We start from the raw sequence: 136,861 nt of genomic DNA, 5'->3' as shown, positions 1-136,861 counted from the left end.
TGTTGAGTCATTCACTTAATTATACATATTCATTTCTTAAACATGGTTCACACTTTTAACTCCTGAGTAAAACTTACTGTCTTTCCCCTCTTTTTCTCTTAAAAACTAGCCTATCATTCAAGGCCAAGTAAAAGAAGCACACAATTATGAAGCAATCCCTCTGATAGCCACAAATGATTTTGTTTTCTCTCTCTCTCTCCCCCTAGCAACTCTATTATGATATTTACTAACAACCCTGGATTGTGAGGTTCTTGAAAATGAAGCTGTATTTCTTTTGTCATCCATTTCACTAATTTAAAATATATAATTGTTTTTTTTTCTTTAGTATCTACAATCTATCAGTTACCAGAGAGGAAAGGATAACAGAACCAGAATTTACTGCAAGCACAATCTACCAAATATATTGTCTACCTTTTCTTTTGTTCCACACACCAATTTATGAAGTATATCATATTATGTCATTTTTGCAAAAAAAGACAAAGTCAGAATAATTGATCTTCTATGGTTTATAAAATCAGAGCCAGATATAGTCTCTCTAACTTAAATCTCATATTATCTCTTTTTGAAAATCTAAAGTTATTTTTGAAAATCAACACTTGATGCACAGTTTACTCAAAAATTGGAAAGGTATTCTGCAAAAACTGAAGTAAATATTTACTTTATGAATGAATGAATATATGCATCCAATATGAAAAAAGTTTGTTTTCAATATTTTGCTGGCTGCATCCCTGACATCTTTATCTCTCAGACTGTAGATCAGAGGATTCAACATGGGGATCAGCACTGTGTAAAACACGGAGGCCAATTTGACTGTGTGCCTGGAGATTTTGGAGTTGGGCGCACAGTAGATGAAGAGAATTGTGCGACAAAAGATAGTGATGGTGGTCAGGTGTCAGGCACAGGTGGAGAAGACTTTGTGGTGCCCACCAGCTGGATGCATCTTTAGGGTGGTGACAACAATGAACACATAAGATGTGTGAATGATGAGCAGTGTGCTCACCTCGTTAAAAGTGGGAACAATGGAGTTCTCGTCAAGATGGTGCTGTGAGCAGACATTGAACTCACCTCCTCCCACAACACAACCAGGTTACAACAATTTTAGGAAGAATCACCCTGGATTGAAAACTGAAAACTGGATAAAAAGAACCCCCACAACAAGGGACAGTCCTGACGAAAGCAGAAGAGGCAGTAACTCCAGCCAGAGAGGAAAAAAGCCACCTTTGGGAGCAGCGGAGCTTCTCAGCTGGCCAGGCGGGAGCCAACCTAAGGATATCCAGATAGCATCTCAAGATGCCTAAGAGTCTCGTGCTACTATACATCGGAAGGCAGACGGACTTCCCACTGGGAGGAGGTGGAAATAGGTGAAACTCTCTGACGCCAACCCCCGGACAGCCTAGTTCCTGGAGGAGGCTCTCTTCCAGCGGACTCCCCCATAGCATTGCCACACACCAAGGGTGGGAGTGTACACTCACCAACGGAGCGATGGTGGAAACAGGTGACAACAGCCCTACTCAAGCCCCCCGCGATTACACCTAAGCCCAGGGGGAATCCCCAGGGTCCCCCATCCACTGGCAGGGAAGGCCTCCGCTAGCCATTAGCAGGGAGGCCCCGCCCAGAATCCAGAATAAAGGGAAGCTCCTGGCAGGCAGATTCCCCAGCACGGCACCAAACCACAAGCTGCTGCTGAGCCCAAGGTCTCCGGCACATGGGTCAGTGCAGGGGGTGCCTGGACTTCCCATGGATGTGCTTGGGGACATGGTTGGAGCTCCAGTGCCCGGCTCTGCAGCCTGGCGGGAGGCTCCAGGGTCCCGCACCTCCCTGGCAGGGAAAGCCTCTGCTCACCATTAGCAGGGAGGCTCTGCCCAGAATCCAGAACAAAGGGAAGCTCCCAGCGGGCGGATTCCCTGGCACTGCACCAGACTGCCAGCTGCTGCTGGGCCCACAGTCTCCGGCACATGGGTCGGTGCAGGGGGTGCCCAGACTTGCCATGGACATGCTTGGGGACTGGGTGGAGCTCCAACACCTGGCTCTGCAGCCTGGGGGGATGCTCCAGGGTCACACACCCCCACAGCAGGGGGGGCCTCTGCTCACCATTGGTAGAGAGACCCCGCCCAGCATATGGAACACCAGGAAGCTCCCTAGAGCAGAATTCCCCACAAGGCAGCAGCTTACAAGCCACCACCAGGCCCACGGACTCTGGCCATGTCCCAGACAAGGCAGGGGGCTCCCAGAGATCCTGTGAGAGTGGAGTGGGGCAGAGTGGAGCTACGGTGAAATGGGTACGTAGCCCAGGGGGGAACTCCAGGTTCCTACAGCAGTCTCAGCGAAAGCCTCTCCACAGCACTAGTGGAGAGGTCCCGACTGGCAATCACAAAGCGGGAAGGCCCTGGGGCAAAAGTAGCACAGCTAGGTGAGCTAATGACAGACTGCAGAAGATACTCATAGCTCTGCTGGAAACTATAGTGGACAAGTGTGATCTTGTGGGCTGTGTTAGGGACAAAGCGGTGATTATAGATGATCCTGCTCCTGGCTGCTGGGAAAGCCCACAACAGCACTGCAGACCACAAGGAGGGAGTGTGTCTAAGTGGGCTGCCACAGTAGGCACCAGCAGCCTGAGGCCCCCTTGTGATTGCCCCCACAACTGACGAGGGACCCCACAGGACCACTGTGACTAAGAGGAGGGGTCCAGGTCCAGTCAGTAACAGCTGACAGGGTTCCTGGTTGGTGCAGCCTAAACAACTGCCCCCCCCCACACCAGTCACAACAAGTAGAAGCATCAACTAAACTCTATCTCTATGCAGAGGCACAAATCCACGCTATCAAGTAGCATGAAAAAATATATTAAATCTCCAGAACAGAAGGAAAATGATAAGCACCCAGAAAACAGTCCCAAAGACAATGAAATCTAGAACCTAAATGACAATGATTTAAAAACTCCCATTATTAAAAAGCTCAACAAGTTAAAAGAGAATTAAGACAGACAACTCAATGAGTTCAGGAGCTATGTCACAAAAGAGCTTGACACTATAAAGAAGAACCAATTAGAAATACTGGAGATGAAGACCACAATGGAGGAGATTAAGAAAAATCTGGACTCTCTGAACAGTAGGGTCGATAATATTGAGGACAGAATTAGCAATTTGGAGGATAGGAACATAGAAATGCTGCAGACAGAGGAGGAGAGAGAACTAAGACTAAAAAGAAATGAAGAAACTCTCCGAGAATTATCAGACTCAATTAGGAGATGCAACACAAGGATTATAGGTATACCAGAAGGAGAAGAGAAGGAGAAGGGGGCAGAAGGCCTATTCAAAGAAATAATAGCTGAGAACTTTCCAAACTTGGGAAGAGAGATGGAACTCCATGTGACAGAAGCCAATAGGTCTCCAAACTTTATTAACGCAAGAAGACCAACCCCAAGGCATATAGTAGTGAAACTAGCAAAAGTCAATGACAAAGAGAAAATACTAAGGGCAGCCAGGTGGAAGAAAATAACTTACAAAGGAAACCCCATAAGGCTATCAGCAGACTTCTCAGGAGAGACCTTACAGGCTAGAAGAGATTGGAATGAAATGTTCAAAAGCCTGAAGAACAAAAACCTGCAGCCAAGAATACTCTACACAGCGAAAATATCCTTCAAATAGGATGGAGAAATAAAAACTTTCCCAGATAAGCAAAAGTTAAGGGAGTTCATCACCACAAAACGTCCTCTTCAAGAAATGCTCAGGAAGAACCTCATTCCTGAAAAATCAAAAAAAAGGAAAGGGGTTACAAAATCCAGAACAAAGGAGATAAGCAGAAGGACAATAATACAAAGTAACAGCTCTCCATCAGGACAAAATGCAAAAGAAGCAGAAAACAAGTGATAAAATGGCAACAGTAGGCCCCCACATTTCAATAATCACTCTAAACATGAATGCATTGAACTCTCCAATCAAAGGCACAGAGTGGCAGGATGGATCAAAGAACAAGATCCAACAATGTGCTGCCTCCAGGACCACATCTCAGCCCCAAAGACAAACACAGACTCAGAGTGAAAGGGTGGAAGACAATACTCCAAGCTAATAATGAACAAAAGAAAGCAGGTGTTGCCATACTTATATCAGACAAAGTAGACTTCAAAGCAAAGCAGATAAAGAAAGACAAAGAGGGGCAGTATATAATGATAAAAGGGACGCTCTACCAAGATGACATAACACTTATAAATATATATGCACCTAACACAGGAGCACCAAAATTCGTAAAGAAACCATTAACAAAACTAAAAGGAAACATCAACAGAAATACAATAATAGTTGGGGACCTCAACACCCCATTAACACCAATGGACAGATGATCCAGACAGAAAATCAAAAAGGAAATTATAGAATTAAATGAAAAATTAGATCAGATGGACCAAATACATATATATAGGACACTTCATCCAAAACAGCAGGTTACACATTCTGCTCAAGTGCACATGGAACATTCTCAAGGATACACCATGTCTTGGGAAACAAAGCAAGCATCAATAAGTTCAAGAGGGTTGAAATAATATCAAGCATCTTTTCTGATCATAATGCTATGAAACTAGAAATCAACTACAAGAATAAAGCTGGGAAAGGGCCAAAAATGTGGAGACTAAACAACATGCTACTGAACAAACAATGGATTATTGAAGAAATTAAAGAAGAAATCAAATATTATCGGTAGACAAATGAAAATGAAAAAGCGCCGTACCAAATGGTTTGGGATGCAGCAAAGGCAGTCCTAAGAGGGAAATTCATTGCAATACAGGCTCACCTCAATAAGCTAGAAAAATCTTACATAAACAACCTCAAACGACACCTAACGGAATTAGAAAAAGAAGAACAAACAAAGCCCAAAGCCAGTAGAAGGAGGGAAATAATAAAAATTAGAGCAGACATAAATTATATTGAAACAAAAAAGACAGTAGAAAGGATCAATGAAACCAAGAGTTGGTTATTTGAAAAAATTAACAAAATCGACAAACCTTAAGACAGACTCACTAAAAAAAAAAGAGAGAAGTCTCAAATAAATAAAATTAGGAACGAGAGAGGAGAAATCACAACAGATACCAAAGAAATACAAAGGATCATAAGAGAATACTATGAAAAGCTATATGCCAACAAATTGAAGAACCTAGAAGAAATGGACAAATTCCTAGACTCATACAACCTCCCCAAACTGAATCAGGAAGAAATAGAGAATGTGAATAGACCAATCACAAGTAAAGAAATAGAGACAGTAATCAAAAACCTCCCCAAAAATAAGAGTCCAGGACCAGATGGCTTCTCTGGAGAATTCTACCAAACATTCAAAGAAGGTTTAATACCTATCCTTATCAAACTATTCCAGAAAATAGAGGAAGATGGAGCACTCCCTAATACATTCTATGAAGTCAAAATCACCCTGATCCCCAAACCTGACAAGGACAACACAAAGAAGGAAAACTACAGGCCAATAGCACTGATGAACAAAGACGCAAATATCCTCAACAAAATTTTGGCAAACCGAATACAGCAATATATCAAAAAGATTATACAACATGATCAAGTTGGATTTATACCAGGGACACAGGGATGGTTCAACGTCCTCAAGTCAATCAACGTGATACACTACGTTAACAAAATGAGAAAGAGAAACCACATGATCATCTCAATATATGCAGAGAAAGCATTTGACTAGATCCAACATCCATTTATGATAAAAACCCTCTATAAAATGGGTATAGAAGGAAACTACCTCAACATAATAAAGGCCATATATGACAAACCCACAGCCAACATCATACTTAAGGGACAAAAACTGAAAGCCATCCCTCTGAGAGCAGGAACAAGACAAGGGTGTCCACATTCACCACTCTTTTTCAACATAGTATTGGTGGTGTTGGCCACAGCAATTTGGCAGAAAAAAGAAATAAAAGGAATCCAAATAGGCAATGAAGAAGTAAAACTCTTGCTGTTTGCAGACAATGTGATCGTATACATAGAAAACCCCAAAGAATCCATAGGAAAACTATTAGAAACAATCAACAGCTGCAGCAAAGTTGCAGGGTATAAAATCAGCATACATAAATCAGTAGCATTTCTATATGCTAACAATGAACTAACAGAAAAAGATCTCAAGAACTCAATCCCATTCACAATCACAACAAAAAGAATAAAATACCTTGGCATAAATTTAACCAAGGAAGTGAAAGATCTATACAATGAAAACTACAAGACTTTCTTGAAAGAAATTGATGATGACATCAAGAGATGGAAAGACATTCCATCCACATGGATTGGAAGAATAAATAGTTAAAATGTCCGTATTACCTAAAGCAATCTACAGAATCAACGCTATCCCAATCAGAATCCCAATGACATTCTTTACAGAAATTGAACAAAGAATCCTAAAATTCATATGGGGCAGCAAAAGACCCCGATTTGCTAAAGCAATCCTGAGTAAGAAGAACAAAGCCGGAGGCATCACAATGCCTGACTTTAAATCATACTACAAAGCTACAGTAATCAAAATAGCATGGTACTGGTACAAAAACAGGTGCACAGAACAATGGAACAGAATTGAAAGCCCAGAAATGAAACCACACATCTATGGACAGCTAATCTTCAACAAAGGTGCTGAGGGCCTACAACGGAGAAAAGAAAGTCTCTTCAACAAACGGTGCTCGGAAAACTGGACGGCCGCATGTAAAAGAAAGAAAATTGACCATTGTTTTTCACCATTCACCAAAATAAACTCAAAATGGATCAAAAACCTAAAGATTAGGCCTGAAACAATAAGTCTGCTAGAAGAGAATATAGGCAGTACACTCTTTGACATCAGTTTCAAAAGAATCTTTTCGGACACCATAACTCCTCAGACGTGGGAAATAATAGAAAGAATAAACAATGGGACTTCATCAGACTAAAGAGCTTCTTCAAGGCAAGGGAAAACAGGATTGAAACAAAAAAAACAGCCCACTAATTGAGAAAAAATATTTACAAGTTACTTATCGGACAAAGGGTTAATCTCCATAATATACAAAGAGCTCACACAGCTCAACAACAAAAAAATCAAACAACCCCATCAAAAAATGGGCAGGAGACATGAACAGACATTTCTCCAAAGAAGATATAAGTATGGCCAATAGACACATGAAAAGATGTTCATCATCACTAATCATCAGGGAAATGCAAATCAAAACTACGCTAAGATATCACCTTACACCAGTTAGAATGGCAAAAATATCCAAAACCAAGAGTGACAAATGGTGGAGAGGTTGTGGAGAAAAAGCAACCCTCATACATTGTTGGTGGGAATGCAAACTGGTGGAGCCACTATGGAAAACAGTATGGAGATTTCTCAAAAACTTAAAAATAGAAATACCTTATGACCCAGCCATCCCACTACCAGGTATCTATCCAAAGAAAGTGAAATCAGCAATTCCAAAAGTCCCATGCATCCCTATGTTCAGCGCAGCATTATTTACAATAGCCAAGACATGGAAGCAACCTAAGTGCCCAGCAACTGACAATTGGATAAAGACAATATGGTATGTATATGCAACGGAATACTACTCAGCCATAAAAAGTACAAAATCGTCCCATTCACAACAACATGGATGAACCTTGAGGGTATTACGTTAAGTGAAATAAGCCAGACAGAGAAAGATGAACTCTGTATGACTCCACTCATAGGTGGAAGTTAACATATAGACAAGGAGAACTGATCGGTGTTTACCAGGGCAAAGGGGAGGTGGGGAGAGGGCACAAAGGGTGAAGTGGTGTACCTACAACGTGACTAAAAATAATGTACAACTGAAATTTCACAAGGTTGTGAACTATCCTAATCTTAATAAAAAAACAAACGTCCATTTCCCTGGCCAGGAGGACGCTCACAGTGTTGCCCAACCGTCATCCTGACCTTGTTCAAGAACACTGTCGTGGAAGGGGAGGCCTCTCCCTGTTCTTCTCTCAGTCCTCCTACCTCCCACCCCATCCCTGGGGCCCGCTGAGCTTTCTGGCTCTATGGACTTACCTCTGCTGGGCTGTTCAGCTGAGCGGATGCATCCAAGATGTGGCCTTTTGTGTCTGGCTACGTAATATCAGAGGAGTATGATTAATCACATTTTAAATTGAAAATACAGTTTTTATTAGGGAGAAAAATCCCTGCTCCATCAAAGCTTATGTATGAAAAATGAAGCCCCCATATTGAATGTTCTCTTTATCTAGGGATAGGCACCACATTTAAAGGGTGACACGAGAGCTGGAAACCAAGAGGAGAATGTGTGGGGCCGGGAGACACCTTTCACATCGTTTCCCTTCCTGGATGGGCCACGGTTGAGTTGATGCAACGTGCAAATTACAGAACATGTTTACCGCATATTACACGCTTTGATTGGTTACAACTATCTTAAGGAATAAAATACCTTACCTACTTTTCTCAGGATTTGGATTGATGATTTCTTTTTCATTTGGTAAAATAATGTTTTAATATGAGTAAGGAAAGAGGGTCCACTCCTCCGACTGGGAAATAAGTGCCCACAACAAGTGCCATCCATCTTTTCACTCTTCGCTCTACAGGGCAATGATCTTTGAGGACCCATGTGCCTGCACGTATATAGGTGTGTGTGTTAAGCAGTGTGAGTGGGTTTGGTGGGCAGGAGCCCAGGGCTTTCCTATCCTAGGACCTGATGTCCCACAGGGGAACAGGGACACTCAGTCCTGTCCCCCTGTGCGTTCTCAGTGGCCACACATCGCCTTCTACCAAGCAGCCCCGGCTTTGAAGGATTGGCCCATCTCCATATGTTCACTCCATAATCATACTGAAAGGTCCATGTGCGTCCATGCATCTCTGTTTTTGTGGAACAGAGACCTAAAAGCAGACATTCTGCCACACAATGGATATACTCATTTCAGGGTTTGGTTGCTATTTCTGAGATCTACGCTTGCTTCATCGAGTTTGAGTCTTTGTTAATTCTCCCCAAATCGCCCCAAGACATAGCTGTATAGTTTTTAATTGTGACTCCTTCTAGTTGGGGCATGTGGGACACAGAGTCAACATGGCCTAATGAGCGGTGTGACGTCCAAGCCCAGAATCCGAACCCTGGGCCACAAAGTGGACGGCAGGAACTTAACCCCATGGCCATGGGTCCAGCTCCCACGTTTGAGGCTTGTTTGGGAAAGCAGGGACTCCAGAGACATTGGAGGTGGCACCTGAAGGGGAAGGCTGACAAGACAGGAGTCAGGCCATCAGGGTCTCTGGGAGTGGCCCATGGAGCCGAGAAGGGCCAGCCGAACACCCTCCCTCAGGTATCCCCCCCTACAGCATCTTCTGCCCCAAGTCCCGGAACACTCTTCTGCCAAGCCCCTTCCCACGACACACCCCCGGCCCAGGGCCCCTCAGCCAGCCCGGCACACATCCTCCACGATTCAGCTTCTAGGTAGGGCAGCCAGGCCCTGCTTCCCAGCCAAAGGAGACTGTAGGCCAGGCCACTCCTTTCTGCACCAATCTCTCCCCTGTCTTAGTCCCCATCTCAGGAAGAAACCTCTACGGGCAGGTCAGGGCCACATCGATGTGCCCTTGAAGGTGCCCATCCAGATAAAGCTTTGAGTTGCATCACCAACAACACTTGACCTTGTGTGAGCAAAGGAGACCTTTAGGAAGCAGAGCAGGGGCTGCTGGAGCTGCGGGCTGGGGAGAGCCTCGGTCAGGGCCTTTAGCCCTGGGCAGAGCCCGAGAAACACCCCTCAGCCTCCTCCACCAGCAACGCCCTGTCCCCCAGCCGCGACAGCCCACCTTGGGGTCCCTCACATTCAGTATGTGCAAGGGAGGGGACTCTGCTTCCTGCTAAACAGTCCAAAGGAAGGGAAGTGGGGAGCCCTCCCCTCCTTCCAAGTCAGCTTATGTGGGATCCACTTCCTCCGAGGCTGTGGGGCAGGCCATGGGCGGCAATCTCTCTCTTCTCTGACACAGGATGGAGCCCCCCAGTCAGAGACCATAGGTCGTCACAGAGAGGAAACAGGACCTTCCCTGGAGGGAGGGAGAGGAGCTCCTCTGGACAGGGAATAAGCAAGGCTGGAGAGCAGGGGGACCACGCAGAAGGGCTGCCATGGGCTGGGGCAGTGCCACAGCAGTTTCACTACACACACACACACACATACACAGTTTTTACCCTCTGAGGTAATGGAAGTGTTACCTATCTTTATTACAGAAATACAGTCCCAGTATTGATGTATCCTAAAGTATGACATTGTACTCCACAAGCTTAGACAATGTTATGTGTCCATTAAATCACAATTGAGCTGGAACAATTTCTTAGAAAGGAGGAAAAGGCCACTTACAGAATGACAGAAGATATTTGCAAGTCACATTTCTGCTAAGGGGTGAACATCTAGAATATGTGAGAAACTCATACAACCCAAAACCCAAAGAAATAAATTTACCTCACTGAAAAATGGGCAAAGCAACTTGAGCAGAGGTTTCTCCAAAGAAGACAGGTCAGTGGCCAAAGTCTAGGAAAAGATGTTGAACATCCATCACCCACCATAAACAAGTGCAAATCAAAACGAGATGTCACGTCACACCTGTTACCATGGCTCTCATCACACACTCACGCAAAAGATAGTGTTGGCGAGCATGTGAAGACATTGGAACCCTGGTGTATCCTGTCGTGCTAAAGGTAACATTGTGCAGCTGCTATAGGAAACTCTATGGAGATTCCCCAAAAGGATTCAACCTGGAAATCACATACACTCCACTAATTCCATTCCTAGGTATATATCCTCCAAATTCCAAACAGGAACCTGAAGGGACACAGGCACTCCCATGTTCTTGGCAGTGTCGTTCACAAGAGCCAAGCTGTAGAAACGACCTAAGTGTCTGTCCACGGATGAAGGGGTACAGAAACTGGGGCACAGACTTAGAAGGTGTAGCTGCCCCTGATGTAGGAAGCGTTAATAATCACTGGAAAAGGCTTGCCAACAAACTGTGACCCGGAGGTGAGAAGGCCAGTTAGACAATGATGGGTAAGACCTCCAGGGGGAGGCAACCCAAGCCAGGCACCGGTCGCCCGGGGGCACAGACAGAGACACAATATCAGGCGCAGGAGGGGCCATTGCCTAGGAGGCCTTGCATGCTCCGAGATAAAATATAGGAGCACAGCAATAACATGATAATATCAAAACAGAGGCCAAGGGAGGGCTCCTTGAGAAATCACTAAGAATTCTTGGCATTCGCAAATTACATTGTTCAGAACACCTGTGCATGTTTAACAGCTGTAATCTATGTATACATTGAAACACTGGTTATAATAAACTCAGAGTGGCCATCAGCCCTCTCCGCATCTATCCTGATGTGTACATTGGATTGCAACACCGACACAAGGCAATATTATTTTGCCTTTGTAAAGAAGGAAATTCTGCCATAGGACACGACGTGGATGAATCCAGATGACATTATGTTAATGGAAGAAGACAGTGACAGAGGGATAAAGAATGCATGGTTCCACTCCTGAGGGCTATCTAAAACAATCAAACTCACAGAGGCAGAGACTACGACGGTGCTTGTCTGGGAGTGGCGGAGGAGAAAACGGTGAGCCGCGTTTCCACGGCTCATACAGTACACAAAGTGTATTGAGGGAATCCTTTCATGACACCAACAACAGAACATTTTATAAAGTAGAAAGCTGCCTAACACTGTTGCCCTGCCCTGGCCCTGGTCCTGCCCTCCACTCTCCTCATATTTGTATACTCAACATATTTATACTTGAATCCAAATTTACAGAGTTATTCTAAAGACAGGATCACCCTAACTGGGCAGTTACTTTGGACTGAACATGAATAATTCTCCCTGCCCTTTCCAATGTTTGAGGGGATGATTTCAATGGCTGCCTAGTGTTCCTTATCATGTCTCGTACATAACTAGCTGTTTCCATTGTCCCTGTCATCATCTTCCTCTATCAAACATCTCTGGATGGTGTCTGGAAGTGGAGTTCAATTGATCGCAGCTCTAGACAGCTTCCAAATCTAGAATGCTTCACGGAGCTTCCGGAGCACTTTCACTTTCTCCTTTGCACTTCGGGTGGCAGGCGTTGACACCAAAACTCATCTCCCCCTCTATATTGGGAGCTCCTTTCAGGGCAAGATGCCTCTCCGTCACTTCTGCCACCAACTCTTTGCACAGTGCCTGACATATGGGAAAACCTCAACAAAGATTCAAAACACACAACAAATCTAGACAAGAGACTCATTGTTGCAGAGAACTTCAACTGTCCATCAAAATCCATCCTCCACTTCTTGGGGCACGGGGCTGCATGCCGTGGTCCAGCCTCCATAGTGGCCGATGACCACTTCTTTGCCGAGGGAAGAGAAAAGGAACTGACTGGTGCTGCTCTGGACCCGGCTGATAACATCCTCCTGCGTGAATTTCCTTCTGTTCTTTCCAATCATGCTGATGGATGCAGATGAGGATCATGTCCTAGGGAGGGAGAAGGCACACGATGGAAGAACGATGTGTTCCTGAAGGCCATGTGAAAGATTGTGGTCCCTCCATTCTGAACACCCACCATGCACTGGTATCTGGGAAAATAGATAGTGCTATGCTCCTGTAATTTGGGCTGAGTTTCGATAACTCATCACATGCCAGCAAAAGTCTCAGTCACAGGACTCACTTTAGTCGTGATCCACCTAGCACAATCCAAATGATGGAAGTCTATTTGGCTCTAAGGACAGAGCCAGTCAGTGGTGGGATGGATCTTCATTCCACACCTGTGCCACGAGCACGCAAGAGTGCTGCTGCTGAAAAGACCCGACAAGCTCGTGCCCCCAGATAAAGATCTGGAAGGGAAGCTGGCCAAAACCACGAAATGAAAACCACAGGAATGAAAGGAGCAGATGCCACCAGGAAAACAAGCCCATGCTGCTATGGAGCGCCAAGTCCAGAAGGAGAGGGGCCTGGAAGGGCTGCCACGAGGTGACGTTCATATTTGCAGCAGCATGACAAGGAGCCAGCCCTGCCTCAATCCAGGGCTCCGTAGCCTGTAGGAACGCCCAGCAGTGCAGACTCTTGGAGGCACAAGTGAGGTTGGCCAGAGAGGAGGTTAGAGAGCAGGGCAGCGTGGCTAGAAGGAGCTTGGCTGGAGAGTCAGGGAGGGAGGAGAGCGGAGGGCAAGGCCAGGGCCAGGGGCAGGGCAACAGCGTTAGGCAGCTATTGTTATTGCTGTGTGACAACCTTTCCCCATCTTTACGGGCTCAACCAACGAACGTTGATTATGTCACAGTGGCACTGGACCAGGACTCCAGCAGCACTCAGCTGGGAGCCTCTGCCAGATGCTCTCAGGGAGTCAGGCTGTGCTCTGAACTGAGGCAGGATCTGCTTCCCTCCCCCTCTGAGCGCACTCTGGGTCCTAGAGGGACCCCTTGCAACTGGAGGCCTGCGTGCCCCTCTGTCGGTGGGTCTCCTTCAGGGCCAGGCCTCAGCAGCCTCTCTAGAGCACAACCCAGAACCCACAGGCCTGTTCCCCAGAGTGAGGGATCAGAGAGAGAGAGAGAAACAGCTGAGAGTGAGCAGGAGGAGAGCCCTGGACTGTTTGGGACCCAGTCTCAGAACTGGCTTCGCATCACTCTGCCCTGTTCCACTGAGTAGAAGGGAATCACGAACTTCAGGCCACACTCAAGGGGAGTGGATTCCAGCAGCATGTGTAGACCGAGCAGAGGGGATCACAGGAGGCCATTGAGGGAGAAGGAGAAGACCTCACAGGCTCAATGCCCTGGGCAGAATCACAGTCTAGTTCAAGGTGGAGCCAGGTGTAAACCCAGCTCGGCATCCTCAATGATGGGGCCCTGGCTGCTCCCAGGCTTCTTCAGGGTGCTGTGAAAATGCGGTGCTGCTCTAACTGCAGTCAGACATGGAGAGGGCAGGGGGCTGAGACTGAGAAGTCGGCAGCCTGGTCGTGCATTTGGCAAGTTTCTGCCTGAGGATGAGCCCAGGGCAGGCGAACATTTGAGTGTTCCCCATCCATGTCATGCCTAGGGTGGAGGGAGCAGGGGCCACCTTTGCTGAGCTCATGCTTATGCACTTCTGAACTCAATCCCACACTGGAGAATTGGGAAACTGAGGCCCATAAACAGGTAAACACTGGCCCACGGCACATGACAGACAAGAGTCCAAGCAGAAGGAAGTATTCTGATATTCTAGGGCAAGACTGGAACCCTTCCAATAGGCTTTGCAGTGGACAACAGAAACCGTCAGTTCTTGGGAAGCTCTTGCCCATCCCTTCCTCTGTGGAAGCTGTTTCCTCCTGGGCATCCAGGGCTTGAGCCGTGACACACACGTACACACAGAGACTTTAGATGGAAGGACGGACTATGGGGTGGGCTCAGAAGAGAAGCAGACACAGGGGAGGAGAGGAGAGGAAGAAAAAAGTGGTTAGAGGTATTCCCTACATGGGACACCGCTCCTCCAATTTCACAGGTATTTTCCCACTCGGGCCTGAGGGCATCTCCAAGGAGTATGGGCTAGGATAATCCCCCCCATACAAACTGGAGGCAGAATGGCCCCAAGAGGCACCATGGCTTCTCCAGGATGAGGAACAGGGAAGAAGGAGCACTTGTGTCTGCGTCTGTCTCAAAGCTGGGACCCTGGCTGCACCCAGACCTTCTCGGAGGCCTGTGGAGACAGGTGGTTTGGGGATCCTGGGGACACATATGATACTGCATGGAAAAGTGGGCGAGCAGTGCCCTGCCCAGAGAACTGCTTGCATGGGTGGTATGAGGGGAAGTGGCTCAGATCACCGTGGTCTCCAGGCAATGATGTAACCTCTTTCACAACAATGCCCACAGTGCAGGGGCCTCCTGTAAACAGGCACCCAGATCCTCACACTCAGCTCACTTGGCTGGAGACAGCTGCTACGGAAAGAAGTTTTCCTGCTGTATCCTGCCTTACCACGTCTATGGTCCCCAGAAGACCTGGAGCCATAACCTTTTTACTCGTTTTAAAGGGTGGCTCATCTCTCATACGCCACACCTATGGCCGTTTGCCAGGAGGTCATCAAAGGTAACACGAGGGGGCCTACATCGGGCTATCCAGCTCAGGCCACCTCTGTGAGCCCCCACTGAACGGCCCCCACCCTCTCCCTTCCGTGGGGGGGATCCTCACTTGGCGGGAACTGCTGGGTGTACAGCTGATCACCTGGTGCTGCTGCCATCCTCACATCCCAGGACAGGGCTGGCACCATGGAAAGGGGATTCCCAAGTTACCTCTTAACTGGGCCAAGTTTCCTTCAATTCTTTTTCTGATGGGAGTCACCTTCGTTTATAGCATTATGTAGTTTCAGGGGTTCATCATTATATTGCGATTTCTGTGTAGATGACATCGTGTTCACCACATAACGACTAATGACAATCCATCACCACACACATGTGCCTAATCACCCCTGTCACCCTCCTCCCTCCCCACTTCCTCTCTGGAACCCCCAATCCAAAGCCTATCTCCTGTGATTGTTTGCTGCCGTCATCCCTGATTTATGAGAGTAGTCACAAGGCTATTGGACTTTCTCCCCCTGAATTATTTCACTTAGCATAATACCCTCCACGCCCATCCATGCTGTCACAGAAGGCCAGATCTCCTCCTTTCGGATGACTGAGTAGTATTGCATGGTGTATATATGCCACATTTTCCTCATGGGTAACTAGGTTGCTTCCAAGTCTTGGCTATTGTCAAATATGCTGCAAGTTACACAGGCATGCTGACATCTTTACCCATTCGTGTTTTCACATTCTTGAACACATACCCTGTGGTGGAATAGCTGGGTCATACGGTAGTTCCATTCTTAATTTTCAGAGGAATCTCCATCCTGTTTTTCGTACTGGCTGCATGGGTATACACTCCAACCAGCAGTGTAGGCAGGGTCCCTGGTCTCCACATCCTCTGCAACACATGTTTTGTCCTGTCTTGTTCATTAGAGCCATTCTGATGACTGTGACATGAGATCTTGTGGTAGTTTTGATTTCAACTTCCCTAAGAAGTGGTGAGATTGAACATCTTTTCATGCACCTGTTGGCCATCTGTCTATGTGGGTCTGGAGTGGAGAGAGTCACCGAGGTGTGAGTGCCCCCGAAGTCAGTCAGCCAGTGCTCTGAGGCTTCCTGCCTGGCTGCCGGGCACTGTCTTTACAGGTTGTTCCTCAGGAGGTCGGAAAGGACAAGACACATCAGTTCTTCCTCTCCCTGACTATACAGGAAGGGATGATGCGGCACCCGGCCGACACAAGCCAGCGCTGGTCCTGGGTGAGTGCAGGTGCTCAGCACACCCAGAACCCAGGGCCCCAGGACACCAAAGACAACCCTAGGTCCTATAAGGCCCTGGTACCAGTCCTGCTCCAGAAGGAATCTGTCTCCCCATCTCTGACCCCAACCTGCCCGCACTGCCCAGCTCCTGTCTTGGCCACATTCAAAGTCACTGTCACCATAACTCTACGAATCCCAGAAAAGAGACTTTTCTCCCATTTCACCTCATGTTTGGTCAAGGGGATCGTTTCATTTTTCTACACATTTTCCTCTTTCACCCCATCCCCAAGTGTCCATGATGACCTCACAATCCTTCCACACTTTCTCCATGTCTCACACAGCCTCATGATGGACAAGGATGCTTTTCCCCAAAAGGATGTGTGGCTCTTGGGACATATGTGTTGCTCTGTCTTTTGCCCTCCTGAGGAACACGTGCCCATGGCCCCTCCAGGTCAGGGGCCGGGGCCTCACTGAGCTGCACGACATTTTGGATGGCAGACCGTGGACGAGACTGATTCAGCCCTTCACTGCTGTGGGACCTCATGTTGTCTTTTCATCAGTGCTGCACTGAACGTCCTACCTGTCCTCCTGTCCCAATCCATCCCACCGCAGGGAAAGCCCCCGTCTTCTCCTCTCTGCAATGGGCTCTTCTGTCAGAAACCCCAGGGCTGAGGCTCTTAACACACACAGGTGCTGTCAATTCTCCGCTAACACCTTGATCTGCTACTGGTACTGATACTAACACGTTCGTTCATTCCCCTGTCCGATTCTACCCACAAGACCAGAAGTGTTTCCTACTCTGGACACTCCTGTCCCACCTCTTGCTAGAAGTCACTGGGAGCTTGAGGCATTGCTCTGATGGCCAGCCCCAAACCTCCTGGTACCCAGGATGCTGTCTCTGATGCTGAGCCTCTCCTCTGTGCCACCCCAGGCTCTCGACACATCCACAGTGGACAAGAGATCGTTTCCCTGGCTGTGGACGGTTCACAACACTCCACTCGAGCGTCTGGTGGCTCACCTTGTGCCCGCCTTCCTGCTGTGCGACACCACTTTTATCCACAGCTTCCTGTTGACATACACAGATGTGGCCACCACACAAGAGGTGCTAGATGAGTTCTTTAATAGGTGAGTACCCTGCCCTCCCCAGGACTCTGCGGCTCCAGCTACCTGCATGCTGGGAGTCTTGGGGAGGTCCGCGTACCTCTCTGAGCCTCAGTTTGCTCCTCTGAATAATGGGGAGAACAGAGGAACAACCACCAAGGACTATTGTAGGGACTCAATGAGCTCCTGCCTGGATGGCCCTTTGGAGAAGCTGAGCCCTATGAAAGGTCAGCTGGATCGGCCCTCCAGGGCTCCGTGCTAGGTAGGAGTCAGACAGTCACAAAAGACTCCTCAGGCAGCTGCCATCCAGTACAGTCAATGTGATGCCCTCCTGTCTCCTCTAGTTACAGATTCATCCTCTTTTGTAGAGTGGACGACGCGCCCACCCGCCTATGGAAAAAGTGAGTGGGCACTGGATCAAGTGGGAGGGCCTCCCCTCTCCACACTGTGAGGGGAGTGTGGGGCCTGTGATCGGGTTGCTGGCAGCACCCGCCATCCCAACATCTTGTGATTCCTTCGGGCTGGCAGAGTTCTGATGGCTTCTCAAAGAAGAGAAGACAGCAGTCCAGGAGAGCTCTGGAGGGGGCTGTGGGTGCTGTGGGAGCCCAGGGGGGAGTGGAGGATGCTCCTACAGCACCCAGATGCATCCAATCCCCATCCCAGTCCCGCCTCCACTCCTCATCCTGGGACACAGAACAGGAGGTGTCTGAGCATCCTGCTCACTCATATCATAGAACCTCCACGGTGGGGGCTCCGCTGCGTCCCAGCGAGCCCACTCCATGCTCAGGGGCCAAATGACACCCTCCGTGTCAGCCCCTAGCAGGAGGGGAAGGTCACCCACATGGGTCACCTAGTGAATCAGGCAGCACAGAGGCACAGGAGCTAAAGGCTGAGGTGTTTGGAGGGCAGTAGGAAGCATGGGCGGGAGACAAAGGCCATTGTTCCCTCATCGGCCAGATATTCACTGCACCCTACTGTGAACCAATGTGTGCAAGAACAGAGCAGATGGCCCCATGCCCTTCCCTCCTGGACTGGCATCCCAGTGGGATGTGCCAGGAGACACTCAAGGACTGTGTCAGGCTTCCCTGAGGAAAAGGATGGGCGATCACACCAGGGACCCAGTGCTCTCACTTCCCAAGGTGTTATCCCAGCCTCTCCTTGGAGACGCAACCTGTTCTGCCAAACTGGCCAGGTCGCACGCACGCGGAAAGTGGGACTGGCCCCTGGCTGGGCAGGAGCAGGAGGCACTGGAGCCCAGGCCCCCACGGAGGTACCCTGGGAGGGCAGTGTGGAAGGAGAGGCCAGTTCTCTGACTCCGCTGCCCACCTGTCTCTCCTCAGGGCCTTGGCCTTCATTCTTAGCATGTGGATGGAATCCTATCCCCAGGACTTTTTCCAGCCCCCAGACTTTCCGAGCTTGAGAAGGGTATTGGCCTTCCTTGCGTTCAGCATGCCAGGCTCGCAGGTGGAGCATCAAGCTCGCCTTCTGCTTTCACAGTTGCTGCACCCTGAGCCCAGCGAGGCAGAGAGTCAGGGTGAGCAGGACACGGGCTGTGTGACACGGGCGTGTGTGGAGGCAATGTGGCCGGGCCACTCAGCACAGAGCCTTCAGAGGCTGGGGTTAGGCTGGGAGCAATGAGCTGGCTCCCATCACAATTCCCACGGACTCCAGATACGGGAGACCTTCTGGAGGGTGGTTCGTGTACTGAGTCTCCCTGATTGGTGAGCCGTTTCCCTTCCGTGGGAGGAACATGGAAAGACAGTCACGTTTGGTTTCCCTGTGTGTGTTTGTCTGTGTGTGTGTGTGTCTGTGTCTGTGTGTGTATGTGTGTGTGTGGCATGGTTACTTTGGGGTATCTTTTTTTTTTCACCATTCACCCATGTTAAATCTTGATTGCAGTGACAGTAATTTATAACCTTACATAAATATCAAGTGTACAGCCTTATATATTTCGATTTCTGTGTAGATTACAGCAGGTCCCCCATCCAAAGACTAATTACAATCCGTCACCACACACATGTGCCTTGTCATGTGGATGTGGTTTTCTCTTCTTGGATCTGCAGCACCAGCTCCTGAGAAAGGTCCCAACCCAGATGAACATCGCCCCCCTTCTCCAACTCTAGTGCCCACCACACCTCAGAGCCACAGATCGACGTCCAGCGCCGCAGCAGCCTCGAGTCTCAGCCTGGATTGCACTTCAAGCAATGGAAAGACCATTCACGTCCTCCCAGCAACGAGCCTCAGCCCCTGCACCGTGGTCCCACCACTGATTTCCGCCCCTTCCCCTTTACCGCCAGTTCATTAAAGTTCTGTTTTGTCTTGCACATGCTTAATGCTTGCCTTTAATTTTTCTTGTGATGTTCACTTCAACAGGATGTCATTCCTGGATCCTTTCCAAATGTCCATTTCCCTGGCCAGGAGGACGCTCACAGTGTTGCCCGACCGTCATCCTGACCTCATTCAAGAACACTGTCTTGGAATGGAAGGCCTCTCCCTGTTCTCCTCTCAGTCCTCCTCCCTCCCACTCCGTCCCTGGGGCCCGCTGAGCTTTCTGACTCTATGGACTTACCTCTGATGGGCTGTTCAGCTGAGCGGATGCATCCAAGATGTGGCCTTTTGTGTGTGGCTAAGTAATATCTGAGGAGTATGATTAATCACTTTTTAAATTCAAGAAAACAGTTTTTATTAGGGAGAAAAATTCCTGCTCCATCAAAGCTTATGTATGAAAAATGAAGCCCCCCATGTTGACTATTGTCTTTATCTGGGGCTAGGCACCACATTTAAAGGGTGACACGAGAGCTGGAAACCAAGAGGGGAATGTGTGAGGCCGGGAGACACCTTACACATCGTTTCCCTTCCTGGATGGGCCACGGATCAGGTTATGCAATGAGCAAATTACAAAATATGATTATCGCATATTACACGCTTAGATTGATTACAAATATCTTAAGGAATAAAATACCTTATCTACGTTTTTCAGAATTTGGATTGACAATTGTTTTTCATTTAGTAAAATAATGTTTTAATGTGAGTAAGGAAAGAGGGTCCACTCCTCCGACTGGGAAATAAGTGCCCACAACAAGTGCCATCCATCTTTTCACTCTTCGCTCTACAGGGCAATGATCTTTGAGGACCCATGTGCCTGCACGTATATAGGTGTGTGTGTTAAGCAGTGTGAGTGGGTTTGGTGGGCAGGAGCCCAGGGCTTTCCTATCCTTGGAGCTGATGTCCCACAGAGGAACAGGGACACTCAGTCCTGTCCCCTTGTGCGTTCTCAGTGGCCACACATCACCTTCTACCAAGCAGCCCCGGCTTTGAAGGACTGCACCAGCTCCAATTGTTCACTCCATAATTGTACTGGAATGTACATCTGTTTTTGTAGAACAGAGCCCTAGAAGCAGATGTTCTGCCAACAACTGATACACCCATTTGGTGGGTTGGCTGCCATTTCCGATGTCTAGGCTTGCTTAACAAAATGAGAAACAAAAACCACATGATCACCTCAATAGATGCAGAGAAAGTATTCAACAAGATCCAACATCCATTTATGATAAAAACACTCAATAAAATAGATATAGAAGGAAAGTACCTCAACATAATAAAGGCCATATATGACAAACCAACAGCCAACATCATACTCAATGGACAAAAACTGAAACCCATCCCTCTCAGAACAGAAACAAGACAACGGTGCCCACTTTCACCACTCTTATTAAACATAGTAGTGGAGGTTTTGGCCAGAGCAATTCGGCAGGAAAAAGAAATAAAAGGAATCCAAATAGGCAATGAAAAATTAAAACTCTCACTGTTTGCAGATGACATGATCTTATATATAGAAAACCCCAAAGAATCCATAGAAAAACTATTAGAAACAATCAACAACTACAGCAAAGTTGCAGGGTATAAAATCAACATACATAAATCAGTATCATTTCTGTATGCTAACAATGAACTAACAGAAAAAGATCTCAAGAACTCAATCCCATTCATGATCGCAACAAACAGAATAAAATACCTTGGGAGAAATTTAACCAAAGAAGTGAAAGATCTATACAAGGAAAACTACAAGACCTTCTTGAAAGAAATCGACGACAACATAAAGAGATAGAAAGACATTCCATGCACATGGATTGGAAGAATAAACATAGTTAAAATGTCCGTACTACCTAAAGCAATCTACAGATTCAATGCTATCCCAATCAGAATTCCAATGTCATTCTTTACAGAAATTGAACAAAGAATGCTAAAATTCATATGGGGAAACAAAAGACCCAGAATTGCTAAAGCAATCCTGAGAAAGAAGAACAAAGCTGGAGGCATCACAATCCCTGACTTCAAAACATACTACAAAGCTACAGTAATCAAAACAGCATGGTACTGGTACAAAAACAGATGCACAGAACAACGGAACAGAATTGAAAACCAAGAGATAAAACCACACATCTATGGACAGCTAATCTTTGACAAAGGAGCTGAGGGCCTACAATGGAGGAAAGAAAGTCTCTTCAGCAAATGGTGCTGGGAAAACTGGACAGCCACATGTAAAATAATGAAAATCAACCATTCTTTTTCACCATTTACTAAAATAAACTCAAAATGGAGCAAAGACCTAAAGATTAGGCCTGAAACAATAAGTCTTCTAGAAGAGAATATCGGCAGTACACTCTTTGACATCAGCTTCAAAAGAATCTTTTTGGACACCACAACCCCTCACATGAGGGAAACAATAGAAAGAATAAACAAATGGGACTTCGTCAGACTAAAGAGCTTCTTCAAGGCAAGGGAAAACAGGATTGAAACAAAAAAACAGCCCACTAATTGGGAAAAAATATTCACAAGTTATTTATCCGACAAAGGGTTAATCTCCATAATATACAAAGAACTCACACAACTCAATAATAAAAAATCTAACAACCCAATTACAAAATGGGCAGGGGGCATGAACAGATATTTCTCCAAAGAAGATATACGGATGGCCAATAGACACATGAAAAGATGCTCATCATCACTAATCATCAGGGAAATGCAAATCAAAACTACGCTAAGATATCACCTTACACCTGTTAGAATGGCAAAAATATCCAAAACCAAGAGTGACAAATGTTGAAGAGGCTGTGGAGAAAAGGGAACCCTCATACACTGTTCGTGGGAATGCAAACTGGTACAGCCACTATGGAAAACAGTATGGAGATTCCTCAAAAAGTTAAGAATAGAAATACCTTATGACCCAGCCATCCCACTACTGGGTATCTACCCTAAGAACCTGAAATCAGCAATTCCAAAAGTTCCATGCACCCCTATCTTCATCACAGCATTATTCACAATAGCCAAGTCATGGAACCATCCTAAGTGCCCAGCAACTGATGATTGGATAAAGAAGATGTGGAAGATATATACAATGGAATACTACTCAGCCAAAAAAAGGACAAAATCGTCCTATTCACAACAAAATGGATAGACCTTGAGGGTATTATGTTGAGTGAAATAAGCCAGACAGAGAAAGATGAACTCTGTATGACTCCCCTCATAGGTGGTAGCTAACATATAGACAAAGAGAATTGATCGGTGGTTGCCAGGGGAAAGGGGGGTGGGGGGAGGGCAATAGGGGTGAAGTGGTGTACCTACAACATGACTAATAATGATGTACAACTGTAATTTCACAAGGATGTTAACTTTCATAACCTTAATGAAAAAAAAACAAAAAATGTGGCAACAATGAACAGAAACAACTGATTGAGCTAACAATCAGAGATAGAGAGGGAAATCAGGGAGGACAGCTCACAGAAGAAGTGATTGATTATATTGAAACCCTGAAAAGACAGTTTAATAGCAGAACATGTGAGTAGCAAAGAACGTGCTGCTCCCCATGCACATGCTACAACTAGTAGCATGGCACAGAGTTGCTGTGACACAGCAACTGTGTAGAGCAGAGGGTTGCAATAGGCCACAAAGCGGTCATTGGGCATCACAGCAAATAGAATTGATTTAGTCACTACAAATGTGCAAAAGAAAAAGGATTGCACCATACATCTTGAAAATGGAATACTTTTGTCTTCTGCAAGTAGCTTCAGAGCATTGTGGGAACAATGATAGAAGAAAAGTAGAAATCCACATAGAGGTGGCTGAGAAAAAAGTACACGGGGGTGTGTAGTTAGTGTTAATTTTGATGATCACAATCATTCCAAGATTCCCTATCACACTGAAGCTGTAAATGGCCAGAAATACCAAGAAGAGGAGAATTTGCAGTGCCGGGTAGTCTGAGAAGCCAAAGAGAGTAAGTATGACCCCATCAGTTATATTTATCTCTGCCAGAAACATGTTTTCTGATGGTAAGATCTGAAAGTCAGTCTTGGAAATAATACATTATGGAAAGCAATTGACACATGAAGCATACTTCACTCTCCCCTGTGTATAGCATAAGGTGAAACAAAATAGATCTGTGTTATAATCCTGTTAGGTGTTATGTATCCAAGATAGGAATATCTAATGTTTCAGAAAAGAATTACTAGTTAATTTTACTTCCTCAAAACTTATAAAACTTAATTCTGTTCATGTTCTGAAATATGACTTTAAAGACTTACAAATGGAATAATATGAACTCAGGAAAATTAGGTGGTAACATGTAATCAAATCCTCATGTAAGACATTCTTATCTCACTGATTTTGTGCATTGCACAAAGAAAGGCCTAGAAAAATGAAAAGAAAATGTTTTTTATGTCCTACAATTACTAATGACAGGCAAAGCATCTAAAACAACTTCTATAGTTGGAATGAATTTTTATAAAAAGATGTGCATATATTGTGATATAAAGAAAGAATTGTCTGTATACTTAATCATATCCATATTTTAAATATCAGTTTAGCACTTTAATGGCCATTCCTATTTTGACTACATAAGTCAAATATCAAAGTAAATAATTACTTATGTTTTTCAACGAAGAATTTCTATTGAACTGCCTTTTTCTACAGGTAAGCACACAGAAGCCTGAATAAGTCATGACTTCTTCAGTGACAGATAGATATCAGATGATCGACCTACAGGTAGAACTCAGATTCTTAAATTCACAGCCATTTACCCATCACTCTATTCCAGGCTCTGACGTACATGATAAATTGAGATATTCACATTTTTATTTTGTAAAGACCACATTTTCACAATTTTTTGCTAATTCTTTTGACCATTTTAAAGACAATCTTCATACTATAAAACTGTGAAAACCAGTCCAATGAATGTGTTGAGGGCCACAGAGCTGTTCTGAAGATCAACGTCAAGATGAAATGTAGAGAATGGGAATTAGAGAAACATCCTTGTTCAGGAATAAGTATGATAAGTACCCTTAAACATTGAGAAAGACTCTTCCCTTTTCCAGACCCTTCTTTCCTCTCTCTGTAAGATTCTAAGAATACTCGTTCTGTCTCCCATTACCTGCCAAGATGAGTGTTAAGGTGTCTCCACACTCTAAAGACATTTATGATAAAGGAATTCTTAATACAGAGAGAATGGTGGGATTTATCAAATTGGTTACGAGGTAAAACCGCCAGTTAAATTTTAATCTCATATAGATAACGAATTTTTGCTATAAGTATGGACAGACTCATACTAAAAAGTCATTCATTGTTTATCTGAAGTTCAAGCTAAATTTAGCAGTCTGTATGTTTGTTTGCTAGATCTGGCAATCCTATATCCAGAACAACTCAGAATGTTATGGTCAGGAACACATCCCAGTTCTTCTGGAACTTTCCTCTTTTTGATACTGTAAATCAAGCATGCAAGGAATCCCTTCAACTATAATTCTTTATAATGAAGATTTTTCTCAGACTATCATTTCTGGTAAGGTCATCTCTGTTTCTGCAACTCTAGAACCAGACGGTTCCAGATATTCCATCACTAAAGGTGAGAGGCCCCAGATAACACAGAATTCTCAATGGCCCTGTTTGTTCAGATATCCAAGGATTTATCAGAAGACAACGTTTTCATGTCAATGATCAATATTCTAAAATTATTTCTTAATTCCCTTTTTCAAGGTTTCTCAGCTAAGCACTATTGACATTTTTCCCTGGACTATTTTTTTATGATGGGGAGCTACCCTCTGCATTGCGCCATGTATAGCAGCATTTCTGGCTTCTATCCACTAGATGACAGTATCACCCTAATCCCCAGTCCCTCCGTTGTGACAATCAAAAATGTTTCCAGACATTCTCAAATGTCCCCTCGGGAACCGAGGAGGATACATAATTGCCTGTAGTTGAGAACTACTGCTTTATTTTCTTGACTCTGGTAAATTTTCACATTTCTTCTGTTTGAATTCAACTTAAAACTAATATGCAAATTAAATATCATGGTTCCTTATCGGCCAAATGATGTTATTTTATGGATTAAACAATTTGCTTTATTTTTGAATCTGTGAAGTGTGGTATTTAAAACCTTCTTCCTTATCCTTTCTTCCCTTTTTTTCTCTTTTTTCCCTTGTGAGCCAGTATTCTTTTTTCACCGTCTAAAATCTTATTTAGAGTAAGTCCTGTTTATTATAGTTCTCCAGAAGGTTCATTTTATTTCTTTCAATTCTATTTTATTTAAATACCTCTTATTCTCCCATGCACAGCATTTCCAAAAAAATCACAAAAGCTCACGGACATATAACTGAAAACCTTCAGGGCCCTTCTATTCCCCCACTTTCAGGAAACAGTTATTCCAGACACTGCTATGGAGGAGCTCAGCTAAGCCAGGTTCCCCAGACAAGGCTCTGTAAACAGAGGTACTTCCTGTTCCAGATACTTAATGTTTACAGTTGGCTGAAAAGTTTCTCCAAATGATTTTTCCTACGAGGAACTGACTGAATCTAAGGCATCTTCTACATACCTCACATGAAAAAAGAATGTCCGTATTTTCTCTGAGCTACAAACCACCTGCTGGTGGAAAAGGCAGGCCCTCTCCTGCCTCTGGAGAGCTAGTCTATGGGAGTTGCTGACTCTTATATCTCCTTCCACTCCCTGTCCCACCAGGACTGTAGAGAAAATTACTTGCCTTATTCTCCAGAGGACTTAAGCAATTAAAATTAACGGTTATTTTCTGATGTATTTCTGGTTTCCTGGAAAACCTGAAGAAAAACAACTTAAGCTTAAGAATCATTTTATATAAAAGTTCATTGAAAGTTTAAATGTCTTCTCTTCCTGTTGCATGATAATTCGCATAGTCTCCCCAAATTTTTGTATAACAAATCATAGCAGAAGTTGTCTTTTTTATTTACTTGACAAATATTTTTCTCTTTTTTAGTACATTGTTTATTTTCTTCAATTTTTCTAGCTTTTTGAGGTATAATTGACAAATAAAAATTATATGTATTTAAGGAGTACAACCTGATGTTCTGGTATACATATACATTGTGAAATAATCACCACAATCAAGCTAATTAACATATCCTTTACTTCAAATTACTATTTTCTTCCTTTTTTGGTGAGAAGACCTGGATTCTATCCTCTTAGCAAGTTTCAAGTATACAGTAAAATATTGTTAATCACCGTGCTATCCATTAGATCTTCAGAATTTTTTCAGCTTGCATAACTGAAACTTTGTACCCCTTGACCAATATGTCTCCATTTCTCCCTCCTTAGCTGCTGACAACCACCATTCTACTTTCTGCTTCTACAAGTTTGTTTTAGATTGCACATACAAGTGAGATCTTGCACATACAAGTGAGTATTTGTCTTTTGAGAAATATTTCTTAAGTATCTACCGTGTCCCTGGTCTATATAAGGCTTAACTGCTCCCAGTTACACTAAGTACACTGAAGGAGTGGGACCTGCTCAGGTCCCTCAATTATAATAAGAATAATTGTTATGATCCTGCTAATGGTATTAGGAGCAGAGGATCACCTCATATATATTGCTGATAGGACTAGAAATGGGAATTTGGTTTCTCACTGTCCCAAGACATAGCTACATCTGGCTAGAACCAGCAGATTAGGGTTTCTAAAGTTATTGCAAACATCCTGGATACCGGATAAACAAATGTATTGTGTACTGTTCACAGTATGATAACATCTTTTCTTCTAATTTGTCATAAAGTTTTTATCCAGAAATCTGCAGTCCTTTAAAATACCACATTGCTGCAAAATTCTTTATCTGCCTTCTCTATCATTGGCATTTCTCTAGATCCTAGTTTTATCATTTCACACTTGTACTGTTCAATAGTCTCCAAGTTGGTCTTTAAGCCTATAGATTCACTCTCTTATATCTGTCTGCCACACTGCCACTAAAACAACTCTTTTCAAAGGAAGTCAACTTACATTTAGATATTTGTTTGAATATGCATAAAATATCTGTGGAGTATGTATTAGGCATTTTTCACATGGTAGAGAGAAAAGAAGTGGACCATGGAAATATATCACTTATTCTAAAAATAGATACATTAAATAAGCATAAACGAAATTAAAATAAGTAACTGAAAGTTATAATGAGCAAATCGTTCCCTGGATTGTAAATTTGAGTGACTCATAGTCACTTATAGGTGCATATCCAAGTTCCTAAAATTTCTTCCCAGATTTTCTCTACTAGACTTATCCTTGTCCACTTTCTGTACAAATTTGTCTGCATATGTAATTATATCTATCTATCTACCTCTATCTTTGTCTATCATCTATCTATCTGTATGCTGTTTTACATATCTGCATGTTTGTACAATGTCTCATTCATCTAGATATCCTTAACTTACCACTTATCTCATTCATCAACAAAACACTGCTGAGTCATAAAACTTTCCAAAAACTGTTTCTAACTTCTCTAGACAAAAGTCATTATTCTTTGAAAGTCATAATTTCTGTGAATAATCCTTTAATTATTCGTTGTACTACCAATTGGATGTAGTTATGGGTTTATATATTTACACGGGTTTCTCTCCAGCTACAGTGTGGGTTCCTGGATGTCATGAACAATCTCTCTTTCATTTGTGTATCCTCCTCACATATTTCTATGTCTACTCATGAATAAATGCATACATATATAAGTATTATTGAAGCAGATCACTTAGCTTTGTTTTCTTTACCTGAAATATTTGGATTAACTCTGATGCTCTTCCCATCAGGAGTAAGAATGTGCTCACTGTTCAAGTCTATGTATTAATTGCTGCAGCCAAACCTAGATCTCAATTTTATCTTCTAGTCTTCCGATCCTTCTTCTATACCACACTGACCTTTGGCCTTGTAGTGTAAGGATCAAATGGTCATGCACGGGAAAGCCTTGCTTTAGTTATGAAAATTAAATTTAAAATGTGTGATGCCATATGTACTCAATTGTTCATTTTGTTTTGTTTTCCCTGACAGAATTCTAGAGAAGACCTCTAGCATTTGAATCCCTACTACATTTCATCTGCTTCTTAAGACATATTTTCACCCACTATAACATCTCTGAGTTTGGATGTATCTTACAATTAATGGTAAGAAATCATTGTCTCATAGTTGAACAAGTAAAGATTATTTCCTGGGTGTACATTTAGTGATGGTGAATCTTATAATACTTGAACTATGAAATGGTAATGGACATAGAGATGAAGAGTGCATGGTGAGAAACATTTCATAGGTAGCATTTCTGAGAAACTTGGGAACAGTGTCCTCATCTATCCACTTGGGATAATCCTGCCAAATTTGAAAACAAAATGAGACTTATTCCTGTCGAAGTCTTATCTTTCAAAATAAAGTCTGGGGATGAGACTGAGGAGACAGAGTCTAGTGGATTTGCCTAAAATGACAGATAGTGACATAAGTAAAACCAGCAGTAGAATAACTTGTAGTGTTTTTGTTGTTATTTGTCTGTTTGCTTGTTTGTTTTGCATATGCCTCAGCTAAATATCATCCCTTGGTGACCTAAGAAAATCAAAACAAACAGACAAATAAATCCTGACATAGACGTTATTAGCTTTAAATGTGTAAAGCATGTTCTGCTGTAGAGCAACAATATCCTGAACAGGCTCTAATTCCTCTATTTTCAAAAATGGTTCTGCTTAGAATCCATATACCAGCAAAGAATTAAACAAGTTGGTAGAGGAGAATTAAATTTCAAAATATGGTTCATTTTAGCCTTTAAATTATTTTCTCAGATCTTAAAATGGTTATTTGTTGAAATGTTAAATTCAATTTTTTAAAATTTCTGAACAATACATTTTTCTGTTTATTGAGTATTCTTTTCAAAAGCCATTTTTCATCTGGTATGAGTAAATAGTCATATAATTGAGTTAATTTACTTCTTGGAGTGTGACTACTAAATAAATCAACTGTTATAGCAAAACATTTGCAAGGAACTCTGTATCTTGTTCCCATTAAATGTGATGTTTAATTTTTGTTGCTTTTTATGGACATCCTCCCGTCACCAAGGATTCTTGTATACAGCTAAGGGCACAATGTAGTTCTGTCAACGTATTAATATGGCAGTGGCTAATCGATGAGAGATAGTATATTTTAGTCTTGCATAATACCAGCAGTCTCATAGACAAATTTTGTATTTTGAATGTTAAAAAGCATTATAAAATAATGTATCCTTATTCTTTACTAAAGAAGATGGAGTAAGGACTGTAGGATATTTTCCAGGGTCTGGTAGAAGTATCAATGCTAAGAACACAATTTATTAAAATATTTAATTTTTAATATTTAATAGACATATTACATTCATTACAAATTAGATATATTACATACAAGAGAGAAGAAAAGGATACTCAATAAATGGTGCTGTGACATTATTATATAGTTTGGGAAAGGGAGTTGGACAATTCCTTTGTAAGCTTTCATTCATTCAGCAAACATATGCAAAATAAATAAAAATCAATAAATTTAGTACTTATTAAAATTTAAGATAAAAATCATACAACGATGAGATAAAATATAGAATGGAGCAGGATTCATTTTCACTACATTCTTTTTTAATTTGCTAATAATTGAGTATAACTACATAAAAAATGTAAACTAAATATCAAAAAGAATGCCAAATACATAAAATTAAAAGACATTAACAAATTGTGCAGATATTATCCTCTGAGGTTAATGTTTTTAAATGTAAAATGTCTTGTAAATTATTATGAAGAATATTAACACCCAATGGGAGTAGGAGCAAAGTGAACAGAAACCTCACGGAGAAGAGTTTAAAAATCATTGAACATTAAATACATCTATTTTTTGAATTCTTCTTTTTTTCTAGTCTGTCCCTAAATTTTAGTTTGACACAGAAATAAATTATCCTTTGAATAAATCATCATTATAATGTTTCCTGTCTAATATAAACATATTATTATAGAGAAGGTGTTTCTTTTTACACTTTTTCTTGCTGTTTTATGTGCTTTGACTAAATCATTTTATTTGACCCAAGACAAAACATAGAAGTAAAGTTTAATGCTGGATCTACATTTCTATGATTCAGTAATTCATATAATGGACTTCAGTTATTTACGACCATTCCTCACCCCCTTCACAAATACTGAAGGGTGCGTGTGAATAAGGATTGAAAGAAGAAATGTGGTTTAGACACATGGAGAAAAGGAGAAAAAGATCATTTCATCAACAGTAAAGATACAACCAAAAACATAAACAGGGGTTAGAAGTGCATTTATCTGTCACAGTAGTCATTTGATCCACAATATTGTAAAATAAGCATGAAGATAAAAATTGAAAGATAAAGTGAAACAATAGGCCTAAGTCAGAAAGGTTGCCAGTCATAACAATGGTTATTAAATGATTGCAAGTATATATAAATATACTACATATAGTAAAACATATGAGAAAGACAGAGTGATGCAGAGAGAGACAGAGAGACAGAGACAGAGAGCTAGTTACATGCCAGGAATTACTCTAAGCTCATTGCACATGACAAGTAATATAATTTTTCTAAGATTTCTGTGAAATAATTATTACTAATGTCATCATTTTTCGTCATAGTCTCTGAAATTCCAAAAACACTGGACATTGCAATGACAACAACAAAAAATAATAAAGAAAGCAAGAAATAGCAAACAGGATATGTACACATTCTGTGCATAATCTGACAAGGGTGTGTTCTTCATTGTAAAATAATAGGAATTCAACTTGGAATTGAATCATATTTTCCATAATGAATACTGAAATAAAATGTGACTCTTGTGATTTCTTCATTAAGCTTATGAAGCTTTTACAGCAAACGATATGTGTATCTTGAGTCCATTAACCATACTCAATTAATTCATTTTGAATAAATAACAGCAAAGAAGTAATCTGTAAATTCCAAGATATGCTGAATCCTACCCTTGTACATGGAATAGGCACACAGATAAGTGAATCAAAAAGACTCACTCATAACTACCTGCTGCTTGACTGTTACCTCCACTTCAACACTTCAACACTGAAGTCCATCGCTGTACCCTTTCACCAGTCTCCACTTTGGGACACTGAATCCTGTTAATAAAATATTCTCTAGGAAAATATTTTGGAGCCCACCACTTTTCTGAGAGCTTCTTGCACATCCTTGTTTCTCAAGCTATAGATCAGAGGATTCAGCATAGGGATCACTACAGTGTAGAACACCGTGGCTACTTTGTCAGTATCCATACTGTTGCCAGAACTGGGTCGGCAATAAATGAAAAGGATTGTTCCATGGAAGAGAAGGATGGCTGTGAGGTGGGAGGCACAGGTGGAAAAGGCTTTGCATCTTCCCTCTGCAGAGCGCATCCTCAGGATTGTGATAAGAATAAAGAAATAAGAGGTGAGAATAATCATGATGGTGATGATTTCATTGAAATTGGCCACAATGTATAGCAACAGTTCACCCATAGTGACATCAGAACAAGCAAGAAATAAGAGAGGGGGCAGATCACAAAAGAAGTGGTTAATCACATTTGACCTATAGGATGGGATCTCAAGAGCTAAACACAAGTGAATCAGTGAACACACAGTCCCCCAGAGGTAGCAGCAGGACACCAGCTCCACACAAAGATTGTTGGACATGGTGACGATGTACAGCAGTGGGTTACAGATGGCCACAAAACGGTCATAGGCCATCACAGACAGCAGGATGACCTCAGTTACCACACATGTGCAAAACAAGTAGAATTGCACAGCACACGCCAGGAAGGAAATGGCTTTGTCTTCATTTAAGATATTAGCTAGCATCTTTGGCAGAATGATTGTGGAGTAACAGAAATCCACAAAGGAGAAGTGACTGAGGAAAAAGTACATGGGGGTGTGAAGTCGAGAGCTGACCTGAATCAGTGCAATCATGCCCAAGTTGCACAAAACTGTGACTCCATAGATGAGAAGAAACAGCAGGAAGAGGAAGACTCTCAATTCAGGGACCTCTGCTAATCCAAGGAGAATGAACTCTGCCACAGTGGTGCAGTTCTCCTTGGCCATGTCCCCACTTTATTGAGATGGGAGAACAATATTAGTAGTTATTCTCCATTGTATGATCCCAAATTCCATTTTGACTGTCTCCTAAAAAAGACATTAGAATAAGCAGGATAGTTAATTTTTTCAGCAAAGAAATAGTACGTTGCTTTTGTGAAGTTTAGGAAAAGTTCAGGCATTGTAGCATACAAATGCATAGAGCTCACAGTTAAAATCACAGATCACACAAAAGCATTCACATCCATAAAAGCCTATACAATTCCTTAAACTAGTCCTATACAATTAAGAGCTTGAAACTGAGTCATTAATTATCTAATTAGCCATATTATTTTTTGAAACTAAAATCTCTATTTCCCTTTAATCAGTACTGGAAATATTGGGATCCCAGGAAATAATTTTTGTAATACATAGTACCCTTTTCTCTTTTTTCCACTGAAATGATGAGAAATATGCTTATTTAAGATATGCTTATTTAAGTGTTAAGCCACCAGTGCTGATTATTTTTTCCATATGTTTTAGATGAAAACAGCAGCTTTTATACTCTATATTAGCATTTTTTCTATAAAATTAGCATAGTGATTTTGTTAATTATACAAGTCAATGTCAACCATTGTTCCTGGAATTGGTACCCTGGTTCAAACCTCCAGTAACTATGACTCCGAAGCCTTATAAAGACCTATTTGACAAATGAATCCCCTGCTTTAAATCTATTTGTAGAACTACTCGAAGATGTGAATATAAAATTATTAACACAAATGCTTGCTGCATTGCAGCATTGTTTATGAAAATAAAACTTAGAAATAAAGTGTCAAACAAGAGGAAAATAACTCACGTTATGGTACTTATACATTATGGAAAAGTATGCAACTATTAAAATGATATTTTGAGGAACTTTTAATGAGCTGAAAAATGGCTATGATAAAATGGCAAGTTAAAAAACAGTAAGCCAGATTGTACAGGCAGAATATTGTACCTGTTTATATAAATTGCGTTGTTTACATAATCCTCACAACACCCATGACACAGAAGTATTTTGTTCCAATCAATTTTTTTTAAAAAAGCAATGTAGAAACTTGCCCGAGTTCTCACAAAATTTAAGACTTATGGAGTAGAATGGGGAAGGAGGGTGTGATTTTTTTTTTAATAAAGGAAGGATACATTCAAGGCCTTTGACAAATAGAAAATGACAATAGATGATGAGAACACTCTCATTTGTTCTCTCCTTCCTGACCGTTGGTAGACATGTACCTGACTGTGAGGCACTAGTTGGTAATCCCCAGAGGAAAGAGAATCTGTATGAAAACTCACTACAGCCAAGTATTTTCCTGATTCTTCAAATGATTTCAAAGAGTTGAAGGATGTATATATTAAGAAATCCCAGTTTGAAAACAAATAATTATTCTGATGATATGGTTTCTCTCTTCAACAGTCAATAAAAGTAAGTTATTTATCTTTTTCTGAGTATAAACTTCTTCCTTTTTTCAAGCCTAAAGATGAAAAATCAGGTTGTTGATTACTTATGAAGCAGTGGTTCTTAACCAGGAGTTGTTTTGATTCCCGTGGGAAATTTGTCATTGCCTAGACACATTTTTGCTTGTCAAGATAAGGCGGGGCCCTGCTGACATCTAGTGGGTAGAGACTAAGGAGGCTGCTAAACACTATGATGTATGCGACAGTCCTTGCCCCAGCCCCCACACACACCAATAGCACATGCAAACACCAAAATATTATCTGGCCCACACATCAATAGGACCAAGGTTGAGAAACCTACTATGAAGAGACATTTCAAAGTGCTTTGCACAAGGCCAAAACAGTTGCTCTCTTTTCTGCTTCTGAGGTGGTTCCATGTCTGTGTTCCCACATGAGCAGTCCTGAGGACAACTTACTACCACTCTCAGCATCAGAGTGACTGTCAGGAAAATCTCCATGCACTCTTTACCACATTCCATAGAAGGAGTTAATGTGAGAAAGGAAAAAGAGGGAAGGAGAGAGAAATCAAGCATTCTTTCCAATTTCTTGACATTCTTTTCCCTCTTACACTAATACTATTACAAGATACTTGATTCTGCAGATTAAACTGTTCTCATTTTCCATTAAGCTTATTTTTCAATATAGAAATGGAAAATATTTTCATAAATGAGTGCTCAAAACATGGCACTTAAAACACTCTCTAGTTAAGAGAAAGCTAAATACAGATTTTTAAAAATGTGTCTAATACCACTGCCTTCATTTACAATTTCTCCTTCTCTTACACAAGGCTATAACAAATTATCCCATAAGAAAAAGATAGCAAGCATCCAGATCCCAGAAAATGTCATTCATGTCCATTCCCAAAAACCAGAGTGTAGTCCAACTAACCAAACTGTGGGATAGATATTGCTTCCCCTATTTCTGAAGATGCTATGATGGAAAATGTTTTAGGCTTTATGTTTTTGTGTGGGTATCTCTGGGGCCCATGTTTCTTAAGCTTCTCCAAATCATCATTGATCTCTGTGGGACATCAACGTGATATCGAGAAAACTACAACTTGAGACTCAAACAATTAATGACTCCTATGAGATATAAACAGGGGAAAATACTATCACAACTTGGTACATATTATTATAATTTAACGTGATTACTTCCAGAGTTCATGATGAATTTCAGAGCCTTATATGATACATCCAAGCATTGCTCTGTGAGTCAGGGATCCCATTGCCTTAGTGAAATATATGGATACGTCTTATAAACTTTGCCTGTCTTATACTCAAAAACTCCTTCCTGGAGGGCATAAGGGCTGAAGCCACACCAGAGTTCTGACAAATACCAGAAAGGGGTGGGGATACTGAACTCTTTTACTGAAAATAATGATAATTTCTCACATTTATTGACCACTTCCTATATTCTGGTACTATCCTGAATACAACTATTAACAAATTTCATCTTTATAAAAATAAGTGAGCCTGGTATAGTTGTGTAACTTTATGAGTGAGGTGACTGAGGCATAGTCAGATCCAACTTGCCCAAAGTCACACACAGAATCACTGATAGAATGAGACTAAATGCTGCATTTTATATTGTGCCACACATATGACCCTGTGAGGAAAAGCAAAGCTACTGAAGGGTGCTGAGATATGATACTCCTTATTCAATGACGGACATCATTAAATGGGATTGCCTCAAGGACCTCTCCCAGGTCTGCTCCTTTTCTGACCATATAATGTCTTCCTAAACCAACAGTGTTCAAACTACTGTCTGGTGTTTGTGCTCTTGGATATACCCAACATTTCAAGAACTCCATGGATGTAATTAGTTACAGGTAATCACTTTTGAAATTCTCAACGACCTATACATATTTTCCTAAAATTGATCCATCTGATCATTTTCTGAGTTTGAAGAGTGTTTCCAGGTCTGTGTTTCACCTAGCACTCTCACAATCCCATTTCTCACATTTTTCAAAACTAAGGATTCCTCTTACTATTTGCATATTACTATGTGAATTGCCCCAATCAGAAAAATGAAAGCAAACTTCCAAAACATAAGGACAATTTGAAATACTGTTTTTCATGAATCCTGTAGTTTTCTTTAATGAAGACACTTCAAATCCATGGCATGACTTCTTGTCATGACCCTGAGATATAGTACATATTTCTTTTCATGGAAAATGATGGCATTAGACATGGATTTTAGCCAATACAGTGATGTTTTGAAATCAGATATATAGTAGATTGATGACACGAATTTTTAACATCTATTCTTTTTGTTCTTAGTGCACCATGAAAGTATTGTCACAAAATGCATCCTCCTGAAGGAGAGAGCCCCATGACAGAAAAACTAAAAGACTATCTATAAAGAGTATCATTGGCAGTGATGTTTTATATCATCTCAGCAACCCACATACAGGAAAATTACTTTGTTTATCTATTTGTCTTAGACTTAAAGACATGGCAGGAGTTTTTAAAAACTGATTTAAATATACAAATTTTATTGAAATTGATTTCATGGTCATTATTTCTAAATTGAATAATATCAATATGAAGCTCTGTTTTTGATGAATTGTATTTAAAACACATATAATAATACCACTGTAGTAAAATATTGTATTGTAAGGCTCAATGAAATCAACAGTATGTTAAATTTTCTAAACTTCTTAATTCCATTGTTTTAATAAAGGTAACTGTAACTGGAAGAATAGCAGATATGCTTAATTGTTATATAAGACTTGGAAAGTCTTTGTGGTAACATTTTCAGAAATTAAGAAAATGCGTGGTTCTTTTTTTTTTCTTTTTTCTTTCTTTTTTATTTTTGAGGAAGACTAGCCCTGAGCTAACATCTGCTGCCAATCCTTCTCTTTCTGCTGAGGAAGACTGGCCCTGAGCTAACATCCATGCCCATCTTCCTCTACTTTATATGTGGGACGCCTGCCACAGCATGGCTTGGCAAGTGGTACATAGGTTAGCACCCAGGATCCAAACCAGCAAACCCCAGGCCACTGAAGCAGAACATGAGAACTTAACCGTTGAGCCACCTGGCTGGCCGTGAACATGGGTGGTTCTAATGATCGCATAACAAACCACTCCAAAACATATTAGTTAAAACCAATAGCTATTTATTGCACTGGTCAGTATTGCATGAGTCAGTAAATTAGTTTCTGTTGATCTGATCCTGACATGACTGATCTTGGCGTGGTTAGCTATGTGTATGATATTAGCTTGGTGGGTTAGATGATCGGAGGCTTCACACTCAAGTCTGGTGTCTATGTTTCTCATTATCCAATATGCTAGCCTGTGCTTGTTCACAGAACAGCTTTTCTAAGGGACTATGAAAATTCCAGATTGTGAAAGATTCACAAGCCCTCTCAGAGGCTTGAAACTAATGCAGTGTCACTTCAGCTAGACAAAGCTAGGCACAAAAACAGCTTACATCCCAGGAGTAGAGAAAATGATTCTGCCATTTGATCAGAAGAGTTGAAAGGAGGCTTGGATACGGAAAGGACTAAAGAATTTGAACCAAGTTTTCTATGTCCCTGGGTAACAACTCCTTTTGAAAGATATAATTTCCAAAATTTTGACCCTTAGCAAAATTGGAAGACAATCTAATTTTGTTTAATGCATTATTGAAAAATATTTTCAGGAAAGATCATTGTGACAAATTGTCATATAACTTGGATGGAGTTGAAAGAGTTGAGTGATATTCCTATTAAAGCACTATTTCTGGCAGAATTTCTAGTCTCATTTACATTTAATATGACTGAATAGTCTCAGTATTTTCATTTTTACAAAATGGAAATAGAAATGATTCTGAACCCTCTTGCTTTCTAAAATTAAGTGATGTCTTTCCAAGGATACATTAATTAATCAAAATAAATAATGCAGACATATACTCATAATATTAATCATATGAAGAAATATGTCCTAAAATATTTTTTAATTTTGATTAATTATATTTATCCAAATTTTCAATGCAATTATATTTTTAATTAGTGGTGCAATTATTATTGAATCATTACAAGGTTAACTCAATACAGAAAGAAAAACTTCTGATTTTCCCAAAAGCATCATGAAATAAAAAGTATGAATCTGATTAATAAAATTGTAATGTTCAGTGGGGAGAGTAGGATTGAATATAAGTTCAAGAGAAGGAAAGGCACAAAGCTTTTTCAGATATTATTTATGTATTTTAAACAGATTATGCTATGCACTGCAAATTACACTTTTTGCTGCTAAATTCATGATGAAATATTTTATATGTAAAATTAAATTCTTGAGAAGTACATGACCAAAAAATGTGAAGGTTACTAACATAACTCATGTTCTACATAGAAGCTACAGAATCTACCATAAAGAATCTGAAATGTCACAAATTGAAAATGAAAATAATATGACTGTATGCTGGTATTTAGTGGAAATTGTACATCTGATGTGTCTGGAGTCTTGAATGATTGCATTAATTCCATCAACAATGGGCCAGGTCATTTAAATATCATATGCCGTGATTTCCTCAAAGTAAAAGCAAAATGGGTTGCGTTAGTTCTACCACAAAATGTGGTCATCCTTGTTCCAAGCAGGACAGAAGTAAAATAAAATTCTCTATAAAGAGGCATTAATCATCATGAATTCAATTTAAGATTAATATAAATAATTTTTTAATTTCAAAGAAAATTAGAAATTGTATAATTGCTAAATATGTATGAAACAAGATATTTGTGAATACCTAGAGAAACAGAAGTCAATAGAAGAGAAAAGCATTCCTTCATCCGACATCCAATATCCAAAACACTGTTTCTTACATATTTTATCTTTCCGTACAATGGGGTTGTTTCATTGATTTCTTATCATATAATATATATGACTGCAACATTTTGATAATGATCACAAGTTTAAAATAATATGAACATTCCAAATAAGTGTTTTGAATCCATATAAAATTATCCCCCACCTTAGTTGTTCTGCCTTACCAAAACACACTTGGAAATTTATTTCTTCCATTATACTGATGACTAGTTTGGAATTTTATGTAGACACATTGAGTAAAGAGAAGCAAAAGGGTGTACAAGACATTCAAGCAAAAGTGAGTTACTGATGTTAGAGAAATCTAGTATTTTTTATTTACCAGGTGAAATAGGTCTTAATGCTAATGACTGCCTGGTTTTCACTTTATTTTGAATGAAGTTACATAGCTGATTAATTTTCAACACTTGAGGCAACTCCAAACAGGATTTTTTTTTTTCAGGAAGATTGGCCCTGAGCTAACATCCGTGCCCATCTTCCTCTATATGTGGGACACCTGCTACAGCATGGCTTGATAAGCAGTGCATAGGTCTGTACCAGGGATCCAAACCGGTGGACCCAGGCTGCTGAAGTGGAGAGCGCTAACTTAACTGCTATGCCACTAGGCGTACCCCACACTTTTTTTTAAGGTGGATGTTCAGTTGAGGATTCAGAGATTACACTGATGTTCAGAAAAAAGAATCATAAAGAACTGATCATGTTTTTGACGTGTTATAGGCAAAATGATAGCATAAAATACAGATTGGGTAGACACTCATCCTGCTTACTTTTTGCCTATAATATTTTTTGAGATCCACTCTACTATTTCTCAGGCTCTGGTGGAGCCTATCACAGCTTATCATCCTGCCATACAGGAGCTCCTTTGAAACACATTCAGAATACAGATCACATATTACCAACTTTCCATTCATTCCAAGTAACCTGTATACACAAAAATACACACACATACATGCATGCTATAAAGTATTCACTCAATAAAAAAATTGTTGCATCATTGACTCAGTACTACATTTTGGTTTCCTTGATCTTACCATGCTTCTGTCTTCTCAACAAAGCTTGTTGAAATGTGTCTCCTAAACTTCTGTCTGTTCTGTTATCCAAGGACAAATTCAAACAATACCTATTTTATGAAGGAATTTCTCTAAAGTCTTTAAATGGATTTGAAACTTTTCTTTCTCTCAAATTCTCTATGATATTTATTATTTTCTACCTTAGACAAAGGTCACTTTCTTCACTGCCCTACTGTCAACACTGGATTTTACATTCGTTGAAGGATGAAAACTAGTTGTATTTTAACTGCTATTGGTACTTTTGTGAGAGATATTCATATATTTATTGAAAGCGTAGTGTACCACATGTATAAGAGGATAAAATTGTTTATTGAGATTATACAAGGTTTTACACATGATATTCATATAGTCTTTTAATCTTCACAGTCAGGTTAAGAGCTATTTTATGTTATCTCAATTTTGTAGATGAAAAATTCAAGATGAGAGAGATGGCTGTCTTATTTTCCAGTAAGAGACAGAGCCAAGTTTACTCTGTTTGAACCAAAATCCATGATCTTTCCATTATACAAGATTAACTCTTCATAATTGTAAAGGTTTCTTTAAAATCAACTTTTATGTGCAGTATTTACTTACATGTCAGGGACAAACTCTACTAAAATAATATTCCTTTTCTTTTTCTTTCTTGTTTTTTTGAGGAAGATTAGCCCTGAGCTAACTACTGCCAGTCCTCCTCTTTTGGCTGAGGAAGACTGGCCCAAAGCTAACATCCGTGCCGATCTTCCTCTGCTTTATATGTGGGATGCCAACACAGCATGGCCTGCCAAGCAGTGCCATATCCGCAGCCGGGATCTGAACCTTCGAACCCCATGCCACCAAGAAGTGGAACATGCGCACTTACCCGCTGCGCCACCAGGCCGACCCTAAAATAATATTCTTAATAAGGAAATACTTTACTGTCCACTATTTTGCTTACTGTAGCCTTGATATCCTTATTTCTCAGACTGTAGGTCAGAGGATTCAACATGGGGATCACCACGGTGTAAAACACAGATGCCACTTTGACTGTGCGCCTGGAGTTTTTGGAGTTGGGCACACAGTAGAGGAAGATGGTGCCGTAGAAGATAGTAACGGTGGTCAGGTGTGAGGCACAGGTGGAGAAGGCTTTGCAGCGCCCACCGGCTGAATGCATTTTGAGGATGTTGACAATGATAAACACATAAGACATGAGAATGATGAGTAGTGTGCTGACCCCATTCAAGGTGGCAAAAATGAAAAGCAGCAATTGGTTGACACAAGTATCAGAGCAAGAGACGGACAGCAATGAGGAGAATTCACAGAAGAAATGATTAATTGTGTTGAAACCTTGAAATGATAACTTGATTGCGGAACATGTGAATATCAAGGAACAAGCTACTCCCCATGCATATGATCTGACCACTAGCACGGCACAGTTTCTAGGCCATGGCAACTGTGTAGAGCAGAGGGTTACAAATGGCCACAAAGCAATCATAGGCTATTACAGCTAATAAAAAGAATTCAGTTACTGCAAAGGTAGAACAGAAAAACAATTGTACTACACATCCTATAAATGGAATTGTTCTGTCTTCTACAACTAGGTTCACCAGGGTCTTGGGAGTAATGATGGAGGAATAGCAGAAATCCACAAATGAAAGGTGGCTGAGGAAAAAGCACATAGGGGTGTGTAGTTTGGGGTTAATTTTGATTACTACAATCATCCCAATATTCCCTACAACAGTGACACTGTAGATGGCCAGAAAAATCAAGAAGAGAGGGATTTGCAGTTCTGGGAAATCTGAGAAGCCCAAGAGAGTGAACGTGGCCCAAGTTTTATTTCTCTCTGACAGCAACATGGTTTCTGTTTGTTAGAGTCTGAATCAGTCCTGAAAACAAAAAGATTAAGGAGAATGAGGATATAAGAAGCTTGGTTAACTAACCTTACCAAGACTGGAAAACAAAGCAAAATATCTTTCAGGATTTCTCTGTGTAATTTTTATTTACGACATGCTCAATGTCTAAACTTTTCAAACATAACCATTTAAAATTTTAAATTTTTCTTTAGGTAAAAACAATACAATTATTGAATTACTTTTTTAAGTTCTCAATTGTAATTTTTTAATATTTAAAAATAAGAATACGAAATCGAGAGATTTATAGTTATGTTGTCAAATATTTTCATAACATTTTCAGCTCTCCTTGAACATTGTAAGTTCATAAAAGATAAGCCTAGCATAATGCAATGACTAAGTCAGTCCTATAGTCAGTAACAAAAATGAGAAATTTCTGAAAATATTAATTTTTGCATTGTATACTCACACTGTGACATTAAGAATGAACACCCCTAATACTTTACATCTGTGCCTTTATTGTTAATTCCATATAGCACTTTAATCTTTGCTTTTGGATCTGACTCAGTAAATCTGTTATCAAAATTAACCTTAATTAATTATTTTCAGAGTATGCCCTTCAGTTCAGGGAGTCAATCCTTCCTGAATACTTATGCAATAATAAAAATGGAGCTGATGATAAAGATAATGTAGTCTACTTCTTTATTGTGGAGGTGACAAAACAAAAAGCTGGAGAGTCTTGGCTTTCCCAATGAAATGCAAATAAGGACCAATCTACATACTATGACTAGATCCCAGATCCCCAGACTCCCAGCCCTGTATCCATTTTATTACACCAGACTCTGATCCATATTCTAGTCTAGATGCTAACATATTTCCTTTATTAAATCATCATACTTTTAATTGACAAACTAGAGACTCTAAACCTATGGGAAATAGTCCAAAGACAGCATACATGCCACAGAGTTATACTAGAAAGCAACATCAAGATGAAATAGGAATGACATTTAGGGAAATTTTCTCTCTCAGGAATAATGAACTATAGTAAAGACTCTGACTTAGAAACTGCCCCTTCCTAAGTCTCTGTCTTACTCTCTTTCTGTTCTCCCTTCAAGACATATAGGATATTCATTCTGTCCTATATTACGTATGAAGGGGAGAGATTATAAATTGAGGTAGTATTGCACTCTGAAGACATTTCATGAGGAAATAGTGATACAAGAGAATTATATTTCTCTAAACTGTTGCCAATACTTCTAAGATCTTACCATTCTGGAAAACTCTTTCTTTATCATTTGTGGTAAGATTATCTCTGGTCTCAGGACCCAAGAAATAGATTTCAGATGGCTCATCAATAAAATGTCAGATCATATGCAAAACTGAGACCCTCAATGGTCCTGTTTCTATACCCATAAATTTGAATATTAAAGACAACCTCAAAAGACAATCCATTGCAAAGCCAGACATTCTAATTATCAAGCTTTTTTTCTTAATACAATATTTAATTTAGCTAGGGCATTTAAGAATTCATTTTCGGCCAGCCAGCCATGTAGCCAAGTGGTTAAGTTCACGTGCTCTGCTTTGGTGGCCCAAGGTTTCACCTGTTCTGATCTTGGGTGCTGACATGACACCGCTCATCAGGTCATGCTGAGGCAGCATCCCACAGAGTACAACCAGAAGGACCTACAACTACAATATACAAGTATGTACCGGGGGCTTTGGGGAGGGAAAAAAAAAAAAAAGATTGGCAACAGATGTTAGCGCTGGTGCCAATCTTTTTTGAAAAAAAAGGAATTCACTTTAAACTAATATTATATATTTAATATAATGCCTCTTGTGTCCCAAATGCTATATAGAAAATATAACAGTTAAAATCTTCTTTCTTATAATTCTTTCCCCATTTTGTTGTAATTTTTGCTCTCACAGGACAACTGTTTCCTGCTTTATAATCTTAATTAAAGCTGGTCCCTTTTAATTTTCACTAGACAGTCTATTCAATCTCTACTTGTTTCATTTTATTTAAACATTTTTGTATTCTAACTTGACTCCCCTTCAAAAATTTTACAGAATCAAGACAACGCACAGTCCCTCAAATTCTCAGAGCTCTTCTCTCCCCATCCATGCCAGTAGCTGTTGTTCATGGGCTGTTAGTGAGGAGCTCAGCTGAGCCAGGCCCTCTAACGCAAAGTTCTATAAAGTAAATGGTCATCCTCTTCCTTGCATGTTCAGATATGTAACTTTTGACTAAATATTTTCAAGAACTGTCTAGATACAAAAGGCAAGTTCCATCCCTCATGTTGTTTTCTACATACAACACATTGAAATTAACATCAATCTTTCCACAGAATTTTAAAACAAATCTGCTGATGGCAAAGGAAGGACCACGGCAGGTTGAGAGTGATGTATGCATTCTTATAGCTATAGTCACTACCTTTGGGACAGGAACCCTAGAGACCACCTATTGCCCCATTGTCTTGAAGTCATTAAGTAAACAGTTAAAATCAATGACTTTTCTCTGATGTAATTCTTGTGTACTAGAAAACCTGGAGCAACATGAGGGGCATTTTATTTATATGAAATGAAGTTTTATTTAGTCTCTTCCTCCAGCCCCCAATCACTTCCATACCTTCCTTCAATTACCAAAACTATGTAATTATAGAAGTCATCATTATCTGGTATTAACTGATTACTATATGCTGGGCACAACCCTCTTCCTCTATACCATCCATTCTTACCATATCGGACAAGTGTGAAGATCCATCTTTTAGGTCATCGTGATCCATAGAGAGCTAAAGCAATGATATTTACAAAGTTAAATATTAATTTGGGAAAACCGTCTGTCCTGTTACTTTAAAATCTCTGTCCTATTTTATTACTCTTTCTCCCCTCTACTTTCTCCAGCTAATCTGGCCACCTGGCTTTTGTTCCTCACTTTTTGTTTCTCAAAAAATATCACACACTCCTTCCTTATGGTCCTTTCTACCACTTTTTTTGTCTACCATGGAATGCTTTCCCTTAAGTTTTTGTTCAAATGCACCTTTTCAGTGAAAACTTCCATGAACATACTATTATACTCCAGGGGTTACTGCATTACCCAATTTAGTGTTTCAAGTATGTAACATGGTTCAAATATATGTTTAATCATTATTTATTACATTCTTTCATATTGTTTGTTTCCCCCTCCTAGAATAAAATGTCCAGGAAAGCAGAGAATATATTCACTGATATAGTCTAAGTGTCTAGAACAGTGACTAGCATAAAGTAAGTATACCATGAATCTTTACGGAATGATAAACATGACCTTTCAAGGAACTTGGAATAGAGCCAAACCTACCTGAACCATGAAGGGTTTAAGTTTGAGAAAAGAGATACTTCACAAAGAACAATAAGGATGCTTTAGATGTGATTATTGAAACTGGGCAGTCAAAATAAAAGAAAAACATGCCAAAAGAAATGTGCACTCTGCTGAATTTTCTCTCTAGTCAGAAACCAGGGAAAGAAGGTTGAGTACATAATAGGGATACATAATTGCTAATTTTTCTTTCCTTCATTCATTGATTCAATAAATATTTATTACAGGTTTACCCTGAGCTGGGTACTCTCTTAGGTATTGGGGAAAAAGACAAAGAACTCCCCTTTGTCAACAAATTTATATGTAATTGGGGGTACAAAAAAACAAAAAAATACATAATAATTTCCCGTAATTATAAATGGAAGAAATATAAAATTGAAGGTGTCACTTTAAACAGGGAGCTCAGCAAAGACCATAGTGAGGTGTTATTTGAGTATCGACCATTATGAAGTGAGAGAGTAAATTATGCAAATACCTGGGGGAAGAGTGTTGAGTTTTTGCCAAAGACAGCAGCAAATACTACTGATTTTCAAATCGACAATCAGGTTTGTTTTTTTTTAATGCATCTCAATAATTTGCAGTTTGTGGTGATATTTCATGCCTTCTAAATCCCTTTTGTAAAAATACAATGGGTTTTTCAGAATGACATTATTTATGGCAGAAAGAAAAACAAGGACATCTATCTGGGACATTTATGGATGTCCTTTAAAGCTGTATTTATGCCACAGTGTTGTTATTTATTAGAACGATAACAAAATATGAGATGACATTAGTTGAGCACATTTGCAGTACATTTTCATTAATAAACTACCATGAAATAAATTCCGGTCTGCAATATAAACTGAGATTGTAAATGTAAAAGAGGTTTATCAATGTAATTTTCAAACTTTAAGTCTTTTGAAGGCATTCATGAAAACAAAAAGTACTTCAGCCAATGCTGCAAGTCTCAAAACAAGGAACTACAAGAACTGCTTTCTACACGGATATTTTTCCTGTCCCAAATGTATTTTTGGCCAAAAGTGCTGTGTGAAGCCCAGAAAACAGGACTATGTATGGTGTTCTTTGTCCTGAAGGGTTGAGACATTTTAGGGACAGCGAGTCCATGACTTCCAGTCTTATAAATTTGAGTCAGTTAAAATATAATTATATGTTTAGGGTATTATATTTCTCCATCAATCCACTTGCTAACAGAACTAAGTCATTAAAAGGAATTTATAAAAAATGTAAACTGATAAACATTCAAATAAACACTCATGTCAAAATTACACCTAATAAAAATAATAATGTATTCTTAATTTAATACCAAACTCATGTTTAAATTTCCCCAATTGCTTCAAAGATATATTTTTACAGTTAGTTTGATTCAAAAATCAAAAAAATATCCTTGCTATAACTAAGCTTTCTCTATTATGTAACATTATGTTCTATTATGTACCGTTCCTCGTGTGTTTGCACGCGTGTATGAGTTTGTACACATATGTGTGTTCGGGTAACTTTTTGGAAAACATGGACCGTTTGTAGAATGCTGCAAGTTCTGTATTTAGCTTATTGCTTTGTCATTTATCTTGTTCCTGCACCAATGTTTGTAAATTGATACTCACATCAAGATTTATTACTTCAGTTTCACTCTGCTTCTTTTAGGCAAGAATTCTTCATAGGTGGTTCTGACTACTTCCGGTTGCACCAAATTGTAAGGTACATGTTAATTAGTTCTCCAAATTTTAGTGCCACTTAGTCTGATCTGTGGATTCAGGTAGCGTCAGCTTGATTACTTCCTTTTAACAGTTCTTATCAACTTTTCACTTAATGATTTTACTATCTATTGAAAGCATTTCCTTGAACCATTTTTTATTGGGAGCTCTAAAGTTGTGATTTATCAACTCAATCCTTTTATCTGCTCTTATTTCTTCTGAATTTCCCCTCATAAACTATTAGGTAATCCTGATATAAAGTTCATAAAGGAAAGCCAGTATAAATATTTATCTTCTTTATTTACCAGTTTTCTAAGTAATGATTTGATCCCCAGCAAAGTTCATTTAATAGTAACCAGTGACATTATTTTTTATGTTGTTGGCATCTGGATTTAAATGTTTACATTTAAACATATTTCATGCCTTTAAATTAATTGCAATCAACATTCATTTTTATGTTAATTGTAAGCCAGTGGGAACCATTTCAAACTGCCTCCTATATCTCTTTGAAATGATTCAACTAGCTGTTAAAAACATTTTTGCTTTCTGGAAAATTAAGTTGCTTAAGGGTCATAACATTTTCTACCTCAGCCTTCAAATCATTTGTTTTTCCAAAAAGTTCTGGTTCTGTTTAGAGATCAAAGATTTCCCTTTAGAGAAAATTTTGGGAATAGGGATGTTCATTGCTACCAGGTTGTCACTATGAGTGACACTATTTTTAAGAGAAAAAGTGTTTCAAACTAAATTTCTATTTCAAATTAAGATGAAAAGTTTTTTGCATATCTTCTCTTCCTTTAGAGCTGTAACTCTTTTATGTTTGCAACTTTAGTTTCAACGATATTTCAATAGTTACTTATTTAATTTATAGTAAATAAACATTACACAATGAGGATATACTCTCAAAACGCTGTGTTTAAAGTCTTTTATAGAAACACTGTGTGACCATGTGTCCAACATTATAGATTCGTTTGTTGTTGTTTTAAATTTTAGAGATTTTTTGTTTACTTTTTGAGATAAATATGTCTTTTAAAGTATGTAAAATATTACATTCACCCAAATTAAAGCTAAATTATAACTTATATTCCTAAAAGTTTTCTTTCATCTCTTCCTATATTTATTAGTTTTTGTTTTATCTTTCCCTCTTCTCTCACACAATTTATCACACTACAAAAAATTTCTGTCTTGTCTTTATTCACATAAGAAAATCTCCTGTAGGGCACTCCATTGCAATATATAGAAAGATTCCTTTTTCCATTTTCATAGCTGTATACTTCTTTATTCTGACCCATAGTTTAATCAACAACCCTCATATTGGATTTTATCCAGTCTATGGATATTATAAATAATGCTTGGGAATATGTGATTTATACATAGTTTTGTTACTCTATCTTTGGAATAGATTCTTAGAACTGTGAATGCATTGAAAGAAGATAAATGCATTGAATCTAGATTGCTTCAGGTAGCATGGACATTTTAGCTATCTTTATTCTTCTAATCCATATGCATGGAATGTCTTTCCATTTCTTTGTGTCATCATTAATTTCTTTCAGCAAAGTCTTGTAGTTTTCATTGTATAGGTCTCTCACTTCCTTGGTTAAATTTATTCCAGGATATTTTATTATTTTTGTTGTGATTGTAAATGGGATTGTGTTCTTGACTTTTTCTGTTAGCTCATTATTAGAATATAGAAATACAGCTGATTTTTGTAAGTTGATTTTGTACCCTGAAACTTTGCTGTAATTATTGATTACATCGAATAGCTTTCTGATAGATATTTTAGGGTTTTCTATATATAAAATTATGTCATCTGCAAACAGCAAGAGTTTCAATTCTTCATTGCCTGATTGGATTCCTTTTATTTCTTTTTCTTTCCTAATTCCTCTGGCCAAAACCTCCAGTACTATGTTGAATAAGAGTGGTAAGAGTGGGCACCCTTGTCTTGTTCCTTTGCTCAGAGGGACGACTTTCAGTTTTCCCCCATTGAGTATGATTTGGCTGTGGGTTTCTCGTACATGGTCTCTATTATGTTGACGTACTTTCCTTCTATAAACAATTTATTGAGAATTTTTATCAGAAATGGATGTTGGATCTTGTCAAATGTTTTCTCTGCATCTATTGAGATGATCATGTGGTTTTTGTTCTTCATTTTGTTAATATGGTGTATCACATTGATTCATTAGCAGATGTTCCTGCAAATCAGAACCATCCCTGTGTCCCTGGTATAAATAGAACTTGATCACGGTGTATGATCTGTTTTAATATATTGCTGTCTTCCGTTTGCCAGTGTTTTGTTGAGGATTTTTGCATCTATGTTCATCAGTGATATTGGCCTGTAATTTTCCTTCTTTGTGTTGTCCTTGTCTGTCTTTGATATCAGGGTAACGTTGGCCTCATAGAATGTCTTAGGAAGTGTTCCATCTTTTTCAATTTTCTGTAATAGTTTGAGAAAGATAAGTAGGAAATCTCCTTTGAATGTTTGATAGAATTATCCAGAGAAGACATCTGGGTCTTGGAGTTTTATTTGGGAGGTATTTGATTACTGTTTCGATCTCTTTAGTTGTGATGGATCTATTCAGATTCTCTATTTCTTCTTGATTCACTTTGGGGTGCTGCTAAGAATCTAAAAATTTATCCATTTCCTGTACGTTGTCCAATTTGTTGCCATATAATTTTTCATAGTATTCTCTTATAATATTTTATATTTCTGTGGTACTCATTGTAATTTTGTTTATGATCTTGAAGATCGAGCTCTTTGTTTCTGTGTTTTGCTCTGACCCCTACATTGGCCAGAAGATTATTTTAGTGACTGCTGCATTCAATGAAATAAATAGCCTAGTGATTATTCTTACTTCCAACTGCAATTCTGAGTGAACAAACCCCCAGCTTCCTTAAACTCCCGCAGCTCTACTGTAGTCCCATAAGGGGAAGTGAGTCCCAGTGGGACCACGGGAGCAGGTGGTAACAACCCTGAGCCCTAGCTTGATCACTCCTTTGTCCAGTGGGAAAATCCACAGTCCCACCACAGCTCCAGGGAGAGACTCAGCTCAGTGTTAGTGGAGAAGCCCTGCCCACCAAGCACAAAGGCTGGTGTGCCCTAGGAACAGATGTGGCATATCTGCAGCACATAGGAAAGTGCCCTCAGCTGCCGCAAATGTCCACAGTATTACAGCATCCCCAAAGGGGCAGTACAACTGGCAAGACTGTGGGAGCAGGTGGAGACAATGCTGAGCCCCTGTGTGGTTATTCTCTTGACCAGTGGGAGAGTCCAGGATCCCACCATGGTCACAGGGAGTGGCACAGGCACAGACTCAGTGGGGAAGCCCCACCTATCAAGCACAACAGCTGTTTTAAAAGATACTACACTTTTGGGGCTGGCCCTGTGGCCAAGTGGTTAAGTTCGCACGCTCTGCTGCAGGCAGCCCAGTGTTTCGTTGGTTTGAATCCTGGGCACGGACATGGCACTGCTCATTAAACCACACTGAGGCAGCGTCCCACATGCCACAACTAGAAGGACCCACAACAAAGAATATACAACTATGTACTGGGGGGCTTTGGGGAGAAAAAGGAAAAAATAAAATCTTTAAAAAAAAAAAAAGATACTACACTTTTTACATGATCACTATGCACAAAGTTTTCATTGTTTTATCATTCTTTTTTTTTACTTTAAACTGTTGTCAAGCACATTAGGAATACTCTTCATAAGTTCTGATAATTGAATAACATCCAAGATTTTTTTCTCATTGGCAAAATCACAATAGGATTTTGAACTTCCAGCTGAACTATAATGTTAAGATAGGATTGCAGGGACAAGAAAGCAAAACAAAATAATTTTTAAGCAGAAGATAGTCTGAGCCAATGTAGTAATAGGGATGCTCATATTCCTATCAACTAGAAGTAGAGTTTATGCAGGTAGCAGTAAAAGATAAGGTTGGAGGATCAGAAGAGCCAAATTGTGAACAGAATGCAGTTGGGGTCAGTGTGGTTGAACTCTTTAATAGGATCCCATGCCAACAGAACAAGTAAGGAATGATGAAGAAGTTGTGGTTGTCAAAAAGGTATAGATATTGTGAATGAAATTGATCCCATTCTAATATTATGATATATTGACTCCATAAATAGATTACGTAGAGAGAAAGAGGCAACTCCCATTTTCATTTTAATTTGGAAGGAAGCATTGTGTCCTGGATAGCATCTCATTGTGTGAGCCAGTGGTTCCCAATAACTATTAATAACTGTGTAGGTACCCTGCAGTGTCAAGTAAATAGCAGTGAGAAGTATATATTGCAATAAAGCATCTAATAAACCAATTAATGTCCTCGAGATTTCTGGAACACAAAAGAAAAGTAAAAGGAGACTCTGACCAATGTCTTCAAATATTTCAAGGCTAAAATGTGAAAGACTGGCTGGTCTTGTTTACTGTGTATTCAAGAAAGAGAATTAATTCCATTAAATTAAAAACCACAGGAAAACCAATTTCAGAATTAAGAAAAAGAACTTTCTCTCCAGAGTGTCCAAAGATAGAATAGTATGAATGATTCTTAGCATCCCTTTGTTGCTCAATTTTATTAATAGGATATAAGAAGAGGTTATAAAGATAAAAACTTTAATGTAAGTAAAAGGAACGGGGAGGTTCTTGAGGAAGAATGTAGACAAACAATAAAACTCCTTAGGCTGACCTCGTAGGGCAGTGGTTAAGTGCGCATGTTCTGCTTTGGTGGCCAGGGGTTCGCCAGTTCGGATCCCAGGTGTGGATATGGCACTGCTTGGCAAGCCATGCTGTGGTAGGCATCCCACATATAAAACAGAGGAAGATGGGCAAGGATGTTAGCTCAGGGCCAGTCTTCCTCAATAAAACAACAAAACTCTACGATGTTTCTCTGCATTTCCCATATTCTGTGACTAATCCTCATATTCATAGGAGCTCTAGCTAAGATCACTTCATTTTGGGCGTTCCTAAATACTCTATTGTTTTTAAATTATTTTTATGTTTCTCAGATCTCAGAAATTAGAAGTATCTCATGGATTGGTTTAACCACCCTTTCCAAAAAAGTGACTCTTACACTAATTAAGTAGCATGCTCTAACCTTCCTAACCAAAAGGGATTTGGTTCAATGTAAGACTTATTAATTCTTTCCTTCAAATGAGGATACCATTCATGCAAGCATATATAAGTATGTAAGTATAGCATACAATAAGAAGAAATTCAATTCAAAATAGCCTCCCAAATCCAGTATGATATATACATATATAGCTAGAGATAGAGATATATAGATATTAGTATAGATGTAGATAGGTAGATAGAGACATAGATAGCTTTGATAATGGAAAGTATAAACTGTATGCCCATGACTAGCGCTCTGTGTGTAGTATAACTCTCAATTAATGTGATTACAGGCAATTTTCTTCATCTTTCTCTGATCTAAGTTGAGTCTACAATCTGGCACATATTTCAGAAAAGATTAAAGAGTTAAGGTACACTTGATATTGACTCTCTTAAATCTCAGTTTAGTATTATTTGTTATTAGAAAAGAGGTAATTTTTTTTCTTAAGGTTATTCTAATTTGACATAAAGAGAAAGAAATATTGGTTTCACTTACTTCCAACATTGCCAGTTCAGATTTCATCTATTTGTAATCTCATTATCAACCAAATTATATAGGAATTGGCAGAATTTTTTCATAAGGTCCAGTACTACAAAAATCCCTCTGCAAATAGTAGCAAAGTATGAATTTCTTTCCTTTACAAGTGGTACAAATACAATAACAACTAGATGGCAAAGTGATACCATAATTTAAACCAAGACACTAAAATCACAGTGTATTAATTTCTCTAAAGAGTAACAGAGAAAAGGAATAGAAAACAAGATGTTCACAGTATGAATATACCTTGAAGATCGTTTATTCCATCCTCTTTCTTTCAGGGATAAGGGACTATATGTGCAAAGATGATAAATTACGTAACAATTCAAGCATCAACTCACCTTTTATTTTTATCCTGTTTTTCTGTTTATTAATTTTAAACTAGGAGTAATGTGTTGGCTCTTGGTTGCTTATACATCATACAGTTTGAGTAATAAAGAGCATTAACAGTTCATTTCAATTCATTTATAATAAGTAAATACACAAATAAAAGGGATCAACAATATATACAGATATTAGTATAAAGACAAAAATACAAACCTTCCTTAAAAGATGAGCAAAAAACCCAAAATGGTGAAAAGTCATTTCTCTAGATATATACACACCTATGAGTATTACATATCCATATAAATATACATGCATGTGTATGATGTAAAATATCTTATACATGACAAAATATTACAGAACTGAAACAGAACATACTGATTAATAAATTTAAGGACATACTTAAATTCAACACTGTGCTATATACATGAGAAATTCATAAACAAGGAGATTCAGTAAAGTTAAAATTGAAGAATAAGTTAGTGATCCCTAAATTAATTTCATTGTCACAGAAAATATTCTGAATGATTTCAGTCCTTCGATCTTTGTTGTGGTTTGCTTTATGATCCAGCAAATAGTCAATTGTAGTAAATTTTCTATGTGCACTGAAAAACATATGTATGCTGTTTTTGTTGGTAGTCATATTCTTTGAAAGTTAACTAGTCAAATATTTCAATTATGTAATTCACAACTTCTATATTCTTAGATATTGTATTGCTTGTTTATTCATCAATGGGAGAAGTACGTTAAATTCTGCCATGGCAATGAAGGACTTATCTATTTCTTCTTATAGCTCTGGATCTTTTCTTTACCTGTTTTGAAGATCTATTATCAAGTGTATGGATATTTGAATTGTAATTTCTTCTTAGTTGGTAGAGCTCTATAACATTTAGAAATAATCCTCTTTATATTTAGCAATTTTATTTTACTTAAAATATAGTATGTCTTATATTATTATAGCTGCATGAGTTTCTCTAGAGAGACTTAGCTCTGTGTCTCATTTCATAATGTTTAAAGTAGATAAACACATGCATAAGATACTACTCAGAAATTTACCCAGGTCTATACCCCAAGGAAATATTTATGTTCATCAAACAATATAGCAAGATTCTTCGTAATGCCACTATCTGTAATACCTGCAAAGTAAAAAACAAAAACAAAAAAACTTAAAAAGCCATCAACATTTTTACTTTTATAATTTGGGATATATTCAAAGAAATTTGCAAACAAGATGAATAGATGTTATAAATATAATGCTGAGCATAAGAAACTAGATACAAAAATATTCTATATAGTTTTATAGTTAACAACATAAAATATTGATGTTATATATAGTAATTTTATTTGAATTAGAGAAGGTTGGTAAATGAAAATGATCAAGCGTGCCTTGAGTTTTGTTAAAGTCCTTCTTCTTGGTCTCTATGCTAGTTACAGAGCTGTGCTGATTTTGTAAAAACACATGCTGGCTTTCATGCACTTTTTTGTATGCATGTTAAAACTAAAAAAAAAATTACAATTTGATAAAGGTATTAGAAAAAAGGAAATAAAATGACGTCAAAATCATGACATGTGACAAAGGAAAATGCAGACCATAAAGTTTTAAATGTAGTAAAAGAAACAAACACTATATTACAAAAGCTAGAATCCACAATGAAGATATAGCAGTTATTAATATTTATATATCTAATGACAAAGCAATGATTTCCATAAACCAAAAACTATAAGAGATGAGAGGAGAAATAACAGAGACTCTCAATTCAAGACAAAAGAAAAATAAAAAACAGTGGCCTACTGGTTAAGTTTGCATGCTCCAATTCCTTGGCCCACTGCTCACCTGTTTGAAATGTGGGTGTAGACCTACACACCACTCATCCAAGCCATGCTAGTGGTGGCATCCCACACAGAAGAACTAGAAGGACTTACAACTATAATATACCACTATGTACTGGGGCTTTGAGGAGAAAATAAATAGAGGAAGATTGGCAACAGATATTAGCTTAGGACCAATCTTCTTCACACACACACAAAAAGAGAGAAATAAAGAAAAGAAAAAGAAATGACATTCAGTAACTAAGGTTATAATCCCAAATAACACAATCGCATATATATCATGGAACTCCAGTAATAAGACATACAATTTTTTTCAACTGCACATGAACATTCATAAAAACTGACTATATTTTAAACCAAGAGTAACCACAATAAATCCAACAAAAAATAAAATGTAAAGAACATTCCCTGAATACTAATAGATACAACGTAAATAGATAAAAATGTAAATAGCATTCCCTGAATACTAATAAATCCAAATATAAACTAATAACAATGTTTATCAAACAATAAGGCATTCCATTTGAAAATGTAAAAGCACGCCATTAGAAAATAACAAAGGAAAAATATAGACCACGACTGCAAAATTACTATATGAGATATATACTAGGCAAGTTTCAGAAGAAATTTTATGGAAATGCATATTGATATTATTAAACCCATTAAATGAAAATAGATAAACACTCCATTCCGAAGGTCGAAAAGAAGGTCTTAAGATAATAACACCTAAAATTCCATCTTCCCACTCATCCGCCCAAAACCCATTCAGACCAGATAAAGCAAATGAACTTCCCACACTTTCTGCATCACTGTAAGGAAGATAATCTTATGAAGTTGAAGATGCCTATAAGTAGAGAAATATTTATCAAAAGTAAAAAAAAACTATCTCTGGCCCTCCAATTACCATAATTCTATGAGTGACCAGTGAAGAAGTCTGAAGAAATGGTTTAGAAAAGAGAAAAGGGAAGTGGAGATACTGTTAGTAATATAAAACAGATAAAATCAATAAGAAAATTCCTCTTACATAACCAATAATTAAAAACACCTCCAAAGTCTGATAGAGGACAGCATTGGATACAGGAAAAAGTATAGCAATTATATAGGATTTGAGGTGAAAAACTCAATGAAAAATATTTCTAAAGGAAAGTAGGGAAGGAAAACAAGGACAGCATCCTTTAGAGTTGTAATGGTTAAGAGAAAAGGAAGTATGTAAGTGTTGTTTTTAAACTACACACACACTTCACTTCACTATACTGTCAGAAGAAAGCAATAAAGCCTCTTAAACCAGAAATCTTGTAAACCGAAAAGACCCCTCAACTTAGTGCACAAAGTTAATAAAAATGTCTATATCCACACACTGTTTGTATAAGGGGGGTGAGGGACACAAAATAAGAGTCAAAATGATTTTTAAAAATCCCCAAAATACTATACACAAAATAAGCAGAAGGAAACTATAACATAACATTTTTAATTGAACTAAATATCCTTAAATAGTACCTTACAAATATTAAAAATATGCCTTGAATAAAAACTTCAAAAAAATACAACCTAAATAGAGAAAAGAGATTATACCTAAAGAGAGTTGACTGATCTCAACAAAGAAATTGAAGAAAAAAATAATAGGAAAAAAATCAATGAAATCATATTTGGGTCTTTGGATAGATCAATACAATTAGTAAATGCACAGCTTTTGTATCAAAAGAAAAAGAAAACATTACCAATATCAATAATTAAAAAGGATATCCTGGGGCTGGCCCCGTGGCCAAGTGGTTAAGTTCGCGTGCTCTGCTTCCTTGCCCTGGGGTTTCACTGGTTCAGATCCTGGACATGGATGTGGCAATGCTCATCAGGCCATTTTGAGGCGGCATCCCACATGCCACAACTAGAAGGACCCACAACTAAAATATACAACTACGTACTGGGGGCAGTTAGGGAGAAAAAGCAAAAAGAAAAGAAAAAAAGAAATTTTTTAAAAAAATAAAAAAGATATCCTATAGATATTAGAAAGATAATAAGCAAATACTATAAATAATTTTGTCATTTTTTATCATATACCTCATATTTATCTTTCTCTTTAGATTTGCCAGGACTTTTCTTATTATGCTAAACCAATGTAACACATACGTGAAATAAAATGGAAAGCTTTCTGATGCTGTCTCATACATTTATTTTTAAATATACTATTATAAAAGGCTTAGTGAATTCAATAGCAAAAATTTTATTTCAGATTTTTGCCTATCTGTTCGCAAGAGAAATTAATCACATTTTTAAAATATTATCTTTAAAATTTGATACTTAGAATGAGATATGCAGATTTCATTCTTTTCCTATATTCTGGGAAATCTAAAGACTTTTATAGAATTCATTTAGAGCTGTCAGTCCCCAGCATTTAACAAAATACCACTCTCCATTCCTCTTGTAAAGTAAAGGAGAGAGAAGCCAATTATCATTCTTATTCATGAAAATGAAATGAACAAATATCTCAAATCAAGTTTTCTATTTCTTCTTGTGCATACCTTGATGTATTAAAATGGCTGAGTAGGCACTCCCAGCTTTCCTGCTCCTCCAGAATCACAAAAAAAGAAAAAAGCAAATACTGCCAGAACAAACTATCAGAAAACTGGAAAACCACCAAAGATGTACAGCAACCAAGGTGATGATAAAACAAAACAAAAAATAAAAAGTAACTTAAAAGAGGTAGCAAATTTTTGCGGCATTTTTACTTGCCCTTGGCCACCCTCTCCCTGGTGTGGTTGCAGTATTGAAATGGTAGCCTGCATTCCCAGTGTGGGATTCAGAACTCTCGTTCTGGAGGGAGCAGAAACAAATCATATTTGCAAATTATTGTGTATGTCTATTCTTATCTGTCTGGAGGCTAGGAGGCTACGCGAAAGACTGATACAAAGTATCTCTTCTTCCATCTAACACAAATCTCAGGTGGGAATAACAATGGGTATTGCGTGAAAACACTGCAAGATGAATAAGAATCTACTGATGCCTAAATTCCAGAAGAAAATACAGAGCAGAGTTTATTCGGGAAATTAGGACATTCAAAAGCACGTCTGAATATGGGGGAATTAGGAAGATATGTTCATGTTCAGGGAGAGATATATGCTCAGAAAGAACTTGAGAAGACCCTAGGCTTTCATCTTTGGCAGATCCCTAGGCTCAGTATAAGCCTGGCTGATTGTTGAAAGAATGTCCCAGCCCTTAGCCAATCTGCAAAGCCTGGAGGACAACTTCACGCTGTCTACAAGAGACTCACTTTAGACCCACAGAAACAAATAGATTGAAAGTGAAATGATGGAGAAAGATATACCTTGCAGAGGATAAGCAAAAGAGAGCAGGTTTGGAAGTACTAATATGAGACAAAATAGACTTCAAGTCAAAAGTGGCTACAAGAGAAAAAGAAGGACATTATATATTGATAAAAGGTTCAGTTTGTCAAGAAGCTATAACAATTATAAATATATATGTATATATATATGAGCCCTGTTAAATTTTAAAGATCTTAGTGACTTTATTCCATGATTCCTGTATCAGACAACATCCAGTCTAGCAGATAGAAATGAGCTCTGAAGAACTATACAAAATGAAAGACTTTTATTGGAAGAAGGGACCAGGAACAAGGAAGTTATACTAGGCATAAAAACAGATTGGTTGCTGCAAGGTTACTTTCCTTTAGGGGATGGCAGGAATCTATCATGCAGATTACCTGACTAGTGAGGATCAGACAATTCCTGATTGACCGACTTCAGATTCCACTTTTGGAAGAGCCAAAACTATAATTAAGTCAAGTTTTGGTTTGGTAATGTTGGAATTACCATAACTGACTCCATTTTGGACCTGCTGTCTTGTTTTTAACAGTCTCAAAGTATATGAAGGAAAAATTGAGAGAATTGAAGACAGACATACAGAGTTCTACAATAATATCTAGAGAATTCAATATACCGCTCTCAATAACGTATAAAACATCTAGACAGAAGATCAATAGTGCAATAGAGACCTTAAACAACACTTAAAATAACTAGGCCTGATAGACATATATAAAACATTCCACCCAACCAAAGCAGAATGCACATTCTTAACTAGTGCACAAGGAACATTATCCAGGATAGACCAAATGTTAGGCCACAGAACAAGCCTCAGTATACTTAAAAAGATTAAAACCATACAAAGCATCTTTTTTTTCCTTTTTTTTTAATTGAGTTAATGATAGGTTACAATCTTGTGAAATTTCAATTGTACATTAATGTTTGTCAGTCATGTTGTAGGAGCACCACTTCACCCTTTGTGCCCACCCCCCACCCAACCTTTCCCCTGGTATCCACTAAACTGTTCATAGTCCATAATTTTAAATTCCTCATATGAGTGGAGTCATACACAGATTATCCTTCTCTCGCTGGCTTATTTCACTTAACATAATTCCCTCAAGGTACATCCATGTTATTGCAAATGGAATGATTTTGTTCTGTTTTACAGCTGAGTAGTATTCCATTGTATATATGTACCACATCTTCTTTATCCATTCGTCTGTTGCTGGGCACTTAGGTTGCTTCCATGTCTTGGCTATTGTAAATAATGCTGCAATAAACACTGGGGTGCATAGGACTTTTGGGATTGCTGACTTCAAGCTCTTTGGATAAATACCCAGTAGTGGGATGGCTGGATCGTATGGTAGTTCTATTTTTAATTTTTTCAGGAATCTCCATACTGATTTGAATAGTGGCTGCACCAGTTTGCCTTCCCACCAGCAGTGTATGAGGGTTCCTTTTTCTCCGCAACCTGTCCAATATTTGTTGCTATTAGTTTTAGATATTTTTGTCATTCTAACGGGTGTAAGGTGATATCTTAGTGTAGTTTTGATTTGCATTTCCCTGATGATCAGCGATGATGAGCATCTTTTCATGTGCCTATTGGCCATCAGTATATCTTCTTTGGAGAAATGTCTGTTCATGTCTCCAGCCCATTTTTTATTGGGTTGTTTGATGTTTTGTGGTTGAGTTGCGATAGTTCTTTATATATTAAGGATATTAAGCTTCTGTCAGATATATGACTTGCAAATATTTTTTCCCAGTTAGTGGGTTGTTTTTTTGTTTCAATCCTGTTTTCATTTGCCTTGAAGAAGCTCTTTAATCTGATGAAGTCCCATTTGTTTATTCTTTCTATTGTTTCCCTTCTCTGAGAAGGCATGGTGTCCGAAAAGATCCTTTTAATACTGATGTCAAAGAGTGTACTGCCTACGTTTTCTTCCAGAAGCCTTATGGTTTCAGGTCTCACCTTTAGGTCTTTGATCCACTTTGAGTTTATTTTGGTGAATGGTGAAAAAGAATGGTCAATTTTCATTCTTTTACATGTGGCTTTCCAGTTTTCCCAGTACCATCTGTTGAAAAGACTTTCTTTTCTCCATTGTATGCCCTCAGCTCCTTTGTTAAAGATAAGCTGTCCAGGGGCTGGCCCCGTGGCAGAGTGGTTAAGTTCCCGCGCTCCGCTGCAGGTGGCCCAGTGTTTCGTCGGTTCGAATCCTGGGCGCGGACATGGCACTGCTCATCAGACCACGCTGAGGCAGCGTCCCACATGCCACAACTAGAGGAACCCACAACGAAGAATACACAACTATGTACCGGGGGCATTGGGGAGAAAAAGGAAAAAATAAAATCTTTAAAAAGAAAAAAAAAAAGATAAGCTGTCCATAGATGTGTGGTTTTATTTCTGGGCTTTCACTTCTGTTCCATTGATCTGTGCACCTGTTTTTGTACCAGTACCATGCTGTTTTGATTACTGTAGCTTTGTAGTATGTTTTGAAGTCAGGGATTGTGACGCCTCCCGTTTTGTTCTTTTTTCTCAGGACTGCTTTAGAAATTTGGGGTCTTTTGTTGCCCCATATGAATTTTAGGATACTTTGTTCTAATTCTGTAAAGAATGTCATTGGGATTCTGATTGGGATGGCGTTGAATCTGTAGGTTGCTTTAGGTGGAATGGACATTTTAACTATGTTTACTCTTCCAATCCACGTACATGGAATGTCTTTCCATCTCCTTATGTCGTCATCCAATTCTCTCAGAAAGGCCTTGTAATTTTCATTATACAGGTCCTTCACTTCCTTAGTTAAATTTACCCCAAGGTATTTTATTCTTTTTGTTGCGATTGTGAATGGTATTGTATTCTTGAGTTCTTTTTCTGTTGGTTCATTACTGGAGTGTAGAAATGTTACTCATTTATGCAAATTGATTTTATACCCTGCAACTTTGCTGTAGTTGTTGATTACTTCTAACAGTTTTCCAATGGATTCTTTGGGGTTTTCTATATATAAGATCATGTTGTCTGCAAACAGTGAGAGTTTCACTTCTTCCCTCCCTATTTGGATTCCTTCTATTCCTTTTTCTTGCCTGATTGCTCTGGCCAGGACCTCCAGTACTATGTTAAATAAGAGTGGTGATAGAGGGCATCGTTGTCTCGTTCCTGTTTTCAGGGGGATGGCGTTCAGTTTTTGCCCATTGAGTATGATGTTGGCTATGGGTTTGTCGTATATGGCCTTTACGATGTTGAGGTAGTTTCCTTATATGCCCATTTTGTTCAGAGTTTTTATCATAAATGGCTGTTGGATCTTGTCAAATGCCTTCTCTGCATCTATTGAGATGATCATGTGGTTTTTATTCCTCAGTTTGTTGATGTGGTGTATCACGTTGATTGATTTGTGGATGTTGAACCATCCCTGTGTCCCTGGTATGAATCCCACCTGATCCTGATGTATGATTCTTTTGATGAATTGCTGAATTCTGGTTGCCAAAATTTTGTTTAGAATTTTTTCATCTATGTTCATCAGTGATATTGGCCTATAGTTCTCATTTTTCGTGGTGTCCTTGTCAGGTTTTGGGATCAGCGTGATGTTGGCCTCATAGAATGTGTTAGGAAGTGTTCCATCTTCCCTAATTTTTTGGAATAGCTTGAAAAGGATGGGTATTAAATCCTCTCTGAAAGTTTGGTAGAATTCCCCAGGAAAGCCATCTGGTCCTGGGGTTTTATTCTTTGGGATGTTTTTGATTGCTGTTTCAATCTCTTTCCTTGTGATTGGTCTGTTCAAATTGTCTGCCTCTTCTTGAGTGAGCTTTGGGAGACTGTAGGAGTCCAAGAATTTATCCATTTCCTCTAGGTTATCCATTCTGTTGGCATATAGTTTTTTGTAGTATTCTCTTATAATCTGTTGTATTTCTGCAGAGTTTCTTGTTATTTCTCCTCGCTCATTTCTGATTTTGTTTATTTGAGCTTTCTCCCTTTTTTTCTTTGTAAGTCTGGCTAGTGGTTTGTCAATTTTATTTATCTTCTCAAAAAACCAGCTCTTTGTCTCATTGATCCTTTCTGCTGCCTTTTTCAGTAGTATTTATTTCTGCTCTGATTTTTATTATTTCTCTCCTTCTGCTGACTTTGGGCTTCATTTGTTCTTTTTTCTCTAGTTCAGTTAGGTGTGCTTTAAGGTTGCTTATTTGAGATTTTTCTTGTTTGTTAAGATGTGCCTGTATTGCGATGAATTTTCCTCCTAATACAGCTTTTGCTGTATCCCATATGAGTTGGTATGGCATGCTATCATTTTCATTTGTTTCCAGGTATTTTTTTATTTCTTGTTTAATTTATCAATGATCCATTTCTTGTTCAGTAGTGTGTTTAGTCTCCACATCTTTGTGCCTTTCTCAGCTTTTTTCTTGTAATTAATTTCTAGCCTTATAGCACTATGATCTGAGAAGATGCTTGTTATTATTTCAATTTTTTTAAATTTGTAGAGGCTTGTCTTGTTTCCCAACATATGGTCTATCCTAGAGAATGTTCCATGTGCACTTGAGAAGAATGTGTATTCAGCTCCTTCAGGGTGGAGTGATCTATATATGTCTATTAAGTCCAATTGTTTTAGTTTTTCATTCAGCTCCACTATTTCCTTGTTGATTTTCTGTCTGGATGATCTGTCCATTGATGTGAGTGGGGTGTTGAGGTCCCCTACTATTATTGTGTTGTTTTTAACATCTTCCTTTAGGTCTGTTAATAGTTGCTTTATGAATCTTGGTGCTCCTGTGTTGGGTGCATAGATATTTATAAGCATTATTTCTTCTTGATGAAGTGTCCCTTTGATCATTATATATTGTCCCTCTGTGTCTCTCTTTACCTGTCTTATTTTGAAATCCACTTGGTCTGATATGAGAATTGCAACACTTGCCTTTTTTTCTTTGCTATTTGCTTGAAGTATTGTCCTCCACCCCTTCACCCTGAGTCTGTGTTTGTCCTTGGGGCTGAGGTGTGTTTCCTGGAGGCAACAAATTGTTGGATCTTGTTCTTTAATCCATTTTGCCACTCTGTGTCTTTTTATTGGAGAGTTCAATCCATTCACATTGAAAGTGATTATTGATGCATGTGGACTTAATGCTGTCAATCTGTCGCTCATTATCTTGTTTTCCTGTGTTTCTTTTCCTGTGTGCTTTAGACTATCCATTTAATACTGCAATTTCTTATGCTGGGTTTCTTAGATTTTTCCTTATCTATGATTTGTGACTCTGTTCTGTACTTTATTTTAGTGTCTACCTTGAAGTTTGTACTTAGAATCTCGTGTATAATATAGTCTATTCTCTGGTGGTCTCTTACTTACTCAACCAATACTGATTTAGACCCTTTGCTCTTCCTCCTAAATAATTATTTTCATTTTTTATTCCAACTCGTCTTATTAATTTGTAGTTAGAGTGCTAAGATCGTCCTTGTTTGGGTAGTTTCCTTATTTTTACCCTAATGCTATAGTTGAATATTTGCTATCCTGTTCTGGTTCTATCCATCGGTCTCCCTAGTCTGTGGATTGTGTCCCCTTTCTCCCTTTTTTCTTTTTTCAAGTATGAGAGCCTTCTTGAGGATTTCTTGTAATGGAGGGCTTTTAGTTACAAATTCCCTTAACTTTGGTTTGTCTGGAAAAGATTTAATTTCTCCCTCATATCTGAAGGAAATTCTTGCTGGATAGAGTATTCTTGGCTGAAGGTTTTTATCCTTTAAAGCTTTGAATATATCACTCCATTCTCTCCTAGCTTGTAGGGTTTCTGTAGAGAAATAGGCTGACAGTCTGATAGGGGCTCCTTTATAGGTTATTCTCTTTTTTTCCCTTACTTCCCTGAGTATTCTTTCCTTATCATTCCTATGTGCCAACTTTACTATTATGTGCCTTGCGGTGGGTCTTTTTACATTGACAAATCTAGGAGATCTAAAACCCTCCTCTACACACATTTCTCCGTTGATCCCTAGATTTGGGAAGTTCTCTTCAATAATTTCGTTAAGCACACTTTCTGCTCCATTTTCCTTTTCCATATTCTCGGGAATTCCTATGATCCTTATGTTCTTACTCCTCATTGAATCCATTATCTCTCGGAGATTTTCCTCATTCTTTTTAATTCTTAGTTCTCTTTCTTCCTCTGTCTGGCGCCATTCAGCCTGTCTGTCCTCGATTATGCTGATTTGCTCCTCTAGGTTGTCTACACGGGCATTCAGGGAATCCGTATTCTGTTTTATCTGGTCCATTGTGTTTTTCATCTCAAGTAATTCTGTTTGATTCTTCTTTATGATTTCAATCTCTTTTGTGAAGTAACTCCAGAACTCGGCTTGTTTCTCTATCTTTCTCGCTACCTCATTGAGTTTTTTGATTATAGCTGCTCTGAATTCATTATCACTTAGTTTACCTAATTCCAAGTCCTCAGGACTTAATTCTGTGTTTTTATTGTTTTCGTTCTGGTCTGGGGCTTTTATAAATTGCTGGATAGTAGAGGAGCGGCTTTTTCTCATGGTGGTAGAATTCAGTTGCAGTTACAGCCTGTCACCACTAGATGGGGGTCGAGAGCAGCGTGTTAGCTCTCCGCCTTGGGGCAAGATGGCTGCGCCCACTGGCTTTGCGGGGGGGGAGGGGCTGTTACTCACACGCGCTGGTCTGGGTTCAGATCAGTTCTGTTCTCTGGTCTCCCAAGGACCTTGATTTATGGGGTCCCCACGGACGGAAGCTTTCCCCCCATCAGCGGGTCTCCACTGAATCAGCGGCAGGAGCCCTGGATGATCCCCGGTCGCGCAGCCCCTCCCCCGCTCCCTCCTGACCCACGCAGCAGCAATCGCAGACTCTAGGGGAGGGAGCGATGTTCTCTCCTACTGTTCCAGCGCCTCCGAGGGTGTAAGCAAGGTTATGATCTCCTCCTTCTTGGTATTGTAGGTCTCTAACGAGCTGGCATTATGTTTATTCTCTGAAATTCAGTTCTTCCAATCGTTTGTTGTATTTTGGAGGGGAGAGAATCCCGGGTCAGCTCACCCCGCCATTTTGCTCTGCCCACTCTCTATCTGATACATGTTTTGAGAATATTTTCTCCCAGTCTGTGGCTTGTCTTTTTATTTTGTATGAATTTTTCAAAGATTAAAAGTTTTTAATTTTGATGAAGCCCATTTTATCACTGTTTTCTTTTATGATTTGTGCCTTCTTATTGTCCTACTTAAGAAATCTTTTCTTAACCCAGGACACTAAAATTTTCTCCTGTGTTTTCTTCAAGAATTCCTACGGTTTTCTTCCTTTTGGGTTTATACCCTATTATGAATTTCTTTTCCCATATATAGTGCCCTGTAAGAGTTGAGAATTATTTTTCTGCCTATGACACCATTAGTTTAAAAGATTTTCCCTTTGCCCATTGAATGGTTTTGGCAACTTTGACTCAAATCAATTCACCCTGTACATGTAGGTCTATTTCAGGACTCTCTATTCTGTTCTATTGAGCTATATGACTATCTTTTCACCAATAACAAAGTGTCTTGATCACTGTAGCCCGAGAATTAATTCTTCCAACATTGTCTTTCTTTTTTAAATTGCTATGGCTATTCTATATCCTTTGATTTTCGATATAAATTTTAGAATCAGTTTGTCAATTCCGATAAAAAAGCCTGCTGTGATTATGACTGGGATTGCATTGAATCTATAGATTGAATTGAGGACAATTCATATCTTAACAATATTGAATCCCCTGATCCATGAACATAATATATCACTTTATTTCTTTAACCTCTCTCAACAATATCTTGTTGTTTTCATATATATCTTTTGTCCACTTTAGCCCTAATATTCCATATTTTATGCTATTGTATATAAGTATTTTTTTAATTTAAATTTCCAATTGTGTGCGGCTGGTATTTCGAAATACAACTGATCTTTGTGTGTTCGCCTTGTATCATATAACATTGCTGAATTCATTTCTTGCTTCTAGCATCTTTTTGTAGGTGGAGAGTACTTAGGATGTTGTAGATAGACAGTCAAGTCATATACATAAGAAGACAGCTTTCTGTCTTCCTTTCCAACATGCATGTTATTTCTTTTTCTTGCTGTATAAAACTGTATAATGTCACATAAATTATAAATATAATTCAACTGAGACATCAGAAGAAAGAACCACCGATAATAACAAACTGCAATAACAGGAAGCAATAGGTCCAAAAAGTTTCATGTACAAACTGTAATGATTGAAGGAGTTTTTCTTAATTTCTCTGGAGGTATGAGGGGTTGTCAGGTGATCTGAGTTCCCTTTTAAAAACGGCTTGTTTATCAACCTGACATTGTATAGCCCAACGATTATAGCTTAAAAAGCTAGTTATAAATCAAATTATATTCCCACTGGCTTGTATTATAAATGTTTCATATGTTTACAGTAAAAGTAGTTTTCAAAATTATACACTAAAAGAAAACTATAGTTTAATAATGTATCATTACTACTAACAATAGGTCACACAAAGTTCAAGACTTTACTGAAACCTAAAATTTTAACTTCTATATCTTTGAGACTAGTTCCCTATAGGGCTACAAATTCTTTAATGACAAGACCAGAAAAGCCCTATACTCAAGCATACTATCTCCATAAGCAATTTTTTTCCACTAAGTATGAATTTCTGCATGCAAATCAAGTCTTATCTTTTTAAAAGCTAATATAAACAATATAATAACAGACAAGAGTTGACATCTGGTACTTACTATGTACCAGGCCCTTCTATGCCCTTTATGTGTTTTATCTCATCTGATTCTCACAATAACTCTATAAAATAACTGCTGTTGTTACTTACACTTTTCAGATAAGCAAACTGAACAAAGACAGATCACGTAACTTGCTCTAGGTTCACAGCCAGAACCTAGACAATCTGGCCCTGTGTCTGAGCTCTCACATTATATTGCCTAACAACATTAACTTACAAAATATAAGTTATACATTTGTACTGCAAAGACAGCCAGTGCAAAACTAATCTTCTCAAGGGCTTATCTACAGAAACAATAGAAAAACTTTTTGATTTCTACACAAGTTTTCAGCAGACAATTGAGGAAAGACCTTGAATTGTAAATTGTAACCTATAAAGTTTACTGAAATTTGACAACTGAAAAGGAAGGAAAAAAGCAATTACTAAAGTGAGATTAATGGGTTGACCTTCAAGTTTGACACTGTTTCACACTTGACGGAGCAAGTGCTTCTAAAACAAGCACAGATAATACAGGAAGACCATATCATACATGCTCTGCTTAAAAATCTTTTCGTATTTTACCTTTTGGCTTCGGGGTAAATCTTGAGCATGTGATGGAGGCTTATAATTCAGAACTAATCTTCTAAATTCCAAAAGATTGAATAATGACTGAAAAAGAACAACAATTTAAGATAACTAAGGGAAAATTCTATTAACAAAACCATAAAAATATGACGGATCTTAGAGATTTGTTTTTGACAATTATACTGCTTAGACACAGAACAGATGCAATTAGCATAAGACTATTTTCTCCCCAAGAAAAAGTCAAATTTCTTATACCTTAACATACTATTCTTGATCATTAACAATATTTATTGTGTTGCAAAGCAGAAAAGTATACATGGACAATGCAAAAATAAAACCCCACACCATATTATATTACTAAAGCTTTCTTTATATTAATACGTGCTTAACAGTTTCCTCAAAATAGAAGATAAACAAATGTAAAGTCTACAACTTTTCAGACACGTTATGTTCACTGAGTTATCTAGACGTATCAATTCTACAAGGATATAGCACAAATAAACTTATAATAATTTAAATTTATTTAATAATAATATTATATATTACATTATAATATATTATACTATTTATTATAATATATTATATTATTTATTATATTATCTGTTATAATATAATGATAAATAATTTATTTTATAAATAATTCTAATTCATTTAAAATAAACAAATTTATTTATAAATAAATAAATCAGATGCTCAGTGATAGCAGAGCAAAGAAATTACATATTATCTCTGTGCTCAAGGAGACACACAACCTAGAAGGAGACACACATATAATTATAACAATAGAAATATGATTCCAAGATACTCTAATTCAGATCATACAGAGCATAACGAGAGCATATGAAAGACGTCCGTGTGAAGGTTTCCTGGAGCTGTTTTTTAAACTATAACTTATAATCCATTAATGTTATCACGATGAACATGTTTAAAACATGAAATAAAATGCAATGGAAAACATCAGAACATATCATACACTGTAAATTCACCACAGGATATTGTTTGTAAAATTTTTCTTGTATATATTTTATATACATGTGTACATGTAAAGTGTTTTACAATGTAGACTGTCTTCCTTTCTGAGAATCACAGGTGATAAAGTTTGAAAATCACTAGACAGGAGGCAATGATGTATTAAATCTTAGTAAAGATGGGTTAGCCAACTGACTAACACATAGATAAAGGTGGCACTACAAATAAAAACAAAGTTTTGTTTAGTAGGTGGGTGTTTGGAAAATTGTCCTAGTATATATAAGAAATAGAGTCAGATATAGATATATAGATATAGATGTGGATTAAAGGTCTAAATATGAAAGGTAAAACCATAAAGCTGATAACAGGAACTGTAGGAAAACATTTTGGTTATCTTGCGATCTGGAAGTATTTCTTAATGCAACAATATGAACATGAGATAATTCATTTATTTATTCATTTAGCAAATATTTATGGAGCACTCACTACATGGCCAGACACAAGGAAGACAGGCAAAAGAGAATAAAATATATTAAGTCTCTGCCCTGATCACAATCTTGTGATTACAAGTTAAAACAATGAGTATAGACGTTATAAATCAGAAAAAATGTGAATACAATAATAGTAGACCAAGCTCAGAACCCTAGGGGAAAAGAATCACTTAAAAGCCAGAGGAACGATGAGAAAGACAAAATAAGAATAGTAAGGGAAATGGAGAGTATGAGATCACGGAAGAAAAAGGAGTAGAGAAACCAAGGGCTTTCACATATAGCTGTGTATCAGAATAACAGTGGAGCTTTAAAAGGAACCTGTGCCAGGGGCCTCTCAACAAAGACACAAAGTACCACAGAAGATTCTGAAGCACATCAAAGAATACCGGCAAATTTTAAGAAGGACAAGATGAGCATTACTCTCAAAGGTTGCCACATTCCAGTAAAGTAAGGGCAGGAAAAACAACCTTTGGATTTGTCAATTAGAAAACCATCTTTTCAGTAGAATGGGAGAAGAACAGCAGTAATAAGTACTGAAGAAATGAGATATAAGTAAGGGGGCAAAGTATGGGCTGTTCTTATGAGGAATTTAAATTGGAAAGAGAATATGGACAAATTAGGAGAATCCCAGTCCTATTTCTGTGCTCTGAGTTCCCACTGGAGAACATTTTCCTGCTTCCTGAACACCCAGTAGAATTTCATCTGGTGTAGGTCTGCTGGTGGTGAATTATTTCACCATCTGCTAAAATGAAAATTGTTTTTACTTCATTTTTGTAATATTTTTGCTAGTTCTAGAATTCTATATGGCCAGTTAATATTTCCAGCACTTTAAAGATCGCATTTCTGTTGAGAAGTCAGCTGTTAGATTTATTTTTGCTCCTTCATAGAGGTGATATATATCTTTTCCAACTGGCTACTTTTAGGATTTTCTCTTTGTCTATAGTTTTTTCCATTTTATTATCATATGCCTTGTCACAGTATTCTTTATGTCCATACTACTTGATTCCTATTCCTTCCTGAATCTGTAGCTCAATCTCTTTCATTAGGTTTTGAATACTCTCAGTCATTTCTTCAAATATTACTTTTGCCCTATTCTCTTTTTACTCTCCCTTGAACCACAAATACACTATGTTAGTACTATTCACCATGTTCAAAATCTCTTATATGCTCTTATCTGCATTTCATGGCTTTAATCTGAAAATGTTCTTCAGACCAACTGTCTAGCTGACTAATTCTCTCTTCAGCTGTTTCTAATATGCTGCTATAATTCATCCATTGATTTTGTGACTTTGTTATATTTTTCAGTTCTAAAATTTCTATTTTTTTAATAGTTTTTAGTTTTCTATCAAAATTCTCAATCTGAAACAAACACACACATAGATAAGGAGAACAGATTAGCGGTTACCAGAGGAAAAGCAGATAGGGGGCAGGCAAAATGGGTAAAGGGGCACATGTGAATGGTGATGGATAAAAACTAGACTATTGGTGGTGAGCACAATGCAATCTATACAAAAACTGAAATATAATAATGTACACCTGAAAGTTACACAATGTTAAAAGCCAGTTAGACCTCAATAAAGTAAAAAAAAAAAAAATCAAGAAAAAAATCCTCATTCTGGTTTTTAATTCCTTGAGCATATTAATAGTTATTATATCAATTCAATTTTCAGGTTTTCCTGTAGGCATATTTCTATTGCCCATTATTTTCTATTAATTTTTAGACACATCTTATTTGCTGATATGACTGATTACAGCTGATGTGAGTGCTAGACATTATACATGACAAACTGGAGAAAATTCAATGATGATATTATCTTCCAAAAGAATTTACATTTGCTTCTGGCAGGAAGCAAGAGTGAGGCCATTTGCAATCCAAGATCAATTTCATCCAATCAATTCTGAGATGAAGGTGGAATTCAGAAACTATAAAGCATGCTTTATTTTCGGATCTCAGTTAATCCTAGGTTCTAGCCCTTTATAATCCTAACTGAAAGTCTGAGGTGTTTACTAGGGCTCTAAATCTGTGCAAAACTTTGCTTAGCTTCCCAGCCATTCAGAACTATTTCTGGAATTGCCTCGAGAATAAAATCAGCCCAAAATGTGAAGCTTACTCTCTGAACATCTTGTTTTCTCAAAGCTTAGCCTCAAAATTACTCACTGCTTTAGGGTTATGTGATGTCTTCAAAAAGCTGTTTTTGTCTTCGTTTTGTTTTGTTTTGCAGTCCAGGAAAATATGGTCAAGAAGATGGTCTAGAACAACCTAACAAGTTATCACCCGAAGTAGAACTTGTGATCATCACACAAATCATAGAAATTAACTTTTTTAAGTCCAAAACACTCTATACTCTAAATCACAGTCATAATAGTAGTGGTCAACATATTCCTCCAAAAGGGGTGGGAAAGGGTAAATATCACTACTGCCTAAATTGTGTTTATGATTGATGCACACTGAAAACAAGTATCCTTTCTCAGTCTAGAGCTAAAATGTGAATTCTGAAGAGCACTTGCCAAAATGGACTTTGGCTAAACTCCTGCTAACAGCAGAGAGCTATGAGAGATGAGAATTCAAACAATTTGTGGAAAACAAAAAGAATAATGACAAGAGAGCAAAGGAAGGTATCAACTGTCTGTAATGGAGGATACCAAGGAGAAGCAAGATAAATTCTCCTTGGTAGATTTAAAAAAAAAATGAAATGGTACCACGTAAGTTTCAAGGTAAGGGAGGGACTAAACGTAGATGGCCTGATTACAAGATGAAAGTCTGTATACAGAGCAATTAAATCCCTCTGTCCTTCCCAGACCCAGAAGATCAGACAACTACTACCTCCTTGTGTGGGATACAGAAAGTTTAGTCTTTGGATATAACTAAACTTAAGTGACTGAGGTTCAGAAAAATCAGTCACAGTGTGTGTCATGGTAGGGAGAGGGGATGAGATTCTGGGCTACAAATAGGAGGATTAAGTAAAAACTCGCAAACTGAGCCCCAATCGACCCTTCCCGGATCCCCTTTCTCTAGACTTGCTTCTGGAAAGCCAGCAACAGTGCTTAAAACAAAAAGAATCACAATCCAGTCTGGATTTGAGGCAGGGCAATCTTCTGTGGTAAAGTACTCCCCCAAACCCCCTAAAAATGGATCTAATATGTTCGAGCAAATAAAACATATTATTGATAAGACCATAACAGAGATGTTGGAGCATACAGAAAATTTTAAGAACAAGTATATAGAAAACAGAAAGGAAAAATAATGGCAATTGACAATTCCAGGAAAACAAAAGATTTCAAAGGGGTAGTCGTAGTAAATCAGTGTAATATTTAAAGTCACAGAAAACATCAACACTACTATTTTTAAATTGTAATATGAGTTATGTTGGGAGATGAAAGGAAAGGCAATTCTAGGTAGCTGAAATGAAAGAGCTAAATCCTCATTCTTCTCAGCAGGAAGGCATGTCATTTAGAAAAATGAGATAGGAGAAACAGCTAGAAGTGGCGGTAGTTGCCTTTAAGGAGTGTGAGATAGGGAGGTTTGAGGCTGATTACTGTTGTTTTTCACTGTAAGCCTTTTATTGCTATGGGATTTTGGTTTTCTGTTTGAACTATGTACTTACGTTCTTTGATGAAGATAAAAGAGATAAGAGCAAGAAATGTGAATAAACATGTTAAATGATATCCTGAGATTTTTTGAAAACTTGCCACATCTTTTCAATCCCATACAGCATTAGGGTGATAGAAGCAATTAAAGTCTTCAATTCCACCATAAATAATATATGGTCCTTCTTGGTTCATTCACTCACTCATTCAATAATTACTTAAAAAGGCTCCTCCAATGTGTCAGACACTGTACTATATACTGGTATAGAACAATAACCTAGAAGATATGTTCTCTGCCCTCAGGATGCTTGTATTTTAGTCAACCTGTAGTTACATGATTTATGAGTAGGGTGACCATATCCTTCATTATCCAAGGATGAAAGAGGGCTTTATGACTAATTAACAGGCACTAGTGGATCTACAAGAGGAATAAACTGGACTGTACCAGGCAAACTGAGAAGCATGAGCACCTTACTTCTGAGCATCTCAGAAGCATCCAAATAGGAAAGGTGCTAAGGATCATCCTGAGACTCTACGGATTACACTCCAAACTAGAGAGAGAGGAGAATACATACCTCTAAATAACTACCTCATTCACGGATACCCTAGTGGAGAAAGTAGCCCCACTTAGTACTTTTTACATAAAAATTCATTTGAACAGGATTAAAACAGTCCTGACTAGATAAGGGGTCGATGCTCAATCTAAAGACAGTCAGGCTAATATTGCTAGCATCCAAAAGACTATTCGAGCTATTCTTGGTAAAATCTTCTCTTTGCTTCTTATAATCCCTTTCTGATACTCTACCAGTTTTCTCCCAAATTGTCGGTCCCAATAGCTAAAAGAACAAGTACAATAAAGCTCTACCTTTTGTAGCCTACTCCCACTACCTACTCCGAAGTTAGCAGTTTATAATCTCAGTAACCTTCTATAATTGGTAGATATACTTAGAAGGAAAAGAATCCTAGTTGCTTCCTACAAGTCCTGCCAACTAAGTAAATTCCATCCCTGAGAAATTTTCTAATTGAAACTTTATAGTACATTTACGTCACAGTTTGAACAAGCTCCAACTCACTTTGGAAAATATAATAAAACACTTCCAACACTAATACAGACTTCCTGCCCAACTTTTCTTTCATAAGTGGGAAGTTCCAATTATGATGATAAACTGTTATATCTCAGATTATGTCTATGGAATTAAGGAATAATGTCAGAAAATGAAAAAACAAAAAGTTTTTATTACTAGAGATGAAAATAAAAAACTACTTAAAATAGAATAATTATAGTAAGGAAAAAAACAAAACCACGAAGTGATCTTCAGACAAATTTTTTCCCATCCACAATTTTCCAAAATTTGACGCTTAACATTTTTTTCCAAATCCCCAAGTCAATATCTTAATAATTCACTATAATTCAAATTTTTTAAGGTTAGAGGTTACTTCTCCTAGGTGTCTAAATCTCTCCAAAAGAAAAAATAAGTAATTCCAAAAACCTTATACTTGCCTATGTTAGGAGTGTGGTAAAGCCATGCTACCAGTTAAGTAGCCACTAATCTAAGATAAAACTTAAAAATTAGTAAAATTACTTCAAATTTTGAAAACAAGCGATTTTTCTAGTTCATTCTGCTCTCTACCAAAAAACACCAAAAATTTGAAATGTAAAGCAAAATCTAAGGTCAGCAAATAACACTTAAGATAGAAATAGATAGACAACTGATTCAAATTTGAATTAAGATATGAGAGGAGTTTAGCCTATGAAAATGATAAGTTATGATCCCCATACCTATTAATAGTAATTTAGTTATCATTTCAAACAGGCCTCTTACAATACGCTGTGGAAAAATAAAGAACTCCTCTTCTAACAAACAAATATTGATTATTTCCAAGTACTTTCTTTCTTCTTAAAGTTTTCTAAGAGAAGTGTCTAATCAATGAGCCTCACTTATTGGCCATAATAGTGCAGAGATAGCATCCACTTGTCCAAATAGAGGCAGTGAAGCATATTCATGAACACTCAGATCACAGCCTTCATAGTGAGCTTCATATTTTAAAATGATGTCTAAATTATAAAATTTAGATTGGACAGTGAAATGTAAAACCCCTTACTAATAGTGCAAGTAAAGTAAAGCAAGATAGCCTATCAGGAAGATCTAAGAGACTCTAAGATAGCAAAGAAAATGTTAGATATTGTTGGGATGTAAGTGAATAATTAATGTGTAATCAAGGATAGGAACAAAGCTATTATTACAGATTTAGGTTAAACCAGGTATTCCTTAATATTTCAATAGCTTGGAAAAGAAATATACATACATACTACATGCTAACTAGTGTTTACCATAGTATATTGAAGAGTGAGGCATAAATCCAGAAAGCTAAAGGAATTCAAATTGCATGGTATCATGTGCCAGAAGCAAAAAAAGTGGGGGAAAAAGTTGAAATTTATTACACTGAAGTGGAAAAAATGGTAAAATTACAAATTAATATCCTACAGAACACAATTAACCTTATAGAAAATGAACTACATAACCAAGTTAGCTGCTTTAATATCACATGAAAATTTACACTGTCATACATACAGGTTTGGAAAGCTACAAATGAAGAGAGATTTTTAATATAAAAAGAAGTGGCATAGACATCCAATGATTTTATTATTTATTTATTTATTTATTTATTTATTTATTTATTTTGAGGAAGGTTAGCCCTGAGCTAACTACTGCCAATCTTTCTCTTTTTGCTGAGGAAGGCTGACATCCATGCCCATCTTCTTCTACTTTACATGTGGGACGCCTACCACAGCATGGCTTTTGCCAAGTGGTGCCATGTCTGCACCCGGGATCCAAACCGGCGAAGCCTGGGCCGCCGAGAAGCAGAACATGCGCACTTAACCATTGTGCCACTGGGCCGGCCCCTACATCTAATGATTTAAAAAGTACTCATCAGGAACACTAATTAATAAGCTACAATTCTACTGTATTAGCAAAATAAACATAAATATTAATTTTCCTAAAGGGTTATTATTCATAGATTAAGGAGATTGTTAAGGTTTTGCAATCTAATAACATTATTAATGTCTAACTGAGAATGGTAAAGAATTATGACAATAGTCATCACATAAAAGAGTAAGAAAAAAAAGAAAAGAAAATTAGTTAAAATTGAGAAGAGGACAGATATCTATGCATACAAAGATTTTTCATTTTAGAATAAGGGGCTCAAAAAACATTCCATGAAGGGCTTCCCAAGTTAGAAGGAACATGTGTTATTCTTGAGTCATCAATATTTATTCTTTACATCATTTTCACCTATACATTGAGAATTATCTGCCAATCTATACCCTCCTCAAATGAAATGCTTCCTTGTATTAAAAATAGTATTTAAATGACTATAATTCTATGAATAACACTTTCCATTATATACAAATAAATCTAATCACAAAAGAAGCAGTTCTAATTTCACATCTTGGTTACATCCTTCCCTTAATTTGCAAGACATACAAAAATATTTTCTTTACATTCTGACAACAATTCTTAGCCGGGAAGGAGGAGAAATTAATTCAAAATAATTTCAAATAAAGCACAGATAGTACTCTATTGTTAAAACTCCATCCTGGGAGAAGGAACAGAGTGGGGTGGGGAATACTGCAATCCCCAAACTAGTTTTAGATAGAAAGGCATATTAAAACTTAGCCTGCAGTTATGTTTCAAGTATACAACTTAAAAGAAACACAACCCCAAGCCAGTTTCTATTGCTATGGTGCCCACCAAATAAGATCTGCAAAAAGACCCTTACCTGAATAACAGCACTAAACCAGCAAGTATTACCCACATTCTTTAGTCCAACAGGAGCTTTGTCCTGCCTTTTTCTATCGTAAGGGTTTCGAGAATCCCTCCAAACCTCCGTAGGTGTCCTCTTCAAACAGGCTTTAATTTCTGCTGTGCTGGCTTCAAGAACTCTTAAGCCATGGGGAGAAAATGATGAAAAAAAAAATAAAGTATTAATCTAGTGCCATACCCTAGGAAATAGCATATCACAAACTAACTATTTTAATTACTTAAGCTCTGGATAACGTATTTGAGGAAGTAATATTTAATGCCAACTTTACTCAAGTAGAGGTTAGCTTTCTTTAAGAATATAGCAGCGGCAATGCCAACAGATCAAGAGACATGCAGTTTTCCTCAGAAAAATGAAATTCCAAACACAAAAAGACAATGTTACATAATATAGAAAGTATGTTAAATTATGTCAACAAATTACAAGTTTAGTACCAGGAATATAGCACCTAGACAAGTTTTCTGAGTAATCACTTTATTAAAGTATATATTTAAAATATAACATAATGACTAGTTTTTATAACAATTACTTTGAATCATCAAGAAAACATCAAAAACTGGACAAACTGCACTTTTACTCCTCTGACCATTAATTTCCCTGCCTATAAAAAATGTTAAATAACGTAAACTCTGGGATTCTTTTCAGTTCTAGATATCTATGACTCTATGACAGTTAAATAAAGGCAGAGAATACTTAGCGTTCACTTCTTCACCCAAAAGTTTGCCTAGCGAAAAATCTAGTGAAACAAATATCTACACATCAGAATAATAAAAGGTTAACCTCCTGAAAATAAACTCAGCCTACAGAATATCTTAAATGTATCTAAACGCAGCAAGAGTAATGCTACTTTGCCCAATGACGTTTTTCTTGCTCTTAAGCAAGTAATTACATGCTGGAAAACTGCCTGCTCAAGACATGTGTTACTTAGTGTTCTAAATAAGCCTTAAGTAATATTCAGGTGTCTTAACCCATTTTACATTAATTACAAAAACCTCAGCAAGAATGAGTTTTTCCAATTTTTTGGCTTCCTGAGATAATCTCATTCATGCTACATCATCTTTATGCTCAAGATTTTGCCCGACTAGATCAATGTCAAAATAATATAGCTATGTTTCTTAATGATGGGGAAAAAGTGAATTGTTGTATTAGCTCTCACTGCAGTATTTGCAACATGACATTAGACACAATGTAATAGGACTCCAAATCATCATTACTTAAAATAACTTATGTGAATATAGAATAAAGTCTTTCTTTGGGACACAACGAAACCACATACTAAAAAAAAGTAAGTAACAACAACAGTTGTTAAAATGTAAAGGTCAAAGTAACCTTATATACTTAAAAATAAACGGGTTACACCTCTGTCACTTTTAAGTGTGATCCATCATTAGCAGCAGTATTCTCTGCCCCAAAACTAACTCTCACATGCACCCCCCACCCCTGGGCTTTTTCTCTTAAACTATTTACTACTAAAGTATACCAGAATTTCTTGGAAGGTATTTAGGTAGATAAATTGGGTCAGAAGAAAACCAGAATTTATCTAGAACATCCCACTGTGGCCAGAAAGCAAGTTTTCAAGAACCTAAGGGAAGATAAAAAGTCAGAGCCAACTTGAGAGGCTTCCTACTGTTCAACTGCACAGTTCAGGATAATACAAAACAATAGCAATAATACAGTGGATTATGTACAAAGCAACTAGGTTATGCTCAAAAGAGAAAAGTTAACAGTATGCGAAAGGTATATGTAACACAAAGACTGCTGTATATAGAAAGGTATATTTAATTTCTTATTGACTTTCACAAACGGGAGTGTTTTCATTTGAAAGTTTTGTTCCTTTTGTAATGCACATGTACATTTAGAAGTTTAAATAAAGGAATCTTATTTGTATCTTGGCAATTCAAGATGAATGAACAAAAACAAGCAATGAGTTCTGGGGGAAGAAGCAACAATACCACAAACAGGAAAGAAGAATTAGTGCCAGAGGTCATATACAAGAGAGAGAAGAGGCATCCGGCAATTGACCAGCACCTGTGGGCATGCACAATCACCATTTAAAATGAGGATTCTACAACATACTGTAAAAGTATAAACTGGTCAAAAGTCTAGGAAAACTACACTCAATCCTGAATCTCCTGGTGGATAAACCTCTACCATTACATATTTTTAACCTACTATTATAATAAAATACCACTAAGAAATGAACCCTTAATAATGTCAACAGACCAGATCACATCCATCATAACGACCAGGCAATGGGTCACATAGACATTTGTTATGAAAAACATGAGAATACCTAATTTCTACAAAATACACCCAATCTGCAAAAATTAAAATGCATATATGAGTCACACGAAGTAATAACAAAAGGAAATTCAGCCTCAAGACCAGATTGACTTAAACTAGGTCTCATGTTGCCCACAAATGTCAACGACCCAACCCAAATCTACAATCCAGACTGCCCTGAGATAATGATATTCTTCTTATTCTAGATCTGGTTAAGATTACTAAAATCCAGGAAGGTTTTTTTTAATGTTTTGATGCAATCAATTCCCTCACCCTCCTTTTCTGCCCCTCTCCTACAAAGAAAATACACCTCTTGATTTGTATGTTTACACACAAATTTGTATGTTAAACATTACATTAATGGAATGAGCTAACTTACGTAAACTTTTTGGTTCCCTTGCCTAATCTCTCCCCACAGGACTGGGAGAATGTATGGCCTCAAATGTACTTTCTAGGACCAAGTAGCTTGCCTGCACTGTTTGTTATACTATTCCTCAAAGCAAGTGGGAAGGGAAAGAAAGTCAAGGATATAAATTGAAGATACCATCTCCCCAGCATTCCTATGTACCCTTTTTTACAGAGGTAAAATTAGGTACAAACTGTAATAACTGTTTGATTAGGACTCAAGAGATACATGCTCATTGCTGCTCAAAGTTACCTAAGATACAAAAATAAAAGAATATCCATTTCCTAAATTATATTTTGTGTGTATATGTGTACATATATATAATTATTCATATAACTCAATTCTGTCATATGGTAAATATCATTCATTATCACAAAAGTATAGGTGTTAAAGAAATAGGTTTATTATAAATTCCTTAGCCACACCATATGGTGAAATTACGGTACTAAAAGACGGTGGATGAAAGAATGCCATGACTTTGTGATCTCCTTGATTTAGAGCTTACAACTCATTCAGTTTTGTATCACCGGGGACTTACAACATGCTTCAGTGGGTTTCCTCCTACCGCCTCCTCCAGGATCATGAAGGACTTTACAAACACATCTATTACACTGCACCAAAAATATTTATTAATTACTCAGTCTCTCCCATTAGAATGTGGAGGGTAGAAACACAGATCTGTTTCTTCGCTAGAGCTTACATGATAAATATAGGGGCTAAACGAGTGTTTAAAGTAAATGGATGATTAAGATGTTAGATGATGCTATACCTCTCTTATTTTTTAGCTAAAGCCCATCTCCAGCTAAATATTACTCTATTCCCAAGCCCTTGACCCCTTCTATAGTCCAGTAGTGGTTTAATGAACATAAACTTTCTATAATGCCAATTTCTACATAAGGGTCCCTTCCCTGGACTCACCAGACTAAAACCAGTGATACCAGCCAGGCTTTAAAGTAGTAAAGAGTATGCAATAACTATATTCTAGGCATTAAAGCTGCCAGGAGAGAGAAAGAAAAAAAAAGGAAAAACAAAAAACAATGCAAATCTCAGAGAGCTCAGAAACAGCTTATAACAAAATGCCCAGAGAGGCAACCCCAAAAGCCACAATCAAAAACCAAACCCCCTACACATCACCTGCTTTCTTATCTTCCCAACACTGGTCATGACCATGGCATTCAGCAATAGAAAAAGACGACAAAATGTTTTCTGTCTCTTTTTCTCCCATACTGAATGTTCAGAGAACTTAGGGTAAATGTTCACCTTCCCAGTGAAATTTTATTGCAGTGATGGGGGGGGGGAGGGTATGCTTGTTTTACTTTGTTTTCTACTGTTATTTAAACCGAATTATAGCAGTAATCTTGAAAACATTCCACTTTAGATTATCTAAGTCCATTTTGGGGAAGCAGCATACTCACTGGAAAACAAGCATTATCATTTAAGCTGTATAGATCATCCAAAAAGAAAAGAAAAAAGCAGGAAGTGAGGGAGAGAAGGAGAGAAAGAGAGTGGAGGGAATCATCTTGTTGACTGCCTTCAAAAAAACCTATTGCGGGACCTGGCCTGGGGCTGAGTGGTTAAGTTCCCGCGCTCCGCTTTAGCAGCCCAGGGTTTCGCCAGTTCGGATCCTGGGCAAGGACACGGCACCACTCATCAGGCCATGCTGAGACGGTTTCCCACGTGCCACAACTAGAATATACAACCATGCACTAGAGGTTTTGGGGGAAGGAAAAAAAGACTGGCAACAGATGTTGGCACAGGTGCCAGTCTTAAAAGAAAAAAAAAAAAACCTATTGGTATTTTGATTAGATCACACTAAACTGTAAGTCAATTTAAGGAGAACTGATCAGTTTTACAACGTTCGGTCCTCCAATTTGTGAAATAGACTATATTTCCAATCATTACATATTCATTAATGTGTCTCAATGATATTTAACAATTTTCTTGGAGTATTTGCACATTTCTTATTAGATTTATTCCTGGTCTTTAATAGTTTTATGTGTTTTAAATGGTAGCTTTTAAAATTTCACTTTCTCTTTCTTTCTTATGCATAGAAATATAATTTTTTTATATTGATTATTAATCAACATAGCTAAATGTTCTTTTTTTCTTGGTAGGAGTACTTTAGGGATAATTTACATATAATAAGATATAGAAATCTTAAATGGACAGTTCAGTGAAATTTTTCTAGGTATGTATACACCCATGTGACCACCACAGACGAAAATATAGAAAATTTCCATTATTCCAGCAAAGCCTCTCATGCCCTTTTTCAGCCAACAGTGCCGTCTTCTCCATCCACCAATAATCACCATCCTGACTTCTATCACCATAAATTAGTTCTGCCTGTCCTTAAACATCACGTAAACGGAATCACACAGCAGTTACTCTTTTATGTCAAGTTTCTTTCACTCAGCATTTTGCTTTGAGGATTCCTCCACATTTTTGCCAGTACCAGGAAAATGTTTTCCATTATATTGCTTACTATTCCATTTTTTGAATATACCACCCATTGTTTACTATTCTGTTCTTATATTTGGTCGCTCAGTTTTTAGTTATTATCAATAAAGCTACTCTACACTCCTTTCTCAAGGGTCCACACCTAGGAGTGGAAATGCTAAGTCCTAGCACAGTATGTGTTGAAATTCATTAGAAATTCCCAGTTTCCCAAAGTGGTTATGCCATTATTCATTCCTACCAACAGTCTATGACAGTTCCAGTTGCTCTACATGCTCAACACTTGGTATTGTCAGTCTTTTTAATTTTAGCCATTGTGATGGATATACAGCAGTGCCTGTTCTCTAATGAGATGACTTTCGAGCCTGCACTACCCAGATCGCCACCATTGCTTCAATCTATCATCACATCCACCACAGCAACATGTCCACAATCATATACTAAGTACCATTTAAGGGACTCTCTGTTTCTAACATAGAAGCTACCACTGCATGTCAGACATGTGACTCCTGCCAAAAGTTGACCTGTTTCTCTCATGGTGAAGGAGGCCACATTGCATGAGGTGTGGCTGCCCACTCCTGGCAGACTGACTATATCAAACCTTTGAACAGCCCCCTCCTGCCCCAATCCTTCTTAGGACTATCAGTGGTACTTCAGTGTTGTTGACACTTTTTCAAGTGACACTCGTGCTGTTCCAGTCTGATCAGGCAACTCTGGCCCTTAGAACTAATATGCTTCATATTTTCAACCATTCCAGACCACTTGTAATCTGACACTGGTGTACCTCTTACCATAAAAAACACTCAAAAAGGAATGATAGTCAAAGCAGTCAATGGACCTCCTATGCTCCCTATCATCCAGACAACTGGTATTGTTGAGCATTAGAATTCTCCTCATAAATCAACTTTAAAAAGGCTGTAATTGCCTCCCTCACTTACTCCTGTTCCACACATATTCTTAGGGCAGCTCCCCCTCACAGCTGCTTCCCAGGTAATGATCAGAATGAAAATGAGAGGAGCTTTGGAGACCAACTTAAAAATTCAGAATTCTACCCTAACCATTCCTGGATATGATACTCTTTTCTTTCTCCAAAGGGCAACTCTAGGCTGTCCTGGTTGGTAAACCCTCCTGGAGGCTCCCAGACTTAACTCCAGTTCAGATACCTGGATTTCTGTGTTGAACTGAATGGTCTTAGAATGCAAAGATAACCATTATTTGGTTGAGGACACTGCTCACCTAGTTCCCCTACAGTGGCAAAGTGGGAGGCACAACGAGTCCGTGTTAATTTTATAAAAATGTCTTTGTTCCTCTTGTACCTGCCCTTCTGGAGGAAAAGTCAGGTACAAGTAGGAAATTACTGGGAAAAAAGGTAAAATTACTGGGACGCACAGATTTTGTGGCAGTGGAGGCAATATAAGCACCCCACGTCTAGGGTTGTAGGAAACATGGAAACAGGAGGGATAGTAATAATCTTTGTCTTTCAGAACTGCCCTTGAAACCTTAATCACAAAGAAAAGTGCCTTGGTGAGACTACCCCACACAGTTTCAGAGTATAAAATTCTGGCAGTTATTTTCTTTCCATTCATTTTTGAAAATCATTTTCTTATTTTCATGTGTCTTATTGCTGCGTCAATTTGTTTCATTTGTCACTAACTTTAGGATACTTCCACCTTTCTTCTCTGAAAACTTTTAAGATTTTCTTAGTCTTTTCCTTTTTTTCTTCTTTTCTGCTGTGGAAGATTCACCCTGGGCTAAAGTCTGTCGCCAATCTTCTTCTTTTTGTATGTAAGCCTCCACCACAGCATGGCCACTGACAGAGGAGTGATGTAGGTTCACAGCTGGGAATTGAACTCAGGCCACCACAGAGGAGCACACCAAAATTAACCCCTAGGCCACCAGGGCTGGCCCAAGATTTTCTCAGTCTTAAGTGCTCTGGACTAACACTATAATGAATCTGCGTAACGGTTTCTTTTAATTTTCCTGACTGCCATTTCTTGGGCCTCATGAAATTACAGGTTATCTTTTCACTTCTGAAAAATTCTCAGTGATTCTCTCTTTAAATTTTGACTAACCCACTCTCTCCTCTCCTCGTGTGTAACACCAATTAATGTGTGTTAGACCTACTCACTTTCTTCTCCATATTTTCCATCTTTTTAGCTGTCTTAGAAGTTGGATAATTTTTCCTCATATATCTTCCAGTCTCCTAATATGTCCTTTAACTACATCCAATCTGCTATTAAACCTAGGTCCTGTACATTTTGTTTTACTACAGTAATTCTGTTTTTCATTTTCAGAATATATTTTCAGTTCTTTTTCAAATTTGTCAGGTCATATTTTCAAGCATTTCTTGTCTCCTTTAAAAGCTAAAGTATAGTTCTATCGATCACCATATCTAAACACATGAGCGCATTTTTGCTGCCTATTATTTTTGCTGATTCTCACAGTGACTTTTTTCCAATTATGCTTGGTAATTTTGACTAGTGGAACTTGCAGAACTTCTAAAGTTACTGAAGGGGATTCTTTGAGGCCAAGGATAAAGACAACTTCCTAGATAGAGAACGCATTTTTGATTCTGCCAGGACCTATGGACAACACAAATCCAACACCATTTAAAACTAAATTCCCAAGTCGGTATTTATTGGACCATTGAAGTGACACAAATTAGCTGCGAAACATGGTACAACTTCTCAGGGGCAAGTCTCATCACCTCCAACAGCACCCTTCAGAGCCAAGGTAACCATCTTTGTAGTGCTCTAGGAGTTCTGAAAGAGGGGGATACTTCTGATTTACCCTTATTGTGAATACGTCACCCTTTGACAAACAACTTAATAAGGGGCAAGATCTCCTATTAAAGTTCCTTACCATACACAATGTTCTTTGACTTATTTCTTCCACGTTCAACAAGGATATCATAACTGAAGTTTATACACATAAGCCAATTTATATACAAGCAAATATTATCATGTCAAAAACTGACTTTCAGTGTGCTGAACTTACTTCTTTGGGTTCCTGCTTTCACCCTGATTTCAGTAAAATTTTACAATATTTTATATCCAACAGAAACAACACAAAATTCTGGTTGTTTCCACTAGAAAATGTGTCTTAGTCTACTATATTTCTTGAAATAGCTGGAGATGTGTTTTTTGTAACGGTTTTAACTAGAACCTAGCCCTACCTTCTATCCAGCTAGTTCAAAGTCATTTCACGAGGCAAGCCATTTTCACAAGAAATATGCCAGAGACACAAACCAGTCCCAATGTAGCTCATTAGTAAATTTCAACTAACCATACTCTACTTGTTCTCTATCTAAGCAATGACAACGAAGAGAGAACTATAATATAATACATCCAATGCAGACATTAAGAGTAATTATATTAAGAATTACACTTCCAAGATGTTCAACTTAAAAAATTTTACCATGAAATTTATGAATGCCTAAACACAGGATTGTAAGATATAAAAAGATAGGCTTTATCTCATCTAATTATACATAATAATGTAGTATTCCAATTGTGTGAATTCATATTAAAGTATATCTATTGAAATATAACCACAGTCAGATGATTCTAGGATTTTATTTTGGCAAGATTTTGTCATATGAACTTGGGTAACGAACAAGTAATTAAATTTACTTTTAAGCATGATATATAATTTGCATCATTTTCCCTTTCGAATTTAGACTTCCAAGCCTTAATAAAACCCATAGAAACAAACACATCTTTGCTAAATGTTTAGCTAGAATCCTGACATTTCCTTTTTACTGATACAATGTGATTTACATATGTGCTTATTAACTGCCTATTTTGCATTTGACACTGTTAACTGTAAATTATAAAACTTACACATAACAAAAAAATAACATTTAGCAACAGTAAATTAATATGACTTTTTACTTCCACAGAGTATAATTTTATGTAAAATTGTACAGCATATTACACTATGCCAAATCTCTGTAATGTTATCTACAATAAAAGTATTTATAAAATATATACTATTTTAAAAGTACATTAAAATGTAAAAGACCAAGAATAAAAAAGAGCATTATCTTATTTTCTTTTCCATTTGGACAAAAATAAGTATCTAAAACAATATATAACATATACATTGAACTTAGTAACAGATTAGGAATAGTTTTAATCCCTTAACTTTTAAGTTATTTCTACTGTTTATTATCTAATTAATTAGTACATGTTCTTTTAATTAGAAAACACATAATAGAAAACTACTGATACCATTTGGTATATAAGCTTCCAGAGTTTTTAAAATTTATATACTACTATAAATTCATAAAAAGTACACTCTTTAAAATAATATTTGTAACACAGTATATATTCTGTTTTACCTCTTTTTTACATAATAGATCATTCCCCTTAAATATGAAATCCAACTCATGTATTTCATGATTCAAATATTTCTCAACAAAGCTGAAGTACTGTCAAGTTTTATAATATTCAAGATAAATATTTCATTCCAATCTATTTCTTTAAGACAAAACCTAATTTTATAATTTCTCCAAATCCTTTACAAAATAAGCCTAACTAAAATGTCTCAAGATAGTTTATGTATTTTTGGCTTTCATTTAAAATTACTGGTGTTAAATACTATTAACTGCAATGAAAGAGAATAATGAATTTTAATTGTCTTTCCATCTGAAAATAATGTCTTAAAAAGTACTTTCCGAAGTATCATTTAAAAACATTAAAAAGTATTACTAATAAAAATTATGTGCCTTTGCTAAACATAGCATTTTGAGACAACTCCTACGATACAGTAATCTCAGATTACTTAGAAAGAAATATACTATTGATACTGTGCCAAGGGAAATTATGTGAGGAAGCTGGCACATTCTGCTACCAAACAACTCTGCTACAGAGAAAAGAACACTGGAGTCGTAAGACCCATCTTAGCTGCGTACCTTTGGACAATCATTTAACCTCTTAAAAGATATATTTCTTCTTCAGTAAGACAGAGTTATCACTGCTTGCAAAGAGTTGTTTAGAAGATTACACAGTCATGCGTCACTTAACGACAGGGATACATTCTGAAAAATGCATCATTAGGTGATTTCGCCATCGTGTGAGCATCCTAGACAGTACTTACACAAACCTAGATGGTATAGCCTCCTACACACCTAGGGTATATGGTACTAATCTGATGGGACCACCATCATATATGCGGTCCATCATTGACCACAATTTCATTATGCAGCACATGACTGCAGCTAGTTATAATTTAAAGTTTGTTTTAGTCAACATTCTTTTGTGATAAAATCAAATTTATTTATTTGATCCTTCAGTAGATCAAATTGCTTTAAACTAAAAAGTTTTCCTTATTAAATCAAAAGATGCATTTTATCACATCTCTTAGAATCTTGCCTAATTCTTAAAAAAAAAAAAAAACCCCTATAAACATACTACCATATTATAGATCAGAGGTTGGTAAACTGCAGCCCATGGACCAAATCCAGCTGGCAGCCTATTTTTGTAAATCAGGATTTACTGGACCACAGCCACACTCATTAAATAATGTATTATCTATAACTGCTTTTCTACTACAACACCAGACTGAGTAACTGCAACAGAAACCATATGGTCAACAAAGCCTAAAATATTTACCATTGGCCTTTTACAGGAAAATGTCTGCAGACGCCTTCTATAAAAGACTATAAATTGAATTGGACGATGTATCAAAAAGGGATTAGGAGGAAAAAAAAAATCAGAGAAACATTGAAACATACACCTAAATTTAGTGCCCATAATGCCACTCCAAAGTCCTAAAAATCTAAGCCTCAAACGCAATTGGAACTAGAAAATGAAAATTTTGGTTACATAAAATATAAAAATAATACTGAAATATATTCATAATTTATTTAGAATAACAAAGTATATTTTGTGCCTCTTGAAATTAATTAAAGCCAATTATTATTTCTATTATAAATAGAACTTATATCCACTTTATATAAATTAGGTTTTTACCTGCTAACGGCTTGCTCCTCATCAGTCATTCCAGTCTCCCTGAACGCCCTGTTTGATTCCGCCAAACTCAAGGCAACTGCTCTCTGAAGATCATCTTCATCATCTCCAGTGAGATCAATCACATCTGAAAAGCAAAACTAACTGTCTCAAAATGGAAAGTCAAACAGAATGAAAGGTAATTCTTATCATGGAGATTTTACACCCACTATACCCTTTCAAACCAAAGTCACCACCAACATAATTCTCTATAAGATCCTTTCTGAAGAGAATACGAACATTTGAAATGGAACATACTTCAAAACAATGTTCCTCTCTGTAAAATATAGCTAAAAGCAATAAGGGCATAAATATTTTTCATTACAGAGGAAACAATATTTACTATGAAGTCCCTGATTAAAAGTATATAATAAGCAGAAAGACTGCTAAAAAATTTCTTTACCAAAAAAATTTGAAATTAACATAATTAAACATTTACCGTAGATATATATACGTTTATATACACATTGTTTTAAAGTCTGGAAGAATGTGCCAAATTGTTAACAGTGGTTAAGTTTGATGAAGAGGGTTATGGAGGAGGAAGTGTAAGGATCTCTCACTTTCTATTTCAAACACTTCTCTACCATCTGAATTATTTAATAATCATTCAGTTTACTAAATAATTTTAATTTAAAAAAAGTTTGCATTTCACAAAAAGAAATACACTAAGCAAAGAAAATAGTTTTGATGCTATAAGTATTCTTTTTCCAAAGAATAAAGGCTACAACTATTACCACCTACAGAAAAAACACTTTTTAACCAATTTCCCAGTAGATATTCATCAATTTCCTTAACCCAAAAGATGCCAATAATACTCACATTATTGTTTAAACAATGGTAAGAACCATAATATGTTGCCAAGTAGGGGATTATAAAACAATATGATGAGAAAGAAAAAACCATATCTGTTATTACCTTATCTTTGTGTGGTTGGGATTTTGCTTCTGGGTATTTTGGACAAGTTTTGTATTCCTTTTGTTTATTTGTATTTGAGACATGTTAAAAACTAATTTTTTTTCATTGTAATCCTAGAATTTTATAAAAGGGAGGCAAACAAAAAGGAGTAGGTGATGGGAGATAAGATGCTTGCATTTTACCATCTAGCTATAGGGTTACATACAGAGGCTAGAAAAGAATATTCCACACTTAATAAGAAATAAATAATATATATTGGCCTATTTCTATTGTTATCCACACTTTTTCTCCAAAGGGTAGCTTACAAGGATATTAAAAATATTAGAAATAATAGCTGGCCATGGAAGATTTTTTTTTTTAATGTTCTTAGAAAGTATAATAAAACCTCACAAAAATGTAGTAAGTAGGGTCCAAAAAAATTCAGTCAAGTAAAATGTAGAACACATAGCAAGGTAACTGAAATGATGGAGCATGCCTAGATCTATCAGCAGGCCAAAGGCTTTCTGAGTCCGGCTTACAAGACCTAAGTACAGGTCGATCACGGCTGAACATGGGTGTCACCGGGGTATAACTATCCAATCCAACTTAAATATTGATGAAGCAGAAGTCAGGACTAGAGAGGGATGAAATGGCCTTATGAAAATGAGAACCACCTTGGTCATTAAATAATGACTAGAATAGAGGTGAGAAAAGAGAGAATAATGGAAGTAAGGGAAACAATTTGAAAATCACCAAGCAGCAGAAAAACAGGTTTTGGGGATATGATCAATTAGCCCTCAGACTCCATTCTCTCATCCTCCAAGTATGCTTTATTCAACGATAGAAGCTGGAAAGATTAAAAGACACAAACAAATCTATTTTCCCAATTCACGTGCAGTTAAGGTTCTGGATAAAATTTAGGTTCCACCAACTGGATGCACTAACAGGAGCTTTGGAAGGCAGAGTGAGGGGGAAGCCCTACTCCTGCTGCTTTTGGCTGTTCTCTCCAGCATGACTGAAGAGATGTGGGTTGTTCCACAGTGGCATTCCAGTGTCCAATTTCCAGCTTCAGGGATGTCAAGAGATAAGAGTAGAAGCGGCAACTAGACTCTGCATTCCAAAGTCCGGGCAGAGCTCAGCGGCAGTTACTTAATCTTGGATGCTTATTCTTCTCTGGGCTGCAGCTACAGAAGCATGTTCTTGAACCCAGGAGTCCCAGAGGCAGCCTCCTGATTCACTCACTCACTACCCTCCTGATTGTGGCAGAGGGAGAGCTTCCCTGGCTGGCGAGCCCCACAAGAATCCAGGAGTCATTTCTGAAAGCTGAGCTAGAGATCCTCTCTCCAGTGCTTCCAGTGATTTTTTTAAGAAGCTAATCCTCTGGATTAAATTTCTTCTATGAAACTATCTAGAGTGTTTACTGTTTCATGACTGACAAGTAAACCAAACCAGCTAAGGCAGAAACTCACTCAGAAATAGCAACAACTTAAACTTAGAGATTTTTCATAATTTATCAATTGTAACTCAAGCAACATAAAAGCAAAACACAAGGCAAGATATTTTTAACTCTATCTGATACGAGAGACAGATAACTGACATTGTGAGAAATGAAGTATATCATCATAAGAACAAAAAATGGCGGCGAGACTTCAAATTTAAGTCTTCTATTAAATTCAGTGGCTTTCCTCCATAGTAGCAGTTCTCCAAGTGGAGTCCATGGATCCTCAGGGATCCCCTATGGCCCTAGGAGGGAAAGGAGGTCCTTAAGTAAAATATATTCTCATAATAGTACTAAGGTGTCATCTGCCTTTTCTACCGTGGTCATATTGGCACTGATGATACGAGACAACAATGCATTCAACTGCTGCATCTTAGCACACAAATCAAGGCAGTGGCACCAAGTTGTGTGAGCAATTCATTGTTATTACTCACAAATAGGCACACTCATTACTCAAAAAAGAAAAAGCCAGTTTCTCTTAAGTCCTTGATAAAAAGGGAAAAATCAATTTTATTAAATCTCAAATACTGATTTAAATTTTCTTTTAATTCTACATGACAAATAAGAAGTATGCACAGTACTTCTGCTGTATATCCAAAGCACACTGTTGCTAAAGAAAAAACACAAGTGCAACGCTTGAGTTGCAAACTGAACTGATTTTTTTTCAGGGAACACTATTTTTACTTGAAAGAACAACTGACAAACCACAAGCTATGATTATGCAGACTTGAGTATTTGACAGATGTTTTCTCGAAAATAAAGTGAACCTGTCACATGAGGGAGAATGAATGACAGCATTTGTTGACAATGACTAACACAGAATTTTCAAGCAAAAATCAGAATTTTGGAAAACTTGTTTCTACCATTATGAGCTTGATATTTCCCCAATACTTAAAGGATTTCTGGTGAAATCTGGTGATATTGACAATTTTAATTTGTTTTATGATGCAGACGTTCTTCCAAGATTTGGAAGGAAATCTTTTCCAAATTACCAATGCACAGTATTACAAAATCATGCATAGGTAAACAATCCATTCAAAGAGCAAGGTAAGCCATAAAGACGCTTCTAGCATCTTAGGTCTTTGACCCTGGATCCTGACACAGAGCTTCTAAATCACTTGGAACTTCCTGGGTGATAGGAGCATCTTTTGTTCTAATGAGACGACTCTTGGTGGCCTCCTGTATAGCTTCAGGGTGGGCACTGATCACCAGAAAAACCAAACCATGATTAGAAGCTTGGAACTTTGAGCCTCATCTCCCATCCTCTGGGAAGGAGAGAGAGGCTGGAAATTAAATTAATAATCAATCAAGCCCACCTGATGAAGTCTCCATAGAAATCCCTGAAGTACAGGGCTCCGAGAGCTCCTGGGTTAGTGACATATCCACATGGTGAGAGGGTGGCGTACCCCAAATCCATGAGACCGAGGCTCCTGCACTCAGGACCCTTCCAGACCTTGCCCTATGCATCTCTTCATCTGGCTATCCATCTGTATCCGTTATCATATTCTTTACTATATAATAAACGGGGAAATGTGTTTCCCTGAGCTCTGTGAGCGACTGTAACAAATTATCAAACTTGAGGAGGGGGTCATGGGAACCCTCAATTTGTAGCCCAGTCAGAGAGAAGTGTGAGTAACCTGGGAACCCATTACTTGTAACTGGCATCTTAGGTGGAGGCAGTTGTGTGCAACTGAGCCCTTAACCTGTGGGATCCGATACCAACTCCAGGTAGTGTCAGAATTGAACTGAACTGCAGGACACTCAGCTGGTATCAGAAAATTGGTCGGGTGTGGGGTAAAAACTCACATATCTGGTGTCAGAAGTATTGAGTGAGGGCAGAGGAAGAAACAAGCAATAGTAGCCTTTGATGCTAGAAAGGTTGGTTGGCGAGAAGTTATTGGTCCTTAACTGAAAAGCTGAGACTTTTTCCTTTAAGCAGTGGAGAAAGTTTATTTATTATTTGTAGCTTCACTATAATTATCATAATTTTTTCCAGGATGTTCCCATTACTCCATAAATCCTCTTCTTTCCAGAAGATATTTTAGAACAATACAGCAATCGTGAAAGACTATTATAACTTACTCACATACTAAATACAGATATGATTTTAAAACCAGATATTAAGAAAATAAAATGTTATTTCACTAGAATGGTAAAACCTGAATTTCTTCTTTTTCTGGAGTTAGGGGAATGACTTCCAAAAACATGTAATGAACTATCAATTTCACAATGAAAACTAGCCCTCTGTGATTTTCTTATACGCTCACACTCAAAAAGGAACATAGAATAAACTTGGTGTAAACAATTTCTAATTGGCCAAACTAAATAAAAGTTTAGCCTATGTAAAAATCCCATCCAAATACCAAAGTATTATAAATATTTTTATATCTGTACCAAGCGAGGACCTTGGCAAAACACTCAAACTTTGTTTTAACCAACCCTCCCTCTAGTATTAGTGTGAACACAACTCAAGGGCACAAGCATGTTAGTGTTAGTTGGATACCAGTGTAGAAAATCACACATTACAAAAGCCTATGAACAGGAATCTTCAACATGTTCAAGACTGCTCAAATTAAAACATTTTTTCTGTAAGGTCACAAGCATATATACCAAAACATAACACTCAACCTAAAAAAATCTTGTACATTCCAAAGAGTTAGCATTTGAGTAAAACTTAAATACCAACTACCAAACATTTTTCTGCTAAATCCGAAATACAGGCAATCATCAACTGGTCAATGAAGCAGACTTTAACTGTATGCATTGTTTACAACTCATAACTCATTTTCCCATGAAGACAGTGTATGAAATGACAAAAGCCTTCCAAGTTAGTTCAAAAGAAATCCACTTAGCCCATAATCTAATTGAACTACAATATATGCAGAGATTTTGACTTTAGAAGAAAGTGATTTTCCTTGCTTTCCTTATTTACATAAGCCTAGGCATAGGGGAAACACTTTTTTATATAACCACATTTATATTTACCACCAGCGAAGATCTCTAGGCAGGGGAATGATATGAGCAGAAAGAACTCTGGGGAGTTAGGAGGTTAAGTGTTGAACAACAGTTGGAGAAGAGTTGTAGTAAGAATATGTATCAGGGCAGGAGCAACTAAAGGAAAAGTACGCAGACAAAAACTCATAGAACTGCAGACTAAATGGCTGTCTTGGGAGATTAGGAAGAGCAGTAAAAAAAACAAAACCTTTAATACAAAATAAAATCACTGGGTCCCCAGAAGGATGGGGATGCCCTTAAGAGAGAAAGGCAAATACGAACATAGGGATGGTCAGCAGGAGCTGAGAAGGGAGAATACTACCATTCTCGCCCTCACTCATTCTGCTTCAGCCACAGTGACGTCCTCTCTATTCATCTCCTGAGCCAAATATACTCCTGCCTGGAGGCCCCAGCCTGGGATGCATTTCCCTCAGACATCCACGAGCTTCCCTCCCTCACTTCACTCAGGTATCTGTATAAATGTGACCTCATCCAAGAAACATTCCCTGACGGATCCTCTATCTAAAATAGCATATCCCATGCCTGACCTACAACCGCACCCCTGTCACCATCTGTCCCTTGACCTTGCTCTCTTGTTCTTCATGAACTTACCACTGCCTGACATTATTTATTTATTGCTTAAATGTCTGTCTTCCCCCTATGTAAACTGACATTTTGTGTTTTTTCTAATGGCCTAAAAACCTATCTAATACATATTAGGCAATCAATAAATATTTGTTAAGCAAATAAAGGTTGATATCTAGACTATGGAATAGAGATAAAAATTAGTGAGTCATCTTCATAGTGGCACTAACTAGAAGACTTAAGAACATAGGCTTTATCCATATAAAATTTTTTCTAGTAAGTCAAAGGACAAATAGAATAAGGTATCACGTTAAAAGAATACTTAAAATCAAGAAGACATAAATAATGTAAATTGTGTTTCCTACCTGACTCTCCCATTCTCCTCTGCCCTCAGTCAGCTCTCTTAAGATGTTCCCACTTTTCTAATCTTCTTACTGCGGAACTCAGATTCTCTAAAACAGTGCTCTCCACTAGAACTTTCTATGATGATGGAAATGTACTATTATCTGCGCTGTCCAGTAGGGTGACCACTAGCCACATCTGCCTACTACTGAGCATTTAAAATGTGTCTAGTGCAACATAGGAACTGAATTTTAATATTATTTAATTTTAATTTATATTTAAATCTAAGTTGTCACATGTGCCCGTTGGCAACTATGTTGAACAGCTCAGCTCCAAATGGTCGTGTTCTGTTTTTAATAATTCCTGCTCAAATTATAATGGCAGCATTGGTAAGAAGGGAAAGTGAATAGCAAAGGAGCCATTTGGGAATTCTGTCATCAACTTTACTATGTTTTCAAACTAAAATTGTGAAAAAAAATTAAAGTTAACATTCTATATGAGTCAACAAAAAGTACAAAGGTCCATGGCTACCCTTCTTCCCTAAAATTAAAGAAAACTCACAAAGTTATACAAGTCATTCTACAGAACATTGTAATACAATGTAAGCCTAATTGCATGCAATCATTTACAAGTAACTTTCAGAGCATTGTAGAATCTCATTTTTAAGCTTAACCTTAACTTTCAGTGAATCATCAAAACAGTTTTCTACATTAGAAATCTCTACGGAAAAAGAGATTTAACTTTCATGGCATTAATTTTTTTCTATCTGAAGTTACTTGTTTAACAAATGTGGGGGGTGGGAAAAATACCAGGGTTCAGTTAATAAACTCCTAAACTGCTGAACATACGTGATCTGCCCTCAGCAGAGATGAGAGCACTAGACCTGGATCTGTCACTTGTCCTTTAGATCATTTTAGGCTGGCCAAGCAACATAACTACGAGCAGAGTTCTAGGACAGAACTTCAACATTTTTCTCACTTTCTATGCAATCCTTACCAAATAAACTGATTCTAAATTGGTAACACTTAACACTTATTCCAATGTGTTATATCAACTTCTCTAAAACTTAAGCCAATATGTGGCATTATTTTCTGTGCTAAAATTACCTACCCAAATCCCTCTTATCTTTTGATCCATTCTTTGATTGCTCAATTGTAGCACATCTCGTTCTGGTGGGCATATACTGTTTCTTTCCTGTTTTAAAAAAGTTCAAAAGAATTTAATGATCATGAAAGAAAGAATATTACTATTTAATTTCAAGTGGGCAAAAGCCTGGTATGTTCATGTCTGTGACAGAGTTTGCCATCACACAAAAACTTCGAAGAATCTCTCCTCTGACTATAAAGTTCACCTACGATATCTTAGTATCCTGCATTGCTACCTCCTTGCATTTGCATTTTTTACTGCCAAACTCCAACACAATTTTATTTCCAATTTAAGCTGGAGGTGGGAGGCACTCATCTGACAATTCACAATATCCAATCTGGACAGGAAATCCAAGTAATGAAAAAAAGTACCTAAAAGTGTTGTTAATACTCTAAATGATTTGGGCTTTTTCCCAGAATTCAACAGAGTATTAAATTACAGTATAGAATGTTACCAAAACAATATCAAACACCAGGTACACCACTTCTTAATTCTCTATGATACAGAATACAAGCTTTCCTTGAAATGTTTCTTTTTTTTCTCTCAAAAATGGAAGGTGAAAATGCACTAAAGGCCAATCATTGTCCTACTAACTAGTGAAAATGTAACAACTTCTTGAATATTAAGTGGAGGTTCAAAAATATATGTTCTTCAAATCAAGTGACATAATTTACTTTATCTTCTGATGTACCCAGGTATGAATAAATGAAAATTTCCCCACAAGCCCCAAATGTAACTTCTATGGGATATTTTAGTTTAAAAGCTAAATTTTTCTAGTCATTAAAAACACATGTATTTTATTCCTTCTAAAAGAGACGCCCAGTCAGAAACAGTTATATTCTAGCTTATACAAGTAATCATATGTATTTAGCATTAGAGACTTTCACGTCAAAATACAGATGTTTTGTCAGTACTACAACCAATAGATGACACACTTAAAATAAGCCAGGCTCTGTCTATGCTATAGTCCTGTCTGTAATAGACTTTTTACTTAAAAAAGAAAACAAGGAATTAAAAATATAAAAACTCCTGCCATATTTGAAGAATTAGTTAAGCCATGGTCAACTTTCAAATAAAAATATATTTCACATAAAGTTAAGAAAATGTTCAAAAAGAGTTTTCCTATCTAGAACATTGCCTTGAAAACTTCCTCAGACTCTGATCACTCCAATACTCCACATGCCTTCAGCGCGCAGGTAGTGTTTTCAAAGGAGGCCTGTGTCTGAATATACATCTTTCCTTCCCACGTTTTACCACTCCTTTCAAGAATTAAAAATACATGAAAGATTTCATTTCTTATCAGCAATATAGCATAATAATTTAAAGAATCTGCTAAATGCATGACATCTCCTTACTTTCTCAGTTTTAAACAATGAAACACTATTATGACACTGCCAAATTTAAATGCTGGATCAAGACTATCTCCAAAAGGCAGCTGTACTTCTTAGAACTTGATAAAATAGGGTACAAATTTGTTAACTGGAAAAGAATTATTGTTATTCATCGGCTACTTTTTCCCAGTTTGATACTAATATTATTATAAAGAAATCACCACATTATATTTCTACAACAGTTTTCCTCAATAATCTCAAAGCAACTTTATGGACACACTATCCAAATTATTGAATTCTTTTTTTTTTTTAATTTTTATGTTTTTCGGATGTACATCATATTTCAAATTCTGGATACATTACATCATGTTCACCACCCGAACACTAATTATAGTGCATCTCCTCACATGTGAGCCTAATCACCCCTTTTGCCCTCCCCCTTCCCTGCTTCCCCAATGGTAACCACCAGTCCAATCTCCAATGCTATGTGTTTTCTTTTTTTTTTTGTCATTTTTTATCTTCTACTTATGAGTGAGATCATATGGTATTTGACTTTCTCCCTCTGACTTATTTCACTCAGCATAATACCCTCAAGGTCCACCCATGTTGTCACAAATGGCTGGATTTCGTCATTTCTTATGGCTGAGCAGTATTCCATCGTGTATAAATACCACGTCTTCTTTATCCATTCGTCCCTTGATGGGCACCTAGGTTGCTTCCAAGTCTTGGCTATTGTGTATAATGCCGCAATGAACACAGGGGTGCAAGTATCTTTATGCCTTTGTGTTTTCAAGTTCTTTGGATAAATACCCAGCAGTGGAATAGCTGGATCATATGGTAGATCTATCCTTAATTTTCTGAGGATACTCCATACTGCTTTCCATAGTGGCTGCACCAGTTTGCACTCCCATCAGCAGTGTAGGAGGGTTCCCATCTCTCCACATCCTCTCCAACATTTGTTGTTTCCTGTCTTGTTAATTATAGCCATTCTGACAGGAGTGAGGTGATACCTCATTGTAGTTTTGATTTGCATTTCCCTGATAGCTAATGATGTTGAGCATCTTTTCACCGTGGGTGTGTATGTGTGTGTAGCTCTTGAAAAATATCCACTAAGTAATTTTATATTCCACTTGAAAGAAATGGTAGAGAAATGGAGTTTCTGGTTTATCTCAATTAATTGTCATACTGAGCAGATTGCTTGCTGTTGTGGTTTCTTTATCAATAAAGTGGGCTGTGCTTCTAACCAGGATACTAATTCATATTTAATATATTTAAAATACAGATGTCTGGGCCCCACCCAAGAGCCACTGAATCAGAGCCTGGCAGGGAGGAGCCCCAGCACAAGGAGATCACTACTGTGCTGTCTTTCTCTTTGTGTTGTCTTTCTAGGAGCCCTTTTCTGGGTATAGCAACTTCATGTCTTTACCTTCTACCTTGTGACTCAATCTCTTACTTCCCCACAAAACGTGCTTGTAACTGAGTCGAACAAACATAGGCGTTATTTATCTATAATTCACAAGATGATTTCAATCTTTGAAATCTACATTACTTGGACTCTTGCAAAAAGATTTTCAAGAGCAGTCCCTTCTGGTTCCTCAATAAGTTGGAAAGGCCTTGACTTTAATCCAACCTATTTGGTGTTATGTTACATCTGATATCATTCAGTTCTTACTGTGAGCTTCTCAAAACAAAGATGGCTTCTATTTGGCCTGGAAGAAGGAATGTGAAATCATCTGAACCAAAAATGTGATGTCCTCACTCTGGCTAAATTGACAAAATAGTGATGATTCTTCAACTGTCCGAGGCTGCATTTAGATTTGGATTGAAATCATGTTGTCTATTTTTCTCATGAGCTTATATATTTTTTAAAATGTTGCACTACTATTTGGAAAAGTTTGAACTCGTGCAAGGTATTAGTTTTGTGACTATCTAATTTCTTGTCGTAACTGGAGCCATTTTAGGAGTGTAAAGGGGAGCTATCCATAACATGCCAGGGACAAAACAAGCACCAACAGAGCTGTCCAGACAGCAGTGGGATGTGAGCCCACCCTTGCCATCTGTGACCCAGAGGCAGGAGACATGAGGGTGAGAGCAGGAGTCAGCCCCACCTTGGTCAGACACATCCAAGCCTGGCTTTGTTCTGGCCCTGCCCAGGTCATGGGTTAAAGAGTCTGCTGTGTCTGCCAAGAGGAGGTCGATGGGAGGAAGCATGGTGACCTGGGCCCAGAAGGAAGGACGGTCAGCAGAGTGACAGTGACCCAGGGAAGAGAGAGAGTGGTGGTTTATACTGGAGGGTGGTGGCAGAGATGGAGAGAAGAGAACAGAGGGAGTTTGAGGGAAATATCTATGGACTGCCTGATGCATTGGATGTAGACGGTGAGGAAAAAGGACAGGTCAAGAGGGGTTTCCAGGTCTGGGCTGAAAGCGAGGGGACGTGGGGGGCTGTGGACTGACTAGAGCATTCTGAAGCTAAAGCAAGTCTTCCGTGGCTGGCTTCCCCAAGAGCGACCCCAAGTCTGTGGTTCCTCATGCTCCTCTGAAACAGGTCGTGTACTTGGGACAGGATCCGTCCATGTAGCTAGTAGCGTTTGAGAGGATAATTGGGAGCAGATTTCCTGCAGAAGTTGTACATCTGCTCTGCCAGGCTGTTTGTACCTTCCTGTCTGTGTCTGCGCAGAACCCTGACCAGAAACGGCACTGTCCTCTTTATCTTCCCTACACTTTTCCTCTCATTCATCTCAAGATCCTTGTTATTCTATGTGGATTCCCAGCATGGACATCACTTGGGAGCAGTGCAGGGACTCGGGCCCACCCAGGACCTTATGAATTACGATCCGCTTTGTAACGAGATCTTCAAGTGATTCATATGCCCCTGAAAGTGTGTAAAGCACCGTGGATAACTCCTCCTTCTCCTTCAGCATTCAGCTCAGGACCACGTCCTCCAGAGACCCTCCCTGACCTCCCACCCAACACCCAACCTGTTGCAGGGACAGTTCGAGAGCCGGGCACAGCGCCAGCAGCGGGTGCACACGCCACCTCCATGAGCATTTATAGTCCGTGAGTCTTTCTCTTCCACTGGCTCTGCGCTCTGCTGCAGGCCATTGAGTGTTCATCTTGGCATCTCCACGAGTAGCATCATATCGGCTCCACTAAGGCAGTGGACGCATCAACCTTGGGAACTCTCACCCTGCCCTCGAGCCCCTCCTGGAGCTGCCCTGGGAGCCCCTGTTGTAGGAGCGCCTAAGAGGTGAGACCCTCTGATCCCCAGGGCCTTCATGGATGGTCGAAACCTCACGGACGTCCAAATGGACATGACTACTCCCCTCTCTATTCCTTCGAAAAAAGCTTTTCACTCAGTGTACTACATCCACACACAGCTGATTTTTTTTCCGGATTTCCCTGCAAAGATTTTACTATGATTTTCTTCAAGTACCGCAGATAATATACGTGTGATCATAAAAGTTCTGAGTCCTCCTTCATTCCTCTTCTCAGACCCCACAACAGTCAAACACTGCCCCATCAGTCCTGCTCCTCCACCTCTGTGATGACCACCCCAGTGCCAGCCCCAGGGCTCCCTGCAGACCCCTGTGAGGCCCCTCACCAAAACGCTGCCCCCTCTTCCCGCACCCCACATTCCACTGTCTCAAAGCCACAGAGATCTATGTAGATAGCACATCACAGTATACCCCCATCCACCCTCTGTCTCCTCCCCAGGTCTACACCCTTCCCTGGTGTCACTCCCCTGCACTACAGAGACATCTATGCAGTGGGCCCTGGTCCCTGCCCACCTTCCCTCCCCCTCATCTCAGTCCTATTTCCGCTGCCCCAGAAGCCACCTCTCAGGTCTCTATACTTCCTGTTCTGTCTGCCTGGAACATTCTGCCCATGACCTCCCAGGCTAATTCCTATTACCTTTCATCACAGCATAAATGTCCCCCACTGAGTGTTAGCCTGTCACCGCCCTTACCATCCCCCTATAGGAATCGTCTGTAGAGCACGTATTTCCCTCCTTCGTCTCTTGCTCTTTATGATCTAACCTTGCCCCTCAGTAGAATGTAAGCTCTGGGGCCCCCAGTCCTCATCGGGCTGTTTTCTTTCATGCATCGCTGCATCCCCAACACCTGGAACAGCGCAGAAGACATCACAGAAGCTCCAAGTGTAACAATGAATGGATGGGAAGGAAGGCAATAACACCCTCGCACTTCAGATTCAGCAGAGTCCAGTGTGCTGGTCACTCTCCAGATTCCTTCGGGGCCCCTCTCTGGCCGGCTCTGTGCCCGGGCTGACTCCTCTGCCTGCACTGCCCAGGCCTCTGGGAGGCTCCTAGGCTCCAGCAGGAGGTGGGACGACAGGAGGACAGAGGGCAGGGGCAGTTTTCCCTGTTCCCCTGACAGCCCCTCATGGGCCCAGAGGACACCACTTCCCCTCCTCCCTCCAGCCCAGGGCTGGGAACAGCTTCCCTCCCGCTGGCCCCTGGGAGCCCCGCATCCCTGGCCATTCCCTCCTCCCTGTCTCAGCTCCGGAAACGGCTGCATCTCAGTCTCTTCATCTGCACCATTGGGGTGAAGTGTTTGTAGTGGGAATTTTGTCGGGTACATCAGGCACCTCTCCTTTTCTGTGTACAGGACTTAGGATTCTTTTGTGTACATCGCGGTGGATTGCATGATCTTTTTCTTTTATTTATTTTAAATAATTTTTCAAAATTGAATCTCTTAATTTTACATTTTCCTTAGGTACTGACATAACAAAGTATTCTACATCTGTATTGTAGTTTGTGCGTGTCTGTGTGTGTGGGTGTGGGTGCATATGTGATTGCCACCAAGGGAAAATGGCATAAAATGGACTGCAAAACATTGAGAAATGTTTTGGCAAGAAACACTATCTTAAACAATACAACAAAGATTTAAAAAATTACAGAACAAAAAACAGAGTGCAAATTATCTAAAATTACCCTCTAAATTAATCTATAAATTTAGGAATAAATCAAAACATTATGAAATGTGAACGGGAGTATGTTGAAGTCTCTTTTTTTCCTGCTTTTCCATTGGTTTTTACTAACAATCTAATTCATTCAGGCAAATATTGTCACTTCGCAGATTCCTAATAAGGGCTCAGAGCACACAGAAACAGTCTTTATTGTTTTCTACATCTCTATGTCCTACTCTAATGATGGCTTAATGAATAGTGACCTTTCATTTAAATCTAAACTCAATCCTTATACTGTCTTATTCTAGAGGGTCCAAGGACAGAGAATGCAATTGATAAGCAATGTATTAAATGGAACTTTATTTGAAAAAATATCTTACACATTAGAATGCTTTATCTACTTGAATAAGAATAATTAAGTAAGTAATAGGAGCTAAACTAAAAACAGACAAATCAAAATTCCTTTGAAAAGAGAACACCCGTGCAGATGTCCTGCTGTGGCTGGGGTGCTGAAGGCCCAGCTGCTGTGGATGCTGAGTCCAATCTGCAGGTGACCCCAGGCCCCTGAGGCCTCATGGCAGGGCCATCCTCCTTCCTGGGGGGGTACTACCGGCCCAGGGGATCCCCCACACTTCTGGGCCTCTGGGGACCGTGGGAGGAGCAGCTGGAGGAAAATTGCCTCTTGGCAAAGGCTGGAACGAGGCCTCCAACATGGCCAGCCTTTGCCTGTTGTGCTCGTTTTGTCTTCTTAGCTCCTCGAGCTTTCTCTCCGCCAACACGGCTGCCCTCCAGCTTTCTTTGGCTCTTTGCATCTGGAAGAGGTTCTCCTTGTGATAGAAGGAAGTGCACGTCTTCACTTCTTGGGCCAGGTCTTTAGCCATCTTCTTGCAGAGGTTGCGAAGCTGGTACGTGGAGTTCATCTCCCAGCACACGTTGAGGAGCTTCTTCTTCAACTTGGAGCAGACCCTTTCCTCCTCAAAGAATTTTCTGTAAAGTGGCGCAACTTCTTCATCATGTAGCTCATGCAGATTTTGAAGTTTGAGCTTCAGCTGCTGAATCTCACCTTCAAGCTTGGTGTTTTCGTGCTGCAAAGTTGCTTCCTCGGTTTGGAGGGAGAGGATTTCTCCTGGAAGCTCTTCCTCAATTTGCTTTTGTTGCTGCAACCATCTGGCTCTTTCCTGATGTTCCTCTTCATCAGTTGCTTTGGAGACTTTAACAGGCAGGTTCTTCAAAGCCTTTTCCAGAAGGTCGACAGTGTCCTGAAGTGCTGACGTGCTCAGGATTGTATTCATCGCTGCCAAGCACAAGGTTCGTAACGGGAGAGGACTGGCCTCCACCCGAGGGCACTGAAGGGCTTCCTCGGCTCGGTTCTCAGGTCCGGTATTCTCCCCACATTCTCCACTGACTTCAGCGCGGGCAGAACACCTTTCGCCTGGAGACTTCCCTCTTCTGAAAATATGTCCTGTCTTGACTATCAAAGCCACCACCACAGTACATACCAGGACCTCCCAGGGGAACGCAGGGAGACCTGGACCCTGGCTCAAGCTTTCCGAAATCACCAGCAGAGCACACCACAGGTGCCCCAGGATCAGCTGGAAAGCGGACGCGATGGCAGGCAGCAGGCCCTCCATGGCTGTGGAGAGCTCCACAGCTGTGCCTCTGAGTGCCAGTGCCCTGTGGGCCACAACTGACCACTCGGAACCCTGAGGAGTGTTCCATCTCCAAAGTAAACAGGTGGCTGGAACCAGGGTGTGTCAGTTGGTTGGGGGAGGGGAGGCCAGCTAGGGTCTAGGAAACAGAATCCTAAGTGAGCTCTGAAAGTAGAAGGGGTCTCACTTCTCCAGGCACTGGGGGAGGTGGACAGGGCTGATGGCAGCCTGGCTCTGCCAGTCGAGGCCCACCTGGACCTACAGCACACCTAGGGGACAAAGCAGGGCCAGGCCATGTCCCTTTCTGTGCACAAGAGCAAGTGGTGGGGGCCATCCCTGGGTGAGGCCCACTCTCCTCCTGTTTTCAAGTTTCCTCCTGTGCAGGGACGCCTGGGACTGCCCACACAGCTCCCCAATCTTCCTAGTCTGAGGCTCCCTCTGTCCTTCTGGTTGGTCACTGGGGACAAGCAAGGGCAAAGACTGAAGGGTGTCCCTAAAGGTATGAACTAAGAGACCAGGATTCCAATCCAAACTCAAGAGTCATCAATATGAACTGGCAATCTTAACATTTTATGGATTTTGGTTGAGACAATATGTCCTCATTCAATCCAAGTGTTCCTGGGTGGAAGTGACTCTCCTGGGGTGACACAGTGACCAGGGCTCCTTTCCTCATGTGGCCCTGCCATCTTCAGTATAAGCTTCCCAAGGTGGCCCTGAGGAGGGTCCAGTCCACCAAATTGTCTTCAGAGGTGGGCCTCTGGGGATGGCGTTTTTACACATATTATCAAAAATAACTCAACAAACACTTTTTGAGAAACTTTGACATTCCAATATGATCATGGGAACATCAATAGTCTCATGCCCTGTTAGGCTTCATGTTTGGTAAGCAAGAAAGGCACAAGCAAATAATTTTAAAATAACACAGTACTCATTAAGACACAGGTATGCTCTGGGTGCTGGAAAAGCACTTGGTCCAAACTAGAGGCCAGGGGAAACATTCTAGAGCCATTAGCTCCTGAGCTAAATCCTACAACGCCAGAAGAAATTAGGCTGGGGGTAAAGGCTAGAAGGGATTCCTTCGAATGAAAAGCAAGCATAAAGACAAAAGAAATTAAATAGCACTGGGTGGATGAGAACTTCAAGCCATTCTGCGTCATCACAGTGTAAAGAGAAAAGAACAAAACAGTAGAAAACGAAGTCAGAGATGCAGACAGGAGTCAAGCCACAGTGTGTCTTCAACTTGGACACAGCAACTGAGTCTGTCTTACACACATAAAACTTCTCCCGATTATCACCTATTATCTGTGTGAAGTAGGAGTATTCCAGGCTTAGCCGACATAAGATCATTTGTAGAGCAAAAATACTAAGATTATCCTGAAAACTTGAAATCAACCAAGATTAAACAGTATTTAATGCTAATTAATAGCTATAAACATCTATGTGAATGGGTTCTTCCTGGTTATTTCCTAACTTTGAGAAAGTCTATAAACAAAATCAGAAATTCTCCTCCAATACAAGTTAGTAATCAAACTTCTCTAATTGAGAATGCATAAAAATAAATACCTACATTTTATATAATACAGTTACACCACAATGAGATATGGAGGTAACTGAATGTATTTTGAAAAACTCAGTGCTATATAAGCACAAAGTATTCATATTATGAATAAAAATTAGTCCATAAAATTTTCCATATGTACCTGTGTGTGCGCATGTGTGTGTGCTTATTTTGTTACATGGTAATAAACCTTTCTCCAAAATCTTCATTTTGGGGAGGGGCAGGGATTGAAAGAAGGGAAATTCTACTAAATGGTAAAGCTATCAGTAATTAAAAATACTACTTTATCTTCAAAAATAATACTAAGCCTCTACCAACACTTAAAATCCATAAAACAAATGATTTTGCCCATTTAAAATTCTAGAAATTTTTGTTTCTTTAATGAGTAACACTGTAGCTGTTCCATATTTCAAAACAATGAATACTCCATGAGGTGCTCTATGAAAGGATATACCAATGAAATACAATTTGGAAAAAAATATAATGCAGCTAATTAAAACATGCTCCTTTCAAATACACTAAGAAGAACCAAGGTTAAAGTAGTCTTTTTTTTTGTCCTTTACCTCTGCTTCAACAAAATTAATATATCCCCAAGGAAAATTTTTCATTACATTCCTGTCAAAATATTAAGAAAGAAGTAAACTTACTCGCATCTGCTTGGCTTCCCACACTGATGTATCTATCACGGCCAGGAAGCGCGGTTTGGTAGTAAGTTGTCTCCTCCTGCTGAGGGCTCTTGGCATTCTTCGCAGTGAGGAAAGCCACTGCCAACTCCAAGTTTCCATTGCTATCCTTCAAAGATCAAGAAGAGAACATCAAATATTTTGGAATAACTCTGTACATTCTCACATGATTTATGTAAGCTTTTCCATAACAACTAATTCTCAAAGCAAAAATCATTTTCAGATTCAAAATCATTCTGTGTGATTCTGATTTTATAGTATAAATTCATCATAAACAAAGAACACTATATCAATGGTAATTCCTTTCTCTATTAATTAAAACTACTAATATAACGTAAAAATCAACTCTATAACTAATTTCTCAGTTTTCCATTACTTTCATATCTGCTTAACAAAAGCCAATCACAAACTTGTACTTCTAAACAAATGAACAAACTAAAACATGTTTTCTGGAACTTGCCATACACAAGGATGAAAAATGAATATTTGAAACAGTGCTTCTGCAAATAAGAACAAAAAAAGGTATTCCCTTTAAAATGGGTGCTGAACACATACCTAAAGGCAAACTTAACAAGCAAATGTCAAAGACTTATAGGAAGAAAATAGCAAAATGTTCTGAAGCTTGACAGTATGGAGAAACACAAAGAACTCCTAGACAGAAATACTCAATACTGTCAAGATAACAATCCTGCCCAAATTAAATATAAATTTTATGTAGTTCTCATCAAAAGCATACCTGGACAAAATTCTAAAGTTAATTTAGAAGGAAGTAGCTGCTAAAAAACTAAGAATTTTTGAAACAGTAAAATAATAAGAGACCTGCCCAGTTATATCTCTATATTTTCTGTCCAGTTAACAATAAATATAACACTAGCTCTATGACAGCTAGTTGAAACAACATTAGGAAATCCAGGTATTAATAATGAAGTTATCTCTGTGACACAAGGCCAGAACACATTAAGATTGTGTAGGCCTTAAGAATTTTAGGATACGAGAGGAGTGTAATAGGAAGCCAGTCGAGGGTTCTGCCTAGAAATGACCTGGTATGACTTACATTTTAAAAGGATCATTCTGGCTGTGTGTTGAGACTATAGGAGAGAAAGGGCAGAGAGTCTCTTATTTGCTATCATATTAAATGTAGGGGGTGATAGAAGGAGAAAGATTAGAATGATTCCAAGATTTGAGGAGTGAACAACTAGAAGAATGAAGTCCCCAACCCACCTCGACTCCAACTCTAGGAGCTGCTGAAGAGATAAAGTAAGAGTACAGTTGGAAAAGCACCACTGCTTTCACCTTTGTTATCTGTCACAACCACTGTAAGATTCTCAAATGACTCATCCAAAATACAGGTATAACATATCCCATAGTTAGATAAGTAAACTATAGTAAAACAACTTGCAATAACAATGGCTAAGATTTACTGAGCAGTAATATGTGCCAAAACATGTGCCAAGTACTCTTCACAGACTACCTCATATAATAATTAGCTGTCTACAACAGGGACTTACACAACGAGAAGGTCACTTACTTTGCGAAGCTAAAAATAGACGCTCAAAATAAATAAAAGTGCTGAAATCAATCAACGACATGTGGTTCCCAAAAGTAGACTCCATATCAGTATTTTACTGAGAGACTCAACTCATTAATAAACCTCTTACAAATTTATACCGGGCAACAGTTAAGGTTTAAGTACACTGTTTTCACTTCCAGCTACTGAGAACTGAAATGAAAGTTAAAAAAAAACTAAGGTCATACAGCTTACCTCAAAGGAAATGTGGACAAGAATTAATTGGATTAATTCTTTGCATTTATTTAATTAAACATATTCTACATGTTTCCCAAGTCAAGAAAAAGAAAAGTGCCCTGACAAGGTACCGAGTGCAGTGTCACACTCACTGACACAGAATGGAAAAAGTACATTCTGAAAATAGACATGATTTAGTCATATTTATCACAATAAAGAAAGGACTAGTGGGGCCGGTCGAGTGGTTGAGTTCGCGTGCTCCACTTTGGCAGCCCAGGGTTTTGCTGGTTCGGATCCTGGGCGCAGACATGGCACCGCTCATCAAGCCATGCTGAGGCAGCATCCCACATGCCACAACTAGATGGACCCACAACTAAAAATACACAACTATGTACCGGGGGGCTTTGGGGAGAAAAAGGAAAAATAAAATCTTTAAAAAAAAAAAAAAAGAAAGGACTGGCAATCATCTAAACATCATCATATAAACTGACATACAACACATTTGTTTCCTCCCTAAATGCTTACAGTGGCTTCATAAACCCTGCATTAATGCTCTAAACAGTACTGCTTCATCACTGTCCTGATGAGGCCAAAACGAAGCAAAGCCTCTAGTGAAAGCAGAAATTAAGTGTGATACTCTGGGATCAGGCCATTTGGTTTCTATTTCAAACTCCTCCACATACTAGCTATGTGATCTTGATCAAGTCACTTTAACCTCTGTTTCCTTATCTTTTAAAAAGGGATGAAAATAATACCCCATGGAGTTATTAGGAATAGCACCTAGTACTGTAAGTGCTTACTAAGTGCTAGTTGTTATCACTACTATTATGAGGATTATGATTACACTCACCTAAAAGATAAATTGCTTCCAGACACAAATGAAGAACTTTTGTGTCAACATCAAAAATTACATAATTTTGTCTCATGGAGCAAATTCCAAAGGATTGAAGCTGTGTGTATGCCTACAGTGGAAAAAGGCTCTCACTGCTAGCCTTTGTAGCTATATATATATATATATATATATAGTTCTTGAACATCTTTCACTCGCTTGATCTTTTCCATGTGCATACCCATGTGATTTAACTCATGTGAGTGCCTCTGTGTGGAAATGAGAGTACTTCATAAGACACAACAAAATGATGCATCTTATCTGTTGCATATACTCAAACGTTTGATGTTGAATGTTCTTAAGGTAAATTACTTGAATGTTAGCCAGTTTCTATTTCTCCTTCTTGGAAGGAAAAAATGTAAGCTTTTGACTCTCTATTAATTTTCTATTTCTCCCTCCTCCTCCTCTCTCTACTCTCCCGCACCCTCTGCCCCTATTTAAACTCTAAAATCACGGTTCTGGAGTAAAACCAGCCATTAGCATTTGGATTCACATCCCCCTATTTTGCATGAAAAGTGTTTCCTATGGAGAGAAGTCATCTGTCACTCCAAGGTATGCTGGAAGCTAACATGCTCAAAATTGCAGTATATGTTAGCTAAGGCTCTTACTTTATACAAGTTCTTTCCTATATCTCTACTACTACCACACAGTATAACTAAAGAACTCAACTTTCAAATATGGCAGGCAGTAGAGATGAGGGTGTAACACAACTGTAGGTCATAAAACAGAGGCCATACCTTCAAAGCTTGCTGTAGTATCTGGGCATCGTTGATCCCAGTAATTTCTCTCAGCTGATTCAAAAATGTCTGCTGGTGCTAGAAGAGAGGAAAAACCAAAATCATTACACTCTGAAATCTGAAAATATACAAGGACAAGAAAATAAATGACCTTTGGGCAAACAAATAGAAAACAAAATAAACTAGAGTAAAAAAGAAAAACAAAAACAGGGGCAGGCCTGGTGGCACAGCAGTTCAGTTCCTACACTCTGCTTTGGCGGCCCGGGGTTTACTGGCTTGGATCCCATGTGCAGACATAGCACTACTTGTCAAGCCATGCTGTGGTAGGCGTCCCGCATATAAAGTGGAGGAAGATGGGCACAGATGTTAGCTCAGGGCCAGTCTTCCTCAGCAAAAAGAGGATTGGGAGCAGATGTTAGCTCAGGGCTAATCTTCTTCAAAAAGAAAAAACAAACAAACAAACTTGAGAGAGACTGAACAAATTTCATTCTTTTAGGAAGAAGGAACCATGCTGTGGGGAGCCCTTATTTCATTTTCATGTTTCCAAAAGGGAACTTCTACATTACTTCCCAAGAAGAAGTCTTACTGAATTAACAATTTCTGGTCCATTCTTCACCACCTCAATTATGCCACCCAACAAGAAAAGGAGTGGTTAGCATGAGGCTAAGCCTGAGAAACTAAGGAAAACAAGTATCCATTGGGTTACTTTAACTAGGGCATGGGACCAGTGATGGAGATCGAGGCAGCTCTGGTAATCTCTCCCTGTCCCTATGGACAGCCAGCATCCAGGCCCCTGGGATATGTGAAAAAGACACGCTTTTGGCAGGCCATGCACTAGGTGAGTATATTATATCACTGGCATCCTACGATCTGTCTGAGGAAAAAGAGGACCATCTCATGCTCCCATCCGTCATAAAAGATCCTAAACAGAATTGATCATTTGCCCCCATTTGCTTCAGATCTGTTTACAGTCTACTGGTCTATGTACCATATAATCTATTACACTCTATTGGGGGGATAGCATCCCACTACCAAACCCTTCCCTGAACTTCCCTAATTAAGAACCATGTTCCTCCCTACATCTCTGTATTTCTCAAAACAAGTTCCCAAAAACTGTAAGACAGCACCACGGCATAATGCAAGCTCAAGGGATATGATCTGGAGGACAAGTCATCACTAGAATGAAAAGATCTGCAGAAATCTTTCTTGAAAATGTTTTACAGTCATCTCAGTAAGAACTTTATGGGGTGAAAGTTTAATGAGAAACAGTATAGTTACACAGTTTCAAATTCTTCCTACAAATTATAAAGGGAGAAAAAGTAAATTTATACTGAAGAAATCTAACAGATACCAACTCAACCAAGTGATCAGAGCTAATATTACCAATAATGGGACTGACAGCGCGTGCCTCTTGATATGATATGATACACCAAGAAGACAATATCACCTGTGGTTTTCCTGCCAAAAACCATAACCTGAATCTAATCTTGAGGAAGTATCAGACATCCAAACTGAGGAACATTTCGCAAAATAATTATTGTGTTATCTTCAAAATGTCTATATCATGACAGACAAAGGACAAGTTTCCAGATTAAAGGGGACCAAAAAGGCACGGTAACCAAATGTACTGCAGGAGACCACATTACATCTCAAACTAAACGCAATACAGGATATTATTCGGACAACTGGAGAAAGATGAATGCGGACTGCTTAGTAATGATATTTTATTAATATTAAATTCCTGAACTTGATAATGCACTATAGTTATTTAAGAAAATATCTTTTTTCTTAGGAAATACACCCTGAAGTATTTCAGGGGGTAAAGGGACATGATGTCTGCAACTTACTCTCAAATAGTTCAGGAAAAAAGTTATGGGAAGTTCTCTGTACTAATTTCGCAACTTTAAATTTGAAATTACTTCAAAATATAAAGTTTTAAAATGTTATGCATACAGATTTGTTGATGTCAGGATTGTAAAATGTGCGTTTCAAAACATGCTTGACAATTTAAACATGCATAATGTATATACATTCAGAAGTGAAGGGTCCTAAAGAAATTACAAAATGAAATGAAAGAAAGAAAGAAATAAAAGCAATTTGAAAGTCAGGTTTGAGAGAACGTAGTCGAGATATCTTTTACAAAAGCCACACATATAAGTTACAAATTATATTCAGCTACATGTAACAGAGTCCCATCTAAATAGTAGCTTCAACATACTGCAGTGTCTTTTCCTAATATAATTAGACTGGAGGTGGGCAGTCCAGATCTGATAAGGACAGCCCACAAGATATCAAGGATCTAAGCTCCTTCTGTCTTCCCACTAAACATTCCTATATATGACATTCAGCAAGTGTCTGTCACTCCATGTCTCCTCCTCCAGCATCCTGTCCAAGTTCTAGGTAGGACAAAGGGAAGGGCAAAGGACAAAAGGTGTCTGCCAAATGATTCTGCCTTCTTTATCAAGCCCTTTCTGGCAACTTCCACCTAAAGCCTCACTGAACACAACAAAGCCTCCTGGCCACTCATAAGTGCAAAAGCGGTTGGGAAATGTATTTTTCAGCAACGCAAAAAGCCACTCTGAAGATGAAATCAAGGCTCTGATTGTTAGGGAAAAGAAAGAACGTATATTGCATAGGCCTTGGCAGTATCTGCCATGCCATCAATGAATTTTCATTTCCATAAAAATCTTATTAAAGAGTTGAGATAACCAAGACTATCTAACAATAAAATAGATAATAAAGTACATAAACAAGGTCATATAAATGCCAAGAAGAATCAAAATAGTTGAATAAAAGAACCAAATTGCCAAATTTCCAGGGCTGAAATACAAGAAAAATAAAATTCTTTTTAAACTTGTCAACTTTTCTACTTTCTTTTAAAAAGTTAACAATAACTAAGCAACAGAACCATGACTAAGTTACATAATACCCAACATTACAAATTAAAGATGTATAAAAATTTTACAGAAATTCTCCTTATCTAATTCAAGGCTTTATTTTAGTGAACACAAAATACTTGAAAGATTTTATAAGCCTGTTTGCAATTTCACCACCACCAGCACTCCAAACTCCATCCTTTACACAGAGCATTATTTGCCTCAACTGCAAATTATTCAATCGTGCATCGGGAAAGACTATTGAATACCCCAAAGAAATTACTCATTTGTACAAACGTCGCTGGCCATTATTTATAATGCTGGAAAAATGAAAAAAGATGCAAATGTCCTTCCACTAAGGAAGACATTCTAAACTTTAATGTACAGAAGAATGACCTGATGAGTTTTCTAATAATGATGATTCCCCGGCCCCACCCCAGAGACTGTGATTCCAGGAGGGTGTGAGTTAAGGCTAATAAATCTGTATTTTTAATAAGCATCTCAAATGATTTTGATACAGATGGACAAATCCAAACAACTGTATATTTTTAAGTAGTGAATCTATATAGAAGGTTATCTTTACAAAATCGCATTAAGCTGAAGTGGTAGGATACAAAATAGTATACATATACATTAATGACAAGATGAAATGTAAATACAAATCTAAAACCCAGAAAACATTACAGGGCCTGTGTTAGACTCCCAATTCTCCCATCTCTGCTCTCACACCTTTTGCAACTTTTCCCTTGCTCTCACTAGAGATACCATATATTTCCTTGCTGCATTGAGGAGCTTGACCATGTGACACACTTTGACCAATGACATAATAGCAGACAGCATGCAAGCAAACATGAAATGTGCTTACATGGTTGGGCTTGCCCTCTTCATCTTCTTCCTTAAGAAGAACATGACCTGGGAAGCCCACTTGCCCCAGAAGAATGAGGCGCTTGTAGAGAAGAGCCACTCCAATCAACCCACAAATCTGTGAACGTGATGATAATATTTTGGTATGTCACCAACTTTTGGAGTGAGCTGTTATGATGTTAGTTGACCGATACAGAGTGCAATAAGAACATTGAGTATTTTATCAAGAAAAGCAACATCTTTGAAATTTTGTTATGGTTTGGTATTTTATCATCTTTCACGATTAAGTCAGCTAAAACCTAGGAAAAAAAATAATCCAGATGTATCTCTAGCATAGTTTTATGACCGCATGAATTTTGACTGAAAATGAAACAATGAAGAGAAAAAGGATTAAGGTGCCAAAGAAGGCTGAGCAGGAAGGAGAGAAGGTGAAAGAACTTTCTCAGCTAAGTTACCAAGAAATGGGAGAGAAATCGAAAGAGGTGACCTATGAGAAAAATTCTCAGTTTATGGCAGAAAAACCACCTCATTTGTAAGGTTTTCCCCTTTGTTATTGGCATCTTACAGCTGTGCTTCTCCTGTCTTTGAAAACCTGCTCCTTCATTTCCCGTAATCATATGTTTTTATTGCTGTTATTTCTGTTGTGATTAAGACCCTGGTCTTTCTTTCATGGTTTGCATTTTCCTATTTACCAAACTTCTGGTCTGTGCTACACCCTGATCCTCAACTGAAAACGTCTTGCATATGATTCTCTCCTCCTTGACAAGCAATTTGGGATCCAAGGTGGATCCAACCCACTTGCATGTCTAGAGCTCCTCTTCTGAGCTCTGAGGTCTTCCTTGTACAGATTTCATATCTAATAAGCATAAGGAGGTGAGTGCAACATATTCACACTTGTTAAAAAGAAGGCAGCAGGGGCCAGCCTTGTGGCCGAATGGTTAATTTCACTTGCTCTGCTTCAGCGGCCTCGGGTTCGCAGCTTCAGATTCTGGGCATGGACTTAGCATGGCTCATCAAGCCATGTTGTCGCAGCAACCCACACAGAAGAGCTAGAGTGACTTACAACTAGGATATACAACTGTGTACTACTGGGGCTTTGGGGAGAAAATGAAAGTTGGCAACAGATATCAGCTCAGGGCCAATCTTCCTAAATAAATAAATAAGGAGACAGCAGGCCCAAAATGGAGTCACTAATGTTAAGGCCCCACAGTCAGAAAACCAAGACTTAATACCTAACCTAATTTGCAGTTTCAACTCCCCAGGAATGTAACCTTGGACCAGTCAACACAGAATTTCCTGCTCAGCCCTAGTGGGTTATCCACTGATAGACCACTTCCATTCCCCTTAGGAGGGCAACCTTGCCTAAAACAATGCATTCTTTGGTAATAATTGCCTTTTGTCCCCTCCCTCTCTGCCTTTAAAATCATTTCTTTTCTGCAACTCTATGGAGCTCCTTTCTATTTGGTAGACAGGATGCTGCCTGATTCATGAATCGTTCAATAAAGCCAATTTGCTCTTTCAAATTTACTCAGTTGAATTTTTGGTTGTTTAGAAGATTTGGTGGCAGCAGCAGAACTAAAGGAGACTTCCAGTGGCATTCAGGGACAACAAGAAACACAGGCATGGTAGTTGCATGGTAGTTCACTGTCTTTCTCACCATTTCCAAGGGCTGTGGGTAAGTTCCCTCTGGGTTCTGAGCTCGGCTCTCTTTGCACTGAGCTCCCAATCTAACTGGCTTTCCAGTTAGTTCCCCATTTGTCTAGAATCACTAGTTCCACGTTGGGAGCTGCTAGCAGTTTGGACCACAATGCCCTATTTGATTGGAAAGTCTAGCCCTTGGTTATGTTTCCAGATTCCGGGTTGGGAACTGCTGGTGGTTGAGTCTGCAGTCCCCATTTGTTTGGGATCCTTCCCCAGATTCCACGGTGGGAACTGCTAGCAGCAACTGCACTTCCCCATCTTTTTGGAATCAGTCCACAGTCCCCATTTGCTGAGGTCTGTTGGTTCAGTCGTTCCCCAGTCTCAGGTTCCAATGTTGGGAACTGCTGGTTTTGCACACAGGGCCTTTTCTTGGCCAGGAACAGTAACATCTCTTGGTTACTGCCGATACATTAAGGTGCACCTGTCTGTCTTGTTTCATGTAGACAAAGGCTAACGGGAAACTCTGAAGTCAAAAAATCACAAAAATCATGGGCACAGATCAAGTATTTAAAGGCTGTTAGAGAGTTCATCACCTAACTCAAAGACTCCTGTCAGGAGAAGGTGGTCACGGAACAGGTTAGATTGACACCAGGCCACCTGCCAACCTCAAGAAAACTTCCATGCAACGAGGTATACTGTAAAACACACACAATCCTCAACCCAGCAGCACGCTCTTTTTACACATTAATTTGGCTCCAAAAAACCCAAAGTCTTAGCTAACGGGATCTTTAAATTCTAAAGAGTCAAGCAGGCCACCTTCTGGCACACCTGTTTATTTTATGGCTAAGAACTATGGCCCAATAATAAATTGCTCAATAAAGTCAATTTGACTTTTTAAATCGACTGAACTGAATTTCTTTTCCTTGTTTTCTTTTTTGAGGAAGATTAGCCCTGAGCTAACATCTACCACCAATCCTCCTGTTTTTTGCTGAGGAAGACTGGCCCTGAGCTAACACCTGCGTCCATCTTCCTCTACTTTATATGTGGGATGCCTGCCACAGCACGGTTTGATGAGCAAGCAGTGTGTAGGTCTGTGCCCAGGATCCAAACCAGCAAACCCCAGGCCGCCGAAGCCGAGCATGTGAACTTAACTGCTGCACCACTAGGCCAGCCCCCTGAGCTGAATTTTTTGTTGTTTAACACACTGCTCGACCAAGAAGGGCAAGGCACAATGTTCAAAGAGATTCAGTGGCTTGCAAATACCACAAAAATCAATAAGGAACAAGCCAAGACTACCTACAGACCTTCAGATTCCTTCTTCAAAGTAATTTTTACTACATGATGACATCCTTAAGTGCCTACTCTGTGGAAAAGACAGTAGTATACACTCCAGGGAGAAGGAGACATCAGTAATTTCAATATAAATTAAAGATCAGAGGGTTTCATTGAAATTCTTTCCTCCCTCAGTTGACCCTACTTAATGTTGGGTCTGTTTTAAATCTGTTTCAGTAAAGACTACAGAATATTTAACATCGGTATAACTTTTTGAGGATCAAAAAAAGGGGATCACTGGTTTAGGCCAAGGAAAAAGATAAGCAATTATGCTCTTGCTGTATGCCAGACTCTGCTTTAAGTGTTCCCAGCATATAATCTCATTTGACACATGCAAATGTGCACATGCACACACACACCCTCTAGGAAGTTCCTCTCATTTTATAGCTAACGGGCTTCAAGAGATGAACAAGTGCAGAGACAGGAATGAAAACAGGGTTTTCAAATCCCACAGACCATGTCCTTTCCATATTTTCTCTCCTCTATGGTACCTGATTTTGAAGATTAAAGATGCAGTAAAAAATGAAAGCGGTGGAAAAATCTCCTACCATGTTGATGTAAAACACTTAGATAGCGGTACGAGAAGACTGGCGCACTGCTGACTAGAAGGCAGGAAAGCTTTCTGTGTTAAGGGGTGAATGCCTCATAAGTCAGTCATTGGTTCCTTTAACTGCATTTCCAAATGTAAATAAAACTTGGTTTAGCGCAAAAGAAACAAAGTCAAAGGTCTCCCTCTTCAGGGGAAAAAAAGGCAACTCTTAGAATGACCTCTAAAAAAACTTCCAAATTCTCTTAGAAAAAAGGAAAAAACCCCAATGAGATAGACAATCCCAAGGCATTCTTAAACTTCGAATCATATGCACTAAAGACTAAAGTATTTCCGGCACTGAGTGGTAAGCAGGTCAAAGTTACCTATCAATGAAAGGATTAATAACACCACTGCCTTTAAAGTACATAACCATAAGCACATCTGTTTCCACAAATACCTTCTGCGTCTACCTGATAACACTAAACTGCCCTAGTTCGTATTATCTCGCCATAACAAGAAATCCCCAAACTTCGTTGACAGATAATTCCTAGTACACGTGTCCTTCAAATAGCTCTCCGTAAGCCCCAAACCTGCCCCTGGCCAGCTAAAAGCTATAAGCAAAAAACAAAAACAAAAAACTTTTATTTCCCGAGCCTTGTCTTTTATTTTTATCTCTCATTTTAAGGAGGACAACATGATCTTTCATTTCCCTTCACATGTAATATTCCGTGAACTCTCTGAGAATTTTCCTGCAGTACAATCCTTATCATGGCCTCACGGGCTGTCTGCAGGCTGCGGCTCTCTCTAGCCTCACCTTGCACTACTTTCCCATCTTCCTCGTCCCTCTTTTATGCAGGGTCTACAAAATACCACTCTGCTTCCTAATTCAAAGATCTGTGTATATTCAGTTGCCTTCTGTGAAGGTTAGAGGTTCTCCTGGCACTCACCACATTATAATAATATACTACGGTTAATCACCAGATTCTAAGTCCAAAAGGAGCACAGTCTGTCTATTTCACTCATCACTGTAGTCCTGGCAACTAGTACCAGTGCTGGCATGTGGTAGGCACTCAATAAATATTGACTGAATAAATGAACATAGCAGAGTTTACAGAGGGTAAGTGGACTAAGTCAGATCACAGGGCTTGAACTCATCCACAAGAAAGAGGTACTAATTACTGGAGACAGGAACAAGAGGCATACCTAAATCAGGCCCACTTACTAAACAAACTTTCTACACTCTCCTACAGTCTATCTAGAATTTCCCAGAAGGCTTCCTTTCTTAGTTCTGGTCCTGTCAATCCTGCTTGAAGGTGAGTGTACAGGACAATATTATTGAAATTCTCCACTGCAAATACCCCAAAGAGCTATCTCATGAATGGCTGGGGTACCTTGTACTTCCTACTGGCACAGAGCCAAGGTTTATCTCAACCTTTTTGGGTTAACAGCACGTCAGTGTTAAAGTAAATTAATCATATATCCCTCTGGGTGTAAAAATCTGAAGATGTGCTCTTTTTTTTTATATAAATGAAGCAGGTAGTTTTTGTTTTTTTTTTGAAGATTGGCACCTGAGCTAACAACTGTTGCCGATCTTCTTTTTTTTTTTTCCTGCTTTGCTTTATCTTCCCAAACCCCCCGTACATAGTTGTATATCTTAGTTACATGTCCTTCTAGTTGTGGGATGTGGGACGGCGCCTCAACGTGGCCTGACGAGCAGTGCCATGTCCGCGCCCAGGATCTGAACCCTGGGCTGCCGCAGCGGAGCACCCAAACTTAACCACTCGGCCACGGAGCCAGCCCCAAGATGTGCTTTTTTATACTTCACTATTTACATTTAGACTTAGAAATGCCAGAATTTCTGAATTTAAAAAACCTTTTCCTACCTTTTTACAGAATCCCAGAGCTACAAACAATCTTTAAGCATTCACATAATCCAAAAAAAAGAAAAAGGAAGAAAAGTAAAGAAATGAGATGCTTTACGGGAAACAGGTAGCAAAGAGCAATGTACATAGTTGGTCCTCAGTAAATGTTTGTTTCCATCCTTCCTCACCTCAGAGTTCATACCCCACCTGCCACGTCAACCCTTCAACCAATCTAACATCCACATAATGTCCATGCCCCTAAGAGAATCCCCCATCCCTATTAACTAGTAGACAAAAGAATGCATCATAAGTAGAAACTCTACATGCAAAACATATTGTTTCACTGCACTATAAGCTAAGTCCATACAGAGTTAAATACATTTCCAGGCTAAATAAGAACCCAACATGATGAAACATGGTTTCTATGGGAACATGCATTTTGAGTTTCAAAAACGCAACTTGTAAAAGCTTTTGGAACAGTGTGCTTTTAAATTAGAGCGCCTATATTCTGGAAAACATGTGGGTAAAAAAAAGTTTTGTGAATCAAATGACATCCTTGAACTATGACATCAGCAGTTTAGACAAAATATATTTAACTTGTTTTGGGTGCTAATAATCTGACTGATTCCTAATATATCTCTCTCGTCCAATTAAATCTTTACATATCTCTAGTTTCCATACTTAAATTTTCATAATTAAATTACAGTCCAAAAATAAAATCCCTACACTAATAAAACAAAATAAACTAGAACACTATACGATTCCTAGCAGCTACATCTGTCACAAACAATTCCTTACAGCAAATATAGTTTTTGGTCATACTAATTCCACACATAACACACCCTCCAGACTATCAGAAACTCCATTCATCTAGATAAAACGCTAGGTGTAAAAAAGCATATGCTCTATACCACTTTCTTTCCTGGACCCATAAAACAGCTACTGGCAGAAGTGTCCCCACCTCCAGCACCTCAGCAAACTTGCCCACTATCCAGTGGGCTTCAATCACAACCTCTCCAACAAAACCTGAATCTGAGCCTCAGGGCTCGTGGAGGACCTCTCCAAAACTTACTCCTCCTTTTCTTCTCTAGAGTTTTTAGTCTTTAGTAGCCAATCACCGTTACTAGTGAATCGTATTAAACTTTCCCTGTCCAAATTATTGTGTGTTTTCTGTGTCCTAACTGGACCCTTACTGATCTAACTTCCTTAAAAGCAATTTTTGTATTCTAACAATATATTCATGATGTAATTCTGTATTCTTAGGAGACTAAACATCAGAAAAAATTAGGAAGGAAAAAAGTTAACCATACATGCAAAGTTCTTTCCTAGAACTCTCATTTACTATGCACTTATTAAAAGTATATAAAGCACCAGAGATTTCATTATGTAGGCACAATTGATGGAAATTATTGGCCACTGGTGACTGAACTCACTCTCCAGCCCCTCTCCCCTCCCTGGACTGGGGAACCGGCTGAAAGTTCTAACCCTCTAATCACAGTGCTTGGTTTTTCTGAGGTCCAGCCCCTCTCCTGAAGCTATCTTGTCCTCCAACCAGAAGTTTTCTCATTAGCATACAAAAGACAGTAAATTTCAAGAGTTACAGGAGCCTTGTAACAGTGACCAGAAAAAAGGACTAAATAGTACACATTAGTGTACAGTTGGGCAAAATCCTCTAACACAAATCCTGTTTAATAACAAAGTGCTGAATATCTCGTGTAATTTATTGAGTATCGTACTGAAAGCGAAACACATAATGGTTTATGGGTTCAGGACTGTTGTAAGTGTTATCAGCCTCATGATCGCGTGGCTGACTGGGAGCTGTGGCTCGCTGCCGCTGCCCAACGTCACAACAGAGGAGTGTACCACATACCGCTAGCCTGGGAAAAGATCAAAATTCAAAATTCAAAGTACAGTTTCTACTGAATGCATTATCAATTTCACACCAATGAAAGTCGAAAAATCCTAAGTAGAAACATAGTAAGTTGAGGATCATCTGTATCCCACTCTACACTAAACCCCACAACCTGTTCAGTTCAACATTCTGCTTGAGAGATACAGCAATAATTACAGCACATTTACAGTAGTCTCCCCTTATCTGTGAGAGATACGTTCCAAGACCCCCAGTGGATGCCTGAAACCACAGAGAGTAGCAAATCATATATATACTGGTTTTTTTCTATACATACATACCTATAATAAAGCTTAATTTATAAATTAGGCACAGTAAGAGATTAACAATAATAAAATAGAACAATTATAACAATATGGCATAATAAAAGTCACCCAAGATCTTAACAACCTCAGCATAAGATTTTTTTCTTTTCTTAAGTTGAGAACTTTTACCTTTTCACTTAAAGCTTCCCTTTGGCATATCCGAATTGCATCCTCACTACTCTTGCGCTTTGGGGCCATTATTAAGTAAAATCATGGTTACCTGAAAACAAGCACTGTGATACCACAACCATCAATCTGATAACCCACAGCTACTAAGTGACTAGAGGTGGGTAACATATACGGTGTGGATATGCTGGACAAAGGAATGACTCACATCTTAGGTGAAATGGAGTGAGACTTCATCAGGCTATTCAGAATGATGCACAATTTAAAACATGAATTGTTTATTTCTGGAATTTTCCACTTAATACTTTTGGACCACGGTTGACCGTGGATAACTGAAACAATGGAAAGCAAAACTGCGGATAAAATGGGACTACTATACTGAGGTATACCAAAAAATAAAAATAAGTTTTAAACTATGATCAAACCTGAAGGCACATCTGTGAAAACTACAACAAAAAGGCTGAGAACCCCACTCTAAGACAACGGCTGTCAACTGAGTACCAGGGTCAAAGACGTAAAGTGGATGACAATGGCAATAAAATCTACTCCCAAACTTTAACAATAACTGTTACAAGAATATCCTGATGCACATATATTAATTTCCTTGGCTGAAGTTGGAAGTGCCAAATTAGCTTCTGTAAAACACTACCATTCTGTTAAAATTAAGTTAACCTTATTCTTCCAAATTTTACTAATTTTTTAGTTTTGGTTATATCTAAGTTATTAGTTGGGTTTTGGTCTTGGTGCATAAGAGTTATATAATAAAAGATAATAAATTTATGCCTCGTTTACATTTACGCACACTTCAGTAAAACTATAATGAAAAATACTTTAATTCAAGGGAGAGTCCCTGAGACCTATTTTAAAAAGTCCCAATTCAAGGATAAAAAATATTGTCATCAGGTGGAGCATTAATGAGGAGGAGGAGAAATTTTTCAATACAGTTGCTGGTTCTCCAATCATGAATTTGGACACCTATGCAAACAATATGCCCAAACTTCAAATCCAAGTGGAATAAGACAAATACTGAAGGCAAAACAAGAAAAAGACTAGAGGACAATAAAAGAGAGTATCTTGGGGCCACCAGGTGGCACAGTGGTTAAGTTCAGCACTCTGCTTTGGTGGCCTGCAGTTCAGTGGTTCGAATCCCAAGCATGGACCTACACCCCATTCATCAGGCCAGGCTGTGGCAGCATTCCACAGACAAAACAGAAGATTGGCACAGACGTTAGCTCAGCAACAATCTTCCTCAAGCAAAAAGAGGAAGATTGGCAACATATGTTAGCTCAGGGCCAATCTTCCTCACCAAAAAAAAAAAAAAGAGAGAGAGAGAGAGAGACCAACTTAATGAAAGAGTATGGAAGTTCAAATAAAGAAAACTAATCACATATGAGACTAAATTGAAATGAACTTCTATTCATGAAAGAATAGCATAAAGGGAGTAAAAAGACACCCTGAAAATGGGAAAAGATATTTTCAAAATATCTAAGTAGAAAATAAAAATTATCTGTAGACTAAAGAACTCCTTCAAATCAAAAAGGAAAAGGTAAAACCACCCAAAAGAAAAAACAAACAAGAGAAACAAACGTAAATTTCACCAAAAAAAATCTCAAAGGTCCATGAACACATAAAAAGATAACCAAATAGTTTACCAACAGTAGGATGGTTAAGTTCTGGTGCATCCAGAAGTAAAGATGAACTATAACACAAGGGCCATTTATTTCATATAAACCTGAACTCTTCCACCTCAGAGCACACACAAAAACAGACTCCACATAAATTACAGACGTAAATGTAAAAACTAAAATGATAAAACATTTTAGAAGAAAACACAGGAAAAAAGTTTTTGCAAATTAAGTTTCAAAAATTTGTTAAAGCATTAACCGTAAAAAAAAAAAAAGTGGTACAATGAACTTCACCAGTGTTAAAAAACTTGACTTCATAGAAACTAATAAGAAAATGAAAAGAACCTACATGCTGAGAAAAAATATATTTATAATTTATAACGACATATTCAGAATATATAAATCCCTGAAACTCAATAACAAGATATATCTATAGAAGATATAACAACGGTCAGTAAGGAAAAGACAAAGGCAGCAGGTTCCCAGTACCTCCCGGCCACACTCCCTGACCACCTCCCACCCTCGCTCCCCCTCGCCCCCACAGAAAGCCCCCTGAGGCCCTAAGACAGGCGGAAGAGGAGGAACAGAGGCACTGTTAGCCAGCCCCTCCCTTCGCACATTAAACCCGGAGAGCTCTACCCTCTCTTCCAGCAGTGCAAGGGGTATGAAGGGTCCCTGAGCACCACAGGCACAGCCAAGAATGCACAGAAGGGCATTCACTTCCATCCAAAAACTGCAGACCCTGAGTTGAGAATTTGCCTGAAGAAACCCCCAAGATGGCCAAGTAAGCTAATGGCAACATCAATGTTCACAGGGCCCTAGCACCACACCTCCTCGCACGGGACCCCAGCCCTTGGCGGGCTACTCTGATCCCCACGTCCCCAGAAGCCTGGGCCCCTATCCAGCAAACATCACAGAAACCACAAAGCTGACTCCAGCCTGAGCTACGCCACCTTCATCTATCCAGCCACAGCCCCACAGCGCAGACGCAGGGAGCCTTCCCTCTGACACCAGCAGCAAGGACGGAAATACTGTCAGTTCTGTTAGTTCTGCAGTCTTATCACCGACTGGAAGTCCCCGCTCTACTGGGGAACAAGCCCAAAAGTCAGCTCTGAGAACCTGAATGATGTGACCAGAATAGGCACAAAGAGTGTCCACTGACCCCAGGAGGCCTGTGCAGAGAGCTGTTCCGTCCTCCAAAAACTGGGAATTTTAAACCTGAGGCAGTGGACTGGGCCGAAGCTGGGTACCTGAGGGTCACTGTAGATATTAAACCCATTTGCTATTTCCTGTTTAACTTGAGGGGGTGACTCAGGGGTCTCGAAGATTGGTGAGTTTGTTTTGTAGAAGAAGGAGAATGCGCTCAGCAGCCATGGAATTGCGGAAGTCAGACTGTCCAGGGGCTTTCCCACCTTCTCATTTTGGCCAATTCGAATAAAATCTGTCTCCATCTACAAACACCAATGTCTCAGTGTTTGGCTTGCTGTGCATTGGGCACGTAAACTTGAGATTAAGAGGTGTGGTATCACTTCTGGTTTCCTTTCAATCCTCTTCCTTGGCCTTGTTCTGCCCCAGAGGCTTTCTGTAAGGCCTAATGGGAAGAGTGGGGCCTACTTGATGAGAAACGCAGACCAGCTCAGATGCTTCAGTGGAGGACACAGCAGGCCCCACACCTCCAGCCCAAACTCGCTTCTGTAGCTCCACCTCAAAGAAATCAAACATTTGATCTTGCATGTATTCTGGCATGAATTATAACACACCAACTTGTGTATATGTGAGTGGTTCTCACGTTACTGTTACCATAGTAACAGATCCTGGCCACTAATGGTTCTTCATTCCTGGTCCCTCTCTCCCTACTCCTCTACATCCTTCCTGCTTCTCTGAGGACTTAGCTCTCAGCTGGAAGTCAATCCTGCCCTCAGGCCTAGCGTAGCTCGCCCACCCCACCCACTTCCAGGCTGAACAGCACCAATAAAAACCCAGCAAACAGGAAGTGTTTTCCTTTCCAGTTCAAAACGAGCTCCTCTTCTTTCTGATTCTCACATGGACCAGAAACTGTAAGAAAAGTCTTTCTTTGCCCAATTGCTTACCTCTCCACAGTTCCTCCCACCTGCCATTGGTCCTCCAGGCCCTTTCCAAACTTCCAAACCAACTACAGTGTGAAAGTATTTTGTACCCTGTGAACAAAGTATACATCATAGAGATTTCTCTTATGTGCACAATTAACTATCTAAGAGATTAACTCAATGCTAGTTTGAGGTATGAAGAAGAGAAAGGCCTTCCTTCTTCAGCAGTGAGCCTTTTTATCACGTATTAGTTTAAAAAAAATAAAATGAAGAAAAAACTGTGCAATTTCATTTTGTTTCGAGAGCATATCAGTACTTGCTCCTAAAATGTTTTAACTCTAGCAATATCTTCAACTTTTTTGCCATTTTCAGACTTGGAAGAACTAGCTATTGTTATTGCTAATCCTTTAAGAACATAAAACTGGAAAATGCATGAGAAGCAATATTTAAAAATCATCCAAAAATGGCCAATAAGCACCTGAAAAGACTTTAAAACCATGAGCCATTAAAGAAATACAAATTAATATCACAATGAGGTACCACTATATACTCGCTAAGATGGCTAAAACATAAAAGTTGACAATATCAAGTGCTGCCAAAAATGTTGACCAACCAGAATTCTCATACATTGCTGATGGGAATGGACAGTGATACCACCACTTTAAATAACCATTTAGCAATATTTTACAATTCCACTGCTATGTATTTGCCCAAGAGAAATGCAAATATGTCTACTCAAGACTTGCTTACACACATACACGTGGCAATATTATTCATAAAAGCCACAAACTGGAAACAACTCAAAAGTTCACCAATAGGTACATATTTACACAAGTTTCAAAATATTCATATAATAAAATATTACTCAGCAATAAAAAGGAACAAACTACTAACACATGCAATAACATGGCTGAATCTCAAAAACAGTTTCCTGAGCAGAAATGTCAAATGCAAAAAAAAAAATAAAGGAATTTTTATGATTCCGTTTATGTGAAGACCTAAAACAGCCAAAAGCGATCTACTGTGATAGAAATCCAATAAGTGGTTATCTGGAAAGGGAGGGTGGGGATACTAAATGGGAAAAGTGATGCAAGAAAATCTTCTGGAGTGTCAAAAATGTTCCATATGCCAAAATTCATCTAATTAAAACAGTTTCAATGGGTGTTTTCATTTTATATTTTCTAAATTACACTATGGTAACATCAACCTGGAAAAGTCAAGATAGCAGCTAGAGGGATGTAGAAGGAAGGGACAGTTCGGATGAGGCACAAAGAAAACTTCTGTAATAATAAGATGTTCTATTTCACATCTAAGGTGGTACAAAGGGCAGTAATCTTATTACGTATCTCTGAGGTATACATAAGTTCTCATACGCTATGTTTCTCACACACAAAAAAATCTTTCAAAAATGATTCACACACACAGACCCCAAAAAGAAAAGAAACAGGGAGACTGCAACCTTACCATGTACAATAGCTTCCCAACTCCCTGACATATGATTCAATGAATAAAAAGACAACTAACTTTGCCCTATTTGGGTTCAGGGTTCCAGTGTCCCCTGGGCACCTGAAGCTTTGGGTTTCCAAGAGATGGTGGCCATGATAGCCTGATGGAGGCGGCATTTCCCTTACAACAGAAAAGCAGGTCAGTGTAAGTACACTGATGGGGACAAACACTCGAAATGTAAGAAAGCCAATGTGTTCAAAGAGACTCTGCTTGCGTGTTCAATTGGGTGTACTGTAATAATTCAACCTCTGCAATCAATTCACACAAGTGCTAAGGCACTCTCATCTTCAAGAATACTTTCAACTAGTGCTCCTCAAACTTTAAGTGCAGAAGAATCACTGATTCTTGTTAAGAAAGTAGTCCAACCATCAGAGTCTTGAAACAACAGGTCTAGGGTGAGGCACAGAATTCTACAGTTTTAGCAAGCACTAGAGGAAATGAAGATAGTCCACAAATCACACTGTAAGAATAAGCTCTGATCTACACCTGTTTGAACAAGGCTAAGGAAACAAGGAAAACGTACATTTTAAAATATTCAGTGGCTCGAAAGACTAAGACTATAAACAAAGCAGATAAACTGTATTAAAATAGTTAGTCAAGGAGGAAAAAAGAGAGAGAAAACTTAGAAAAATTACTTACACAAGTTTGCCAAAATAAACGCAAGAGGTCATTTCATAAATTCAACTTTCACATCATCTACTTACCCACACTGCATAGTGACATTCCAAAACTGGCTTTCAGAGGACAGATTTGGTCTTTCATAAACAGGCATACCTCAAAGGTATTGTGGGTCTGGATCCAGACCACTGCAACAAGCAAATACTGCAATAAAGCAAGTCACACCAACTTTTTGGTTTCCCAGTGAATATCAAAGTTATGTTTACAGTATACTGTAGTCTATTAAGTGTACAAAAGCATTATGTCTAAAAACACAACATACATATCTTAATTAAAAAATATTTTATTGCTAAAAATGCTAACCATTATCTGAGCCTTCAATGAGTCATAATATTTTTGCTGGTTGAGGGTCTTGTAAAAAATACAGTATTTGAGGGCCAACCCAGTGGCATAGTGGTTAAGTACGCACACTCTGCTCTGCGGCCCAGGGTTCACGGGTTCGGATCCCAAGCACAGACCCGCACATCGCTCATCAAGCCATGCTGTGGCGGCATCCCACATACAAAACAGAGGAAGACTGGCACAGATGTTAGCTCAGCGACAATCTTCCTCAAGCAAAAAGAGAAGACTGGCAACAGATGTTAGTTCAGGGCCAATTTTCCTCACCAAAAAAAAAAAAAAAGAAAAAGAAAAAGAAAAAACCCCCTGCAATATTTGTGAGGTACAATAAGGCAGAGCACAGTAAAATGAGGCATGCCTGTATAACACAAATCAACAATTATTATGAGCTATGTCACCATACTCATCACTTATATTTGCAGGAAAAAGGCAGGCCACTGCTGCAAGTCAGTGCTCATGCTGTCAGGGACTCACTGCTCCAAGGAACTCAAGGGTGGGGTCAGAAGCATTTAACTGTTAAGAGATGCAATCACCAACCAACCTGAAGCAGACTGAGCTCCAGCACAAGGGCGAGGCCTATGACCTTTGCCTCATTTTTAATGCTAAAATATCCGCTCTGGGAGGAGCTCAGGCCTTACTGCCTTAACCTGCAGTGTATGTGGAAGCATGTTTTCCAACTGAGCCTGCGCAAGCGAATACCCACCTCTCTGTTTTGAATATTCATTCCCATCCAAAATAAAAGGCCCCTGCTTCCCTTTGTTGGGGATGCCATGACTTTGGAAATGATTCTGCGTGGCCTCCTCTTTGCTGCAAACATGCCCTACTTTGTGTGACAACTGCTTCTGGTGGGGGTCTGATTCAACTCGCCAGGAAGGAACCCACTTTGGTTTCAGTAAAAATGGTAGTTCTGTGACATTAGAGAGTAAGTGTGTGTGTAGTGTCAGGGGAAAGACTCTTGTAACCACTCTTACACTAAGCATATCAGGGCAGAAATGAACGATTGTGAAGTGGTCGCTGGGAAAAGAGAGAAAGGACTGCCCATGATAAAAAAGAAATGCAATGCCTGACTTTAGAGGCCTTAGGATGACAGAGAAATGGCTGACAAACCAGCTATTTCCACACCAGGATGCCTAGAGCGAAAATTTTCACAAGAGTCACCAGCACTCAAAGGAAAAAGTACATGCAAGCATCCGAATTTAAAATACTACATATCTTTTAGTTCTTTAGAAATAGAACCCTCTTTATAACATACGAGTTTGTACAACTAACACGTGTAAATACTTTAGAAATGCCTTAGGTACCAAAGTAAGGAACTGTCCTTTAAAATCAGCAATAAGACAATATCTACTATTACTGCTTCTAGTCAGTATTATTACTTCTTAGACGTCTCATCTAGCACAAGAAAAAATGAAATTACAAGCATAAAAATTGGAAATAAATAAAATTCTCATGATTTACTCACAGTATGATCTTTTACAGAGAAAATCCAAAATCATCTCTGGAAAAGTGTTAAAATAGAAAAATTTAGCAAGGTGGTTTGATATAAGAGCAACATACAAAAGCCAGTTGTATCTGTGCACACCAGTAACCAATAACAAATATTTTAAAACGCTACATATAATTGTTATAAGAAATTAGCAACTATCTAGGACAAATGATGTGTTAGAATTCTACAGTTAAAATTAAAACTGAATAACAGAAATGAAGAAAGATTTAAATAAAGGAAAAAGTATACTCTGTTCACAAATAGGAAGACTCAATATTGTAGAGACGTTAATGATCCCAAATTGGTCTAAGATTCAATGGAATTAATAAAAAACTCCAACAAGAGTTTTTCAGAGAACTTGGTAAGATTATTCTAAAATTTCCAAGGAAGAATGAAGTGCCATGAAACCTTGGAAGAGGAGGAGCCCACTTACTTTTCCAGTAGTAGAGATCATTACGAAGCTACAGCAATGAAGACAGCATGCTATTCACAAAATGGATGATGGAACAAAACTGAGACAACAGGGGGAAAAAAGAACACTTTACATAAAGCTTCTGTATATGACAGAGATGGCACGTCAGTTCATTGGGGGAGAGCATTAACTTTTCAATAAGCTACGACTAACAACAATAAATCATATACATAATAAAAATTAAACTGGATCCCTATCTCACACCAAGTACAAAAAATAAGTAAAGATGGAAGAAGGTTTAAGTGTTGCAAACATATCTTTAAACATCTTAGTAGAAAACAGAGGTGAATATCTTTTAGATATAGAGGTAGAAAAACGTTCCTAAAGTTAAAACAACTAAAATTAAAAATATATACCTTCAAGAACTCATATAGAGATGCAGTAAAAAGAAACCAAACGGAGAATGAACGCAGGATTCAAGATGATTACAATCTCAAATTAAAAGAGAGGGATGGGATAAGGGGACTATGATTAGATATAGATTACCTTCAAAGTTGCAGCTTTTGTTTTAAGTAGGGGGTTCATGTGTGTTTATTATTAAAAATTGATAAGAAATTTCATAAATAAACATTTTCATGGACAGCTATTATGAACCAATGTTTATAATTCTATTATTATTATTATGCACTTTAGAACCAACTAAAAATGTATACTATTAAAACAAACCCCCAAAAGATCTGACCACCTATGGAGGCAGTAAATATAGAACTAGCATAGATGATCAAACTGAAAAGTTATCTGAGCATATAGGACAAAAAGGGAGAGAAAGAAATTATAAAATAAAATTTGAAGCAAGGAAAAGACATGAATGGTATCTAATGTTCAAATAATGCAGTTATAGAAGGAAAAAAAAGAATACAGTAGAAGCAATAATTTTACTGAGAAGAACACTAACATTTTCAGATCAAAAATCCTAGGCAGAACTGTTAAAAAGATAAACACACACCACACACACACACACACACACACGCACACACAAACACACACACACACAGTGAAATTTCTGGATTCCAAAACCAAAGGGGAAATGATACAAGCTTACACAAAGAGTCAACAACAATATAAACAAAGAGTAACATGAAACAGTATTATACTATACAGAAAAACATATAGTTAAAATAAAATAATTTTTAAAAACTAACTGCTAATGTGTAACACAATTAAGTAATATTTTTGACATAAGGTATACCCTAAGAAATTTAAAATGTCATCATTTAGAGAACAGATGAGTGGTTACCAGAGGAGAAGGGGGTGGGAGGAGGGCCAAAGGGGGAAAGGGACATGTACATATGGTGATGGATAAAAACTGGACTGTTGGCAGGGAACACAATGCAGTCTATACAGAAACAGAAACAGAGTGATGTGTACCTGAAATTTACACTATGTTGTAAGCCAATATGACCTCAACAAAAGAATTGTTTTTTTAAGAAGTCATCATTCAGAATCACATTCAATATTATCCCAACAAAATCAGGAATGCTGTAAACAAAAATAAGCTAAAAAGTTTTATCTTATTGAGAGTAGAGGAAAGGAGGGAAAGCTAATTATCAATTTTTGACTCTACCAGAAAAATACGTTTAGATATACTTGTTTAAAATTAAAAGAGCAGAAATGAGAAAGCGATTTCCAAATCATTACAGGCTGTAAAAAAGAAAGGGTAAGGGAGGTGACACAAGGAAAATCTGATCAATCCATGAAAACTGAGCAGGCTGGTTCAGATCCTGGGCACAGACATGGCATCGCTCGTCAGGCCATGCTGAGGCGGTGTCCCACATGCCACAACTAGAAGGACCCATTACTAAAATATATAACTATGTACTGGGGGGATTTGGGGAGAAAAAGCAGGGGGGGGAAAAAAGAAGACTGGCAACAGTTGTTAGCTCAGGTGCCAATCTTTAAAAAACAAAAAAACTGAGTAGGGAAAACAAGACTAATAAACAGAAACTCAGATGACAATAAAAAAATTTATCAATTATCACCATATATGTAAAGGATGAAATTCTACTAAAACACCAGCAAAGACACACAAGTTTGGATTAGATCCATTAGAAATACAAAGAGAATTTGATGAAATTATATTAAAAGGAGAGATATCACATCCCTCAGAATTTAAGAGATAAAGGAAAAAAACATGAAATATTCAAATCACACTGTGTTCATTTAATATACAAATAAAGAATTCTATAACTTTTTCTTTTAAGATTTTATTTTTATTTTTCCTTTTTCTCCCAAAGTCCCCCAGTACATAGTTGTGTATTTGTAGTTTTGGGTCTTTCTAGTTGTGACATGTGGGATGCCACCCCAGCAAGGCTCGACAAGCAATGCCATGTCCGCACCTAGGATTCAAACTGGCAAAACCCTGGGCTGCTGAAGCAGAGCTCTCGAACTCAACGACTAGGCCTCGGGGCTGGCCCCAAACTCTACAACTTTCAAAGAATACCCCTCCTTTTCATATGCTCCTTAAAACTTCATGTACATAAGAAAATCTTTTTCTGTGTGTGTGAGGAAGATTGGCCCTGAGCTAACATCTGTGCCGATCTTTCTCCATTTTGTATGTGGGACACTGCCACAGGCTGGCTTGATGAGCAGTGTGCAGGTCCATGCCCAGGATCCAAACCCACGAACGCTGGGCCACCAAAGCACAGCGCACAAACTTACCACTATGCCCCCGGTGCTGGCCCCAAGAAAATCTGAATAAATTTCTAAAACTATTATAAATCATGTTCTCTAAACACAGTATATGGAAACTAAAAGTTAACAATTTTAAAAATGCAACATCTTGGAAAGTAAACCAAAAAAAAATCTTTTAAAGAGTGAACAAAAAATAAATTCAAATTCAAAACAAAACTGATGAAAATCCACAGCCCAAAATGTTTTTCATTAAACATGACTGGAAATTCACTAAACGTTGAATGTAAGTATAAAAAGAATAATAACCATCAAAAAGAGTAGAAAGGTGGAATTACTAAAGAAAAATAAAAATAAATTAGAAGACAAAAGTTATAAATGAAACAAAGAGCTGAATTTTGCAAAGACCAATAAAATAGATCAACTTCTGGCAAACACCACTGAGAAGAGAACAAAACTAACAGGAATGAGAAAGAGATCTATCTATATACCCACAGATTTAAGAGAAAACATCAGATCCATATACATATCTATATGGAGAGAAAGCTAAATGAAATAAAATCCACATCTAAAAAACAATTTTAAAATTGACACTGGAAGTGGTAGAAAACCTAAAAAAAAGATAAAATTTGGAAAGTTCATCTAAAATTTGCTCTAAATAAAAGTCAGCCTGATATAGTCATATTCATCAACCTTTCAAAGTAGCAAGTACTTAGATTGACAAAAAATGCTTAAATGTCCCCAATTTTGAATGGTTTAACCCAATCCTACGTTAAACAATTCCAAAAACATAGGAAAACACAAAAAGCTTTCTAATAATTTTATGAGTTAATTTTACCTTGTTACCCACTTACACAAAAGCAAACCGTGTAACCAATCTCATTTAAGAATACAGATATTAAATTCCAGATTAAAATTTAGTATATTGAATTTGGAGGCATCACGACTACATGAGATTTTACCAGAATGCAATCCATCATAATGGGGGGCTCGAGAGTCTCACAGCCCTGAGTTAAATCCCACCCTTCACACACACCAGCAGTGAAATGTTGCTTTAGCTCTTAGCTTCTCTAGTACTGTTTCCTCAATCACAATATGAAGGGAAAAAATAGTGCTCACCTAATAAGGCAGTTAGGAAGATGAAATGAAAAACTGTCTAAAAAACTCTCAGCACAATTCCTTAACATCGTACATAGTCAATATCCCATAAACGTTATCTATTACAATTGTTGCTCTTATTACAATTCCTTAACATAGTACATAGTAAATATCCCATAAATGCTATCTATTACAATTGTTGTTCTTATTGACACATAAAACACCACATCAGTCGTTGCAACAACAAAAGAAGACATTTGATAAAGAGTCAACATCTAAATCTGATTTCAAAATATTTTTAAAACTTAGGACTATAGGGAAATTTCCATATCATAATGAAACAATACATACAGACACTAACATCAATCCTAGGAGTATTCTGCAATCTTAGCTAAAGCAATAAAATAGTAAATGAAAACATAAATCTGAATATTGACAAGGAAGAGGTCAGAATGATAATTATTCACAAATGATATCGACTGTATACACAGAAAAGTAAAGAAAACTCACAGAATATTTATCAGATCTGATGAGAATTCATTAAGGCAGCTGGATACAATGTTAGTATACAAATCAAAATGAGGTGAGAAAGGGAAGGAATAGGTGGGAATAAGCAGCTGGCTCCCCATCTCTCTGCCCAAACGAAGGCATATGCTGATAACAAGATAACCAACTATTTAGTACTAAGGAATATCAGTTGTATATAATGTTTACAGCAATTTACAAAATGTTAACTGTCCCTTCAAAGGCTCTACTTTATTTCTATAACTTTAGATGATAACCTCAATTAGAAAATACTCCATTATTTTAACTAAGAAATTTACTCTGAATCCAGTTTGTATTATTTTTCAAGTTTTGTTTTAAACTCTTAATTTGGTTAATCTGTGATTGGTTAATCCTGCCCACCTAACCCCTCGCTCCCCCCCCCGTAATTAACTGAAAATTGTTGATCCATAAAATTCCTTCTGCTGCCATCCCCTACTATTTTTTTTTAAACTCCCTGTCTGGAATAAATGTATGCTTAGCTCCACCGAACACGCAGATCTAAAAAAGTTGCTAATGTCTAATCATACTAACTTTAAGGCTTTAAAAGAAGATTCAGAGGCATTTAATGACTTGTCCAAGGTCACAGAAAGGTGATACAGATCCAAGCATCTTTTCACTACACTGCCTAAATTCCAACAGCTGTCCGCAGTCTTGAGCTTTCACTGTTTCTCAATAATCTTAAATCTGAGATTCAGTTAGGGAACTAAAATAACTACTGCACTTCTCATTCTTCTTAGAAAACATTCACACACTGCTTCACTCATCAAATATTTACTGAAACGTACTATGTGCAAGGAACCAGGGTCAAACAAAACAGGCAAAATACCTGCCCTTACGAACTTTATATTTTATTCAACTGAGAAAGATACATTTAATGTAAATGGTATCCAGCTCACTTCACTCTATAAATTAATTTGGTCCCTGGGAGGAAGCCATCTATTGTTGCCCTAAAGAATCCTCTTTGGGACCTGAATCTAGGTATCAAATTTCTGAGATCTAAAGATCTTGCACTTAGGTAAATATCAAGCTCAAAGGCTGAAGACATGTTCAAGACCAAAATTCTGACAGGATTTAACTGCAGCTAATCTCCCCCCAACTCCACCTCACTTGTATCCTTTAAACCTCAGAAAAGCAGCTCTCTGCAGTTTTATTACATGTCACAACGCCCAGCCACGGCCAAACTTCAGCCAACACGCAAAGAACACATCAGAGGAAAAGACAGCCCCTCTCCTTACAAATATACTGTGACAAGCTACCTTGCAGGTGAAAAGGGATCTATGAAAGTTCTGTGGCACGCTTTTTTTAAATAAAGGATTATTATATTATTTTATGAAAGAGTCATCCTTCTGGAAGGAAAAAAAAAGAATCTTGAAAATATAGGGAAGCGTTCCAATCCCCAGAACACAGCTATTCACATAAAACTAATGTTGTACACATACATACACACACACAATTATTTTGAGAGCAGAAAATAGGCTCAATTTTGGTTATGCAATATGCACTAGTTACCTCATTTGACTGACAATTCATAAAGTTTCTAAGTGAAAACAGAGAGTTTCACTTTTGTCTCTTCTAAAGTTTGAAGTTTACTTCCTAGTTACTAGCTTAAGTCCACTTCCTAGTTACTAGCTTGGTGGATTTAAATCTACCAATTTATTTGAAGTAGATGGCTTAAAGTATTTATACCCATACAAATATTTTTTAAATAGTTCCAATATGAGTAAAAATATAATACTATGTTAATATGGAAAGCAAACAAATATATTGTTTCTTTTTAAAAAACACATGAATACCTTGATGGAAGTATAATAATACAGGCATTATACTGCTCCAAAAATATTTCCCCCCTCGGGCTGGCCCCATGGGGTAGTGGTTAAGTTCCGGCTCCACTTCCTTCTGTGGCCAGGCGTTTGCAGGTTCCTATGTGGTCGGCGACCTAGCACCGGTGGTCAGGCACACTGTGGTGGCATCTCACATGACAGAGAAAGACTGGCACAGATGTTAGCTCAGCGACAATCTTCCTCAAGCAAAAGAAGGAAGACTGGCAACAGATGTTAGCTCGGGGCCAATCTTCCTCACCAAAAAAATTTCCCCAATACCAGTGAGACGATCTGACACACACACTGAAAACAGCAGCACAATGGTAATACTTTGGATTAACAACTACTGCCTTTGTGTAAGGAGGAGTTCATTAAACTAGGAAATTAAACTTGATGGCCAAGACCACTTTCAGTAATTTGATTCTCGATCCTACAATTTTATGCCTAAACTTCTGAAGCAGGCAGATCTGCATTATCTGATTCTATGTTAAAGAAGTACTCTAGTCAAAACCAATTTTAAAAACTCACAAACTTCTTTCCACTGTTCACATTTAAGAGATGTGAAAAATTTGAGCTACTTTTCCCACTTTGAAACAAATTGGCTGTGTTGAATAAATACTCAACACTGAAGAGAACTATAAACAAAAATGATACCAAATCTATTAAATATTGCTTAGTATACATATGACCACGAGATCCTGCTTTAAGTACTAACACTTTATCACATACTCAACATCAAAAACTAAAGTTTAAGGTATTCAAAGTAGAATAGAGGGGATTAGCAGATAAACTGTTCTAACTCCCAATATTAAATCCAAAATTATTTCCCTGTAAATAAACTGCAGCCTGCAATAATCTTCTAAATTTAACCAGTAACAGTTAACTAACACACAAGAGCTCCAAAATCAACTTTCCCAAAGTGCCTAAAATAACAATGCACTATCCTTGCTTTCCAAAATTCTTGAGCATCTTCAATTACCTCAAGTACTACCATAAAATTCTAAAAATAATCTCAAAGCAGAAATTTAGCAGGCTGTGAGTATATACACAGTCCATTTTAGGACAGCAGACCCTATTCGAAAACCAAGCACAGGTAGGAGATAACTATGCCAAAACTACAACAGGGTGGGGCGTTCGTTACTCACCCTGATAAACCAACACAGCTTCGGGAGCTGCTCACAATAAACTCCAGTTACCCCCGTAACCCCAACACGACTAAAGCAATGTTATCCTTTTGCCCAAAATGCTTTTCACCCAAAAGACAAATAAGTCATAGCCAACTACTCTTCAAGATATGGTGCAAGCCATGATAGTGCACTTCACATCCTGAAAGCAAAATCCAGAACAAAAGGAGCATTTCTCATTACTCACTATAAAAGATTTGAAGCTTCAAAAACAGATTTTTTTTTTTTAACTTAGGTGAGTGACCATTTGAATGAGTGGCTGAGTCAAGAGCAAAGGGTAAACGATGGAACAAGGTCAAACTCAGGGGACAAAAGATTCCTGGAGTAAACATGGCCAGAAAGGTTTCCCTTCTTAAGGACAGTTTCTATACTCAAGGGGGGGAAAACGGGAAAAAGAAACAGAAAGAGGAAAAGGAACCAACGGAACCCTCTGCTTCCACAGAGAGTCACCTGGTAAACGGACCTGCCCCGCCAGGCAGGCAATTCGGTCCTGCTGGAGACCCTTTTGCAAAGAGCAGGCCCAGAAGGCTCCCCCCTTCAAAACACAAACTGTGCTCATCAGGGATGACCAGTGGCTATTCTATTTTTTTAAAAAGGAAGGAGGAGGAGAAAGTTTAATTAAGCAGCCAGATAGAGGAGTGTAGGAATGTAAGGGTCGCTCCCAATAAAGACCCGGCACCGTCTGCTCCAGGAAAACAATCGGCCAGAAGGGAGCGGATGGAAGCCCGCTAAGTGCACCCCGCTTCCCACACGCAGCCCGCCCTGGGAACGACGCCCCAAAGGCGGCGGGGCGGGGGGCGCGGGGAGGAGGCCCTGGCGGCGGGGCCGGGGCCGGGGCGGGGGCCGGGCCAGGGGCCGCCTCACCTTCTGCGCCGCGCTCTGCTGCAGCACGTTCTGCTCCACGGTCATGGCCCCCGCGGCGCCGGCGGCCGGCTTCTCGCGCCTCCGCCGGCCCTGGCTGCCGCGCTCCGCCGAGCTCCAATGCGCGGCGCGGACGGCCGGGCAGGACAGCGCCCCCGCCAGCCAGGCGCGAAGACGATGGCGGCCGGCGTGCGCGGGCACCGCGGGCGGGCGGCGAGGCGCCGACAGCGAGGGCCACGGCGGCGGCCCCACGACTCCGCGCGGCCCGCCTCAGAGCGGCTCGCTGGCCGCGGCCCGGGCCAGGAGCGGACGGACGGCGGACGCCGGCGGGGAGCGAGCAGGGCGGGCCGCGTCAGGCACGCGCTCCTTCACCGGCGGCTCGCGGGCCACTGCGGGGCAGGGAGAGGGGACGCAGGGAGCGGCCGGCCGGAACGGCGCTGTCCTCCTGTCGCCGCGACTCCTCCTCCCTCCCAACCGCCGGCTCTGCCCCCGCCGAGCCGCGCCGAGCCCCGCCGAGCCCCGCCGAGCCACGCCCCGCCCCGCCCCGCCCCGCCCCGCCGAGCCCCGCCGAGCCCCGCCCCGCCCCGCCGAGCCCCGCCCCGCCGAGCCCCGCCCCGCCGAGCCCCGCCCCGCCCCGCCCCGCCCCGCCCCGCCCCGCCCCGCCGAGCCCCGCCGAGCCCGCCCGCCGGCCGCCGTAACCCTACACTGTGACCCGCGGGGCGGGGAGGCGGTGCGGGGCCGCCTCGGAGCCCCGCCCCCCGCTGGGCTCTCCGCCCCCGCGCCGCCCTAAGCCTACAGTGTGACCCGCGGGGCTGGGA

At 38.8% G+C, this 136,861-nt stretch overlaps 2 protein-coding genes and 1 pseudogene across 31 annotated transcripts; 1 reads left to right on the top strand and 2 right to left on the bottom strand.

Moving 5' to 3' along the window:
• Nucleotides 1–12,487: 12,487 nt before the first annotated feature.
• LOC102150741 (ral guanine nucleotide dissociation stimulator-like) lies at nucleotides 12,488–19,708 on the top strand. The gene is made up of 7 exons (XM_014728558.3): nucleotides 12,488–12,594; nucleotides 14,829–15,042; nucleotides 16,164–16,274; nucleotides 17,206–17,399; nucleotides 17,720–17,776; nucleotides 18,716–18,909; nucleotides 19,439–19,708. The coding sequence occupies exons 1-7, from the start codon at nucleotides 12,488–12,490 to the stop codon at nucleotides 19,678–19,680; spliced, it is 1,119 nt and encodes a 372-aa protein (XP_014584044.3). The 3' UTR covers nucleotides 19,681–19,708.
• Nucleotides 19,709–29,986: 10,278 nt separating this feature from the next.
• On the bottom strand, nucleotides 29,987–136,574 carry OR5L1D (olfactory receptor family 5 subfamily L member 1D). 30 transcript variants are annotated; one of them, XR_011423591.1, is made up of 9 exons: nucleotides 136,047–136,542; nucleotides 108,291–108,368; nucleotides 104,885–105,029; nucleotides 94,738–94,821; nucleotides 87,279–87,402; nucleotides 76,119–76,281; nucleotides 67,285–67,371; nucleotides 54,716–56,629; nucleotides 52,801–54,017 (listed from the first exon to the last, which is right to left on the bottom strand). XR_011423591.1 is itself a non-coding variant. In XM_070228594.1 (8 exons), the coding sequence occupies exons 1-8, from the start codon at nucleotides 136,089–136,091 to the stop codon at nucleotides 32,747–32,749; spliced, it is 798 nt and encodes a 265-aa protein (XP_070084695.1). In that variant the 5' UTR covers nucleotides 136,092–136,542; the 3' UTR covers nucleotides 29,987–32,746.
• Nucleotides 40,945–41,881, bottom strand: OR5D132P (olfactory receptor family 5 subfamily D member 132, pseudogene; annotated as a pseudogene).
• Nucleotides 136,575–136,861: the final 287 nt, after the last annotated feature.

This window comes from Equus caballus, chromosome 12, assembly GCF_041296265.1.
Source record: "Equus caballus isolate H_3958 breed thoroughbred chromosome 12, TB-T2T, whole genome shotgun sequence".
Taxonomy (NCBI): domain Eukaryota; kingdom Metazoa; phylum Chordata; class Mammalia; order Perissodactyla; family Equidae; genus Equus; species Equus caballus.
Note: the sequence above shows the minus strand (reverse complement) of the source record. Positions and strands in the feature narration are given on the sequence as shown.

Excerpts from the sequence above, each read along its gene's own strand:
- LOC102150741 (XM_014728558.3), top strand. The coding sequence starts at position 12,488 with ATGGAAGAACGATGTGTTCCTGAAGGCCATGTGAAAGATTGTGGTCCC. Across the intron at positions 16,275-17,205 it reads CAAGCCAGCGCTGGTCCTGG|GCTCTCGACACATCCACAGT; the intron begins GTGAGTGCAGGT and ends GTGCCACCCCAG. Across the intron at positions 18,910-19,438 it reads CAGCGAGGCAGAGAGTCAGG|CACCAGCTCCTGAGAAAGGT; the intron begins GTGAGCAGGACA and ends TTGGATCTGCAG.
- OR5L1D (XM_070228583.1), bottom strand. The coding sequence starts at position 102,661 with ATGGAGGGCCTGCTGCCTGCCATCGCGTCCGCTTTCCAGCTGATCCTG.